At 43.7% G+C, this 117,642-nt stretch overlaps 2 protein-coding genes across 2 annotated transcripts in view; both read right to left on the reverse strand.

Moving 5' to 3' along the window:
* Positions 1-13,463: 13,463 nt before the first annotated feature.
* Positions 13,464-74,067, reverse strand: DCLK3 (doublecortin like kinase 3). The gene is made up of 5 exons (XM_066585458.1): positions 73,949-74,067; positions 40,997-42,744; positions 23,946-24,078; positions 19,739-19,906; positions 13,464-13,657 (listed from the first exon to the last, which is right to left on the reverse strand). Exons 1-5 carry the CDS (start codon positions 74,004-74,006, stop codon positions 13,464-13,466), a joined length of 2,301 nt encoding a protein of 766 aa, XP_066441555.1. The 5' UTR covers positions 74,007-74,067.
* A 41,808-nt stretch (positions 74,068-115,875) lies between these two features.
* The window catches only part of TRANK1 (tetratricopeptide repeat and ankyrin repeat containing 1), a 124,934-nt gene continuing 123,167 nt past the window's right edge, over positions 115,876-117,642 (reverse strand). Inside the window, exon 24 of the mRNA XM_066585630.1 lies at positions 115,876-117,375. Within this exon, the coding sequence (XP_066441727.1) occupies positions 117,287-117,375 (89 nt within the window). The 3' untranslated portion in view covers positions 115,876-117,286. The remainder of the gene's footprint in view (positions 117,376-117,642) is intronic.

A 117,642-nucleotide genomic window follows, 5' to 3' on the forward strand; every position in this document is an offset into this window, starting at 1 on the left:
CCAAACTTATATAGTTTTTTTTTGCTGTAGTACTTGTATTTTTTTTTTTAAGATATTTAATTTTTTTCAATTATTTTCTGCGGTCATTTTGTGCGCGCAGTAACTTTTTTATTTTTCTGTCGACGTAGTTGTGCAAGGGCTCAATTTTTGCGGGATGTCCTGTAGTTTCCGATAGTATCAATTTGGAATACATACAACTTTTTGATCGCTTTTTATTGCATTTTTTCTGGAAGACAGGGTAACTAAAAAAGTGTATTTCTGGCATTCTTTATTTTTTTTTCGGATGACGTTCACCGTGCAGGAAACATAATGTACTACTTTGATAGATCGGACTTTTACGGACGCGGCGATACCAAATACATATTTTTATTTTATGATTTAGATTTTTTAATAATAGATATGGCAAAAGGGGGGTGATTTAAACTTTTATAACTTTTTTTTTTTACAATTTAAAAAACTTTATTCATCTTTTTTCTTACTTTACTTTGAAGTCCCCCTGGGGGACTTTAACATGCGATGCTTTGATCGCTCCTGCAGTATGACGTAATGCTATTGCATTACGTCATACTGCTTTTTTACAGGCAGTCTATCAAGCCACCCTGTGTGGATGGCTTGATAGGCAGTCTGCTAAGGCAGCCCTGGGGCCATTCATTAGGCCCCCGGCTGCCATGACACCTGCACGGCTTTCCCGATCTCACCGTGGTGGGGGCCGTGCGGGACCCCCAAACAGCGTTCGGGGGATTTAAATGCCGCTGTCAGAATTGACAGCGGTATTTAAAGGGTTAATAGCCGTGATCGGCCGAAAGGACGAGCACGGCTATTGCCCGCGGGTGTCAGCTGTAATAAACAGCTGACGCCCGTGCTGTATGGAGGGAGATAGCGGCGCTACCTCCCTTCATACACGTCCTGCAACAGCAGGACGTGGTTTTACGATAGCGCTGTCACTAAGGGGTTAAGCAAAAAGAAACCTAAACAGGGAAACAGCAAATACACGCAGTGTGTGTCAGTGGCCTCAGATGTCATTCAAAGGGCCAGTCCAGTCATTACGTATTATTTGCAGGCTTTAAGCAGCTAGCAGTGGGGGGAGGGGAAATCTATTAAGCTGCAGCAAATAGGGACAGTTCACAAATATACAAGCTATTTTGTGTGACCTTCTGTTCTCACATATTGTTCCTCCCAGGAATAGTAGCCTAGTTAGTTGAAACTAGTTTTTGGTAAATATACAGTAGAACAAAAAGAAACCCAAACAGAAAACCAGCAAATACACACAGTGTGTGTCAGTGGCCTCAGATGTTGTTCAAAGCTGACATTCTGGCCACTGCAAATTATTTGCAGGCTTTACACAGCTAGTAGTGGTTTTCTGCAAACAACAAAGTTAGCTGAAAAGTTACATAAAACTACACTAAAAAGTGAACCAAAAGAAAAGGACTAAGTTAAAATAAACTAATAAAAATGAAACACGAAGAAAGCAAGGGGTAAAGGATGTGTTAGTAGTGATGGTAGTGGAGGTAGACGACGAGTCAAGTTGATACTTCAAGTGGCTCCCACTGAAGCAACAAGCTCCACATTCTGCAGGACGTGAGGCAAGCCCACTGCCATTCCTTAGACGTGGTTCTGCCTGTGCGTTACATCCACAGCAAGCAGAACAGGTCATAGAGTGGATGACAGAGCATGCCTCAAGTACCACCTCTTCCTTCCAGTCGCAGGCATACAGCAGTCAGTCTGCACCAGTCAGCCATGAGCATCTCTCCTCTATTTCACCCTGTGACAAATCCCCCACATACTTCAAAGCAGGCCACATAGATCAGTCTGAGGAGCAGTTTGATCATATTAGTGTCATAGCTGTCAACTGGACAGTCCAAACAACAAGAGGGAGAAGACCAACACATTAAATACATTGATCCCCAATCATTTATTTCCTCAAAGGAGGAAGATAAGGGTGGGTAAATGCATGTGGTCAGCCCTCCACAGGCAATGTGTACTCAGAAAGATGTGGCAATGGAGGTGCCTGCTCCCAATACTCACTGGAACATAGAGTCCACTCGAGAAGAGAAGGACAATGTAGAGAAAGAGGAGGTGGAATATGAGGAGGTGCTTTACCCAACATGGACAGGCAGAGAGAGCCATGATAGAGGCTCGCAGGCTAAGGAGTAAGAGATATATGTGACAATATGTGACAATCTGGCCTCCATACAGCGGTGCACATGGTAAACACCAGCATGCTCTCCTAAAAGTCATATCTCAGGAGGTGCGTAGCCACATGGCAAAATAGCTGTTAATGAATTATCAGGCCCAGGCTGACAGTGGCTGACTACGCACAATCTAACGTTAGGTAAGGTTGTGTGTGACAATGGGCTCCAACCTGCCCTTCACCACTGCATTCTCACATGCATCTTGCCTGGTCCATCAGATGAACCTGGTAGTGCAGCTCTTCCTAAACAATTACCCAGTTGAACATCCACAGCTGGAAAAGGCCAGGAAACTGGGCTCATAAATTCACACCCAGCCATTTCTCGTTTGACAAAGGTGCAGCGACAGTTTTGGCTACCACCCAGCCGCCTCATTTGTGACGTGCCTACATGATGGAATTCCATGTTGCACATATTGCAGAGACTAAGTCAACAGCAGAGAGAGTTCATGTAGTACCAGATGGTATATGCTGTTAACAAATGCTGAAGGTTGGTCACGCCTGTGGAATGGTATAGTTAGAAGGGACCTCCAAGGTCATCTGGTCCAACCCCCTGCTCAATGCAGGATTTACTAAATCATCCCAGACAGATATTTGTCCAGCCTTTGTTTGAACACTTCCATTGAAGGAGAACTCACCACCTCCCGTGATAATCTGTTCCTCTCATTGATCATCCTCACTGTCAGAAAAGTGTCCTCTAATATCTAATTTGTGTCTCCTCCCTTTCAGTTTCATCCCATTGCTTCTAGTCTTTCCTTGTACAAATGAGAATAGGGCTGATCCCTCTGCAGTGTGACAGCCCTTCAGATATTTGTAGACCGCTATTAAGTCTCCTCTCAGCCTTCCCTTTTGCAAGCTAAACATTCCCAGATCCTTTAGCCGTTCCGCATAGGACATGATTTGCAGACCCCAGTAGCACTGGGAAGATCAGTTGATGTTTCATCTTCCTTCTGAGAGAAAACAGATACAAAATAGGAATTTAAAAGTTCGGCCTTCTCAATATCATTCTTAAGAAATCCTACATTTTCATCTTGTAAGCATGCAATAGAATCTTTGACTTTTCTTTTGCTTTTGACATACCCCCCAAATCCTTTTTTAGTGCTTTTGGCCTCTGTTGAAAGCCTCAATTCATTATTAGCATTAACTTTTCTGACACTTGCCCTACAGTTTCCGCATTATATTCTTCTTTAGATATTTCCCCTCTCTTTCTATTTGATAAACATATTTTTCTTTGCTTTTAATGTGTGCAAGTTCTGTGTTCATCTATCCTGGTCTCTTTTAATGCTTCCCATTCTTCCTTCTTTTAGGGATTGTTAACAATTGTGCTTTGAGAATCTCATTTTGCAATATTGCAAAATTGCAGGATCTTATAATCTCATTTCGCAAGATCTAGGATATGTTTGTCGTTTTAGCCTGTTTTGAGGAAGCGACCAAAATGGTCAGTCATGATGACCATCCCTGTTGCCTGTATGCTGGAATAGACGCTACATGGTCACAGGGACAATGACATGTTGTTGTCACATAAGGAGGAGAAGGAGGAGGAAGGGATATCAACCTCTGAACTGTCTGGCCAGTCCGCCATTATGTGTGTTCCCCAGATGTGTGGTTGTATAACCGAAGTTTGGGAAATGAGGGGCTTTAGCTGCATTCTTTAGGGTAAATTAGTGAATTTGATTTTTACTACCATTGACATTAATGGGAGTTGGAATAGGAGATCCTGATTCACAAGAATTTTGGTGAAATCGGCCAAATCCCAGCATAATTCGATTATTACACTAATCACTAAAAAAACATACTGCAGCACATACAGTGGTAATTTTTCTTCTGCTAGGCCCAACCCTCTATATTGAGTCACACACTTTGTGCTCCTTCACAGTAATAATGTCACTTAGTCACCCCCCCTACACTCACCCCCCGCAGTGATAGTACCCCTTAGTGACAACCACACAGTACTGATGCTTCTGATACCTCCCATGTGTGGTGTCTCCCAATCTCGGACAATTCACCCACCTTTCTGACCAAGTTGAGCAGGAGAGGACACAGCTGAGATTGATCATGTCTTTGCCCCTCATCCCGGTAGCATGCCTGCCCTATTTTGGTTTCAGCAGTATCTTGTGGATGACAGCTAAGGTGGGGTGCATGCTGGGCCAGGGTCCGTATTTTTAGCCTGTTTCAGTGGCTCTGAGACTGTCAATGCTTAAATGATCACTGACGTTATCATGGGCACATAAACACTGCAGACAGAAAAGGTCAAAGTAGGTGCATACATAGAACTGTGTGAAACCATTTTTAATGAATCATCTGTGAAACCCACTTTTTATTGTGACCCAACTTACTTATAATGACCCCTGTGGCACCACCTAGTTATAGTGACTCCTCTGTGACCCCAATTTCTTATGGTGCCCCTCTGTGCCCCCACTTTGTTATAGGCATTCCTCTGTGACTCCTACTTGTTATGTTACCCCTCCCCTTTGCACACCCACTTTGTCCTAGCTATTCCTCTGTTACTCCAATTTGTTACAGTGCTTAGTCTGTGGTGCCACTTTGGTATAGTGCTCCCCATGTGACCCCCACCTTAATATAAAGCCTCTCTGTGGCTCCACTTTTTAATACTGCTACTTTTGTTGTCCCCCTTTGTAGTAGTGCCTTGCCCTGTCCGATCATCGGGCTCCAGTAACTCTGCCAGCAGCAGCTGTAAAATGCTCTTCCTTCCTCACTAGTGCCGGATGCCTGGTGCTATGTATAGAGTATAGCCTGTCTCCTTTCCCACCTCGGAAAGCTGAAGTTGGTGCAGTATCCTGCAGTAGGGAGAGCAATGAAGACTGATCTCTGCTGGCCAAACATACAGTGGATGCAGGGAGGTGGGTGCCACATAGTGTTCAATTGAATCTGAGTCTTGAGGATGCCCACATGCAGTATATCTACCTCTACACAATATTATGCCCCCCCCAAAGTGTTATCTCCCCCCCCCCCAGAGTATATTCCCCTCTACAAGTATACACTCTCCACACAGTATGCACTCCACCTCCACAGTATATACTCCCCAAAATAGTATTTCTATCCCCGACACACCATATTCTCCTGACACATACATCATTCACCCACCCACTATTATCTCCTCCCACACATTATATCTTCCTTGCCACGTTTTTATTTCTGTCATGAACCTTGGATGTTTCATATTTTTTTATCTTGGCGGACTTATGTTTCTATTTCCCAGTTTTGACATTTTGTTTACCCGTTCTACTAGTCCACTTTTCAGCTCTGCTACATATCTCATTCCAGTGAAGAAACAAGTAACTCTTTTTCCTGCATTTGACTTAATTACTAAACTCATCTGTGTGCAGTTCCTACTTTAGGTTTACTATATTTGTCCCATCTTTTGGTTCATTTTTGGCTTGTTGGTCAATGTTCTATGTCGTGTATTTTGTACTGCTCTGACACAGAGCCCCCGAGGCTGTCTGTACCTGTCCGTGCCTGTCTGTACCTGTCTGGCCTGTCTGTGCCTGTCTGGCCTGTCTGTACCTGTCTGTGCCTGTATGTATCTGTCTGTACCTGTCCATACCTGCCTGTGCCTGACTGTACCTATCTGTGCCTGTCTGGCCTGTATGTATATATGTTTGTGGATTAAAGCTTCTTGTTTTATGAAATGCGTGCCTGCCCCTGTCTGACTGCGAGGTCCCACTCTTAGGGTATGTCCAAAGTGGAAAATTCTGCAGCGAATTCTCAGCATTTCCACATCCAAAACAGTCAAAATCCACACTATTGGAGCGTATTTTGCCTGAAAACCAACTGCCTACCCTCAGCACCAAAGTCTTTGCGCTGTGAGCACTCACAGTGTCTGCAACCCTGTATTAATCACACTGCCACTGGTTAGGTGATGCCAATTCTACAGCATTTCTGCTATACGTAAACATACCCTAAGGCTGGCTTCACATGGGCGTATTTGCGCAATATGCAGAGAATAGAACTCATTAATTTCAATGGGTTCATTCACATTTCTGTATTTTGCGCACATTTCAGTCATGCAAAAAAAAAAAGAACATGGTCTATTTTTCTGCGTATCAAAGATCAAAGATCCTCATGAAAGTCAATTGGGGATACACAAATGTGCACGCAATACACAATTAGATGCATGAAACACTGAGTAATTCCGCTGAAAAAAAGAACTCATCTGAATCTAATTAGCCATTTCAATTGGTGCATTTTGTTTGCCTTCAAAAATGAACATGCCTTAAAGGGGCAAAAACTACACTAAAATACGCCGATACACATGCAAAAAAGCATTGCTCATTATGCATAAACGCAGCACTCAGGCACACACAGAGTATTCATTGTCACATCCTCAGAGCATATAATCTACACCCCCCAGTATACATACAATATATCTTTCTCCTCCACAGTATATGCTACCCCCATAGAAGGCACCCCTGTGTGCCCCCTCATCTGTCACCAGTCACAGTGTAGAACTTTTCCTGCCAGCAGCCTCACTCACGACTCTCACAGCTTCTATGCAGTAACCAAAGCCAAGTTGCTGTGGGAGGAGCCTTCTATGCAGGGGTGTGAGGAGACTTCTACGGAGCAGTGGGAGGAGCCAGTCTATGGACCAGTGAGCACTTGGAGCGAGGCTGCTGACATGGAGAACAGCGTTACACTGCAACTTTTGAGAGGTCATGGGGATGTCTTCTATGGGGGAGGCTGGCTCTACCTAGCGGGATGATTGCTCTCATTGCCCCCACCTCCATCTGCCAGCAACCACCAAACACATTTTGTGGGACCTTCAGTCTGCGCCCCAAGATCATAGACCTGCCTAGTACTCAGTGTGCTCCAGACAATGCAACACTTTACAGCTATAACACTAGGGAACAAAAAGAAGATTTTTCATGGTGGCTGGAATTTTAGACCTTATTCTGGGTATTTTTGTGCTGCTGATTCCAAAAATTTCAGTAGTCTTTGAGATATTCCTGATGTCAATATCTATTCTTGTTATATTTCCTTTGTAATGGCCTGAAATACATATATCTGGCCCCTTCATAATTGTCTTATATGTCACATCTTCAGTGTGGATGCACTGTGCAAATTGTCTTGTCTTTAGTTATATGTATTGCACAGCTGCCGCATGCAAGAGGTTAATGTCTATGAATGTCTGGGATATGTCTGGAAATTGTAACCAATTGTCATGTCACATGGGTATGTAAGATATAAATATGAGTGCAAGGCATGCAATAGGAGGCTCCAGTTCTTTAACGGTAGAGTATGGAGGGAGAGTGCCGGCCACATGGGGGTACCTTCAACCCTCATGTGGAGAAGAATGGAGGAAGAGGAAAGGTATCCTGATGCCCCGAATGCAGGACCCCTACCTTGAGCAAGAGTGAAAGTAGGAACCCACCGGGCAGTGTTCAAGCAGTCATCTGCAAGTGAGTGTCAGCGGAGTGTTGTGTCCTCCTCCGGTGTGTGTGTCCAGGAGCTGAGTCATACAGATAACTAAGCCTGTAGGCCCTGTGTCATCCTGTGTGCCAGAGTGTGTGTGTCCAGGAGCATAGTCATACAGATAACTTGAGCTGTAGGCCCTGTGTCATCCTGTGTCCTGGAGTATGCATGTCCAGGCGCCGAGTCATACAGATAACTAGGACTGTAGGCCTGGTGTCTTCCTGTGTTCTCCTCCCTGACCTTTCGAAACTGTTATTCCTGCACTGGTGTGTGAAGTTTCAAGCCACAAGTAAAGCTTCAGTCACTGCCCGTTCCCAGTGATTGAGATTTTCAAATCTAATTGTGTGTGGACTCTCTTATTTGCCCGTCGGACATCCCATGGAGTGAAGGAAGGGTGGCGTCACGAGTGACAACTCTTCAAGTCCACTACACTACTATACAGGTAACCGCTGTCCCAGCGTTGCCTGGAAGAGGCCTAGCGGTGCTTTGGCTGAGGCTATAGGCATCCCTATGGGGAGGTGTTTGGTAGAGCTACCATGACAAGTGTCATCTCTACCCCTGCCATCTCCTCAGTGTTGTGCGTCGGTCGCTGCACCTTTATTTTCCGGCTAGCATCTGCTTACTATTAGTACATATGATACATGTCGCCACCGCTGCACAGCAAACTGGGTCTGATGAAACAATGTGTAAAGACATTGAAGAAAATGGAAGGTGTTTTGGCTACAAATTTAGAATATTTTCTGTGATGAGCATAAAGAAGCTAAAAGTAGGTAAATCCGATGGACCACAAATCCCTTGACTCATGAAACACCGGCGTCTTCAAGATTCAGTGAACAACTTTACGGCATGTGCGCGGTCATTGTTTTGTAGGATTGTAAAGTGTTTCCTTGGGAACTATAAGGCCACAAACTCCGGTCAACTTGTGGAGAGTATGCTCACTTCTGTTCCTGAACAGTTGGGTGTAACATGAGCATCAGATCGCAGGACCTGCAGTCATTCTTCTGGATGGATCTCCAGATTGTCTTGGTGATGTAAGTGATGAACAGGGGGAATGATCTCACCAGGAAATAAGGACCATGGGAGTCAGGACTGCGGACGATGGGATACACGTATGATGGCGGACTACTGATGTGACATCTAGCACAAATGTCCAGGAATATCTCATCACAGAAATGTAGTTTCATCGACATCTCAATGAAGAAACTCTTGTTTTATTTGTGTTCTTGACTTCTTTGGATTTATCTTGCCTTCAGCTTTGGATTGGACATCATTACATGTATAATACAACATGTAAACATTTATATGGACATGTGTCATATCTTGATAAGCAGATTGGATGGAGAAAAACTAATGTCATTTTCAGAATCTATGACCCCCAAAAAGTTCTAACATCTCAGTCACCAAAAATTGTGTTCCCCAGTGTAATCTTTGGCCCTACAGCGGCATCTAGTGGCCACAAGTAACATTGCTTGCACAATACATGCAGTGTTATAGGATCAGACCCACCCATCATAAAAGATGCAGGTTTTTGTAGTCAAAAGAAGACAGAGTACCATAAAGCAACAATGCAAGTACACAAAAACTTGTTGTATTTGTTGCCATGGACAGATTCAAATTCCAGAAGCCTAGAGCTGAAGGGTGACCGCACTAACCACTAAGTCACAATGCATACATAGTATAAACAGCAGTACGTGGGACACAGTACTATGTAGGGTGTTTATTGAAGGAAATAAGACAATTATAAAAGTATAAACATTAGAAGCAATAGTCACTAATTTTAGGAAAAAGCTTATATTGATAAGTGCCCTATTTTAACACCCACATTGCAGCTCAGAAGTAAAGAAATGGGACACTAGTGGTAACAGGTTACATAACCTTACAAACACTCCAAATACGTAAATCTTATAGCCGAAAATTACAAATAACAGACATACAATGTAGACTGGTGCTAATAAAAAAAAAACAAAAAGCAGATGAAGGTAATAATGCCATAGCTAAGGGATATTGCAGATCAATATAGTACAACACTCCCATAGATTTTAATCAGGCTTCACAGACCTGCGCTGAAATGCTGTGTTTCTAACGCTGCAATTTTAGAACGCTGCTTGTTGTATTTTCGCACATTTTAGCATTTTTTAACGCATCTCACCCCTAATCACAATGATGGGGGTGCATTAAAATACTCTGTCAAACTCTGACATGCGTTCAAAAACGCTGCTCGAGATTGTGGTAAAATGACACGTGTGAGAGCAGCCTAATTGTGTAATTTCCTCTTTATTGTGGATGAGTTTCTGCATCTAACTTATGGTTTCATTTTTTTCTTCATGGTGACCAAGCAAATGCAGTCAGTCTGTAACTACTTTCCTCGTATCCCTTTATAGAAGCAAGTCTATTAGTGTCAAAGAATTCTAAAGGTAAAATATACCCAGGCATGTAAGTAACAATAGGGATTCCAGGGCTTTCATAGTAGAGGACCAGTCTATCTATATGTCCATTCCATTGTTCAGTACAGCATTGTTTTCCTTTGGTTTTAAATGTCTCATTGTGTTTATAAGAAATGTTCTACAATTTTCATTAAAGCAAGCATGCTTAACATGTAACTGTGGTTTCAAATGACATGAGGAGCTGCACTATCTCTGACTATTATATGACTTGCATCCTGCGTTTATCACCAGTTTTTCTCCTCTACAGGCTCCATCGCTAATTCTCAGTTTTCCTTGAGCTGGTGGGTGGAGACTAGCTGCCATGATGTCTCCCATATACTGCACACAGAAAGTACAGGCTATTCTGCTCCCTTATTTCTCATATAAAGAAAATCTGAAGCATGGAAGACGTTGTAGATATGTTCTAAGCAGTGCAGATGTGATTACAATAGCTGTGAAGCACTAAATATTTATTGCAGCATTGCAGCAGGTTGCCTGTGTGACGCTTTGTTTCTCTCTTATTTGACTTTTTCCTTCTGCTTCCACTCTCCTCTCCATAGACACCTATGAGCAGCACATAATCTAATCTGTCAATGAGCTGCCTGCCGTCTTGCCTGTGGAGATGAATTGTAGCAGGTTTCCAGAATTCAATGAACAGATGTATGGAAGAAGTATATTAAATTCAACTGTACTAGCGAATTATGCAAAGTTTGTTGAAATGAAAATGACCATTTAAATACATATTTGAAGTATAAATAAAATGCTGAAGGTGAGTTAATTCCAATATATCGACTCCAAGAGGTGGTGACAGCGAGGCAGAGAACAGCAACATTCAGGCATTGCTGCACTTGTGCTGGAAATATACATTTATCTTTTTATGGTGCAGTAAGAGTGGAGCAGAGGGAACCTTCCCAGTGTGAGGGCACCTACATCAATGCCACAATTACAATCGGCTACACTGAGAGTTTAACTTGCATCACCTATACCAAGTATCTACTGTCATCTGTAGAAACACTTTAAATACTGACAACTAGAGCAAAACCTTTCTGGGGCTTCCCTGTTTTATATACAGAATACTTAGTTATTGTATAATGAGAATTCTACAACCTTCTAATATACTGGGTGGTCCAAACGTATGGAATCAGCTGAATAAATAGAAAACAGTGATAGGGAACACCATCCTATGTTTGGCATGTTGCTAAGAGGAAGAGGGCAAATCTGAGAGATGCGGTGTCTAACACGGCAGCCTTTTTGAAAGTCGCCATCTGGAAAGCAAGTCGATATCTTCAAATGGGAAGGTGCATGTGACATATATATCTGATAGACAATTTAACAAGGAAACCAAAACTGTGCTTAAATGTGACATACCTTTTATTCCTGAAAAACATATTAGCAATTTTCCGTGACATAGAACACAATGATAATCCACTACAGGATATGCTCGATGTGCTCCTGGTTGTCTTGAATCATCAAGGCTATCCTCTTCTATCATTTATATTGTACTGAGAGTAACACCTCAAAAATGCATGCACAGGCTGTTACATGTGAGACACATTATGGATTTTCACTGTGTAAACCCTGGGCATGACATCACCCCAGAGGTAGAAGTCCAAGGGGGATGAGATCCAGCAATTGCAGGGGCTACTTCACCAGGCCATGACTCCCAATCCAATTCCCCAAAAACTGCTGATCCAAAAATTTGTGGACATCACATCCAAAATGTGGGGGGCACCATCCTGCTGGAGGGAAACTAGGAATGTGCCATCTTCATTGAACAGTGACGGGAACACCTCATCATGTATCGATTGCCCACGGGCCCACTATTTTCACTACAACATGACTTTCTGTGCACTAGCAATCTTGGAGAGATATGGCCAGTGCTGGTTTGTGTTGGACAAGTCGCAGAGGTTTTGTTACTTCACCTCTTCATTGATGTAGATGTTTGCTTCATCACTGAAGAGTACAATCTCTAAAATGTGGGTCCCGTTGCAATTGCTGTGACACCTATTCTACAAATTCAGCACAGGCGTCAGGATTATCCTCATTGAAATGATGCAGCAACTGGATCTTGTACGGGTGCCATTTGTACATAGCCAGTATCCCCCTCATGGTGGTTCAACTCACCCCTGTAACAGACGCCAGGAAATACAATGGGGTTCTTGCAATAGGATGCCATTATGGCAATTGTTGTTGCTTCATCTGTGGCAGTTTTGTTACGCCCATTTTCTACGGGGTCAACATAGAACCTGCTAGGCAAAATTTGGCAAGCTTTCTGCCAAGTGTGCCATGGCAGATGGCATGGTTGGCAAATTGACTTTGGAACTGCACTCACCAGAGATCAGCACAATCTCTGCCCTCTCCTTGCGTGTTAATCTCGCAGCCATATCTGTGTCTATAACAAAGTGAAAATTGATAATAACTTTGGCAGGAATAAAGGTATGTCACATTTGAGCACAGATTTCCTCAGTAAATTCTCTATTATATATATATATATATATATATATATATATATATATATATATATATATATATATATATAACATGCACTTCATCCTTTTCGACTTGGTTCCAAGGTAGCAGCTTTCAAAATGGCCTGGGTCACTCTTCAGTATGTAACTATAATAAGTGGTAAGGTGGTCTCGGTTTAAGAGATGGGATGAGCCCCCACTAATATTAATAAAGCCTTGGTGTGCTGATCGTATCTGATGACACAGGTCGACCACTTTTTTTTACAAGAGATAGGGAGCTGTGTAAGCAAGACATGATCAGGACAAAAATCAGTCATCTTGGAAATGGTGTACAAAATTTAAACTTTATATTAGTTATAGTCTGTATAGGATAAAGAACTAAGCCGCATCCTTTACATGTATCCCTCCGCCAGAAAATCAGCTTAGTCAGTCTAATTGTTTTTGTCTATAAACATTTAAATTGTTTCTAAACAGTGATACATTGTAACAGACATGAGATTTGCTCTGTTGCTCTGATTTCCCACCCTGATACATTGTAGCAAACCTATCAGCTGTGTGTGCAGGACTGGATCAGGATCGATTTCCAAACTGTAAACGATGAACATTGATAGCAAGTAGAGATCTAGAAAATGGGGAGGAACAAAACACAACAGAGGAGATTTGTGAAGCGTCTAAAAGAAAATCTGTTTCTATTGCCCTTAGCAACATGAAAACATGCGAGTGACGCGGCTCAGTTATTTATCCTGCACAAAAAGTTACAAAACGTCTCATTGTACAAGGAATAAGCTTTATTTATGTAAAAGAGGAAATGCATTCTAAAGCTTTGGGACATAAGTGCATAACTGTCCGCGCTGCAGTCTCATAAACCGGATTCACGTCGCACACTGCTTATTAAGGGATTTAAAAACAAGAACCCTCCAACTGCGGTAGGAAACGTCAAAATGCAGCAGAATTTTACAGGTCACTCTGCGCGTTCTTCTGGCGCCGGTTACGGAAATGATGCTCTATATTCGTTGTAATTTCTCTCTGCAAGTTCCGATCGTTCCTTTGTCCACGTGACCTGATCCAGCTGTGCTGCAAAACACACGGGGCGGTAAACCTCTTCAGTGGCTTTAGCACCAACAGCCTGTTGATCAAATCTTTTGCTTCTGTAACAGGAGAGACAACATATCAAACACCACTAGATGGTGACATACAGTCATAAGAGCACAATGATAGGAAGGATGAACCGTAACTCCAAGGCCACTCTCACACGTGGTTTTTATAGCGTTTTATACTGCATTTTAAACGCAGTGCTAAACGCTATCAAACACTACCACTGATTTCAATGGGGCTTCTCAGACAAGCGCTGAAATGCTGCGTTTTTCAAGCGCTGACTGTTCTATTTTCAGGCGTTTCAGCTTTTTAAAACTTGATTACAGCATTTTTGACCGTGTTTTTACACACAGAGTGACGAGCAGACGTTGCTTGGCACAGCTACACTGACGCATGTGTGTGTACGTCAGTCGGGGGCCCACAACCTCCAGCAGCTTATTGAAGGTGGACACCGACATACGGCTGAAGGGTGTAACCTTCTCCGGGTGCTGACTCAAATCGCAGTATAGACTTTTATAGACTTGCAAAGTGGCCTTTACTGCTTTACTGTGATACCAGAGGAGGAACCCAGAACCTTCGCTTCTTCATTCTGGGCTCGTCCTCTGGCATCGGACGCGACAGGACACTAGAATCAGCCACAACCCAGCCGCAGCCAGCAGCACAAGACATCTTCTCCAGACCACCGCTAGCACTCAACTAAGCTCATGGGCCCTGTGCGCTCATCGGACTAGGTTGGCTCAGTTCTGTTATCAGCTTGCCTGGCTGCAATTATAACTGCTAAAAACACAGTTATAAACGCAGTCAAATATGCATGTTAACGCAGCTGAAAAATGCAGCGTTTTTACAAGCACATGTGTGAAAGTGGCGGCCAATCTCACACACTGCGTTGGCAAAACGCACGGATTTTACCACCACTTTTGGACACAGGTTACTGAATCCATTACCAGTTTTTAACGCACCCACCATTGTGATGGGTGATGAGGTGCATTAAAACGCGCAAATAAGATGGAAAAATACCTCTACAGCGCCATCTATTGGATGGTAGCATTCCTTCCAATCAAAGTGACCTTATAACAAGTATTATCAATGATTGGGAATATGAAACCAAGCTAGAAAACCATGCCCCAACAGACTGTTTCAGGGTGATTGCCCCTCATCAGTGTGCAGCAGGCTTCTGGCTTAGTCTGTTAGGGGCCTATAACGTGGGTTAGGAGGGGTGTCGTGTCTCCTTAAGAAGAGCACGCAAAATGTGTGTGGAGACACCTAGGGAGTGAGTGTATCAGGGGATGGTATAGTCTCTCCCCAAGCAGAGCACCCAGAAGGGATGTAGGGACACCTAAAAGATAAGAGACTTATAAGGCAACTAGCTGATATACCCGGCTTCGCCCGAGTTAATTTGGTTCTGGTGTTTACATGGAAAACTACACAGAATGTCCACCTTACACACGCTGCTCATAATACACAGAACAGATAGATTCCTCTTAGTGTATAGGCAGATAGGAGAGAGATTTATCTCAGACTGTATGTGAAAATGTCACCCCACAGAATGTGCCACCTGACACTCTCCTCATTTTTACCCTGAAAGGTAACGCCCCTTTTTATTCAAATTTCCTACCCAGACTGAAGGTTGCAGCCCCTTGTTATACTTAAAGGCATACTCCATCCCAGCAGGCCATGTCCACTTCCTTTTGTACTTTACAACCATTCACTACATGCGACAGTCAGGTTTATTCCTGTCAGTATATACTCATATTTCTAAATGCATTTTGTTTTGCTGAGAAGATAACTGTCTCATATATTACGGGGTACAGATATGTTTGTTATTAGTTACATAACATAGGGGTGGTCAGGCCAAATTTCACATTTGTGCAGTAAAAATGTGTGTAATTATTTGTTGCATCGGGAAGTGAGAGAATTAGATTCCATACGTAAATGTTGGACGCTAGTTCTTTTGCGCTAGAATTCAATAATCGAGTTGGGACCTCTTTACTTTTCCTATTTTGGATATATTCAATGCTTGTGCCAAATTTCATGTTTCTATGACATCAGGAAGTGAGAGAATTAGATTACGTACGTAAAATTTGGACGTTAGTTCTTTTGCACTTAGAATTGAATAATCGAGTTGGGACCCATTAGGTTTTCCTATTTATGACATAATCAATGCTTGTGCCAAATTTCATGTTTCTACGACATCGGGAAGTGAGAGAATTAGATTACGTACATAAAATTTAAACGCTAGTTCTTTTGCGCTAGAATTGAATAATCGAGTTGGGACCCATTAACTTTTCCCATTTTGGACATAATCTATGCTTGTGCCAAATTTCATGTTTCCACGACATCGGAAAGTGAAAGAATTAGATTACATACGTAAAATTTGGACGCTAGTTCTTTTGTGCTAGAACTGAATAATCAAGTTGGGACCCATTAGCTTTTCCTATTTTGGACATAATCCATGCTTGTGCCAAATTTCATGTTTCTACGACATCAGGAAGTTGGAGAATTAGTGGTGAGTCAGTCAGTCAGTGAATCAGTGAGGGCTTTTGTCTTTATATATATATAGATGCTCCTCTCAGAAATTTATGCAAATAAGAAAGATGGAAAAATACCTCTACAGCGCCATCTATTGGATCAAGGAGAGCACTTAGAAGGGTGTGGGTCACCGCTTCTAAAAAAAACCCGGCAAAATATAGCAAATAGTGCTCAAAAATCGGGGCACTAAAAAGTGCCATGTTCGAGCACATATCTGCTAGGCCCCATTGAAATCAATGGGAGCGTTAGACCACAATTACTGCAACATTCAAAAAGTTGCTTTAATCGTGGTAGAAAGCCCATGTGTGAGAGCGGCCTTAGTCTCCTGTAATAGTTTTCTGTAAACTACTGTAACTCCTGACGTTCATTATAACTCTAACCTTTATAAGCATTTCTACATTTAATAGTATTTATATAGAGCTGGTAGTTTTGCTGCAAATCTATATACACTGAATGGCCACCTTATTAGCGATACCCATATAGAAGCCCGTTTAAATTCCTCTGGCCTTCAGGACCACAGAAATTCATTGTGGCATAGATTCCAGAAGGAGTTGAAATCATTCTGCAGATATATCAGCCCCTACGGACATCACAGCATTTTACAGTTGCTGCAGATTAGATGGACGTACTGCTGCCATGCTCTGATCAGCTATAGGAAGGGGTTCATCAATTCATGCTAGTTGCACCAAATTCTACCCCTTCCATTGGCGCGATGCACGATGAATCTAGATTCATCTGAGCAGACAATATTTCCCCGCTGTTCAGTAAGCCTATTTTTTTGCTCATTTGTCTTTCCTTTCGGTTCCTTTTAGACAGCAATAGAACTCACAGTGGTCGTCTGCCGTTATAGCCCATCTGTGCTAAGGAATGACGATTGTGGCATTTGAACGCGTTAGTTGAAGCAGCAATGTTGTATTCAGCTGCAGTTTGCTTGATTGTGCACTTCCTGTTCAGAACAATTCAGTGCCCCCCCACTAACAAAAGGGGGGTACATTATGTTACGATCGTGTGGGCAGACTAAGCACAGGGCCCACACAATCGTAACCAAAGGGGACTAGGTACGCACACGGGTTTCTGGCAAACTGACCCTGTGCTACACGGGGGATGACAGTGCCCTACCTAAGCGGGGACATTGCCCCAATAAGAGCAGCCCAGCGGTCTTCGGATGTGGGCCCTAGCTGATCCTAGGAGCCACGCATCAGAACAGGATGCATTCACATGCCACATGACAGGGACTGAACAACAGGACACACAGAGCCAGAATACACAGCATACAGCAGCCACAATGCAAACACTAATAGCAGATGGTAAGCTGAATATAAATGCGAGGTGTTAGTTCGTACATTGGCCAATGAACGTAAGCTTCAAGCCCCGGCAAGGCCCCTCGTATCTTGCAGTCCCTACACTAGCAAGACACATCTACTAGAGGGCCCTAGAGGCCAACCTAGCGCAGACATAGGAAACAAACGCAGGAAACCAAACTGTCACAAATAAACGTACAAACGGACATGAACCAGCAAGACACAGATCACACAGCAAACTTCAACAGAACACAGGTAGCAGGTCACACAGCAAGCTTACACAAAACTGACAGAATATAAACGTACATGAACCTGCAAGACACAGATCACACAGTAAGCTTTCAACAGACAAGGATTCATGATTGCTCACCCTGAACACCATACAGAGACTGACAAGGAGCTGGGTTTATATGTGAGCACAGACCCAGAAGATTGTCTAGCAGGAAGTACCACACCCAGCCAGCTCAATCAATTAACCCTGTGAGGGCTGTGCTGCTAGGAAGCTTAGAACAACAGATCCCAGCAGCACATGTAACACATAGAAGGTCATCTCTGACAAGTTCTATTTCCTGCTGAAGCTTACAGATAACTGGGTCTGCATCTGATCTAGTATGAAGCCATATCCTATAGGTGTACCATTGGGGTTCATCAGACTGGTGATTGCGGTGTCATGGTCTCGGAAGTGTTTTTTTTGGCAAGGCCTAGGGCATGTGGTCATCATACCACAATCTTTGGTGAATGAGACAGAGACTTGTTAGCTGACCATCTTCACCCACATCTTCAAGAAGTCGTTCTAGACCACAGTGCCATCATTCAACAAGAGCACATTTGGTGTCATCGAGCGGGGATTACTAGGGGGTGGTTAGTGGAACACGACCATGAATTCTCCACACTCCCGGCTCACAAACTCAGTGGACTGTAATCCCATTGAACATGTTTTGAAAGGGCTGTCAGATCTGCTCCCACTTATTTGCAAAATGTGCACCAACTATCAGATTTGCTGTAATGGGCACTGGGCGAACTGAGTATAGAGAATGTTCACCACCTTGTGGAATCTGTTCCCCAATGTCTGAAAGCTGTGATCGCCTAAAAAGTGAACCACCTCATTATTGAGTAGGTGTTCCTAATGCAGTGATCATTCAGTGTATATTATACATTTAGATTAGTGATCATTCAGTGTATCAAACTACTAACGACGATCTGTCCCTCCATGCGTGAGTGAGTAAGTGGGTTTGTGAGTGACTTACATGCTCCGCCCCTGATCACATGATGATGATGTCATCAAATATCCTTCATCCACAGTGAGGGAGTTACATGCTTTCCCCCCCCCCCCCCCGATCACATGATGGTGACATCATCACAGGTCCTGTACACACATGGCTGCTGTCAGGCTACGTGTTCATTAGTATTCCATAGCAACTGAGGGAAAGTGAAGAAAACAATCTTGTGCTCAGGGTAACCTTAGAAAGAAAAAACTTTCATGAAAACAAAAAAAACAGAAGGTCTGGTGTAATTTAATGTCTCCTAGATTAAGGTAGGCAACACATAGGGGGTGACGTGTGTTGTCTACCTTATTCTAGGAGACAAGAAATTACACCAAACCTTCTGTTTTTTGGTCTCATGAAAGGTGTTTCTTTCTGAGGTTACCCTGAGCGCAGATCGCTTTCTTCACTTTCTCTACATTTTTCTGGGGGCCTCTATTTGGCATCGCAGCTTTTATTCTATGCATGCTCTCAACTGATGTCCCTACTACGGGACAAGATCTCCTCTATCTACACCACTTTCACTGCTCTGCATATCTTCACCACCACATATTGCAAAGCAATATAGGTCCATTTGCCTATACAGAGGCGCTGTCCAGACCACTACATCCTTGTTCCATAGCAACTGGGGAATGTTAGGTCTGGCTGTCCGGCTAGGTGTTTGTTAGTATTTCATAGCAACTGAGCTAATGCAGTCCATTGCAGGACCATTGATGATGTCACTGTCATGCGATCGGGCGGGGAGCATGTAAGTCATTCACTCGGGATGAGTTTCAGCGTCACGTGATCAGGGACGCAGCATGACGTGATCACAGGTCCTTCATCTCCATTGCTATGCTGCTTCTGATCCCTGTTGTATAGGATGAACAATGTATGTAGTAGTGCTGGGTGTGTGATGTGCGTGTAGCAGAGCTGTGTGGTGCATTGCACCACCAGAAACCCTTGTACTATAATTTCCTAATAATTACTAGTTATACATAATATAGACCATCATATTTCTGTGCATCAATACTATTTAAGATATATTATATTTGATTTTTACCTTCTGTAATATTATCCCAGTAAGGTGAGAGGAATTCATATTCTCCATGTTTTATGGTCTCAAATAATTCCTCATGATTACGTTCTGGACTTCGAAAAGGTGGAAATCCACAGAGTAGTATATACAAGATAACTCCAGTGGCCCACATATCAACCTCTAAGCCATAGCCTGTAGAAACAAAAACATAAGTTAAGAAAGTTAAGCACATGCCCAAACACCAAATAAGAATTTTGACATTTATTTTAGGCCTTAGAGTGTTTTTTGGTATTAAAGGTATTTATCTCCTTTGCATGGGATAAGGAATGTCTGATGGCTGGTAGTCCATCCACAGGCACAATCAGCGATCCTGAGACCTGCACACCTGAGTGCCTCATGAATGCAGCAGCAGTGTGTAAGCTAGACCACCATTCCGTTCTCTTCTATGGGACAGAGGGAAAAAACTTCACCTGTGCCATAGAAGAGAATGTAGTAGCAGTGTATCACGTACACCAGTGCTCCTTTTACTCTGGACAATTTTGGGATTGCTGGGGGTCCCAGTAGCTGGACCCCCAATGATCAGACATTTATCTCCTAATGTCTTTAACGGCAAAACCCTTTGACCTGTGAATTTTTTTCATCCTTGCACCTTAAGTGCCATAAATTTATTTTTCCATTTAGATTTGCTATTATTTGGGAAAATGTATTGCATTATTATTATGTATATTATTCAATTGCACCATTTTGCACTACATATGATATTTTGGTTAGCTTTTATGAATTTTGGGGGGGATAGAATGCAAAAAAAACATAGGAGGTTTTATTTTTACAGAGCTCACAATAAAGTATACATAACATGTTGCCTTCATTTTGAGGGTCAATACAATACCAAATTTATACAGATTTAACTACTTTTTCATAATAAAAAGATTTTTTTTTAAATAATTTGTTTGCGTTGCTGGTGTCTTAAACCATAACATTATGCTATTCAACAATAGTTCTTTGTGTTTTGTGTTTTTCTTTTCTTTTTTAAAGATATTACTACTGTTATTTTAGTCCCACTAGGGCACTTGAACTTCTGTGAGCTTCAGCAGTGATATAATACACTGAAATACTTCTGTATTGCAGTGTATTATACCTGTCAGTGTAACACAGAGAGAGCGCTCACACATGCTACAGAAATCCATATGGAGATTTTAGAAATCTCCTTCATATGCTGCAGAAATTTGCCATAATAATTCCACAGAATATCTATTTATGCTGCAGATTTCTCTTGTGGGACTAAATTCTTGAAATAAAGGAAGTAGCAGTCTGAACTAGATGGTCATATGTCTTTTTTCAGCCTCACATATTATGTTACTATGTATGTCTTCATCTTGCAGGCGTTGCCCAGAGAAAGTGTTATGTTTATATCTTGTGTATTCATTCTGTCACAATGTGTTATGACAGCGACCTGTGTTATTTTGTGATGTGCAGTGGTTCCCAGGTAGGTAGGTAGTGTTCACAGCCTACCCATTATGGTACTGGGAAATCTAACTATAGCTAGCCGCAACCAACATAAGGAAGACATGAACACACTCCCTTAGGGTCTCCCTTTTGGGTTATATGGAAAAATTGTAAGGTGCCCAAGCACCCAACATTCATCCCAGCAATCATTGATCTGCTTCCAGCTGCCTGCCTCTATTCACAGTAAACAGACAATTTTTTATAGAGGAATGACTGCCTGTTTATATGGGATGATTGTCGTTGGACTTTTATGCCTGCCTAAACTGAACGATAAGCAAACAAATTATTGTTAGTCGTTCGGTCGCTTGCAGCATTTACACTGAATGATTATCGTTTAGTTTTGCACGGTCCAATGATAAACTAAACAATAATTGTTACATGTGAAAGGGCCCTTAATTGTGCAGATGTTTGGCAAAGATATATTTAGTGGCCATTTCCCACCAAGATGTGGTTGACTGAAATGAGAGGAATAGTCAGGAGACTTCTAATGCGGGTGTGAGGCAGTAAGCACATCACCGAGAGTACACTCTTACTACAAAGACCTTCCCCTCATATGAGTGGTGCAACTGAGCGGGTCACATAGAGGACCGTGACTAAAAGCGTGTCAGCAACAGTTTGGAGGCCAAATTTGTGGGGACTGTGACCAATGCTTCAGATGAGTCTGAGACTGTCAGGTATAAAGAGGCTACTGATGGCACCCCAAAATGGGGAAAGTTGAGATGTGAATAACTCTATCAGAAAACTAAGCAGAGACGCCACCCCGAGAACTGCAGGATCCTCCAATCTGTGGTCACGCAAATATTGCACCCCTCCTGCTGAAAAACACCACTCATCTGATTGTTTAAAAGTTGGTTAAATATTGGGACCACCTGTAAGAGGATGCCTAGTTTGACTCTTTCCCATTATTGGCTATTTAATCTGGTTTGCTACGTAAAGAGTTTTGAAGAAAACCTGTTCTGAATTGTACACCGTATTCTCGGCGACAATCTAATCTAAAGAACCTGCTTCCTGTGCATTACATGCCCATGCACACTCGGACTGAGCACAGGTCTCTCACGTATAACCTGGGCTTGTTTTTTGCAGGACAAGTTGTATTTTTTAATGGCATCATAATCGTATATATAATGTGTTATATAACATTTTTCTTTTTTTGTTATCGGTGCTGTGAAAGTTTTTTTTATTGCACGGGATGAGTTCCATTTGGTACCATTTGGTTATCTATGCAAATTTTGATCACTTTGCATTCCGTTTTTTGTAAGGCGAGATTGATAAAATTAAGTATTTTCACCATGTTATTGTTTTTTTTAAATGACATTCAATGTGCGGGTTATAAAGTACTAGCTTATGTGATTTTCCTTTGTATTTTTTATTTGTTTACATAGTTAAGGAGGAAAACTGCGGTTTTGACATTTTTATTTATTAAATTTTTATTTTTTTTATTTTTGTCCAATTAGGACACTTGAATATCACCATATTTATCATTCTTCTAATACACTGTTATACTTCAGTATTGTAGTGCATTACAAAGCCTGTGAGGCTCAGTCGGAGTCTAATACATTGGAATGGTGTATTTAAATGCTCTAACAGCCACTATTGCAGCAACCACTCACGTACAGGTATGTGACCCTGCTTTTTTCTGCTCAATCACTTCTTCCACATATGTTGTTGTTAGCCTTTTAGTCATTTATGTCCCTCGGCAACCCTGACAGCTCTCTCCCTCCATGTTTTTAAGTTTTGCTTCTTTCAGTTTTCTGATATCCATGTCAGTATGGGTTTTGATAGTATCAGCCATCGTGTTCTTTGGCGGCCAGATATTCTTTTGCCACTGATCTGTCCGACTCTGCTCGCATTACATGGCCAAAATCTGTGAGCCTGAGCCCAGTCATCTTATCCTCCATGAGCATGAGCCCAGTCATCTTATCCTCCATGAGCATGAGTCCAGTCATCTTATCCTCCATGAGCCTGAACCCTGCCATCTTATCCTCCATGAGCCTGAGCCCAGTCATCTTGTCCTCCGTGAGCCTGATCCAGGTTATCTTGTCCTCCAGTGATATATCTTATACGATTCAAGACTTCTCTGTTTGTTACTCTCGACGTCCAGAGTATACACAGCAGCTTTCACCTGCACCACAGCTCCAACGCATCAATCCTCCTTCTATCAGCTGTTTTTGCAGGCCACATACAGTAAATTTACAATATGTTGGGCGAAGCATCACAGCGGAGATGTTGTGAAAATTTTCTGCTTTATTTTAGCAGATAGACATTTTATAGCCAAACAGGATGCATCCTATCAAGGCACCATTAATGTGTGCCTACAGGCTCTTGAGATGTAAGCCTCATACTGGTGTGGCCTGAGTCCAGAGAGGACTACTGCTACGAAGTGGAACCATGTCCTCATTCTTATACTGATGGTTCTATAACTATTGCACTATAGAACCAGCAAAACTATGGAAAATGGCTGCTAACACACAGAGGCTCTACAACAAAGGCATGTTTAAATGATGTTCTATAAGGGTTTATAGTGGTACAACCCATTTAAGGCTCTAAACAATATAAATATAAAAATACCCCAAACTTCATTTATTAAACAGCTTTTAATATGGACAATTACATTTTGAAACCCTCACTCATCTCCAGTAAATGGTGGTTGGTAAGCTATATCCACTTTAGTTCTATTTAGGTCTGTTAGTAATGTTGACAAAATAACGTAGCAAGCTTATTATACCATTTTCTGAAAGTATTTCGGGGGCGACATATGTCGGAGTTCCACATATGGTGAATATGGGCTCTGAGATAAACACGGCAAGTCCAAAATCAGCTAACTTTAGAGTAGAAGATCCATCGGGATTATGTTGCACCTGAAAAGAAATAAAACAAATCATGAAATGATTCCCAAAGACTGTTGATGCCAAGAGACATTGGAGGAACAGCGATACTAAAGGAGAACTGATAAAGGCAAGCTACAATAATAATTATGTACTGATTTGTTAGTGCTCGTGTGCTTGGCTTGTTGAGTCTTGTCGTGGGGGCACAATGTCAATCTAGATTGCCGTCCTCACAGAACTGCCGATAATCAGGTCAGGTAAGCAGCAGAGTACACCGGTGGGGGTTACAGGATGAAAACCTGCGCTTGTAAGGGGCAGGCACTGCCTTCTCTGCCACTTAGAGAAGAGTGTCCGCACTTATCCCCACCGCCTCCGGTCAGGTATCCAGCCGGGAGGAGGAGCAGAAAGAGGCAGGAGGCTGGTACCAATACTAATCTCAGAAGTGCTGACAAGCACTGATTGTTCCCCTCCGCCAGCCAGAAACACAGCCGGGGAGGGGAGCCATTGGTAGAGGTGCCCAGGGCCATGTTGGAGCTGCTGGGCACTGTAATTTTGGAGAAGCATCAGCAGAAATTGGGAGGTGAGTGGGGCATCCTAAGTACGAGAGAAGTTTTTGGCGCCATTTTATGATTCTATGTATTATGTAAGCGTGTATATGTCCATGTTTATATCTTCTTGCAAAATCCTGTGTTTGCTGTTGCAGGTAAAGCGAACCTGAGTTTTCAAAACTTTTTCAAAAGCAGTCCAGGTCTTCAGTAGCTGCTTTACTGCTGTTGGTACCCAGTTTGAGCTCTAACAATTCTGTTTTCCATGTACATTTTCCTATTTTTCTGCTGTCCTGCAATCCACTTACAGGTGGGGGTGGGTCCTAAGCTGCTATTCTACCAGTAATGTACTGGCCAGGACTTCCTTTTCCACACTTCCTATACCGCCATGCATAGCCCTGCTCCAATCAGCTGTAAGGCAGCATCTTAATCCCCACCTTTCTATTGTATGTAGTTATTTGCAGTGTCCTAATATACTTGCTAATAGAGAAGCCAAATGCCTAACAACAGGTAGTGGATTGCAAAGTTGCTGGAAGGGAGATTCCTAATTGCTGCCACTTCAGACTTGATTTTCATTGGTAAAACAAAAAGAAAAAAAAATAATCCAAATATGTTACAGGATTAATGATACACACATAGGCTGTTAGATGAGCAGATGTTGTATGAAAAGTTAGTGTTCATTTAAGATTTGGGTATTCATGTGAATAATGATTTAGATCCTCACAAAGTTCCTAAGACAAGGACAGAGCACAGATTGAAAGCGATGTTGCCATAACTTTCTTAGTACTGCTTACCTCCAGAAACATTATAGAGGAAGCAATTATCTGAGACTGTGTGACACCTGCAATTAGATGACAGCACGGTCTAAATGAATGAAGCAGGAAGGCAAACATTGTGATGCTATTCTTCGCCTTCTGCCACCCACTTTATAGTAATGCAGCACTCCAGAAAAGAAAGTGCGGAGGAACAGGGGACAGGGGATTTTTTACTTTTATTTTTTTTTAATCCCATACTATTAGGGGGAGACAAAAACTAGACAGCTACTGGGAATGCAGGTAACTCTGATCCCAAACTTAAAGGCGTTTTCCAGGGAGAATAATAATGATAACCTATCCTCAGGATAGGTCATCAATAGTTGATTGGCTGGGGTCTGTCACTCGGGCCCCGACTGATCAGCTAAGTGGGTGCATGCTGTCAGCACCGCAAGTACACAGAGGTTGAAGCTAAAGTGGTTGGCACTTGTAACTACAGGCACAGTTCACATTTATTTCAATGTGAGCCGTGCCTGCAGTTACAAGCGCCAGTCACTACACAGAGATTGGCATGGAGGCTTCTGCTGCTTCAGCTCCGAGCGACGGACCCCAGCTGATCAACTATTAATGACCTATCCTGAAGCTAAGTCATCAATAGCATTCTCACTGGAAACCCCTTTAACCCCTAAAAGGGATTCTGTCATTAGGCTCATGCTGCCTTGGGACAGGGATGCTTGTTGCAGTGGTGGATGTTTTATTCTGAAACGCTGAGGCATTTAAGAACAAATATACTTTGAAGTTTGTCTGGAAGCTGAGCTCCGAAAAGAATGGGCTGCGCCAGCCCCTCCACCCGCTGCATGAAACATAATGGCTCCTCTCCTGTACATTTGGAGTGACTTCATGCAGCAGGTGGGGCGAGGCCGCTGCAGCCCACCCTCATGAAGCTCAGCTTCCAGACAAACTTCAAAGTGTATTAGTTCAGAAACGCCACAGTGTTACCATAGCATACAAAGTAAATATGCCGCTGCACCCCTTCCCTGATGCCAGTTTTTACCTCCTGATGAAACCTCATTTTTCGAACCTGACGTCACTTTATCCGGTAATAACTTCAGAATGTTTTTACTTATCCAAATGATTCTGAGAATGTTTGTTTTCTTTTTGAGGACACATAATTAATCTTAATGGTAAATTGTGGTCGATATGTTTTGTGTTTGTTTATAAAAATAATACAAACTTTACTGAAAACTTTGAAAAATTCACAATTTTCAACATTTAACCTCTTAGGGTCCAGTGTGTTTTTTGTCCAAAAACACCAGACACTTTTTAGGGATTTTACCTATGTGGTGGTTTTACTGCCATATTTTTGTATTTCAGCTACTATAATTATTTTTGCTCCTTTTTTTCATGACATATAGGGTTATTTTTTCATATTTTTTTCACTGCCTTTTTTTTATTTTTAGTTATATTGGGTGTAAAAAGCTAAAAAAAAAAATTTAAATTTATAGTTGTATATTTTTTAAATTAATATGTTTATGTTAAAATAAAGTACAGGAATGGGTTCCTCATTTTGTTGTGGACATTTTGATAAATAATATATTTAGTTTTGGATTACAGGGCACATACAGCGATGGTTTTGGTTGGCGTCGGCGTTCTGTGTAAATGTGTAAATATTTTTATTTTATTCTGTAATTTTTTTTACTTATTTTTGTAACGATTTTTTTACCATCAATATCCCCATGACGTCATATAAGACCTATGGGGGACATTCAAATTGTTTTTATTTCACACTTTTCCACTGTAGCTGAGGCATCCAAAGGAGCCTCTGTAGTGTCAATAGTCACTAACAGAGTTCATCAGGGTCTGCCAGGATTCTGCAGCTCTGCCTTGGCAGGTGGCACCCAGCAGTTACAAGTTCACGGGGTCGAATAGCAGAAGTAACACTTCCACTTTCTCTCCTCACTACTTAATGCTCATTGAGCTCTATGTAGCCTGCATAGCAGAAGCATCCCTCCCATTCTCCTCATTTAGGACCTAAAGAATGCTTGTGCCAAATTTCACGCTTGTAGGACACTGGGAAGTTGCATTACATAGGGATGCACTTACTTTTGTAATTAGCATTGAATAATCAAGATGTGACACCTTTACTTTTCCTATTTAGAATCTAAAGAATGCTTGTGCCAAATTTCACGCTTGTATGACATCCAGAATTTACATTACATAGGGGTGCACTTACTTTAGCAATTAGAATTGAATAATCATGTGGTGACACCTTTACTTTTTCAATTTAGGACCTAAAGAATGCTCCTGCCAAATTTCATGTTTGTACAACACTGGGAAGTTAGAGAATTACATTAGGTACATTGCATGGAGGGGGCAATATTTTTGCACTTAGAATTGAATAATGGAGTTGTGACCCATTTACTTTTCCTATTTAAGACCTAAAGAATGCTCCTGCCAAATTTCACATTTGTATGACACTAGGAAGTTAAAGAATTAGTGGCGAATCAGTCAGTCAGTCAGTGATTTAGTCAGTGAGGGCTCTCACCTTTATAAAGAAAGAAAGCGAAAACCCTCACTGACTGACTCACCACTAATTTTCTAACTTCTTTAGTTCCTGAATAGGAAAAGTAAAGGGGTCACTACTCGATTATTCAAAGCTAAGTGCAAAAGTAAGTTCACTCCTATGTAATGTCACTTCCCGGTGTCGTACAAACTTGAAGTTTGGCAGGAGCATTCATTAGGTCCTAAATAGGAAAAGTAAAAGGGTCACAACTCGAATTGTTCAATGCTAATTGCAAAAGTAAGTGCACCCCTATGTAATCTTCACAATCTAATTCTCTAACTTCCCAGTGTCATACAAACATGAAATTTGGCACAACCATTATTTAGGTACTAAATTTGAAAAGTAAAGGGGTCACAACTTGATTATTCAATGCTGAGTGCAAAAGTATTGGCACCTGTTACATCCAACAAGGACGTGCTGGATCAGTAACCTGCAGATATGCACCCAAAATGCTCAATGTGCAACAACCAAAACAAAATAAACAGGAAGCCTTTCCCTGGCTACGTGATGACGAGGGAGATTGATCGCTCCGATAGGTGTGGGCCTGCACTCGTTCCTGGGCCCTTAGTAACCCTATGTGGACCAGGATGAAACCAAACCAAAGAATAAACAAAGCTTGATAAAGATCCATTTAGATCGAAACATCGCTACATGCTGTATTGCTGCATCTGTTGTATTGCTGCACATGTGACCATAATGGAATATGAAAAACATAAAAAGATCCTTTTAACTGGTACTGATCGCGGTTGATACCTCCTCTGATTGTGCTATTTTTTTGCTGATTTAACTGGAGAAATCAATGCCAATCATCTGCTGCAAAAGCAAATAAAGTCTTGTGGTGCATTAAAGGAGGCATAGGGGCAAGGGACAAGAACATTATTCTTCCACTATAGAAGGCGAGACGAGAGTCCACTATGCGACTTACTCGAAAATGAACCTTTCCATCAACCACAGTCCGGGCCGGCGATGATGAATCATTGCCTGAATCTACAAACTTTTGTAATAGGGATTTATGGAATATATTATTGATTCTCATAGAACTAAGAATCTCCAAATGAAAAGACACCTGGTTAATTTTTTCAATGATTTTGAACGGATCAATAAAACCTAGACCTAAGTTGAAAGACTGTTGTTTGATTTTTATGTTCTATGTTGACAACCAAACCAAGTCCCCTGCGAACAAGAAGTCAGTCCCTTCAGAACGTCTATTATCAGCCACCCGCTTAAAATTTTTAACCATCCTCTGCAGATTCTTCTGAATTTCTTCCCACACTGCCTCAATGTTAGAGGTGAACTCATTCTCATCAGGTACCTCCAATACTTCCTTAGAAAAGGGACCAAAACATAGATGGAACCCATAATTACATTCACCGAAAAGAACTTTACTGATAGTTAAAATTTAACCTTTATTTATATATATTTTAAAAGAGCCGTATGCATATATACGTAAATAAATTCCCTAAAAATGAATCCTTGTCTGTGATACACTTGGACAGATAATGGTGGTTATTGTTATTTGTACATGTAACCACTATTTTCTTATAACCACATAGCCGAGGGTGTCAAAAGTTGTGTGAACTGACACACTCTGTTATGCTAATAACACTATAGCTGTCAATTTCACTCTTATCTAAGTCAAATAGTAAAGCAAAATTGTTTAATATAGATAGTGTGTTACAGTTATCAGATAGCTTGTTCCATATGTGTTTCTCTGGAATCAGACTATTTTCAAAAAAGCGGAGCTTCAATCAAATTATTCCATCTATCAATCCATCAACGCGTTTCTATAACACCGAATATACGTGTCATTTCATCAGGATGGAGATTGTTTGGTTATATCAAGTTTAGCTTATCAAAGAGCCACCCGTAACCTTTCTGTTATACTTCTAATTTTTTGTATATGCTCCAACCCACATTAAGTGGGATATAGCTTACTACGTTCTGGCTCGTCTTGATGTTAAGACTATAAACCCAGTAGTCACATTTGTCTGCAAAGTCTGTACTGATAGAGACAGACAAAGGTTAAGTGTATCAGCCTATATTCACTGAAGGGCATCCAATCAAGACTGCCTACAGGTTGTTTCAGCTGAACACTTATTTATCCTCATTAAACCCACATTTACGGGGCATGCAGGAATACTAAATCAATCTTGCTTATACTGTCTGTACTGATAAAGACAGACAATAGGTGAGTGTATCAGCCTATGTTTCCCGACAGGCATCAAATTGAGACTGCCTGCAGGCTCCCTAGGCTGAGCACTAATCTGTCCTCACTAAGCCCACATTTCCAGGGCATGCAGAGACAAAAAGCCCACATTTACGGGGCATACAAAGACAGTAAGCCCACATTTACGGGGCATGTAAGAGAGTTGATACTCTAACCCAAGATTTTTAGGGCATAGATAGCAGCCACGCTGGCCGTGATGTTTATGTAGCAGCCACCCTGGCCGCAATGAGACAGAGCTGTCTCATTAGTTAGTCCCTTCAGAACGTCTATTATCAGCCACTCGCTTAAAACTTTTAACCATCCTCTGCAGATTCTTCTGAATTTCTTCCCACACTGTCTCAATGTTAGAGGTGAACTCATTCTCATCAGGTACCTCCAATACTTCCTTAGAAAAAGGGACCAAAACATAGATGGAACCCATAATTACAAAAGAAAGGTGATGTTTTTATGGAATCCAATGGTCCATTATTAAGTGCAAATTCAGCTGCAGGCAAGAACTCTGACCAATCCTCCTGTCTCTCCGAGACATAACACCGCAAGTATTGTTCCAGACTCTTAACCCCTTAGTGACCGGGCTTTTTTGCTTTTTTCCATTTTTGCTTTTTCCTACTCCCTTTTAAAAAATCGTAGCTCCTTTATTTATCCATCGAAGTCGCTGTATGAGGGCTTGTTTTTTGCGGGACGAGTTGTATTTTTTAATGGCACTATTTATTGTACCATAAAATGTACTGAAAAACTTTTTAAAAATTCTTAGCGGAGAGAAATGGAAAAATAAAAACGACATTCCACCATCTTTCGGTGCGTCCTGTTTCTACGACGCACAAACTGCAACAAAATCGACCTGATATTTTTATTCTATGGGTCAGTACGATTACTACGATACCAAACTTATATAGTATTGTTTTTGCTGTAGTACTTGTATTTTTTTTTAAGATATTAAATTTTTTTCAATTATTTTCTGCGGTCATTTTGTGCGCACGGTAACTTTTTTATTTTTCTGTTGACATAGTTGAGCAAGGGCTCATTTTTTGCGGGATGTCCTGTAGTTTCCGATAGTATCAATTTGGAATACATACGACTTTTTGATCGCTTTTTATTGCGTTTTTTCTGGGAGACAGGGTAACTAAAAAAATGCTTTTCTGGTGTTCTTTATTTTTTTTTTCGGACGACGTTCACCGTGCAGGAAAAATAATGCACTACTTTGATAGATCGGACTTTTACAGACGCGGCAATATCAAATACATATTTTTATTTTATGATTTAGACTTTTTAATAATAGATATGGCAAAAGGGGGGTGATTTAAACTTTTATAACTTTTTTTTTTTTTTTGATCTTTTTTTTACTTTACTTTGAAGTCCCCCTGGGGGACTTTAACATGCGATGCTTTGATCGCTCCTGCAGTATGACGTAATGCTATAGCATTACGTCATACTGCTTTTTTACAGGCAGTCTTTCAAGCCACCCTGTGTGGATGGCTTGATAGGCAGTCTGCTAAGGCAGCCCTGGGGCCATTCATTAGGCCCCTGGCTGCCATGACACCTGCACGGCTCCCCCGATCTCACCGCGGGGGGGCCGTGCGGGACCCCCAAACAGCGTTCGGGGGATTTAAATGCCGCTGTCAGAATTGATAGCGGCATTTAAAGGGTTAACAGCCGCGATCGGCCGAACGGCCAAGCGCGGCTTTTGCCCGCGGGTGTCAGCTGTAATAAACAGCTGATGCCCGCGCTGTATGGAGGGAGATAGCGCCGCTACCTCTCTCCATACACGTCCTGCAGCTGCAGGACGTACAAACACTATGGCCCGGTCGTTAAGGGGTTAAAGTGGTGGAACCATAAAAGGTAAAAAGTGTACTCACTTTTTGTGAGAGGGGAGGGGTGGCACATTCTGCAGAGGGACATTGGTACATGCAGTCTTAGGAGAATCTAATGCTCCTCTATGTGTATACATATTTTATTCCTCGGTTCCTCTGAAGTAACCATGATTTCATGAAAATTCTCAGTGCGAACAACAGGTAAACACCGATACCAAATTAACTGGGGCGAAGCCGGTTATATCAGTTAGTCACCCTATAAACATCTTTGCGCTCTATAGGAGTTTGTGTACTTTAGCGTTGCATAATAAATCAGCAGAAGATCTCTTAATGCAACAGTGTTCAAAATATCACCTGCAACATAAATTGTACTTTTCATCACTCTGCGTCTCTCGCTGGCAACCACATCTCCAGTCACTCTCTCTTCTTGGTAGCAGTAAGGCCGCCTGCAGACGGGCGGGTCGGATCCGGCGGCGAGGATTCTCGCCGCGGGACCAGACCCGAGCGCCTGCAGGGAGGAGCGCGTACTCACTTGCGCCCAGCGGCCTCGGCTCTTTCATGTGCCGGCTGCGCAGACCGGAGCCGCCGGCCGAGTGAGTGACGTTTCTGTGCGAGGCTCTGCGAGCCCCGCACAGAAATAGGACATGCCGCGGTTTGTTTGCCGCGCGACATTTCGCGCGGCCAAACCGCGGCCGTCTGCATAGGAGTGCGTATTGTAATGCACTCCTATGCAGGCTTTTAGTGGCGGAAATCCCGCGGGAAATCCCGCCGCGGGATTTCCGCCTGTCTGCAGGCGGTCTAAGACTCATGAATTCTTCACATTACTTTCTGACATCTCTTGATCTGTAGCATAACCGTACATAACCACACACAGAACGTTCAACCACATTGTAGATATTTCTATATACAGAGGTCGTCACACATTAAAGGGCAGGTCAATTCCCACATCACATTTCTCAAATCCATATTACTGCTCTGTGCCTCGCTGTGCCATTACATATACTTTGTCATGGACACATGATATACCTTAGACATCAGCATAACATTTTACATAACAGTCATAAACCCATTAACCCTTGCAAGGCCTTGCTCTATCCCAAACTAAGGCACCATAACTATATTGCGCTAATGATATCACAATCCTGTGACGCCATCCTGGCCAGGGATTTAAGTTTTTCGCAGTGCCAGGGAATGCAGCACATTCACGCTTAAACAAAACCTGTTTAGCTAGTCCACTCTGGCTTTGCTCTTCATCTGCTCTGTCTTCAGGTCGTAGGCCTTTGAAAGTTGTTGTAGCACATCTTAAGCACTGCCATCGCAGTGTCCAGCACTCTGGGGAGGGGGATTCCCTTCTCCTCCCACATACTGCAGGACGCTTCACTCCAGGAATCTCGCTACTTCTCTATTACCAGACCCCTCAGGTCCCCAGGGCCTCTTCTGTGGTCTCTCTCTCTTTGGGCAGCTCCCCTGCATAGGCAAGTTCCCCATTGTGCTGCCCTTCTCAATGGCCACCGCCACTTTACACTAGGCTGCTGTGTGACCCCTGATTCTGCATGCTGCTCTCTCCTGCTGCTGTGACGCAACTTACTTTACTTACATGGTACCGTCTGCACCGAGGATCTTCTACCACATTCTGTGGAGGTGGGCGGAGCTTACACAGGGCCTAGCCCCATTCACTTCCCTGCTGGGGGCCAAGTCTTCTGGCGGTGATGCGCTAGCTGCATCACCGCCTTGTCATCCTGGGGCCAGAGCTGCCTCCAGCAACCTCTATGAGGCCACAACAAAATGGTGCCCAAAGCACATATCAACACTAACTCTCTGCTGCTGCTCTCTAGCTGGGGAGCGGAATATTCAAACTAGCTTTGCGTGCCTGTACTTTCCCCGGCCGTGGCACTGCGCCAGCAGAAGAGAACACACAATGTTTTACTGCTGGACTCCCTGTCCCAATTCCTGGCCACATCTTTGACTGGGAGGGGATAGGGCTTATCATTGCAGCCATCAGCCATTCTCTATAAGGAGGAACACAGTAGCATTACCCCCCTTACACACAGATCATCACTTTACAATGGGCTATGTCCCCATTAGAGCTCACAATCTACACTCCCCTATTAGTATGTTTTTGGAGTGTGGGAAGATGTTGCCCTTGGTCAGATGTGAACCCAGGACCCCAGCACTGTGTGCTACCAAATGTGAGCCCTTTTGGCATAGGTTTCCATGCGCTGACATACGTTCTTATGACTTTTCAGTACAGAGGCGTCCAGTAAATACATAGTAACATAGTATGTTAGGCTGAAAGAAGAGAATGTCTATCTTGTTCAGCCTGTTTCCACCCCCTCCTTCCACCCCAGAGGAAGGCAAAAAAAAATCCAATGAGGCAGAAGCCAATTCATCCCTTTTGGGGGGGAAAAAGTCCTTCCCAACTCCATAATGGAATAATCCCTGGATGAATGTTTGAAAGTTCCTATCTGACTCTAAGACCCGGATCAACAACCACGCTGGTTATTTAATGTCTATATCCAGTAATATCATAGTGCTCTAGAAATGCATCTAGTCCCCTCTAAAACTCCTCTATCAATTTTGCCATTGCCATGTCCTCAGGCGTTCCACAGTCTCACTGCTCTTACAGTAAAGAACCCTTCTCTAAGTTGGTGATGAAACCTTTGTTCCTCTAGACGAAGAGGATGCCCTTTTGTTACTGTCGCAGTCCTGGGTATAAGCAGATCATGGTAAAGATCCTTGCATTGTCCTCTCATGTATTTATACATAACAAGCTGATATACCCGACTTCGCCCGAGTTAATTTGGTACTGGTGTTTATCTGGTGTTCACATGGAAAATCTTATGAAGTCGTGGTTACTTTAGAGATACCAAGGAAAAAATATGTTCACCAGATAGAAGAGAGATTTATCTCAGACTGTATGTAAAAATTTCCCTCCACAGAATATCCACTTCTCACACTCTCCTCATTTTTACCCTGAAAGGTAACTCCCCTTTGTATTCAAATTTCCTACCCAGACTGAAGGTTGCAGGCCCTTGTTATACTTAAAGGCATACTCCATCCCAGCAGTCCATGTCCACTTCCTTTTGTACTTTACAGCCTTTCAATACATACGACAGTCAGTTTTATTCCTGTCAGTATGTACTCACATTTCTAAATACGTTTCCAATATTTAGTACGCAAAGAATGGTCATGGCAAATTTCCCATTTGTGCGGCAAAAATTTGTGTAATTATTTGTTGCATCGGGAAGTGAGAGAATTAGATTACGTACATAAAATTTGGACGCTAATTCTTTTGTTCTTAGAATTGAATAATCGAGTTGGGACCCATTAACTTTTCCTATATATGACATAATCAATGCTCATGCCAAATTTCAAGTTTCTATGACATCGGGAAGTGAGAGAATTAAGATTACGTACATAAAATTTCGTAGCTAATTCTTTTGCGCTTAGAATTGAATAATCGAGTTGGGACCCATTAACTTTTCCTATTTATGACACAGTTAATGCTCGTGCCAAATTTTAAGTTTTTATGACATCAGGAAGTGAAAGAATTATATTACGTACGTAAAATTTAGACGCTAATTTTTTTGTGCTTAGAATTCAATAATCGAGTTGGAACCCATTAACTTTTCCTATTTATGACATAATCAATGTCTGTGCCAAATTTCAAGTTTCTATGACATGGGGAAGTGAGAGAATTAGATTACGTACGTAAAATTTGGACGCTAATTATTTTGCGCTCAGAATTGAATAATCAGGTTGGGACCCATTACATTTTCTTATTTATGACATAATCAATGCTCACGCCAAATTTTAAGTTTTTATGACATCAGGAAGTGAAAGAATTAGATTACGTACGTAAAATTTGGACGGTAATTCTCTTGCGCTTAGAATTGAATAATCGAGTTGGGACCCATTAACTTTCCCTATTTATGACATAATCAATGCTCGTGCCAAATTTGCTATGGGCAACAGTTTTCAATCCTCTTAGGGATGAGGTAAAATGAAACCTATGCTGTGTGCTGTGATTGGTTGCTATGGGCAACAGTTTTCAATCCTCAGCACTGAGATAAAATGAAAGCTGCTCTGTGATTGGTTTCAATGGGCAACAGTATTTAATCCTCTTAGTGCTGAGGTAAAATGAAAGCTGCTCTGTGATTGGTTGCTATGGGTACCAAAAACTGTTTTTTACTGTTTGTTGATTTGCTGTTAGACAGTTTTGATAAATACTGTGCCATTGTTCATAAATTTGCTCCATGTATTCCTGTCATGGCAAATTTCACATTTGTGCGGTAAAAATTTGTGTAATTATTTGTTGCATCAGAAAGTGAGAGATTTAGATTACGTACATAAAATTTGGACGCTAATTATTTTGCATTTAGGATTGAATAATCGAGTTGGGACAGCAAAAGAATTAGGGTCTAAATTTTACGTACGGAATCTAATTCTCTCACTTCCCGATGTCATACAAACTTGAAATTTGGCACGAGCATTAATTATGTCATAAATAGGAAAAGCTAATTCGATTATTTAATTCTATGCGCAAAAGAATTAGCGTCCAAATTTGACATATGTAATCTAATTCTCTCACTTCCCGATGTCATAAAAACTTGAAATTTGGCACGCGCATTGATTATCTCATAAATAGGAAAAGTTAATGGGTCCCAACTAGATTATTCAATCCCAAGCGCAAAAGAATTAGCGTCCAAATGTGACGTACGTAATCTAATTCTCTCTTTTCCTGATGTCATAAAAGCTTGAAATTTGGTACGAGCATTGATTATGTCATAAATAGGAAAAGTTAATGGGTCCCAACTCGATTATTTAATTCTATGCACACAATAATTAGCTTCGAAATTTTACATATGTAATCTAATTCTCTCACTTCCCGATGTCATAAAAACTTGAAATTTGGCACGCGCATTGATTATGTCATAAATAGGAAAAGTTAATGGGTCCCAACTCGATTATTTAATTCTAAGCGCAAAAGAATTAGCATCCAAATTTGACGTACGTAATCTAATTTTCTCTTTTCCTGATGTCATAAAAGCTTGAAATTTGGTACGAGCATTGATTATGTCACAAATAGGAAAAGCTAATGGGTCCCAACTCGATTATTCAATTCTAAGCGCAAAAGAATTAGCGTCCAAATTTTAGATACGTAATCTAATTCTCTCTTTTCCTGATGTCATAAAAGCTTGAAATTCGGCACGAGCATTGATTATGTCATAAATAGGAAAAGTTAATGGGTCCCAACTCGATTATTCAATTCTAAGCTCAAAAAAATTTGTGTCCAAATTTTATGTACATAATCTAATTCTCTCACTTCCCGTTGCAACACATAATTACACAAATTTTTACCGCACAAATGTGAAATTTGCCATGACCATTCGTTGCATACTAAATATTGGAAATTTAAAGGGTTGCAACTTGATTTTTCAATCCTATGCATAGAAGTAAGTGACCCCCTATGTAATGTAACTAATAACACACATCTGTACTGCACAAACGTGAAATTTGGTATGACCATTCCTTTGTTATGTAACTAATAACATATCTTTATCCCACAATATATGAGACAAAATGCATTTAGAAATATGAATATATACTGACAGGAATAAAACTGACTGTCGTATGTATTGAAAGGCTGTAAAGTACAAAAGAAAGTGGACATGGATTGCTGGGATGGAGTATGCCTTTAAGTATAACAAGGGGCTGCAACCTTCAGTCTGGGTAGGAAATTTGAATACAAAGGGGCGTTACCTTTCAGGGTAAAAATGAGGAGAGTGTGTGAGGTGGACATTCTGTGTAGTGGCATTTTCACATACTGTCTGAGATAAATCTCTGTCCTATCTGCCTATACACTGAGAGGAATCTATCTGATCTGTGTGTTATGAGCAGCATGTGGGAGGTGGACATTCTGTGCAGTGGCATTTTCGCATACAGTCTGAGATAAATCTCTGTCCTATCTGCCTATACACTGAGAGGAATCTATCTGATCTGTGTGTTATGAGCATCGTGTGAGAGGTTGCACATTCTGTGGAGTGACATTTTCACATACAGTCTGAGATAAATCTCTCTCCTATCTGCCTATACACTGAGAGGAATCTATCTGATCTGTGTGTTATGAGCAGCGTGTGGGAGGTGGCACATTCTGTGGGGTGACATTTTCACATACAGTCTGAGATAAATCTCTCTCCTATCTGCCTAAACACTGAGAGGAATCTATCTGATCTGTGTGTTATGAGCAGCGTGTGAGAGGTGGCACATTCTGTGGGGTGACATTTTCACATACAGTCTGAGATAAATTTCTGTCCTACCTGGCTATACACTGAGAGGAATCTATCTGATCTGTGTGTTATGAGCAGCGTGTGAAAGGTAGCACATTCTGTGGAGTGACATTTTCACATACAGTCTGAGATAAATGTCACTCCTATCTGCCTATACACTGAGAGGAATTTATCTGATCTGTGTGTAATGAGCAGCGTGTGAGAGGTGGCACATTCTGTGGAGGGAAATTTTTTGAGATAAATCTCTCTTCTATCTGGTGAACATATTTTTTTCCTCGGTATCTCTAAAGCAACCACGACTTCATAAGACTTTCCGTGTGAACACCAGATAAACACCAGTACCAAATTAACTCAGCCGAAGCCGGCCGGGTATATCAGCTAGTTTTATATATCAATTGGTTTCTGCTTAATCGTCTTTTTTTCCAGGGTGAATAATCTCAATTTTGATAGCCTCTCTCGGTATTTCAGTTCTGTCATTCTGTTTATTAGTTTAGTTGCCCTTCTTTAAGCCATCTCAAGCACCACAACATCCAGAGCTGTACACAGTATTACCTGTGGGGCCTGACTAGTGCCTTATATAGTGGAAGAATAATGTTCTCATCCCTTACCCCTAAGCCTCTTTTAATGCACCCCAAGACTTTGCAGCAGCTGACTGGCATTGATTGCTCCAGTTAAGTCTACAGGCAATTAGTACCCCAGGTCTTTTTCCATCTTACTTTTCCCTTTTCATTTGCCATTTTTATACCCAAGCCCCAGCTTATCTACATCCATTTGCAGCCATACATTGCCCTCCGTTTTATTAATTTTCTTGTATAATTTTGTATCATCTGCAATTATTGATATTTTACTGTGCAGTCCTTCTATCAGGTCATTGATAAATATATTGAACAAAATGGGGCCTAATACTGGCCCCTTTGGCACCCCAATAGCAACGGTGACCCATTCAGAGTACGAACCATTTATTACCACTCTCCGCTTTCTATCTCCGAGACAGTTCTTTACCCATATACACACATTTTCACCCAGATTGAGATGACTCATTTTTATATATCAACCTATTATGCGGAACAGTGTCAAATTCTTTAGAAAAATCCAGATACACAAGATCAAAAGACTCTCCCAGGTCCAGCCTAGAACTTACTTTGTTGTAGAAGCTGATCAAATTGGTCTGACAGGATTGACCCCTCATAAACCAATGCTGATGAGGAGTTATAACGTTGTTTTCCTTGAGGTATTTAAGGGTGACATCTCTCAGAAACCCCACGAATATTTTTCCAATTATTGCAGTGAGACTTACCGGCCTGTACTTACCAGGCTCTCCTCATGACCCATTTTTGTATATTAGAACTACATTGGCAATACACCAATCCAGTGGTACAACCCCGGTCTCAATAGAGTCCCTAAATATGATAAATAAAATTGTAAAAAGGTCCTGCACTCATAGGAGTAAAAGGCTGTTATCATCTGTAAATTTCAAGTCTTTGAACGTGAAGCCACTTACTCTAAAGGAGGGGGGTATGCAATCAATACACAGAAAACCCCTCCTAGTGATGGTGACCAGAGTTGATAATGCAAACACCAGATCCATGAAGGGTGAGGTTTGTTTTTTTTATATATATATTCCATATCCCCTCCTTTAAACTAAGTGGCTTATTACTTTATGTTCAAAGATTGGAAAGTTACAGATGAGAACAGTCGTTTGCTCTTATGAGCGTAGGACCCTTTGCTAATTTTGTTTATCTCTTTTATGTTCCAAAACTCCTTTGGAGTTTAAAGTGGATCTTCCTGCAGCTCTTCTTTTCCATGTGGATGCCATTTGGCATAAGAGGATTGGACCTAACACACTAGGACTATAGGTGTGGTACCTAGATCCCCAGTATTTGGGTGCAGGTGTCCACACCAGGTAAGTCCAACTTTAGCTTTTTTTGTACATTTATTAAAATCCTCTAAGGCGCTATCCTAATCTTTTATTAAATATAAGAAATAACGGTCTGTCTATTCCCTTAGAACCCTTGGGTGTATTCCATCTGGGCCCGATGATTTGTTGATTTTAATCTTTTTTAACTGGCTCTGCACTTTATTCTGAGTTAGGCAAGTAATATTTTGTGGGGGGTTCGTTTTACACACACACACATATATATATATATATATATATATATAAAGAGAGAGAGAGTTAAGATACTTATATGAACACATGAGCAGCAAATACTGTAAAGTGTAAAATGACGATAGCTTCCTGCAAAATAAAGCTTTCTTAACATCTGAGTTAGGCCGCATGCACATGGGTGGGTTGGATTCCGCATGTGGAATCCCGCAGATGAATCCAGCCCTGGCAGCAGTGTTTTCTGTGCTTAGCTGCTTTCTGGATTCCGCAGCAAAATCTGCCCATGTGCATGCACCCTTAGGGCCATCCATTTTCTTGTTCTTATATAGGGAGTGAAAAACAGAATGACAGCCAGGACACATGTATCATGATGTACATGAACAGCGCTAAACTGTAATGGGGCTCATCAGGCTTTTGGATTTGGTCTTGGTTCCAAATGAAGCCTCCATTGCGATTATGAACCCAGCCTAAGCTATACAAACTCCTCCAGCTTATAATTCTTCTTTTTACTATAGACAATTAGAGAATAGTCAAACATTCCCTATTTTTGTCGATTGTGCATCACTATGTGGTCTGCTCGCAATCTTGTGCCTATGGTTCATTCTATGAGTTCATATGTGTCTACGCCTTGTTCTCTCATGATAACATTAAGCACTTACCAGCAGATTTTCTGGCTTCAGGTCTCTATGAACGATATTTTTACTGTGAATATACACAAGAGCTTCACACAAGTCGGCCATCATAAGGGCAGCATCATGCTCCGTAAACTTAATACTTTCAGTGATTGCATCAAACAAGTCCCCTCCTTTTATATATTCCATTATCAAGTAAATCTCCGATTCAGTCTCAAAATCATCCAGAAGTTTCACAATATTAGGATGAGAGAGCAATTTTATAATTTGAACTTCGTTCTCAATAATATCTTCCTTCCCTACAAGCTTGGCTTTATCAATAATCTTCATGGCAAATTCTTGATTTGTTTTCCGAAGTCTACACTCCTTCACAACTGCAAAGTTTCCATCTCCAATGCTCCTGCCGATTTCATAATACTTGTCTATATCCGTCCTGTCCTTGATGTAATATTGGCTGATTTGGAAAATTCCCTCTTCTATACTTGGATGCCCGCTGAGAACCTTTTCTTCTGTTAGGTCAATTTTTGCCACAATTTCCCTTTCACTATTGAATTCATTGTCAGTGACTGTTTTATCCGAGTATATTAGGACATTCTCCTTTGCATCTTCCATAAAATCTTCTATTAGCCCTCTACTGTTTTTTTTTGGTGAACAGTCAGGATGATCCCCATTGCATTTCTTTCTTTCAATGTGATGTATGCTCTTTGCTTCTGTGTCATTCGTCTGTCTTTGAAATTTATAAGGAAGCCATTTTGAAATCAGGTTCAGATCCATGTTGCTGTCCAATTTTTCTTCTACTTCACTATAATTCATATCCAATTCCCTATTACTACTACAGCAAACTAAACACTTTGGTTTTGCATTCTCTGGTCTATGCTTACTTATTGGTTGCTTCCTACACCTTTCAATCAAAGACGTATCTTCTAGCATCTCATTATCAAAATCACAGTTCAATCTTTTCTTACATTCGTGTGCTTTACAGTGCTCACAATGTGTGGTATAATCCAAACTTGTGTTCAACAGTTTATTTGCTTTACTATGGCATATTTCAAGTTTTTTCATCACTCTAGGTAAGTGTTCTTGATCACTCTTAAATTTGTCATGTTTTTTTGTCCTTTTGGGTTCTTCAGTCCTAAGCTTGCCATCAGTTTTTTTAGCTGGTGTTGAAGATATTATATTCTGTAATTTGTGAGTTGTGTCTGTATATCCGCTATCAATATTTAACCCATTGTCGTTGATCTTGCATCTCAGTTTTTCATAATGATCCTTACACTGTTTAAACGACCTATCAGGGTAAAGTTCATTAAAAACAATTTCAATAGTCCTTAGGGTAAGCTGCTCCCTACCCAGTGCAATAAAAGCATCCTCCCCACGGAAGAAGTCAGACACACTGCGAATTTCCTTGCCTTTGAGGTTATAAAGTTTCCTTACTCGATCATTTTTCCATCTTGGGAGTCCAAGTCCTTCTGATATATCAGCAATAAGTTGTTCAAAGGTCTGGACCGATCTTCGGTTAAGTAGTAATGTGATTTTTTTCAGAGGATGACTTCCCGGTTTAACCACTGTCACAATTCTTGGTTTTAATGGGCTGTTTTCAGAATGTATTGTATGAAAAGCATTTTGAGAATGAAAATAGGGTGAAATATAGCTGTTTGTGCCTTGGAATGCTTTCCCAAATAATCTAGGACCAATAGGTGGACAAGTCACCTGGTGCCTCCTGTCTGTGGACCTGACGTGTAAGTTGTCATATAGATGACCATAAGGTCTTTGTTGCCCTGAAAAATAAAACAGATTATCAACAATATTACAATAATATGAAACAGATACAATAAATATCTGGAGATTATTATGCAGTAAATTACTGTCCAGTATCAACTAATATCCAATAAATTTGATGTTTTACAAACTTGTAAGAAATGACCAAAATCTGTTTGATGAAATAAAAAATACATTAATATTTCAGTATTTATTGAGCTTGTTTGTTGGACTGAAAGAGGCTTTTAGTCGTTATATTAGTTGTCTGGTTTCAAAATCACATTATTAAATTCCCTGTAATACATGGCAGCCCCCTATCAAGATACTCAACTATTAGGCAAATAACATTTGTCCTTCTAGAGGACTTGGCACCAGTGTTGCTCGTCTTGACCAGCCAGGCGGAAAAATCAACCCAATTTTCACCAACTGTTGGTGAAAATCTCAGCAAACTCAAAATTTCCCAAAATGCCTGCTACTGAGGTCAGTATGTAGCCAATCAGCAGCCAGGGCGCACTGATGATGTTACCAAATGTGTCCATCTTGTATATGGGCAGCAGTTTCACTGGAGGCCTGTATCACATGCCTTAGCCATAGGCACAGTGTAACCAGTGGCCATTTTGCAGACGAGGACAGGATAAAGAAACTGCATCACATTTATATGCATATATAACACGCAGTCTGTTGTTAGAGACAGATATTCCACTGAGGATATATTGCTGCTTGAGTAAAAGCTTGCATACCAGCAAAGAAATTAAATTTGTATCGAAGGGAACAGAGAAATAAATTGTATCACATATATATGCCTATATAAAATGTGGTCTGTTCTTATCGGGAGTTATATTCTGCAGAGAGTATATTTTTCCTGTGGTCACTTTATAAAGCAGCAAAGCAGACAGAAAAACTATGCTTTGGCATGGAGAATATAGCAGTTCTCTGTTTGTAGTCTCAGACATCATTCAAAGTCGCCAGTCCGGCCACTATGAATTATTTGCAGGCCTTACGAAGCTAGAAGTGGGATGAGCGGAATTAAATTACGCTGCGCAAAGCAAGAACATCTCAGATACAAGCTATACTATGTGGACTTCTGTTCTCACATATTGTTCCTAGTTAGTTATTGATGGTTTTGTAGTGAATAAAAAACCCCAGAAATCCCAAACAGGGAAACAGCAAATATACATAGTGCATGTCAGCAGCTTTAGACATTGTTCAAAGTTGCAAGTAAGGTCACAAAAAATTATTTGTAAGCTTACGCAGCTACCTGTGGTTTTCTCTAAACTACAAAAGTTAGCTGAAAAATTACATAAAACTACAATAGAAAGTAAATTAAAACCAAATTAAAAAGTAATTAAATAAATAGAAAACATGAAAAAAGCAAGAGTAAGGGGATGTGTCAGTGGTGGTGGAGTTGGTAGAGAATGGGAAAAGTTGGCACTTGAAGTGGCTCCTACTGAATCAACAGCTCCACGTTCTGCATGAGGCAAGGCAAGCCCACTGCCATTCCTTAGATGTAGTTCTGTAGCACAGAGAACATGTCGTAGAGTGGATGACACAGCATGCCTCAACTACCATCACCTCCTCTTCCTCCCAGTCGTAGGCACACAGTCTGCATCAGTCAGCCATTCCCCCTCTACTTCACCCCGTGCCAAATCCCCCGCACCCTCCGAAGCAGTCCATATTGATCAGAGCTATTTGACATTGAATACAACCATTTTTTTCCTTCAAAAAGGAAGATGGTGGTGGGTCAGTGTGGTCGATTAGCGCTCCACAGGCAATGTGTACTCGGGGGGTGCAGAAACAGTGGTGCCAACACCTGGTGCTCACTGTGATACAAAGTCCACTCAGGAGGAAAAGGGGGGGAAAGAGGTAAAGGAGGTAAAAGATGATGAGGTACTTGATCTAACATAAAAAGGCAGGAAGAGTCACCATAGCAGCTTGCAGGGGGAGGTAAGAGGCACACATTGTTAAGACAGGGAGTGGGGTGTTGCATAAAACAAAAGGGCCATACTATGTTGGCATTTTTTTGTTTTAAATGCAACCCTGTGATACAAGTGACCCCCTACATCATTGTACACTATTTTACAATTTTTGGGAGGAGCACAGTATTCTCCAGATGTGCTGTTGTATTTTTTGTAATTTGGAGGGCTTTGGCTTCATTAGAGATGTTCTGGAGGGCAAATTAGTGAACCCAATTTGTACTCCCAATGACTTTAATGGGAGTTGGAATTGGCCATTCCGATTCATGATGATTTTGATTAAATTGTCTCGAAACAGAGATAAACAGATAATTCCACTAATCGCTCATCACTTCTTGTCACAACCCATGCATCACACATACAGCCAACTGATTTCAGTGGGTAATGGGTAGTGTTTCATTCCCCATGCACTTGCCACCCAGTTCCTTAACAGGTTACAGCTTACACCTAGAGTCCATTTAGTAGGACACCCTGTATGCGTATATTTACATTTGTAGATATGCTACGGATTTTCCATCTGGACTTTGTGGGTGAAAAATCTGCAGCACATTATACTGGCAACAAAGTTGGTAAGATTTTACCAAATCTCCTTCAAACACAGAGAAAAAATCAGCAGCATGTCAACTTGTGCTAAAGTTTGTCACTGTGGATTTCATCCCCTCCAATGGGTGGAATGGAATGCTGTTGAATTCACAGCAAAATCTGTAAAATATTTTTTATGCCCCACGTGGACATAACCTAATAGATTATTATCTGCCAACCCTTTAATAATATGGGTTGCCTAGAATGGACAACCTATAAATAAACAATAGATATCCTTATGCTTTTATGATTTAAATAGAGCCAGATTGTGGGAACATTAAACGGAGCAATCAATTTAAGTTCATTGTATCATTATTATGGGCAAATGTGCATTGTGCAATATATGTTTTAGAGATGAGCGAACGTACTCGGTAAGGGCGATTTCGCAATCGAGCACCGCGATTTTCGAGTACTTCACTACTCGGGTGAAAAGTACTCGGGTGTGCTGTGGGGCGGGGGGTTGCAGAGGGGAGTGGGGGGTAGCAGCGGGGAACAGGGGGGAGCCCTCTCTCTCTCCCTCTCCCCCCCACTCCCCGCTGCAACCCCCCGCTCACCCACAGCGCACCCGAGTACTTTTCACCCGAGTAGTGAAGTACTCGAAAATCGCGGTGCTCGATTGCGAAATCGCCCTTACCGAGCACGTTTGCTCATCTCTAATATGTTTCTAAAAAAAGTGACATAAAAATTAGTCATGTTGTGGAAATAGAGTTGCAGTCCATTTTCTACATTTTCTAAGAGCAAAGCACAAAGTGCATTAACCCCTTGAGCGGCACGCCCGGAAATTTTCCGGGCGGAGCTCCACTGCCCATAGCAATATAGCCTGGATGATTTCAGGGCTATGTTTCTCTATGGGACCTGCAGAGCATAATGCCATAAGCTCTGGCATTGTGCTCTGCCTACACAGACCCACACAGAGCAGTGCAGGACTTTGAAAAAAGAAGCAGGGAGATATTTCCGATCTGCTGGCAACCTCCCGCTTCTGTTAGGGGAGAGCTGGGCACCAGCTCTTACACAGCAGAGAATGGAGAAAACCTCCGATCTCTGCTGTGTTAACCCTTTACATGCTGCAGTCTATGCGACTGCAGCATGTAAAGGGCTGTCACCATCCGACCCCTGGAATGTGATCAGGGGTTCCTGATGGGTCTCTGTGGAAGTCCCTCAAAGGGACAAAAAAGTTTTAAAAGTTTTAAAAAAGTTAAAAAATCATTAAAAAGATAAAAATAAAAACAGTCTTTTCCATTTACTTTGTAAAAAATAAAAAACTAAATTACACATGTGGTATCCCTGCATCGTAATGACCCAGAGAAGGAAGGAAGTTAGTACATTATTTAACCCCTTAATGACGCGGCCCCCCTTTTTTTCCGTTGGCTTTTTTTCCTCCCCCTGTTTAAAAAATCATAACTCCTTTATTTATCCATCGACGTCGCTGTATGAAGGCTTGTTTTTTGCGGGACGAGTTGCATTTTTCAATGGTGCTATTTAATGTACCATATAATGTACTGAAAAACTTTTACAAAATTCTAAGTGGAGTAAAATGAAAAAGAAAATCACATTCCACACTCTTTCAGTGCGTCTTGCTTTTACGGCGCACCAAAAATTACATGCTAACTTTATTCTATGGGTCAGTATGATTACTATGATACCAATCTTGTGTAGGTTTTTTTGCTGTAGTACTTGTATTTTTTTTCAAACACATTTAATTTTTTTCAATTTTCTGCTGCATTTTCTGCACGCAATAACTATTTTATTTTTCCATCAGCATAGTTTAGCAAGGGCTAATTTTTTGCAGGATGTCCTGTAGTTTACGTTAGTGCTAATTTGAAATACATACGACTTTTCGATCGCTCTTTATCGCATTTTCTCTGGGAGACAGGGTGACTGAAAATGTGCATTTCTGGCGTTCTTTATTTTTTTTCAGACTACGTTCACCGTGTGGGGTAAATAATGCACTACCAAACACTGGCGTAACTATAGAGGATGCAGGGGATGCGGTTGCACCCGGGCCCTGGAGCCTTAGGGGGCCCATATGGCCTCTCTTTTCCATATAGGGAGTCCAGTACTATGAATAAAGCATTATAGTTGGGGGCCCCGTTCCAGGTTTTGCATTGGGGCCCAGTAGCTTCAAGTTACGCCTCTGATACCAAATATGTATTTTTCTTTTATGATTTAGAATTTTTTATTATAGATATGGCAAAAGGAGGGCGATTTAAACTTTTATTACTTTTTTTTAAACTGTGAAAAAGTCGCGAAAAAGAAAAAAATTATTTCAATTTGGTATTTGCATAATCATACTGGCCTGTAGAATTACTTTGATATATTATTTATACTGCTCAGAGAATGCAGTGAAAAATAAAAATAAAAAACATGCCAGAAATACAGATTTTGTTAATCTTGCCACTAGGAAAAATGGAATAAAAAGTGATCAAAATTTTACATGTTCCTAAAAATTAGATAAATAAAGACTAAAGTTCATCCCGCAAAAAACAAGGCCTTCTAGAGCTCTGGCAATGGAAAAATAAAATTAATACGGCTCTTGGAATGTGGCGACACAAAAGCAAACCTTTAAGAAAAAAAAATGTTTGAAATGTACAAAACTAGCAAAACATAAAAAACTGTATAAACTTGGTATTGCCGGAATCGTGTTGACACAGAGAATAATGTTATCACATCCAAAATGATGCCATCAAAAAGTACAACTTGTCCCACAAAAAAACAAGCCTTCGTATGTCTGTGTCAATGGAGAAAATGAAAAGGTTATGGCTCTTGGAACGCGACTGCAAAATGAGTTAAAATTAAATGATTAGATCATTTAAAAAACCTGCCCTGGTGGGCATGACAGGGTGGTAAGAAACCCGCCACTCAAGGGGTTAAACTGCCCCTGAAACCTTTTGGAGGTTGGTCAGTGGATGCAGCTTAAAGGGGTTGTCTCGCGGCAAGCATGAAAATTTTACATTATACCATTCCGCCTGTCACCCCCCTGGCATAAAATAGCAAATTAAAGCGGTTTTTAAACCGCTTGCTACTCACCGATCCGACGAAATCAGGAGTTTAAAAAATCTTCTCCCTAAGATGGCCGCCAGATTCCCAGGGATGCACTGCGGTTTTCTCCCATGGTGCACCGCGGGTCTTCTCCCATGGTGCACCATGGGCTCTGTGCGTTCCATTGCCGATTCCAGCCTCCTGATTGGCTGGAATCGGCACACGTGATGGGGCAGAGCTACGATGACGATGCGGTGACCAGCTCTCCGGCACGAGCGGCCCCATTCACCAGGCAGAACACCGCACAGCGCAAGCGCGTCTAAAAAAGCAAGAAGCCAGCGAAATTAGATGGAGCCATGGAGACGGGGACGCTAGCAACGGAGCAGGTAAGTGAATAACTTCTGTATGGCTCATATTTAATGAACGATGTATATTACAAAGTGCATTAATATGGCCATACAGAAGTGTATAACCCCACTTGCTGCCGCGAGACAACCCCTTTAAGCCCACTAGTTGTTCTTTGCAAGATTTTTTCCCTGGGACATTAAAGAGTGCATTCAGTTCAGTTCTCATCGCTAGGTGTCTAGGAGGAGACCCCACCAACAGATAGAAAATTCTCTCTTAGGGCTCAGTCACACGGGCGTTTTTACGCGTGTACATACGCGCATAAAAACGTTCATACTGCATTCGTCAAAAAAAAATTTGCACCTACAAAAGATAGAACATATGGGTGGCAATGGACATGGTCACGCGTTTTTTTTACGCGCGTAAAAACGCCCGTGTGACTGAGCCCTTAGGCTGCCATCATACTTGTGAGAAAATCATACGTTTTTGAGCGACGTGAGAGTGAGTGAAAATGCATGATTTAGAAACCAATGATTTTCAATGGTTTCATTCCCATTTGCAATGATTTTACTCATGCGATGTGGAGTGGAAAAAAGAAATCACAACCATCTCCTATCTTTCTGCGTTTTGTAAATTTTTTTTATCTCCCATGTTTCCCTATAGAGCTTCCTTTTTATCGCATCTTAATGCACGAACTTGTGATTTTCATATGATGTAATGCGTTTTTAACATTAGAAACTCCTATTGACTTTTGCACAATGAAATCGCAGGGTGGCAGCGATGTGATGCAAGATTATTCTCAAGAAAAGGCCTCACTGACGCCCAAAAAACACATGAACACAATTGAGGAACTGCCGGAGCCGAAAAACCCAGGGTGTAGGCGGGAGGCAGGCATGACGGGGTTAACGGGGAGTGAAAGGGTTAATTGTAGAAAGCTGGGAGTAAGAGAAGGAGGGGTGAGTGGGGAGAGAAAAGAGCGGCAAGAAAGAGGAAGGGGAGGGGTTAAAATTCAAAGAGGAGCAGTTGGAGCCGAGACGTGGAAGAGTGAAGAAGCAAGAAGAACAGCGACGACCAGACCAAGAGGGAAGAAAAAGGTAAAAAGGTGAAGAGGGAAGACCGGGAAGGGAAGACCAGGAAGAAAAGGAGAAGAGGGAAGACTAGGAAGGGAGAAGAGGGAAGACCAAGAAAGGTGAAGAGGGAAGACCAAGAAAGGTGAAGAGGGAAGACCAAGAAAGGTGAAGAGGGAAGACCAAGAAAGGTGAAGAGAGAAGACCAGGAGCCGGGAAGAGGCAGCGGGAAGTGAGAAGAGAAGCCATAGAAGAGGAGCGGAGCATCGGCGGGGAGAGAAGAAAGGCAGCGGGGCGAAGACTGTAGAAGAGAGTCCCGACGTCCACTTACCGGGTGAAGAAATGGTAGAGATGCTGAGGAGGATCCGGGCTGAAGCGGAGGAGAGGGACCTCACCTGGCTGGTGAGGCTGATTGATGGACCCGCGGGAGAGGCTGCGCCGGCCCCGGCTGCAGCTCCGATGTCTCCAATGCCGGAGGAAAGCGGGAGAAGACCCCCCCCCCCCCCCCCCCGCCCCACCACGAGATGTTCCTCCTGCAACCCCTACGGGCAGGGGAAGAAGGCCGGGGGGGGCGGCTGCACGCCGGAACATCAGAGCAGCTCCGGATGTAAGGGAGCAGGAGAGGGCGACTGAGCAGCAAACAGCGGCAGCATCGGAGAGGAGGCAGGGAGCGGGGGGAGGTGCACCCGGACATGTGCCGGTCGGGGCACCCACCAGACGCAGCAACAGGCCAGACCATGGGGGCAGCAGACAGCGCCCCATCAGGCAACAGCAGGCCGAAGATGGGGGCAGCAGGCAGCGCCCCAGCACTACAGAGGCGGCCAAGCGCGCATCGGCGCCACGAAAAGCGGCTGGGACCAGAACCGAGCGGTTTCAGCCAGGAGGAGAGCTACCAGCAGCAAGGATCGACGACCCGGAGGACGATGAGAGTCAGCAGCAGGACGTGGGAGCAGCGGCTGGTGGGTACACAGCCCCCTCGCAGCCAGGTGAGAGATCTATGTCGGTATTGTCCAATGCGTTCAGCCATGTGGCGCGTACGGGAGTTAGGTCAGGAGCGCAAGCAGGCGGTGGCGCAGCGACGCTTAACGTGCCGGGCGGGGGCGATATGGGAGCGTTGCTGGGTGTGTTGTGTGGGTTACTTATGCGTCAGGGAGGGGAGGGAGTAGGGCAAGCCACGCCGCCTGTGGCGGCGGACATTGCGCCGTGTAGAGCGTCATCCAGTGTCACGAGCGGCCCAAGCGGGAGCTCGTCTGGGGGGACTGGGGGTGAACAGGCGGTGTGGGGAGCCATAGAACAGCCCTCCCCTTCAGTGGTGTCAGCATGGAGCTCGGACATAGGCTCGCAGGGGGACAGGAGACAGGCAGCAAGCGGGGGTGCGGGCGTTAACCAGTCAGTAACGGTAGCGGTGCAGACGGAAAAAGATGGGGACGGGGTTAGATTGGATGATAGAGCCAGGGGGGAGGTGTACGTCTGCTTCGAGGGCCCCCTGGGGGCCCATCTGAAGAAAGAAGTTAGAGAGAAAATATGGAGGGACGAATATGTCGAAATATTCTCCCTCCTCCCCTTGGAGAAATTTAACCTTGACAAGGGGAAGAGAACCGAATTCAAAAAGGAGGAAGAGGAGAAACGGAGGTGGCGTCTGATCCCACAGACGTTCACTAACTGGCTCCAAGCGTTCGCCATTCTGGCAAGCGTGATTGGGGAAAAAGCGCTGGAAAATTGTTCCGGCCTTTTTTGCTACCTAGACTCGATTGGCGAAGCCTATCGGGTTTACGGTGGACAGACCTGGCTGCGATACGACGAGCAGTTCAGGCAACGTAAGGCGGTGCGTCCCTCCATTCGGTGGGACCAAAAAGATATCGGGCTGTGGCTGAGGGTGATGGCCCCGGCACGGCTAGGACATCCCTTTCAAGGAGGCGCCGGGTCTTCGGGCTCGGCCTCTACTTCCGGATCAGGACAAGGAGGGCAGGCTGGAGGGAATCGGCCTGGATTTTGTTGGCAATTCAATGAAGGCCAATGTAAATTCGGGGCGACATGCAAGTTCAAACATGCATGTTCCCATTGTAGCGCCCAGTCCCACGGGGCGGTCAGATGTTTCAAAAAAGGTCGGGGTAGAGGTGCAGGGGGTGTTCCAAAAAGGGATGACCCCAGTGAGGGTGGCAGAGATGGCACCCTTTCTAAATAAATATCCAGATAGGGAAAAGGCGGAATTACTGTTGAACGGTTTTTTAGACGGTTTTGTTATCCCACCCCCTGCTCACGCGGTCCCCTTTTCGGTTAAAAATTTGCGTTCGGCGCGGGAGCACCCGGGGGTGGTGGGGAAGAAGCTCGCGAAGGAAGTGAGGCTAGGCCGCATGGCCGGCCCCTTTTCCGAACCCCCTGTTCCAGATTTGGTGGTGTCGCCACTTGGCGTGGTGCCGAAAAAAGAGCCGAATGAGTTTCGGCTAATTCACCACCTATCCTATCCAAAAGGGTCCTCGGTGAATGACGGAATTGACCCTGACATTTGTTCAGTGGTTTATACGTCATTCGATGCGGCCGTTCGGTGGGTTAGAAAATACGGTAGGGGGGCTTTGTTGGCAAAGGTCGATATTGAATCGGCCTTTCGCCTACTGCCGGTGGCACCTGAGAGCATTAGACTACTGGGGTGTTTTTGGGAGGGAGAATTCTTCGCGGATCGCTGTTTGCCTATGGGATGTTCCATCTCATGCGCATACTTCAAGGCCTTTAGCACATTCCTCGAATGGGTGGTAAGGGATACCGCGGCAGTACAATCGGTCATCCATTATCTGGATGACTTCTTGTGCGTTGGTCCCGGGGGGTCGCCACTTTGTGCGACCCTACTGGGTACAGTCCAGTGGGTGGCAGAGCGGTTTGGTGTACCGCTGGCCCCGGAAAAAACGGAGGGCCCCACAACCTGCCTTAGTTTTTTGGGCATTTCCATCGATACAGATGCAATGGAGTGCCGACTGCCGGAAAATAAATTGCGCGATTTGCAGGGGGAGGTGCAGTTTGCGCGTTCCGCCAAAAAAGTCACGTTGCGACGTTTGCAATCCTTGCTGGGCAAGCTTAACTTTGCCTGCAGAATCATGCCTATGGGCCGGGTCTTCTGCAGGCGGATGGTGGCAGCGACGGCAGGGGTGAGCGCTCCCCATTTTATTAGGTTAGGATCAGGACACAAAAATGATCTGGCGGTTTGGGACGCTTTTTTGAAGCGTTACAACGGCAGGTCGGTTATGATGGCCGAAGTCAGCGAAAACGCAGACTGGGAGCTGTTCACGGACGCAGCTGGGGGGGCAGGTTTTGGGGCCTATTTTCAGGGCAAGTGGTGTGTTGGCGAATGGCCAGAACAGTGGAAGCGAGAGGGCCTGGTTCGAAACCTGGTGCTATTGGAGCTATTTCCAATAGTTGTAGCGGTGGCGCTTTGGGGGGCTCACTTTCGGGATCGAAAGGTGAGGTTTCACTGCGACAACTTGGGGGTTGTGCAGGTCATCAATGATATGACGGCCTCATCTCCCCCAGTTGTTAATTTATTGCGGCACTTAGTACTTGAAGCGCTGGCACTGAACATCTGGATAGTAGCGGTTCACGTTCCAGGAGTCCATAATTCAATTGCGGATGCTCTCTCTCGCTTTCAGTGGGAGCGGTTCCGGACGCTGGCGCCGGGAGCGGAACAGACGGGGAGGCGGTGCCCTCAACAGCTCTGGAACGTGGTAAGCGAGCAGTGGGGGACTTGATTTCACAATCACTGGCTCGGGGGACGAGAGCGGCGTATAGCGCTGCGTGGACAGAGTGGGAGGATTGGATGGATCAATGTGGGGGGGCTTGTTCGTCGGATGATAGGGTAGGAATGCTATTGAGTTGGTTGGGAAGGGGTTCCAGGGAAGGGTGGACACTGGGGCGGGTTAACAGGTTTATGGCCGGGGTAGCATTTGGGTGTAAACTAAAAGGGGTAGTAGACGTGACAAAAAATTTTATTGTAAGACAGGCGTTAAAGGGTTTTAGGAGAGGGAAGGGGCGGCCAGATACGAGAAGGCCAGTGTCTTTTGGCATCTTAGAAAGGTTGGGGGGGGCCATAGACTCGATTTGCGGGGAAAATTTTGAGCGTTTGTTGTTTAAAGCGTTTTTTTCCCTGGCGTTTTTTGGGGCTTTTCGGGTGGGAGAATTAGTTTCACCAAGCAAGGCGGTAGGGGGAGGAGTGCAGAGGGAGGACGTTAGGTTGGTGGAGGATCGACTGGAAATTTTTGTGCGACGGTCTAAGACAGATCAGGAGGGGAGGGGACAACTGGTACGGTTGGGAAAGGTCGCAGGGGCTGTTATGTGCCCGATTAGAGCTTTCAATAACTATAGTCAAGTTGCAGGGGGGGGTAGCGGTCCATTGTTTCGACACCGGGACGGGCAATTTTTGTCGCGTTTCCAATTCACGGCGGTTTTTAAGAGAGCGTTAGAGGAGGCGGGTTTTGATAGCTCGCAGTTTGGGTCCCATTCCTTCAGAATCGGGGCAGCGACGGAGGCCACGGTCCAGGGTATGGATGAGCAGGCGGTGAGAAGGATAGGGCGTTGGGACTCGGCATGATTTAGGTCATATGTACGACCACACCTGTTATAATTAAGAGTTGTAAGGTATTTAAAGAAATTAATATTTAAAAAAAAAAAAAAAAAAAAAATTTAAATAAATAAATAAAAATAAAAAGATTAAAAAAAATTTAAAAAAATTTTTGTTTATTAATAAAAAAGTGGATTTATTTTGTCTGTGATTGGTTCTGTTTTGTTTTCTTTCAGGTTGTCCTCAAGCTTTAGTGTGGATATTAGGACATTCTTTTGTTTTTTGGGGGGCTGAGCAGGCTAGGGTTAGGTCTAACGGGAGACAGCTTCGGTTTGCTAGGAGTGAGGCGTTACTCAGGTGGATTGGGATTAGGGGGATGCTGTGGGGTAGGGTGATAGAAGAAGTGGAAAGAGGAATAGAGTTGGATAGAGTGCCGGACGTACTGGTCCTGCACGCCGGGGGGAATGATTTGGGGCAGAGACCGTTTAGAGACTTATCTAGGGACATTAGGTATGACATACTTAGATTGATGTCGTCATACCCGGGATTAAAAATAGTCTGGTCGGAGATAGTCCCCAGAAAAACGTGGAGGGGGGTGAGATCAATTAAGGGGTTAGACAAAGCCAGAATCAAATTGAACAGGGAAGTTTCACGATTCGTTGGGCAGCGAGGGGGTTTGGCCATTAGGCATATTGATTTGGAACGGGGTATAGGCAACTACTGGAGGTCGGATGGGGTCCATCTCAACGAGATAGGGACAGATTTATGGATGGAGGGGATTCAGGAAGGAATCGAGCGAGCGTTGTTGTTGTGGCGGGCGGCGCAGGCTTGAGGGGGTCAAGCCGTGCTGGCTGTGGAGGGGTCCCGTGGAGTCAGAAAGTGGGGGTAGTAGGGGGTAACAGGGAGCTGGATAGCTTCCGTTCCCCTCGGTAAACTGTTTGTTAGAACTGTCGCCTATGGGAGTAGCAAGGCGGTGCCTTGCAGTGGTTTTGGGATGGGTTAGCCAGGTTATGGCTAGCCGTCCTCAGGGTCCGGATGAGGCGACCTGAGACGAAGTGGAGAGTGCCGGGCCCCCGTGTCTGTCGACTTGCGGCCGGGGCACTTGTAGGGAAGTAGTGTTGCCCGAGTCCGCCATGCGACGGGTGACAGGCACAACTACTTCCAGTTTTTCTGGTAAGGCGACAGTCCGGGGGTAGGGCTCCATGGGAACACCCTGCCCAGGTTATCTGCGGTTAAAATTGGTTATTTTACTGTTGATGTTTGTTGTTTAAATAAATGTGGCTGCTGTGGCCATTAATTAATCCAATATTGGTGTTGCGTGGTTTGTAAGGTATCGAGGTAAAAGGAGGTGGGCATAGGTCACAGTGCCCGGCGACTCCGTAATACCCTAGTCATGATTTTGCTGCTAGAGAAATTTTCACAAAACAAAATTACAATGGGCAATGTGAAGGAGCCCTTAGACTGGTTTCACACATGAAAGGAAATCGCGTGATTTTCACGTGATGCAAGAGTGAGCGGAAATGCAGAATTCTGAAATCAATGATTTTCAATGGTTTCATTCTCATTTGCGAAGTTTTCACTCAGCCAGTTCTTTCCTATTGTTTTCAATGCGGCCGGCACTGCTGATAAAAGCAATGGGAGAACTCTGCGATCCTCTACAGCAACTGTGACTGCCGCTTCAGGGGAATCCCTTCATCCCAGCGGGGATGAAGGGATTCCCTGTAGTGATGCAAGGTTGTTTTCAAATGAAAACGCCTCGCATCCACAGGGCTTTCAGGTAGTGGAAAGTGCGATATTGGCCATGAATCACAGCCCAATATGACCCTCACCCATGTAAGACTAGCCTTAGACTCAAGTGACCTTCTCTTAGCTTCAATCAGAAGAGATGAAGATATGCGATAGGCTTGTATAGTCCCTGGCTCATTCTCACCTAGACCAAGTGAAGTCTGAAGAAGTTGAGTGCATGCTGGTCTACAGACTGTCATGGCTTAGCTTTAGGCCCCATGCACACGGGCGGAAATTTCGCGGCGGGATTTCCCACAGAACTTCCACCCGTGCCCACCTGCTTAGGAAAACAAATCGCGGCATGTTCTATTTCTCTGCGGGTCTCGCAGAGGCCCACACAGAAATGTCACTGGTGAGGCGCCGGCTCTGCTCTGCACATGCGTCGGCTGGCCGGCAGCCGGCGCATCACAGAGCAGAGGAGACGCCGGGAGCGGATGAGCCGCAGGGCTGTGCAGAGGCACGGGTCCGCATCCTGCTGCGAGAATTCTTGCAGCGGAATCCGACCTGGCTGTCTGCAGGCGGCCTTAGTCTCAGCACCTGATTGTTTTCTAAGCCACAGACTACAAACTGTCAGTTTTGTTTTGTAACATTATATGTTGGATCCAGCTATATTCTTTGCACGTTGTGTATTGCTAATACTGGGATATATTATATGTAATATATGCATTCCAGTCCTGCACGATCCTAATGAAAGACTTTTAAATACTGTTGTCCGCTCGCTCGGATGGACATGTTCCTGCACTGTGTGCAAGATATAATCTCCATGAGGTAATATAAGATTGGTAATGATACCGCCACATTAATGTAAATAATTAAGACTGCTTGGATGGTGCGAGAGTGTGCTATGGCTTAGAGAACTACACTCAATAAGAAAATGATCTGTACTGTAACTAAACTCTCCTTATTACATTTACTCCATCGGATGGAAATACGTCTTATCACCAGCATTCGCTTTCAGCAAGTAAATTTTACATAGGGAGAATTTACCGCATTACACAACTCAGGTAACTACAAGCCGAATATTGGAGACGAGATGAACAATAATGTTCTCAAACCTGGAACTCTCATCGATGACTATTAAATGCTATCTATAACAAGGAAAATTGATTCGAGGCAAAATATAAACAGTGTTGAACCCGCGTCAGGAGCCTTGGAAACCAAAATCCTCTTTATTAGGCGGCTATACATGACTGTATTTGCGTAAAACATAGAAAGCAGAACCCAATGATTTCAATGGGATTATTCTCATGAGCACGTTATGTGCTCTTTTTTCCTGCGGTTTGCCCAGCAAAGGCCCCCATAGAAGTCTATAGGAGGTGCGCAAATACGCAAAAGGAAGTGTGAAACACTGCACAAAACCGTGGGGAAAAGAACACATCTGGACCTCATCAGGCTAAATAATTTTAATCCACAGAAAGCCTTTTCATCCACAGAAAGAGTGTGTCATGTGTGCATGTGAACTGGCCCTGCATGTACAAAAAGTACAGTATTATGCATAGATGTGTGCAAATCTACCTCATCTAATCTCGTTCATGCTCAAATAAGTTGCATTGCGGCGAAGATTTTTGCACATAAAATCATCTGAAGCCACCCCTAGTCATGTTAATGTTAAAATCGCGATCGCACAAAATCGCAATTTACCGCGAAATCATGGTTTTGCGCGATCGCAATGGTCTTTAGTACTTGTAATGTTAAAATCGCGATTGCGCTAAACCCCATTTTTGTGGTAAATTGCGATTTTGCGCGATTGCGATTTCAACATTACAAGTCCCATAGAGCCCTGCAGAAAAAAAAAAACGCTGCGAATTTCGCTGTGAAAAAAAACTGTAGTGGGTCACCCTTAAAGGACTCCCACACACTTGCGTTTGCATTTTTTGTTAACTCGATTGTCAATGAGACTTTCTAATTTTAAAAACGCAACGCAATGCACCAAAAACGCAAGTTGCACTGCGTTGCGTTGCGTTTTTTACATTAGAAAGTCCCATTGACAATCGCGTTAACAAAAAACACAAACGCCAGTGTGTGGGAGCCCTTAGGGAGAGTTCCCTTTTTCACCCTCCGTTGCATGCAGAGAAACTCCCTCTCCCTCCCTTTTTTAAGCTGCCATAAATGTCTATAGCAGCTGTCAGCGTAACACGGACAAAGATAAAGCAGGTCCTATCTTTTCTCACATACTTTTCTCCCATTAGATTTGAAATCAATGGCTTCACTTCATCACGTTTTACAGACTTGAATCTCATGTGCGCAAAAACCTCCACGAACACATTCGTCTGTTTAAGCCCTTAATATGCACGCCTAATAAAGAGGATTATAGGCCAATGTAGCTGGGCGAACCGGAGGCCATATTCAAGCCCACAATAACATTGCAAGGATCTGATACGTGATAGAGGGAGCCCCATCCCTCTGTCAGCCTTTCTTTATGTCACAGTCTCTTTAACAGCAGTATGCAGATGGTTAGTATGTAAAGGGTTAAACAGTAGGGATCAGAGATTTCTCCACTCCCCACTGTTTGACCAAGTGCCAGACTGCTATCCAATAGCCAAGTCTGGCTTCTGATACAGTGCTATAAAAAGGGGATTGCATCAGAATAAAACCCCTTAATGGCCGCCATAAAAAGGCGTATGGGTGGTCGTTAAGGAGTTAATATTATGATCCCCTACAATGTTGTAGCACAAATAGTGTGCAGAATAAAATGGTTAGATTATCTGAATATTGCATCATTATTAGAGATGAGCGAACCTACCCTTACATTCTCCTATAAAATGTTTTAAAACACCTCAGAATGTATTGTTCCCTCAATGATCGCAAGGTGTCCAAACCCTGATGCACCAAAGTAGCCCCAAGCCATGAGACTCCTTCCACCATGCTTCCCCACAGGGTTGATATGCAGTGTTCTTTTTCTTCATGTGTCTCTACAGATTGCCTTCTGAAGTCATCCGACATATATTTTCATCGAAGCATGGCTCATACTTGCCAATCTTTCTTGAGAAGAATAGATTTGTCAGTAACCAGCTGTTAAAGGGTTAACTTGTTTTTTTTTTTTGCAATTACCTACTGAAGTTGATTAATATTATATAATGATTAGAGATGAGCGAGCGTACTCTGCCACGCCCCTTTTTCGCCCGAGCACCGCGATTTTTGAGTACTTCCGTACTCGGGTGAAAAGATTCGGGGTGTGCCAGGGGCCGGGGGGAGGCGTGGCAGAGCGGGGGGTAGCAGCAGGGAACAGGGGGGAGCCCTCTCTCTCTCCCTCTCCCCCCCACTCCCCGCTGCAACCCCCCACTCACCCACGGCGCCCCCCGAATCTTTTCGCCCGAGTACGGAAGTACTCAAAAATCGCAGTGCTCGGGCGAAAAAGGGGCGTGGTGGAGTACGCTCGCTCATCTCTAATCATTATATAATATTAATCAACTTCAGTAGGTAATTGCAAAAAAAAACTGAAGTTAACCCTTTAACAGCTGGTTACTGACAAATCTATTCTTCTCAAGAAAGATTGGCAAGTATGAGCCATGCTTCGATGAAAATATATGTCGGATGACTTCAGAAGGCAATCTGTAGAGACACATGAAGAAAAAGAACACTGCATATCAACCCTGTGGGGAAGCATGGTGGAAGGAGTCTCATGGCTTGGGGCTACTTTGGTGCATCAGGGTTTGGACACCTTGCGATCATTGAGGGAGCAATACATTCTGAGGTGTTTTAAAACATTTTATAGGAGAATGTAAGGGTGGCTGTCTGTGACCTCAAGACAATTACCGCAAGCACACAAGTAAATCAAGTAAAGAATGGTTGAAAAAGATCTGTTTTTTGTTGTGTCAGTCTTGACGTTAAAGGGATGTTCACATCTCAGTCAAGCATGGCTAATGCCCCCTGTCCACGGGCGTTGCAAAGTCCCGCGGCGGATCTCCGCCGCCAGAGCCGCCGGCCGGGAGCAGGAGCCAGCAGACGAATCTCCGCCAGTCAACCTATCTGACAGATAAGAAGTTATCTCACCTCCCTTAGGTGCTTGCGGTGCTTGTAGTCGGTGCATGCAGAGAAAATCATACTCACATCCGTTCTGCCATTCGGTCCTATGGCTTGTTCAAATGATAGTGGATACATGGGAATACGGACACATCAGATGATTTTTTCTTTGCTTTAGTCCTTCGTTATGCCTGTACAATCAGGTACATAATACAGACAAGAACGTGTTTCGGCGCAATGCCTTGTTCACCTCAATCTGTGTTGTATAACGTCCTGATTTATAAGTTAAAAACAATTATCTCTGATTCAAGCCACCTGATTCATTAACTCCTTCATCACATTATACCTAAAACCATCTTATAAGATTCCGCTGCATGCGATAGTAATGCGATTTTCATTAACAGACTTTCATAGTACATAAGTGTGTTTTACACACTCATATTGTATGTTATGATTTCCTTACGACCAACCTTTATCTGAAAAATCCATTAATTATTTGATTTTTTGGATTCCCGCTTATCGCAATATAATCACATTATAATCGCATAGAAAACGCATAAAAATTAAATGTGATGGGAATCCCCACAATTTTTCCTTGCAACACTTTGCATGTCTCAATTTATTAATAGACATTTGTCTTTTGCATTTAATTTGCTGCTTGCCGCAATATAATCGCATTACAGTCACATGGAAATCACACAAAAGTGAAAACTCCCTGGATCTTCTCTGAAACCATCTCCATGTCTTAGTTCATAAATAGACACTTATTTCCTGCTAATTTTATGTACATTGCATTATAACCGCAATAAAATCGCACAAAAAACGCATGAAAGTGAAAATTCTCAGAATTTTCTCTGAAACCATCTCCATATCTTAGTTCATAAGTAGACATTTGTTTTCTGTTGATTTTATGCTTATTGCACCATAACCGCAATATAATCGCATTATAATCGCATAGAAATCGCATGAAAATGAAAATTCTCAGAATCTTCTCTGAAACCATCTCAATATCTTGGTTCATAAGTAGACACTTATTTTCTGCTGTTTTATGTTTATCATATTATAACTGCAATATTATCGCATTACAATCGCATAGAAATCGCATGGAAGTGAAAAATCTCAGAATCTCTTTTCCTGGAGATGGTTTCAGAGAAAATTCTGAGAATTTTCACTTTCATGCGTTTTTTGTGCGATTTTATTGCGGTTATAATGCAATGTGCATAGAATTAGTAGGAAATAAGTGTCTATTTATGAACTAAGACATGGAGATGGTTTCAGAGAAGATCCAGGGAGCTTTCACTTTTGGGTGATTTCCATGTGACTGTAATGCGATTATATTGCGGCAAGCAGCAAATTAAATACAAAAGACAAATGTCTATTAATAAACTGAGACATGCAAAGTGTTGCAAGGAAAAATTTTGGGGATTCCCATCACATTTAATTTTTATGCATTTTCTATGCGATTATAATGTGATTATATTGCGATAAGCGGGAATCCAAAAAATCAAATAATTAATGGATTTTTCAGATAAAGGTTGGTCGTAAGGAAATCATAACATACAATGTGAGGGTGTAAAACACACTTATGTACTATGAAAGTTTGTTAATGAAAATCGCATTACTATCGCATACAGCGGAATCTTATAAGATGATTTTAGGTATAAACTATTGATGAATATATACTATATTATGTAGGATTTTTGGTGCATAATAATAATATATTAATGGAAGATTTATAAGTGCCGCAAGGGTCTTATGACTGATATATAATGATCTGTACAGATCAATTATCTAGTAAGGGTTAAGTAACAGGTTCTGAGGGAAGAGAACTAGTAACGAACCAAATGTGATGAAGGAGTTAATGAATCAGGTGGCTTGAATCAGAGATAATTGTTTTTAACTTGTAAATCAGGATGTTATACAACACAGATTGAGGTGAACAAGGCATTGCGCCGAAACGCGTTCTTGTCTGTATTATGTACCTGATTGTACAAGCATAACGAAGGAATAAAGCAAAGAAAAATCATCTGATGTGTCCGTATTCCCATGTATCCACTATCTGACAGATAGGCTGACCGCGGAGAATCGCAGCAATTCGCAGTATGCTGCGATTTGCCAGCCGCGAGCAAAGAATTGCAATGATTCTCCGCTCGTTGACAGAGGAGTTGCGCTTTCCATAGCAACACCATGGAAAGCTTCAGATGGCGTGATTCGCTGGTGATAAATTGCCGGCGAAATCACGTCCATGGACTGGGGGCCTAAAATGGAAACGCTGCTGATTAACGGGTGGCTGGGTGCCACAAACAGCTGAGCAGTGTTTCCATAACTCCCATAGAAATCAACTGGAGTAGCACAGTAAGCTCCGCTGCTTCTGCAGCTCACGAGTTACCAGTGTTGCTTGCTGTGCCATACTGTTTGCATAACTCCCACTGACTTAGGGCTCCTACCCACTTGCGTTTTTTTAACGCTGTGATATTGCTGCGTTATTTTAACGCGATAGTCAATGGGACTTTCTAATGTTAAAAACGCATCGCAAGTTTGAGCTTTGCGATTTTTGTGCGATGCGTGTTTAACATTAGAAAGTCCCATTGACGATTGTGTTAAAAAACGCAGCGATATCGCAGCGTTGAAAAAGTGCAAGTGGGTAAGAGCCCTTATATGGGAGATGTGGAATCTGCACAGGGTGATTGGCTACTTCCATCCTCCTGACCACAACTAGCAACCACATTCAGGGTGGCCAGGGAAAGTGAGGGCCCTAATTCAAGATAGATTTGGCTCTTAGAGGTTGGACCCACATCTATCATACCTTTATGGTATATCTTATGGTTTTGACATAAAAATCTGATTGGAATATCCATTTAACCCTGTCAAGATGTTGTGGCAACACCTGAAGAGATCTGTGCATTCAAGGCATCCAAGAAATATTGATGAACTGAAAGACATTTGCAGGGAGGAATGATTTCAATTTTTTCCTCAGCGTTGTGCAAATTGTATTATTTACAGCGATAGAAAACATTTGGTGGAGGTGATTGTGGGTAAATGGGGATCTACAGGTTATTAAATTAAAGGGCTGACTTACTTTTTCTCCCTGCCCTGTGGATGTGTACTCAATGTGCTCAATACTGTGTTTCCCCAAAAGTTAATAAGCCCTACCCTGATTTTCATGGGTGTGTGGGGGGCTTGAAATATACCGTAAGTCCTACCTGGAAAATAAGCCCAAGCTACACTATGTGAAAAAAAGCAATACTAACCTAGCAGGCGCTGTTCAGGTTCCTCCTGCTGCTCTCTGACATTTCGTGCAGACTTTCGTGCAGTTGTCAGCGCCAACAGAACCTCTCTTGCTGGTAACGGGGTCTGAAAAGCCTGCCTCCAGCAAGAGATTGCTCTGATTGGTTCTCGAGCGCCGTGGCTCAGCCAATCAGAGCCAGCACTCGATGAACCAACCAGAGTACTATTATAACCCACTCCTCCTCTTCATGGATGACTGCAGCCACTACTAGTGGGACCTATACCACAATCCATGTCAAAATCTGTACCAAATGGTGTGGCTTTTTCTGCTGCAGGACATCCGCCGCAAATCTGCCACACGTGAATTTGTCCATCCGTGTCATTCTACGCCCCCTCCCGAAAAGAAAAAATACATATATACTTTCTATAAGATACTTTTTATAATGCAGTAGGATTACATACAGAAGCTCAGCTTTAATATACCTCTTTTTTATGTTATTAATAAACAATCGAGATATACATCCCACATTACATTAGTTAATCAGTCATTCTTGACTTTTCTGGAGTCCAGAATCTGGATCAAATTGTATTTCTTGAACACATTATGACTGTCTATTAGCAGATTTGTGCATAGATACAATCTCAATATACATTTTGTATTTTTTTAAAACTAATAATCTAGACTAGACTAAAATTAAACTATAGCCAAAAAGAAAAAAATACACAAAATCAAACTTAGACCTGTTATGACCTCAGAGTTATGTGCCATCTCCCTCTTTTCACTTAGTATTCTTTAAACATTATATATCTATTTTTAGGGTCTGTTCTCAGTGCATCCATGTACCCGAGACAAATCCCTGATTTATAAAATGGAGAATTGGCCTAGAATCCTAGAGTCCTCCCCACGGCAGCGGCATGACAACTGTGACACCCTAGAGGGGAACATCGCCCAATACCATCTATTCCTGGTACCAACACGTGTGATAGAAACATTCCCATAGTTTCTCCCTTATTCTCTGTGGAAGCATTCTGACAAAGCTTTCCCAGGTCTCAAAAAAGGACTGCACCATCTTTTCTTTAAACAACAATGTTTCAGCCCAGTCTATCTGGAACAGTTATGCTAGCTTATCCAGAAACACTCTAAATGGGGGGCTGTAGGTTTTAACCTTGTCTGTAGGATAGCTTTTAGTCCCACAGCTGCCACAAAATGTAAGAGCTTGCGCACGCCTCTTGAGCAGTGTTATATATCTGGGTCTAAGTACCCCAAAATCGCCCATTTAGGCTCCTGTGGGCAGAAATTTGTTAAGTGTGTGGTGGTATATTCATAAATTTGTGACCAGAAAGCTTGTATCTCAGGGTACGCCCATAGGCTATGGTATAGATTGGCACATGGAGCTTTGCATTTAAAACTGTTTGGCGTGGAGTATATTCCCATATGGTACCCCTTTACCGGGGTTAGATATGATCTGTGGACGACCTAGCTGAGGGCAGGTATTTATTAGCCGATGACACGGATTTCATAATTAATTCTTATGTGAGGCCTGGGTCGTCCAAAGACCACCTATCAACCCCCGTCATCCTGCTGTCGCATATTCCGTATTGCTCTATATATTTTGGAGATCATACCCCTCATGCCCCCCAATCTAGAAATCCATGCACTGCCCGTCTGTATCCAGTCAAATTCTCTGAAATGTGGCAGGAGTTGTTGGGTATAGTGTCTTGCTTGCATGTAAGAAAATAATGGAATTGCTAGCTCAGGATATTTCTGTTTCACTTCCTCATATGACAGGATGCGTTTCTCTTTTTTGTGTAGCAGTTTGGGGGGACAGGGGGTCGACTCTGTAGACAGACAAAAAAAATCTTGTGGGGGTTGTTGTTGTGAAAATTGGGGTTATTTATATAAAAGATAAGTAAGAGGACACATGCGGGAACGCCTGGCTGTCTCGACCTAGTCTGTCCCATGCCCTCCAGGCCATGAGAATCATGGGGTTGCACTTGTTAGTCTCTGACAGTGCTGCATATGGGAGATGGAGAATATTTTGTAGTTGTATTGGGCCAGACAATTCCTATTCCAATTGTTTATTTGTAAAGTTTGATTGGGGATGCATCCAGTCATGAATTATACGGGCCTGTGCTGCTAAATTGTAATCTGTTATGCGGGGTAGGTTAATTCCAGCGTTGTCTTTGTGTTTATGCAGTGTTTTGAGTGCTATGCGCGGTTGTTTTCCTCCCCATACAAAATTTCTGTATAGATAATTTATCTTTTTATATATTTTAATTTTATAAAAATGGGTAGAGAATGTAAGATATATAGTAGATGGGGGAATTCCATCATCTTTAAAAGGTTGGCTCTCCCCAGAAAAGATATTGTGAAATTTTTCCAGGTGTTTAGAGTCATTTCTAGTTTTCTGATATAGGGTTCAATGTTTGTGTCACATAGCCTATAGGGGTTTCTTGTGACCTTGATTCCCAGGTATTGTTTGGAATGTGTTTCCCAATGAAAGGAATATTGGTCTGTCCACAGGGGTTTAGTTGGTCCTTTTAGTAATAGAGCTTCGGTTTTGTCTAAATTTAGGGTGTATCCTGAGAGCCCTCCTAATGTTTCTATGTCCTGCAATAACGGTGTCAAGGTCTCCTTATGGTTACTAACTATTAATAAGATGTCATCTGCAAACGCTTCTACCTTGACCTCTATATTGTTGCAACAGGCTCCTGTGAAGAGTGTGGTTTTCACTAGATGTCTAAGTAGTGGGTCTATCGATATTTTAACCTCTTAGTGATGGAGCTTTTTTGCTTTTTTCCCATTTTCGTTTTTTCCTCCCCCCTTTTAAAAAATCGTAACTCCTTTATTTATATATCGACGTCGCTGTACGAGGGCTTGTCTTTTGCGGGACGAGTTGTATTTTTGAATGGTGCTATTTAATGTACCATATAATGGTACCATATAATGATGCTCATTTTCTTCTCTGCGAATGAATGCGGTCATGCTAACCGTCATACATGCGCAGTGGAGTTGTTTTTTTGGTTTTTTTTTTTTAATCTGCTGCTTTCCCGCGGAATCTGTGGCCCGTCCTCAATTCAATTGCTGGGTACTGGTAAATCTTGTCTCCACCAGAAGAATGGGTGGAGACCTTGGTTGTGTGGGTTGACTTATAGGAAAGGGGCAGGTGACAGCCACTAATGCGATTTGGCTGCTCTCCAGATGCAAGACCCCACACCTCTACCCGGCATTCAGGCATGTATGCTCCCCTCTGGCCTTCCATCTACGCTCCTAGCACCTCTGTAATGCTCCTGCCTCTCTCCTCCCATATCCTCTTCCAGCCCTGCTGTCAATCTTTCCCCGTCACCCCGCTGTCACTGCACCCACTCATGTAACATCATCTGCCCTCCATCCTCCAGGCTTTCCCTGTTGCTCTCCCTTCTCCCCTACTGCCTCCGGTGCTGTCAGTCTCCCACCACGGCTCCTATCTTCTGTAGAATCACTATGCCCGTCCTGCTCCTGTGCTGAATGCGGCCCCACTCTTACATGGAAGCATTTAGGCTGCCCTACCGTCGGCCATTGTCACTCTCCCCACTTGCGCCCAATGTCTCTTCCCGTCCACCTCAGATGCTGAAGCCAACCCTGCAATCCGTTTCCCCCGGCTCACACAGGATAACTGTCTAAAAGAAAAACTGACTTGTTGACCATAGCAATCAATCATAGCATGGCTTTCAGAGCACTGTAGTAATTGAACGCCGCTATGGGCTACATGGCAAAGTGTCACATGAAAAATTGTGCGACCAAAACCTAAGACCTGTCTGCAACTTGCTGCCATGTGTTTCAAAGCTGTAATTTTACTGTTAAACAACAGCCAAGTCGCTAGCAAATTAAAGTTGTATGCGGCTTACATTGATCTCTATGGTGGAAAACTTGCATGCAACTTCAGATGTATGGCTAAAAGCTGTTGTGTCGCAGTCATGTTGGGTCGCAGGTTGCAGCACACCACCACTGACAATCATAAGATGCAATGTTGCAGTGCAGCACTAAAGTCATCATTTTGCACAACACTTCACCATGTCATCGTGTAGCCCTAGCCTTAGATAGTTTTCAGAAATCAGCCCCCTTTTCTTCATAAATATAGTGGTAGCAGTGGTGTGATTGTGTGGAGATCAGAGGTGTAATGGGGCCAGGGTCTGCCACTATACCCCTATAGGAGGCCCGTCACATCCTGTGTTTTTTAATTACTAAATTAAATGTACCAAGGGACCACTACTACTTGTGGAAGTGGACAGGGTGACAAATATAACTTGGGTTGAACAGGAGCATAGCGGGGCTGATATTTTGAGGGGGGCATAGGCACATACGGTCTACTACTCTTCAAGGGGAGCAGAAGCACAGAAGGACTCTGTTACTTGGTGGGGAAAGAAGCACAGAGGTACCATTATTACTTAGCGGCTTGGGGGTCAAGGGCACAAAGGGACCACTATTACTTGGGGTGCAGAGGCACAGAGAGACCAATATTAATTGGGGGACACTGGGAGTCCACTATATATTGTGTATTTTGTGGAGACAGTGAAAGACCACAATTGTATTGTTGGGGCAGAAAGGGACCACTATTACTTGGGTAGGAGGCAGAGACACACAGGGACCACTATTATTTAGGGAGCAGAGGCACAAAGGAAGCACTATCTAAGGGGGAGAGAATGACAGAGCATTGTACTTTTGGGGGGCATCGAGAGACCACTATTGCATTGTGAGGCACTGAGGGGCCAATAGAACTTCATGGGGGACAAAGAGACCTCTATGAATTTGCGCTGGCACTGAGAGACAACTTACTTTGTAGAGTACTATTAACTTGTTAGAGGCACAATTGGGGATTATTACCTTGCTTACACAGTGCAGCTATTATTACAGCATGAGGGCAAAATAGGGGCCCTATTACTTTAAGGCACTAAGGGGTATTATTACTTTGTGGGGACACAACTGGGACAGCTTTCACTTTAAGGTGGAACAAAGATGGTATTATGACTATGAGGTACAATGGAGAACAATGGGGTAATTATTACATTGTGGGAGACTAAAGGCACGTTTACACACAATGATTATCACTCATAATTTGTTTAAACATTTTCAAGCGTGAGGAAGGCCACCAGGCCGAAACGTTGCTACTATCTTGTAATGGGGCAATAAAAGCTTTTTTGCATCTTTCTACATCCTTGTATGCTGCCAGTTACTACCTTTCATGTTACAGGTTATTTGATGGCGCGGTGATGACAGAATAACTTTTACTGAACAGATTGTTTCCCTATACTTAAACATTGTGTAATAACTACTCCTAAAGTGACAGTAGCCAATTACTTATTATGAGCTCTATGCAGTCTCATTCCCCAGCGTATTGCACTGGTACTTGCATCACCTTCACAATTTCTGCTGACAGCGGCAAGGCACCTGGTAACTTCCATGACTTTGTGGCATAAATGTTACATACATGTTCACATATGTAGGACCCAACCTCTCACACTCCATAGTAGCTGTGTCCTTACACACAGAATGCTACCATATTGTAGACAAGATCTTACAGAAGTCGTCATACAATAATGACGGCTCATTCCCCTGTCACATCAGTCCTCAACTATCTCCTCCTAACTAGGTGCCTAGCTTACATCCTCTTATGTGACATATCAAACAAGTTAGATAACATAACACATATTACAACATAACCACACTACATTGCAAAGACATCTTTATTTTCAGCCCCTTATCTGGCGATCTAGGATGACTCTAAGGGTGGTCTCGGGATTTGGAAATGCGACCTGGCTCCGCTCTTCCATAACCTGGCCTTTCCTCTTGGTCAGGATATGCTGATCAGTTTCCGATGACGTTAGACTAGGAGACTTGTTTGCCAGTGCTTCCATACCCCCTCTTTCGGAGCTTCAGACTACTTGTCCTGATAGGTGTCTCTCTTGGATAGAGTACCTGCAACTGGTCTCTTTCCTTAGGTCTCATTCAGGACCCTATCAACCGCAAAACCCTCAGACCTATTTACTGAACAATCTCCATCGACTTACAGTATCTCAAACATATAGACTATCCTGCTTTCAGGTGTCACCTTGGGGAACCCCCTCTTCGCCGGGTTGTGAGACAGAGAACTGTCCATTAACATCCCTGAATCACACTGGGACAAAGCTTTTGTGCGGTCACATGAAATGCCACTGACGTGCAGCACAAGAAAAAACAAACTGCAAACTACTCAATAGGTATAGGAATCCAGACCTCATTCACCACATCTTTCTGATGCTGCTGGAGTCTTGTTGGTGTTGTGGCTCTGCAAAAGGGACTACTTCATGTTTTGTGGGAGTGCCCAGACCTTCAGCCTTTCTAGAACATGGTCTTCCAGATATATGGGAAAACCACGCTCTGCTCCTTAGTAGCAACAGCTCAGCTCATTTTTTCTATTATCCCAGGTTCCCTATTTTCTGTGAAAAAAGGTCTTCTAAGGCATTTTGTTAATAGCTACACAGGCAGTTTCCCCTTGATATTGATGAAGTACTGGTCCGCCCTCCATGGTGGAATTCATTCAAGAAATAAATTGCTTAATGCACATGAAGAAATTAACGGCCGAAGACTCTCCTGACCGTTTGAAGATCTCTTGCACTTGGCTTCCCTGATCCTCTTTTCAGGACACTCCAGACTTTCAAAATTTCCTGACATACGTCTGGCAGATATTGAAGGGATTCTCTTCTTAGCCCCACAATATTTTCTCTTTCCTCATCTTCCCTTGCTTCCCCCCCTTTTTTTCTTCCATGTGTAGTAGCCCAGAGTTAACAGGTCCCCTCCATAAGTATGAATGTGTTTGTCTTGTGCCTTTGTATTGTCAGTGTCTCCTATGTGAGTGAATTTGATGTACCTTTGCAGCTCTGAGTTGGTTAACATCTGGCTTATGTCTGGAAATTGTATTTTGTTGTGTGTCACGTGATCGTGTGATATATATGTGTATGCAAGATGTATGCAACTGAATCTAGGAGAGTTAGTGAGTTGGTCTTCCTGCAAAGGTTAGTCTGCAAGTTGTTTTGAGTCTGAAGAGCTGAGAGATTTCTAGTGAGTGGGAGGACTTGTGCTTGGTCCTACGAGGAGCCCTAGGATGGAAGAGGCTGAGTGATGGCCTGATGTGTGCACTGGGCCCAATTCACCCAGGCCTTCCTGATGTTGACCTGGAGAACTGAGAGAGTGAAAGGAACTGCCATGCACTGCTGAGTGCCGTCTTCTAAATGTGAGTGTTGACCGGTAGAGAGCTGGAGAGAGAGAGAAGGAGAGTGGCCGGGAACAGAACACCACGGATAATTTGGACTGTGGACTCATCTGTTATCCTGTGAATCCTCCCTGTCACACTACTTTTGTGTTCTGCACCATTTTTCCTGCTGGCGTGTGTAAAGTTGAACTATAAATAGTTCTGCAAGTAAACGAGCTTAACCAACCCTTCCCGGTTCTGCTTTGAGAAGTTATCCCTGTGTGTGGACTCTTTATTTAAACATCTGTATTCACTGCAGAGGATGGAACAGTGGTGTCATGAGTGACAAAAGGACATTAAGGTAAACCACTACTTGGGTTGCCCCGTGAAACTCCCCCAGCAGTAACTTGGTTGGGTCTCGTGCTACATCCAGGGAAGGAGATGGCAGAGCCCCGTGACAAGGCCTTATCTACCCCTCTATCTCCTCGGCTGTGGGCCCGCTCCTCGGACGTTGCACATGCTTCGTCATTCCTTTTATCTCCCCTCTCTATTATTTTTTCTCTTTTCATTCTATGGCTTTTGTTCTGTAATGTTATAATTTATACTGTGGTTATGGATGTGTTAGCCCTGAGGGCGGAGGTCTGTTTCAATATTCCACCACAAGAGATGGACTACGCCTCACTCCTCCCGAATCACTTGATGGTCCCTTTCATCATTAATAGATATGGCAGCCCTTCACTATATCATACAATTCAGATGACTTCATGGGCATTGGACCACTGGACTTTAAAGGGGTTGTCTCGCGGCAGCAAGTGGGGTTATACACTTCTGTATGGCCATATTAATGCACTTTGTAATATACATCGTGCATTAAATATGAGCCATACAGAAGTTATTCACTTACCTGCTCCGTTGCTAGCGTCCCCGTCGCCATGGTTCCGTCTAATTTCGGTGTCTTCTTGCCTTTTTAGACGCGCTTGCGCAGATCCGTCTTCTCCCTTCGGCTCCGCTCGGCAGCATCGGCATTTTGGCTCCGCCCCCTTGTACGCATCATCGCGTAGCTCCGCCCCATGATGTGTGCCGGTTCCAGCCTCCTGATTGGCTGGAATCGGCACGTGACGGGGGCGGAGCTACGCGATGATGCGTACAAGGGGGCGGAGCCAAAATGCCGATGCTGCCGAGCGGAGCCGAAGGGAGAAGAAGGGAGAAGACGGATCTGCGCAAGCGCGTCTAAAAAGGCAAGAAGACACCGAAATTAGACGGAACCATGGCGACGGGGACGCTAGCAACGGAGCAGGTAAGTGAATAACTTCTGTATGGCTCATATTTAATGCACGATGTATATTACAAAGTGCATTAATATGGCCATACAGAAGTGTATAACCCCACTTGATTTCGCGAGACCACCCCTTTAAGCTTTTTTTACATGCCTCACTCTTCTGGAGTCTGTTAGTATTAATACTACCATTATTGTTCTTGTTACTGTTTTTGTTTCGGTCTTGGAAAGCTACTTTGTTGTTGTAACTTTTATACTTAAAGCTCATGAAACAGATTAAACATACATTGCGAAGACATAATGACTGCCTTGCGAGGCCTTGCATTATACTATGGTGCCAAACAACAATTATGACACTGTTACATAAGAGTGTCCCAGGGGAACAGGTCCACTTACAAACATTACCAGCGACATAAACCGATTCTTTCTGTGCAGTGTTGATTTCTTTTGCACCACCGCTGTGGTGTAAGGCAATTACAAGGAGGAAGACTTTTTCTCCTACTACACGCTGTGGGGTCCTTCACCCAAATGGTAAGAGAGAACATAGTCAGCGGCACCAGGGGTGTAACTATAGGGGATGCAGAAGATGTGCTTGCACTCGGGCTCAGGAGCCTTAAGGGGCCCATAAGGCCCCTTTTTTCCATGGAGGGAGTCCAGTACTATAAATAAAGCATTACATTGGGGGCCCTGTTACAGATTTTGCATGGGGGCCAAGAAGCTTCAGGTTAAGCCTCTGGTCAGCGCTACCCTCGTAAGATGAACATGTAAGTTAGTAAAAACCAGATAACATTAACTCATAATTGACAGACTGCTGAATTCAGCATTTCTGGCAGCATAAGCGGATGTAGTAGAGAATACTTTATTGCCCCATCACCACAGAAGCAACGTTTTGGCCAGAATGGCCTTCTTCAAGCTCATGAGCTTGAAGAAGGCCATTCTGGCCGAAACGTTTGCTTCTGTGGTAATGGGGCCATAAAGTATTCTCTACTACATTCGTTTATGCTGCCAGTCATCTCTGTATTGGACTATCTACACTTTGGAGGTTTCCTGGTTTGAACTCCTTTCCTGGCTACTGCATTTTTTTGGCCTGACCCAGTGTGGGATGCATTTGGTGCTGCTAGTTGGATTCTTTTTTTCTTGAATTCAGCATTTCTGTCACTACTTTATAAGCATAAAGAACATGTCAGATTCCATTTAAAAGGGCCATCTGCACTAGATAATCCTATTTTGTTAGACAGGTCCATGATGATAAACTGATCAGAAGTTGCCCTACTGCTGGAACCCCCACCGATCAGCTGATATATGTACCTGCAGAGCCACCACAAGTGAAATGAAATACTACATAGTGAAATCAATTGGCTGTTCCTGCACAAACACTAGTTCCTGCAAAATAAGGGAAGACACTCTTTGCAGCCACTTTCAGTTCTTGCTAAGCAACCTTTCACATGTGCAGAATATTTTTGCATAGCTAATTTAAAGATGCAAGGTAATCTTCTGCTACAGATTACTGATTTATTACCTGCATGTATACATGCAGATTTTGGTGCAGAATTTTTAGGTGCATCTTGCAGAAATATTCCACAAGTGTGAAGGGTCCCTAATAGTTGGGGCTCCTGAATAGAAGTTGCCCTCTCTTCTCCCAATAGGAAGGAGAGAGACCATTTCAGCCATGGCTATCAAGTGCATGAGAGCAAACAACCCCATGCATAAATATCTGTAGAAAGGGTCAAAAAGCTCAATGTGACACTGTCAGGATGAACCTATCAAACAAGTTCATCAAATTACAGCTCTCTGTCTCACCTGTTTCTTTCAACCAAAAATAGAAACAAAAAGGAAGAACGAATTCATTCCCACAAGAAACCTTCCCTTGTCTCCTCCGATAACATCTGTTCCCGAAGTACTATACTTATGAAAATAAGGAAAATATCAAAACTATGCTGTTTCATGTTTAGCGACATGACTTAAACTTCCCTCTGATTGGAGGTTTTTTTACGCCAAATCCTAAGATTCCTTTCACTATATTAGAACAAACTACAGAATGCTTTGTGGTTAAACATATATTATTCATTTACAATTCTAGTTTGACAAACATATGTCCACATTTTTATATGGAATAAATAAAAAAATATAAAATCTTTAAGTAAAAAAATGAGACATTGTCCATAAAATAAGAAGTAGTTTAAGAATTGTTATATCTAATATATGCACACAACGCACAAACACATCACACAAGCTACAGGCAAACAAACTAATAGAAAAAGTTATTTTTTACCAAGGTGCTTGCAGGTGCAAGGTGGCAGCTCAGTAGTGACAAAAGCCCCTCCAGGCATGTTACCTCCACAGTAAACGGTAAAAGTAGCCGCTGGTTAATGTAGTCTGAACTGCTTCTTCATCTGTAATTTACTAGTAGTAGTGCTTCCTTGGTCCGCCTGTGTGTCTGAACATGACAGCCTTAACTTTCTACAACTCCTGGCAATAAATAATGAAGTTCTTCTGTTCAGAAGACTTGTGACTTGAGGGAGAGCTGGGACTAACAGCGGGGCTGATGCTGCCAACCTGGAGGGTTGCTGGATCTCCGCATCTTCCTATTGTGTCTTGTTACTCTCTTTATGTTAATTTGACCTGGGTTTTTGCTGACGTCAGTGTAACAACAAGCTCTTCTTCTCTATAGTATGTTTCAGTTTCTCCAAAGTCTCACTCAGCAACAGGACCCAGGGAGCTAAACTATCCTGCTCTATTGGGGTTTGCGGCAGGGATCAGGACATTACCCTGGATATTTATTAAGCAGCCTAGCAACCATGGCAGTTCTCAGTCCCAAACACATATGCAAACACCAGAATACTTGCACTGGATGACAGAATATAGGGAAATAGGAGAATATATGGAATAGAAATTAATTACCTCATTTCCGTAAATTTAAATGTATTCAGCTCATGTAAAGTGAAAACGTACTTGTAAAAAACGTTTGACATGTCATAAGTCGTGTTTTGCAATTATTGAAATAATGGGGTCGGAAGTGGCCAACCTGATTTTAAAGAATAATTGTGAATTGAGAGTAACAATTCCAACATCCATTAAAATCAATAGGAGTAAAAATGGAGTTATTTAATTTGGCCTCGTTGAGCAACAGTGGTGGTGGCAGCAAGTAGTAGTCAGCACTGATACCCTGCAGTGGTGGAGTCCCAGGCTCAAATCCCCATCAAGGTCCGATTCAAACTTAGCACTTCAGCACCAGAAGGCGGCAGCAGCACGAAGGCAACACACCTCTCCTTATTGCTTAAACCGAGTCAGAATTTTGGCAATTTTTGCTACAAATTAGATTGGAATGGTCCAATCCAATTTAGCAAAAGTCATTCCAATTTTATTGCCCAGCAGATCACAATGACCAACACTAGTCATAGGCACATGTAAAAAAAAAAGTTGATGGGGGAAGGGTTCTGGGTGTTTAGACACTCACCAACATGTTGTACAGACATGTCAAAAAATTTGAGACCACCACCAATCACTAGAACTAAGCAGAAGTGCTCATTCAAGCTGAAGATGTGTCTATAGACTTTCTATTGAGCCCATCTTCAGCTAGCGACAACTCTTAGATGAGCGCTTCTGCTGCTTAGATCTAGCAACAAGTGGTGGTGTCATGTCTCATGTCCGTATGACATGTCAAAATTTTTTCTAAAGTACAGTTCCACTGTAAGCATGAATGATCATGTATGATTTGTTGCTTGGCGTATTTATCTCACATAAAGCAATAAAAAAACATACATTTTCTGAAGGAATAACAGAGTAATGGCACAATGCAGAAAGCTGCTTTACTTATCACTGATACTATTGCGGAATTTATTTCTTACGAAAACAGACACATCAGAGGGGCTGAGCGGTTTGTCATTTAAGGCTCATTTATATCAATGTCGAATGCTGCTCTAACTTTACATTGCTCCGCCCCATTTTTTGAGCAGACCAAGGCAATTAATAGGGGTTACTGTTGTAGTTTATGGCAGTTTACTGGAAAACTAGAGCTGCATGCAAGATGCATTTCTTCTACAGAATAGGGTCAGAAACGCTATCTTTTCTTCTTAGGGAGGGCACCTAGACCAATGGTGGTGAACCTATGGCATGCATGCCAGAGGTGGCACGCAGAGCCCTCCCTACTGGTACGCATCGCCGTCGGCCGCTCACCACTTTAGTGAATACCAGCAGGGGCCATGGCTCCCCTGCTGGCACTCACTTAGCTGTGCAGCCTGCGGCGCTGATCCCGGTGCACACTCTGACATCAGTGTGCAGCCGGGATCCTCCTCCCCACTCCCATGACTTCGGTATTCTTGTATTATGTAGCCACCGGAAGTTAGGCGTGGTGACATAATACAGGAATTTGACATGTAGTCATGCCCCCAGCTTGTGAGTGGCTGGGGGTGTGTATGGCCTGAGAAGAGAACGCCGTGGTGGCTGGGGCGGCGGCAGCAGCACATGCAGCGCCGGCGGGATGAGGTCAGGGAGCGGCGGTGGCAGGACCAGAGCTGCTGGCAATGGACGCTGGAGGGGGCGGCGGTGGCACCAAGACACTGAGCGCTGGCGGCAGCACCACACCCGCTTGCAGCGGGCTCTGCAGGAAAAGTCAGCCTATGCATTTAAATTTGCTTTTCCTTTTACCTGGCCTGGAGGGTTATTTTCCAGTGGGGCTTACATATAATGGGGGCCCTCTGTGGATGTCACTATTACACTGGGGCCACTGTGGGATGTCACTATTCTACTGGGGGCCACTGTGGGATGTCACTATTACACTGGGGCTGCTGTGGGGTGTCACTATTCTACTAGCGCCACTGTGGGCTGTCACTATTCTACTGGGGGCCGCTGTGGGATGTCACTATTCTACTAGGGTCCACGGTGGAGTGTCACTATTCTACTGGGGGCTGCTGTGGGGGGTTACTATTCTACCGGGAGCTGCCGTGGGGAGTCACTATTCTACCAGGGGCCGCCGTGGGGGGTCACTATTCTACCGGGGGCTGTCGTGTGGGAGGGATCACTATTATATCGGGGGCTACCGTGGGGGGGGTCACTATTATACCGGGGCCTCTGTGGGGGTCACTATTTCACCGCGGGCTGCCATGGGGGGGAGGAAGTCACTATTGTACTAAGGGTCACAGTGGGGGGAGGGGTCACTATTATACCACAAGCCGCTGTGGGGAGGGGAGTCACTATTACAGCTGGGACTGCTGGGAAGAGGGGTCACTATTACCGCCGGGGAACATGTGGCGGAAATGGGCAGGACTGTTTCAAATTAGACAACATGCAGATTTTGACTGCTTTTCGGATGCGGAAATGCTGCAGAATTTTCTGCTGAGGACATTCTGCAGTATTTCCACATCCAAAAAGCAGTCAAATTCTGCACGCTGCCTATTTTGAGGTGGCCCTGTCCTTTTTAGAACGACGGGGGTAAAATCATACGTCATGATAAGTCCCACCTCCTGACGTGTTGGCACTTTGAGATAAATAAGTGGGTTTTGGGTTGCAGTTTGGGCACTCAGTCTCTAAAAGTTTCGCCATCACTGACCTAGAGGGTGGGAGACTCAAAAGGCCATTCATGCTCTGGGCAATATGCAAATAAGGGCTCCCACCCACTGGCGATATTTTCTCCAGTACGATGCGAGACTAAAGTTAAAGTCTCGCATCACAGTGCGAGAAAAAAATCAGCATGACGCCAGGATATCGGCATCACGCCGACATATCGCCAGTCTTTTCAATGGGGCCAGCAGCAACAGCGCTAGCCCCATTGAAAAGAGATGGAGAATGCCGGGGACTTCTGCCACAGCTGTCACAGCTGTGACAGCTGTGGCAGAAGTCCCCGGCATTCTATTCCATTGCTTTCAATGGGATCGGCAGCAGTGCCGATCCCATTGAAAGCAATGGGATAGAATGCCGCGGACTTCTGCCACAGCTGTCACAGCTGTGGCAGAGGATTCCTTCATCCAACTCCTGCAACAGCTGTCACAGCTGTGGCAGAAGTCCGCGGCATTCTCCCTATGCTTTCAATGGGGCTAGCGCTGCTGTCGCTGGCCCCATTGAAACCACTTGCGATATGCCGGTTCTATACCTGCCTCTTTCTTGCGCTGCGATGCGAGAGTTTTCTTGTGCTCTCGCAGCGCAAGAAAGAAAATATCGCCAGTGGGTGGGAGCCCTAAGGGAGATGGAATAATACTTCCACAGTGCAACCTATTGGAAGGCAGCATTCCTTCAAATCAAAGTTAGACTCTTTATATAAGCCTTGTAACAATGACCAGGAAATGAAAGCAAAGCTAGATTCTATGAACTCCAGGTGTTTCAGGGTATTTGCATGGAGTCTGACTTTGCTTTCAGTTCCTGGTCATTGTTACATGGCTTGTATAGAGTCTAACTTTGACTTGAAGGAATGCTGCCTTCCAATAGGTGGCATTGTGGAGGTTTTATTCCATCTCCCTTATTTGCATATTTCTACAGAATAATCCCAGTATTTTCCATTAAATATATAGTATTCGGTAAATATCATTGGTGGGGAGACTTCTTGCCTTGCTGTCTCCTTCATTGTTATACCTTGGCAATAAGTGCTTTTGTTTCCTTGTGCGGTGAGCTGATAGCGCAGAGACAAGTGGGGAGTAGTGATGGTTAGGAGGATACATCCAAGAACACAACTCTTGGATGCCATCCAGTATCTTGAGGTGGGAGAGCAGAAAGAATAGATATAAAGGGGTGGGGTTGGCATTGGATACACATAGCCAGTGTTAGACTGGCGGTATACAGGGCCCACCAGTGGAATTGATTGTAAGGGTCCACATTCCATCCACAGAATAAAAATGTATGTTTAGTTTTAGTTTTGAATTATGAATGAGTGAAATCAATAGGGATCAGCCTTATTCTCATCTGTACAAGGAAAGACTAAAAGCAATGGGATTAAACGGAAAGGGAGGAGACACAGATTAGATATTAGACAGTGAGGGGGATCAATGAGTGGAACATGTTACCACGGGAGGTGGTGAGTTCTCCCTCAATGGAAGCCTTCAAACAAAGGCTGGACAAATATCTGGGATGATTTAGTGAATTCTGCACTGAGTAGGGGGTTGGACCCGATGACCCTGGAGGTCCCTTTCAACTCTACCATTCTCTGATTCTATGAAACTGACTATAACTATACAAAGAAAAGAATAAATGTTGGGCAAAGAATAGTAAAGCACTAAAACTGGAAACATAATTCCTACTTGTCAAACACAAGGCTTCTGTTATGTGGCTTGTGAGCATAGCAGACATTTGCACAAGCGCTAGCCACCATGTGATTTTCTTCTCAATTATGGTACAGTAAAGCTTGAACAGCCTAGTGGGGCACACAGTGGCAGCGGTTATGGTCACTGAACTGCCCGCTGCACTGCCCTGTAAGATCATAAATAGCGGGTCCCGAGATGTGCAGCACAATGCTGCAGGCAACTCTGCTACAGACTGTTATCTATGATCATCATATACACGGCACTGCCTATGCCATGTGAGTATTAATATAGATGACAGGTTTCTGACACGCTCCGCTACCGGCCTTCCTCTGTGCCCTTCCCTTTGGTCCTCCAGTCAGGTCCTCTGAGTTCTGAAGTGCTTTCCTTCTCTTCAGAAAGTGGATGTTCTGCTCCTTTGGAGAGTGAGGGTGATGCAAGTGAGTGTCGCTATGGTGGCGACGGTGAGTGTTGCTGTGGTTGCAATGGTGAGTGTCGTTGTGCTGGCGACGGTGAGTGTTGCTGTGGTGGCGACGATGAGTGTTGCTTTAGTGGCGACGGTGAGTGTTTCAGTGGTGGTGATGATGAGTGTGGCTGTGGTTGTGGTGACAATGGGTGCCACTGTGACTTTTTAATGAGGTGGACCCTCTCCACTTCCACAATTACTGGGAGTGACAGTGTCCCTTAACTTCCTCCTGCCCCAGGACATGGCGAGGGTGAGTGTCGCTGTGGTTGTGACGGTGAGTGTCACTGTGCTGGCGATGATGAGTGTTGCTTTAGTGGCGACGGTGAGTGTTTCAGTGGTGGTGACGATGAGTGTTGCTTTAGTGGCGACGGTGAGTGTTTCAGTGGTGGTGATGATGAGTGTGGTTGTGGTGACAATGGGTGCCACTGTGACTTTTTAATGAGGTGGACCCTCTCCACTTCCACAATTACTGGGAGTGACAGTGTCCCTTAACTTCCTCCTGCCCCAGGACATGGCGAGGGTGAGTGTCGCTGTGGTTGTGACGGTGAGTGGCACTGTGCTGGCGATGATGAGTGTTGCTTTAGTGGCGACGGTGAGTGTTTCAGTGGTGGTGACGATGAGTGTTGCTTTAGTGGCAACGGTGTTTCAGTGGTGGTGACAATGAGTGTGGCTGTGGTGGTGGTGACAGTGGGTGCCACTGTGACTTTTTATTGAGGTGGACCCTCTCCACTTCCACAATTACTGGCAGTGACAGTGTCCCTTAACTCCTTCGTGTCCCAGGACATAACATATACGTCCTGAGTGGGAAAGGGTTTGCACATTTATATAAGTGGTCCAGAGTGATCAGATATTTTTAAAGTTTGGATAACTTCTTTAACTGTTAGCTGAACACCCACACTGAGTTTGTTTTTTACGGCGGTCACAAAAACTGGGGAATCAACTGGGGAAAATTGCCTACATACTGGGGAGATCAACCTAATTGGGGGGAAACTTACGCAGATGCACACAATCCATCTCTCCCTCCCCCCAACTGACTCTTAAGACCCTTTTAGACACAACGAGCATTGCTCAAAAATCGCTCAAAGCAGTATTTTGAGCAATACTCGTTTTGTCTAAATGCAGGGACATCGTGCAGTTTTCGTGCATGAGTCGCTGATCGCTCAATTTTAGCTTGCCAGAATTGAGCAATCAGCTGTTATTAGCGTTATCTGCTGCACTGATAACATCACTTGCAAATTCTATAGTAGCTAATTAGCTACTATAAAGTATGCAAAGATGATCGCTCAAAACTGTCACTCAAACTATCGTTTGAGCGACTTTTGAGCGATCATCTGTTAGAGTAAATGGGGCTTTACTATGCAGAGCAGCAAAGGAAGCATTATTTGGGACACAGCTCTGTGGTAAACAGGTGGAAGGGGCTGGCCATTATATAACCTGTTCCTAAAGGACATTTTGGTCTTTTACTTAGCTGGCGCACCATAACATCTCTAGTGGGACAATTTAAATCCCAAAATGTTCAACAAGAAAAAAATTGATGCCGGAGAAAGACAATTAAATGAAAGATGGGAAAGCAAATACATGTTTGTGGTTCAAGGAAGAAAACTGGTGGTAAAGGAGTACAATATGCATCGACATTTTGAAACCAAACACGGAACGAAGTATACCAAATATAACCACAAGAAAGACAACAAATTATCTAAGAATTAAAAAGCAGACTACAATCGCAGCAGAATATGTTCACAAAAGCTAACGCCAAAAGTGATGCAGCAGTGAAAGCTATCTGTATTGTGGCTGAAGGAATCACTCAAGCTTCAAAGTGTTTTTCTGAGGGTGCATTTTTGAAGCAATGCATGCTAAAGGTGTGTGAGCAGGTGTGCAAGAACATATGCATATCAAATGTCAGTTTGTAAAGAAACACCATTGCAAACAGAGTTAATGAACCAGCAGGGAATCTGACAACACAAGTGGCCAAAGAGGCACGCGGTTACAACTGGCCAAAAGACATGCGGTTATCTGGCTATTTTATTAGCTGTTAATAAAAGCACAGACAACACGAATACAGCAGATCTATCCATTTTTATAAGAGATGTCAAGGTAGACTGTCACTGAGGAGCTCTTGGGTGTAATTGCCATGCATGGGACAACAACACCCAAGCTTCATCAAGTCCCCTTTTAAACTCCTCTATGGATTTTGCCATCACCACATCCTCAGGCAGAGAGTTCCACAGTCTAACTGCTCTTACAGTAAAGAACCCTTTTCTGTGTTGGTGATGAAACCTACTTTCCTCTAGACGTAGCGGATGTCCTCTTGTTACCTTCGCAGTCCTGGGTAAAAACAGATCATGGGAGAGATCCTTGTATTGTCCCCTCATGTATTTATACATAGTTATTTTATCACTCCTTAGCCGTCTTTTTTTCTAGAGTAAATAATCCCAATTTTGATAGCCTCTCTGGGTATTCCAGTCCCGTCATTCCATGTATTAGTTTAGTTGCCCTTCTTTGAACCCCCTCCAGCACTGTAACATCTTTCCTGAGCACTGGTGACCAGAACTGTACGCAGTATTCCATGTGAGGCCTGACAAGTGCCTTATATAGTGTGAGAATAATGTTCTCGTCCTTCGCCCCTATACCTCTTTTAATGCACCCCAAGACTTTATTAACTTTTGCAGCAGCTGACGGGCATTGGTTACTCCAGTTTAGTCTACAATCCACTAGTACCCCCAGGTCTTTTTTCATATCACTTTTCCCTAGCGGTACCCCATTTAGTGTATATTGGTGACATCCGTTTCTCCTGCCCATGTGTATAACCTTACATTTATCAACATTGAACTTCATTTGCCATTTTCCTGCCCAAGCCCCCAGCTTATCTAGGTCCATTTGTAGACGTTCATTGTCCTCCGTTGCATTGATTATATAGTATAATTTTGTGTAATCTGCAAATATTGATATTTTGCTGTGCAGCCCCTCTATCAGGTCGTTAATAAATATATTGAACAGAATGAGGCCTAGTACTAAACCCTGTGGCACCCCGCTAGCGACGGTGGCCCAATCAGAGTACGAACCATTTATTACAATGTTATCAGCTGTAATCAGCTCTCCGTGGGCAGAACACAGCGTGCGGTCCTGTAAGGCTTGAGGGACAGTTAGGAGGGAAAGCCTTATGGGATCTGGGAGCTTTATGTACATGATGGATGGATGATATGTCACCCTCTATGGAGGAGGTTTTCTGGTTAACCAAGATATGTTACAAAGGTCATTACTGGGTCAGATGAGATGGAAGAGTGAGTTCTGCCCAGGGATGGACTGGTTGGCCGCAGCAAATGGTCGGCTGAAGAAAAATGGCAGGAAATGCCTGTGGTTGTCAGGCAGAATCTGGTGGCCAGACAGTGGCTGGTGATTGGCCCAAAGGAACAAGCTGAGAGAAACAGCAGTGCGATATGGAGGTGCAGAGATGTGGGCCATCATAATCTGGAAAGGAAGCAGCATCCCACCCTCCCTCCCTTAGGTTTGTCGCGGTGAAGTTAATGGGGGATCGTCGCCCGCATTAGGCGGGTGGGCAGGTAAACTTGGGGAGAGTTTGGTGGTGGCAAAGTTGTGTCTGTAAGACAGATTTTACATGAACTGTTATGGTTATTGATTGTTTTACAGGCCCAAGTTTATTAACCAGAGTTTACAGGAAGTGTTCTGGTTATTATTGGTTACATTTCTCCCCGTTTGTAACCCCGTTAATAAACACCGCGGCCTTCTTTATCCAATATTGGTGTCTGTGTCGGTTATTTATAAGAGTTTGGTAAGGTTTTAATAAAGCGGAAGATCCCATGCTTATCAGCTGTTCTGCGGAACGTTCGGCAGAAAACTGAAAGGTAGGCATATTTAGACACAAAGATTTTCGCTCAAAAGATGGCTTTTGAGCGATAATCGTTGTGTCTAAATGGGCCTTTAAGCATCTGTTTACCAGATCTGTCATGAAAAGTTATTGAAAAGATTATGATGACCTATCCATTAAATTGAGGTCTGTCATAATATAGTATCCGCTTTCTCAGGGTGTCTTAGTTTAAAGAACTTCACGAGATGGAATACTGTAAGTTTACTGCAGCATTCTATACCTGTTATTCTGCTCTATGCCAACATATATCAGCCAGATGTAGGTCAAACGAACATTTTTTTGGCCTCCATCTGACTAATGAAGACCTATGGACACATTTAGTGTGTACTTCGGGAGCTCTTCTAGTGTACACAGTAAACATAGATAAATGATACGCCCCTTTAAATAGCCCGATCAGGCAGTCTAAAGGGGTCAACAATCGTATAAAAATCATCAACTACTGTTGAGCTGTGTGAAAGCCTAGCTTTTGCATTGTGAGCTTTTTTGATAACATTTTGGGGCACATATGACTTCTTTGATCACTTTTATTACATTATTTGGGAGGTGAGATGAATACAAATAAAAGACTTTGGATCTTATTTTTTTGAATACCATTTTCCCAGTGGGATGAAAAATGTGTGGTCATTTTTATTGTACTGGTTGTTATAGATGGTGATACCCAACATGTACTTTTTTATATATATATATTTCCCCCAGTCGTCTCCACGACAGCACCAATTGAGATTGCCTCCTCCTGATAGGACAGGAACACACTGAGAGGTTAAAAGCTCCCCCCCTTCCCCACTTTCCTCAGTGTCTTCCTGTCCTGCCAGGAGGCAGGATCTCTGAGAGGGGCTGGTGGAGAAGCCAGCCAGGATTACTTACAGGCGGATCGGAGGGCAGTGGGTCAGCCTGTCCTCCCTTCCCAGCCAGACGACTCCCGGGATGCCACATGGGGTGGTAACCCCCGGGCCAGGTTCCTCCCGCGGCGGCCCATGGGGGGTACAAAGCGGGAGCCTCAGTCCCCCTCCTCCTCCTCGTATAGTCACAGCGCGGCACTCCAGGAAGCCCTTTGACGGCGGGGGGCGGGGCGTCGCGTCACGTGCCCAGCGTGGTGACGTCATCACGCTCGCATCAGGAGCTGCACGGAGGGGGCGGGGCTTAGCACAGGAGCGCGAAAATTCAAAATAAGGAACCTGAGAGAAGCCAGAAGGTGAACCAGCACTACAGGTCGCAGGGTGTCTGCAGCACCGGTACAGAAATGAGTGCTCCAGCCCCAGAGATAGCTGAAACCTCAGCCTCAGCGGCCGTAAGTAGCCAGTGCGGCAAAAAATACAAAATGCAAAATCCAATGTATTGTATATGGAAAAATTGCATATTTCCCGCAAAAAATACTTTCCCCTTTTTTGTTTGTCAGGGGGATAAAAAAGACATCCCCCCCAGAACAAAACCCAAAAAATGCGTGGAGTGCAGGACGAGACTGCCAGCTACGTACCAGAGGCCTCTATGCAAGGCATGCATAGCTAGGCTAGTCAAAGAGGAATTGGGGGGATTCCTGGATGACGTTAGGAAGCTGGTGAAGGAGGAGGTTCGATCAGCCCTAACGTCACAGCTGGCGCCGCCAGCGAAACGCCAGAAAAAGGCGTATGTTCCCGACGAGCCTTCCGACTCCGAGAGTTCTATCGGATCGGAGCAAGAGGAACAGGCGGCCGAGGAGTCCTCAGACGATGAGGACTACAAAAGATACCTTTTCCATCAGGACGACTTAACAGAATTGATTAAGTCAGTCAGGGCTACATTAAAAATGGAAGAGCCCAGAGAACCACGCACCCTGCAAGACGAGATATTCGGGGGACTAGGGAAGAGGCGTAAACATACCTTCCCTGTCCACAAAAACATCATTAAAATTATCCAAAAGGAGTGGAAGAAACCAGACGCAGGTTCCTTCTCCGCTAGAGGGGTAAAACGAAGGTACCCATTCCAGGAGGAAGTTTGCGCAAGCTGGGGAGAGATACCCAAGGTAGACGTCCCAGTGGCCAAAGTAGCTAGGAGGACGAGCCTGCCCTTTGAGGACGCCGCACAATTAAAAGATCCCATGGATCGCAAAGCCGAAGGCCTTCTAAAAAAATCATGGGAGGCAGCAGCAAGCATACTTAGGCCAGGGATCGCAGCCACCTGCGTGGCGCGCACTCTGGGGGTATGGCTCGAACAGCTGGAGCTACACTTAACCAATAAAACGCCAAGGGAACAGATCCTAAATTCCCTACCTATCCTGCGCATAGCAACAAATTTCCTAGCGGATGCCGCGTCCGAAACGGTTAAACTCTCGGCAAAAGCTACAGCCCGATCTAACTCAGCCAGAAGAGTACTATGGCTGAAATCATGGTCAGGCGACTTGGCCTCAAAAAATAAACTATGCGCCCTCCCGTTCTACGGTCAGTTTTTGTTCGGACCAGACCTAGACAAAATCCTGGAGAAGGTGGCCGACAAAAAAAAGGGATTCCCGGAAGAAAAGCCGCAGAGAGGGAAGACCTTCTTCCGAACCCCAGGGCAACAGCCCGAGGCCTACCGAGGCAAGGGCAAGACAGGCCGCTGGAGTTACCCCAAGGGGGGCAGAGGGAGAAATATCCTCTTTAATCCCCACCAAGGGGAGCCCAAGCAGAGACCCTGACGCCAGCTCCGTAGGGGCAAGGCTGGGGAACTTTGTGGACCAATGGGCCGCAATTTGCAAAGGCCCATGGATCCCAAAGATCCTACAGCAGGGATACCGGATAGAACTGGTGTCCCTCCCCAGAAGGAAATTCATTATCACAGGAGGCTCAGGGCAACAGTTACACTTACTAAGGCAGAGCGTTCGGGACCTGCAACATCTAAACGCAATATCCCCCGTACCGCAAAACGAGGAAACTTAGGGCCATTATTCCAGGCTCTTCCTAGTAAGAAAACCCTGCAGGAAACAGCGGATGATAGTGAATCTGAAGCCTTTGAACACCTGTGTCAAGTACAGAAAATTCAAAATGGAGTCCATCTCTTCAACGATAAAGTTGATTCCCAAAGGGGCCTACATTGCGTCCATCGATCTGAAGGACGCTTATTTCCACGTACCGATCCACGAGGGGTCCCAAAGATACCTAAGGTTCGCAGTGGGTATGGGCAAAGGAATAGAGCACCACCAATTCAGATACCTGCCTTTCGGGATCTCCTCAGCACCCAGAATTTTTACCAAAATTATGGCAGAGGTAGCTGCCTACCTGAGAAAAAAGTTGATCCTAATAATACCCTACCTGGACGATATTTTAATAATAGCAGAGTCCAGGAAACTACTAACAAAGCACCTAGAGATAGTGCTAGAACTCCTCCAGTCTCTAGGATGGATCATAAACTGGGAAAAATCCATCTTAGACAACGACAGGAAGAAGACGTTTTTAGGCATAACGCTCAACTCAGAATTACAATGCTCCTGCCTGCCCGAGGAAAAAATACAAAAAATCCAAAGGCTGGTCAGATCCTTCCTACAGAAACAATCATGCACAATTCGGGAAGCCATGTCTCTCCTGGGAAGCCTAACGTCATGCATTCCCGGAGTAGCATGGGCCCAGGCTCACACCAGGGCTCTGCAGGCCTCAGTCCTATCCACATGGGACAAAAAGCAGTCCTCGCTAGGGACAAAAATGTATATCCCAAACACAATGAAAACATCCCTGCGTTGGTGGACATCCCTGGCGAACCTGCAGGAAGGGGTTCATTGGCTACAAAACCCAGCCACGCACATCACAACGGACACAAGCGCCTGGGGATGGGGAGCGCATGTGGGGAACCAGTTCTTTCAGGGCCCGTGGTCCCAAAGGATAAAAGAACAATCCTCCAATTACAGAGAACTACAGGCCATATGGCGGGTCCTACAGCAGTTAGGAAACTCGCTACGGAACCAGCATATAAAGATACTGTCGGACAATACCACCATGGTCGCCCATATTCGGCACCAGGGGGGCACAAGGTCGCCTGCCCTGCGAAACATTTCGCAGAAAATCTTCCACTGGGCAGAGGGCCGGATCCTTTCGATCACGGCAACACACTTGAAGGGGACACTAAACCAAAAAGCAGACTTCCTCAGCAGGAGGCAGATAGACCCAGGAGAATGGTCTCTCTCCCTGGAGGCATTCAGAATCCTGACCAACTGGTGGGGGTCCCCACAATTGGACCTATTTGCAACCAGGGAGAACGCTAAAGTAGGCAATTTCTTCTCCCTCCGGCCAGGAGATCGTCCTACGGCAATAGACGCCCTACGCCAGGACTGGGGAAAGGGGCTAACGTACGTGTTTCCTCCGATACCGCTGATCCCCAGGGTCTTACAACATTTCAGAACCCAGGTATGCACGCTAATCCTGGTGACCCCCTTCTGGCCCAAGAGAAGTTGGTTCGGTCTTCTGACAACATTGAGTGTCCAGGACCCAGTCACCTTTCCGACCTGGACAGATCTGCTATCACAGGGGCCACTGAACCACCGGGGCTTAAACAGACTCCACTTAACAGCATGGCTCTTGAGGAATCCTCACTAAGGGGGAAGGGATTCTCACAAAGAGTGGTAGAAACGTTAATGTCCAGCAGAAAAAAGACGACCCACCTTATCTACCAGAAGGTTTGGAGAAGGTTCTCCTCATGGAGACAGGGAAGGGATTCCGAGGATTCTATCCCGAGCATCCCTTTGATCTTAGAATTCTTGCAGGAGGGCCTACAGATGGGCCTCTCTCCAAGTACCCTGAAGGTCCAGGTCGCAGCCCTTAGCGCCATATGCGACACAAAGTTCACGGACAATAGATGGGTCAACAGGTTCCTGACAGCAGCAGCTAGATTACGACCTAGACCCATAAAACTTGTTCCAGACTGGAACCTTAATTGGGTTCTAAGGGCCATGTCAGCGGAACCATTCGAGCCGATCGAAGCACTACCGATAAAAATGCTTACGATCAAGACCGTTTTTCTAGTAGCCATCACGTCTGCGAGGAGGGTTAGCGAGCTTCAGGCTTTGTCCATTCGCCACCCATTTCTAAAAATCTCGGACTCCAAATTAGTATTTAAAACGGACCCTGCCTTCATGCCAAAGGTGGTATCACATTTTCATAGGTCCCAGGACGTAATAATTCCCTCATTTTTTAGCAAACCTAAAAACGAGGAAGAAAAAATCTTAAGCTGCCTGGACGTCAGGAGAGCAGTCCGAGGCTACATAGATGCGACAAGCCACTGGAGACGGGACAACAACCTGTTCATCCAGTTCAGTGGCCCAAATAAAGGGAACAAAGCGGCAAAAAACTCCATAGCCAGGTGGATCCGCCTGGCCATCATAGAGTTCTATAAGGCCCTCGGGAAGGAAATCCCCTTAGCTCTTAAAGCCCATTCTACAAGGGCAGTAGCATCCTCATCCTCAGATATGCAAGGCCGCAGTCTGGAAAAAACCCCACACGTTCATTAAACATTATAGGGTAAAAGTGCAGCAGGACGAGGACATGGCCTTCAGCCGTAAAGTCCTCTCGGCAGCAATCCCACCCTAATAAACTTTAGTTGGTACGTCTCAATTGGTGCTGTCGTGGAGAGGACTGGGGGAAAAAATGGATTATACCTACCTCATAATCAGGTTTCCAGGAGTCTCCACGACAGCACCCGTACCTTCCCCCCCTAAATAGATAGAAAGAAACTATAGAATATAATATAAAAAATAAATAAATAAATATATAATATAATTTTATAATCAACAAAAAACCCCGGTTAAGGGAAGAAATTTAAGTTGAGCTCCTACCCCGGCAATTCGTTAGAATCCACTGAGGAAAGTGGGGTGGGGGGGGGAGCTTTTAACCTCTCAGTGTGTTCCTGTCCTATCAGGAGGAGGCAATCTCAATTGGTGCTGTCGTGGAGACTCCGGGAAACCTGATTATCAGGTAGGTATAATCCATTTTTTTTTGCTGTTCTGGTCTGGGAAAAAGCTACATGCATGTAACCACTAAGTGAATCACAGGCTTTAATGATACTGCTGTGAATGGCACATATACCAAATCCAGATAAGCGTAACCGACAGCACAAATGGAAAACACTCTTGCAAGGGGAGGTCTTCTAATGCTGCACCGCCACCAATGGAAGATGAACTTCTTTCTCCCTTTAAATGCGTCCAATGAAGAATGAAGTGACAGCAGCAAAAATCAAGATGCAGTAAAACAGGTCCTTCTTTATTTCATCAAAAACTCATGCGACGTTTCCTCCATTACAATGGCCTTTCTCAAGCATGCAGTATATACCCCCCTTATATACACTTAAAATAGAGGTCCTATCAAAACAGATCATTGGTTGCAACACAGGCACTCCCTCTTACAAAGCTGTATCAAATTAATACATAATTACCATCTTCTATTGTGTACATGTGCAGGCACCTCTCGGCATCTGTCCTCCATCATGGCGACTGTGTACATGTGCAAAGACTCGACAATGTGTACGCCCCTCTCTACCACATCACCCTCAGGGGACAACTCCACCCCTCACTGCGAGTCAGCTGCGAAGGCGGAGCAATACACACGCTCCAATGCAGCGCCGTTCCTGCTGGACAACATAATGATGATTCTTTTTTAGGAACTGGTGGTCGGTCACTGAAGAAAAGGAAAGAAAGCCCCAACGTGGGACGAGACAGGGTGGAAGAAAGCATCAGAGGATTCGGAAGAGGCCAATGGAGAATGTTGACTCGGTCCACGGGCAGGCCGCTGAGACGCGAAGGGAGGACATTACATCCAATTTAGTGGTGAATATTTCATCTAGAACTCTTAGCAAGTCTGAGGTTTCAGTGTTAACTAAAGGTCTGTCCTTTTTTCCTGTAAATGTGATTGATTGGTTCCAGGTTGACCTGGAGCTTAAGAGGTTCTTTAGGAATCTGCGGCTTAGAGCACCAGTACAACAGAGGGTGGTGGGGTTGTTGCACAGTCCAACCCACGTGAGGGGTTTACTCTTGGTGGGGTTGGACTGCGCAACAAGAGCCACTATCAACCTCCAGGTGACAATGGTCCAGTAGAGAAGTATATAGCGTTGGTTGACAAAGATATCAGAAAGCTGAGGGCTAGGTCTCTAAGGACGAGGGCCAAGTTCAATAACAACTTGTCTAGAGAAGAAAGAGACGCGATTAAGTCATTGTCCAGTGATAAGAATATAACGTTGAGAGCTGCAGACAAGGGAGGGGGAGTTGTTATAATGAACACTGCTCAGTATGAACAAGAAATTCATTGACAGTTGGTAGATGTTGAGGTCTATGAAGAGCTTAGTATGGATCCAATGGCGCGATATAAAAGAGAACTTAGTTTAATGCTCAATGATGCCCTGATGGATGGCATCATTGACAAATTTTTGGATGTACCATTCCCCAGAGTTCCGATTGTATACACGCTGCCAAAAATCAACAAAGATGTTAACAACCCCCCCCCCCCCCCCCCTGGTCGCCCTATTGTGTCGGGTTGTGAGTCCCTATTTTCCAACATCTTCAAATTTCTTGACAAAATACTACGTGATTTCTCGGTTGAATCGGCCTCGTACCTTAGGGACACTTCGCATTTCCTGGATAAATTGAAGTTGATATAAGTTACGGAAAACACGTACTGGCTACATTTGATGTGGTAGCCTTGTACACTTCTATTAAACACTCTAAGGGCTTGGAGGCAGTAAATCGATACTTGTGCGGGTCTACATTCTCCACCAGGTGTGTTGCCTTTGCCCTGTCGCTGCTGGAGTACATCCTCGCAAACAATTATTTTATATTTGTGGGGGTGTACTATCGGCAGCGACAGGGCACCGCTATGGGGTCGCATGTAGCGCCCACGTATGCGAATATTTTCATGAGAACGTTCGAGGAAGACTTCATCTACACGTTGAGTTTCTGGCATTCTGTTACAGCTTGGTGGCGTTTTATAGACGATGTTTTCATCTTATGGGAAGGCTCGGTAGAAGATCTTTATAGTTTCCAGGCAACTTTGAATGCAGTTTACCCAGAGTTACAGTTCACCCTCACTTGTTCAACAAAAGAAATTCATTGTCTGGATGTATTAGTGACTAAGACATCAGATGGTATCAGCACTGATATATATAGAAAGCCGACAGACCGCAACAATTTGCTGCGCTTTGAAAGCTTCCATCCGAGAGCCATGTTACATCACTACCAGGTAGTCAACTGTTGAGGGTTAAGAGGATTGCTAATGCCGACATAGTGGAAGAGCGTCTCGAAGAAATGTGTGAAAAGTTTAGACAACGGGGGTACCCTAATGAGATCTTGAATGAGGCCAAAGTGAAGGTGTTGAATTCGGCATTGGTAGGGACACAGAACTCTGGAACAGAGAAAGGAGCTAGAGTGCCCTGTGTAATGACATATAATAACATGAGTGGAAAGATCGCAGGTGTGGTAAGGAAACATTGGAATCTTTTGCAGAGATGTTGTGGGAATATTAGTAAGTTTCATTCCTTTCCCATGATGGCATACAAAAGAGGTAAAAATTTAAAAGATATGTTGGTACAGACAGTAACTTGTAAAAATGAAGGTGGTAGACAAGGGTTGTTATTACCAGTACGTCAGGGCAATTTCCCGTGTTTAAATTGTATTTGCTGCGGGAATTTGGTGGAGGGGAGTACTTTCAGGCACCCTTTAACTGGAAAGGAGTTTCCGATCAGAGGTAAATTTACATGTAATTCCAGTTATGTGGTTTACCTACTATCCTGCCCATGTGGGTTAGGATATGTGGGTGAAACCATACAAGAAGTGAAGAAGCGAATTATTCAACACAAGAGCACGATCCGATTGAAGAATCCGGATCTGCCTGTTTCTAGGCATTTTCTGGATTGTGGCCATGCAGTGAATCAATTAAGATTCAGGATCATAGACCACGTTCCAGAATTACACAGAGGTGGTGATAGGGTAGCTTTGTTGAAGTGCAAAGAACTTCGCTGGATTTATACGCTTGATACCATGACACCGAAAGGTTTAAATATTGAATACAGTTACCAGTCAGATATCTAAAGCCATGTTTTTCTCATATTTTCTGACTTTGTTTTTATTGAGGCTGTCAATTAAGGTCATTGTTTGCTCTTTTAAAAAAAAAAAATTTTTCTTTTAAAAGTCATTTTTTCTAACATTTATTTTGATTTTTTCAGGACTCCTCCATGATTCTATGTAATGGCACACATCTCGGTACACGTCACACACATTGATTGGACTGGTTATTATGGGCCACTTGGATCTAAGATGTAATCTATGTAATTTGAGCTTAAGGCTATATGTGTTTGTGTATTGATGAATAAAATGATTTCGCATTTAGTGGTTCTCTGTGTAGTGGATTATTTGACATAGACGAACTTATTGTGGATTGTAACACACTTTTTCCATTTATGTAACATCTATATTATTTTGCTGCCCAAATAGGGGCGCTTTATTTGATTGTGGGAGGCTTTGTTCCTTTTTTAACATACGCTTATGGGCGGTGCATTTGTCTAGGGCAGATAATGCTGGATGCTCCTGTGGAGCGATACGCAGGTAGGCGTGTCCATAGAACACGTGATGGAGGCGTGGTTTAAACCAACAGGGTCAAGTGGCTGTGATGCGGTCACATGATTGTGATGCAGTCTGCCTTGATGCGGATAGAGACACAGGATGTTCTGACGTGGGCCTGCTGTGCGCCCTGACGTGGGCACGCTGTGTGCCCTGACGCCGTCACGTGATGGTGATGTGATATGTTGCGGCGTGGTCATGTGATCATGACGCGGTCCGCTTTTGCGTGGAGGAATGGCGCTGCATTGGAGCGTGTGTATTGCTCCGCCTTCGCAGCTGACGCGCAGTGAGGGGTGGAGTTGTCCCCTGAGAGTGATGTGGTAGAGAGGGGCGTACACATTGTCGAGTCTTTGCACATGTACACAGTCGCTATGATGGAGGACGGATGCCGAGAGGTGCCTGCACGTGTACACAATAGAAGATGGTAATTATGTATTAATTTGATACAGCTTTGTAAGAGGGAGTGCCTGTGTTGCAACCAATGATCTGTTTTGATAGGACCTCTATTTTAAGTGTATATAAGGGGGGTATATACTGCATGCTTGAGAAAGGCCATTGTAATGGCCGAAACGTCGCATGAGTTTTTGATGAAATAAAGAAGGACCTGTTTTACTGCATCTTGATTTTTGCTGCTGTCACTTCATTCTTCATTGGACGCATTTAAAGGGAGAAAGAAGTTCATCTTCCATTGGTGGCGGTGCAGCATTAGAAGACCTCCCCTTGCAAGGGTGTTTTCCATGTGTGCTGTCGGTTACGCTTATCTGGATTTGGTATATGTGCCATTCACAGCAGTATCATTAAAGCCTGTGATTCACTTAGTGGTTACATAGAAAAAAAAAACTAAATTCCACCATCTTTGGGGGTTCTTGCTTTTATGGTTTACACACTGCGGCAAAAATGACATGATAACTTTATTCTGTGGATCAGTATGATTACTATGACACCAAATGATATACTAGTTTTTTTGCTGTACTTCTTTTAAAATGCATATATATATATATGGAGAAACATTAAATTATTTTCTGCCCCCATTTTCTGACAGCCATAACTTTTTATTTTTCTGTTGACATAATTGTGTGAGGGCTCATATTTTGTGGGGTGACCAATAGTACTACTAGTACTTTTTTGGAGTACATATGACTTTTTGATCACTTTTTATTACATTTTTTCTTGGATACGAAATTATCAAAAAGTACAAGAACGTCAGACGCTGATAGCAGCAGCGCGCGCCGGCAGGAGATTTGTCCAAGGAGAGCGTGGAAGAAGCGGAGCAGAGAATAGCGGAGCGGCCGGAGGGCAGAGAGAGTGGCCGCCGGGAGAGCAGGTGACGTCACCAGGTGGAGTGGAGGAGCTGCAACAGAAGCTGATAAGTATCTTCTGTGTGTGTGTGAATCTAAGTGTGTGTCTTCTGTGTATTTAGTGAGTCCTAGTTGTGTCTTCCATGTCTGTGTGTCTGTGGGTCTGTGGGTCTAAGTGTTGGTGGGGAAAAAAAAAACGTTTTGTGGGTGTGCGGTTGCACAGAGGCGGCAGCAAGTGAGCAGTTGCGTGTCAGTGTGTGAGCGGTTGCGCAGAGGCGGCAGCGGGGGAGCGGAAGCGTGTGAGCGGTGTGAGTGGCAGTGTGTGAGCGGTTGCGCAGAGCCGGCAGCGTGTGAGCGGTTGCGCAGAGGCGGCAGCGTGTGAGCGGTTGCGCATAGGCGGCAGCGCGTGAGCGGTTGCGCAGAGGCGGCAGCGCGTGAGCGGTTGCGCAGAGGCGGCAGCGCGTTAGAGGTTGCGCAGAGGCGGCAGGGCGTGAGCGGTTGCGCAGAGGTGGCAGGGCGTGAGCGGTTGCGCAGAGGCGGCAGCGCGTGAGCGGTTGCGCAGAGGCGGCAGCGCGTGAGCGGTTGCGCAGAGGCGGCAGCGCGTTAGAGGTTGCGCAGAGGCGGCAGCGCGTTGGAGGTTGCGCAGAGGCGGCAGGGCGTGAGCGGTTGCGCAGAGGCGGCAGCGTGTGAGCGGTTGCGCAGACGCGGCAGCGTGTGAGCGGTTGCGCAGAGGCGGCAGCGTGTGAGCGGTTGCGCAGAAGTGGCAGCGTGTGAGCGGTTGAGCAGAGGCGGCAGCGTGTGAGCGGTTGAGCAGAGGCGGCAGCGTGTGAGCGGTTGAGCAGAGGCGGCAGCGTGTGAGCGGTTGCGCAGAGGCGACAGCGTGTGAGCGGTTGCGCAGAGGCGACAGCGTGTGAGCGGTTGCGCAGAGGCGACAGCGTGTGAGCGGTTGCGCAGAGGCGACAGCGTGTGAGCGGAGTGTGAACAAGTCTATCTTCACTACTTCCACAAGTAAATTGTAGATCCCCATTAGGATGAGCTCCATGCCTGGCAATGTCATTCCGTGTGCTACTTAGGCAATGTATGCGGTCCTTGATCAGCCGATCGAGGGTGCATACTGTTGTACAAGATGCGTGCATGTCGCACATTTAGAAGCCCAAATCCTGGATCTAAATGGGCAACTGGCAACACTGAGAGCCATTGACATCATGGAAAGGAGTTTGGTGCTCACTGAGCAGGCACTCGCTGGGGTAGAGGTGGGGGCGGATGGTAGTACGGAAGAGCAGGGGGAGCAGGCAAGAAGCTGGGTGACAGAAAGAGGGAGGGATAGAGGGAAGAGAACCAGGGAGGCTAGTCCTGAATTGGCACAACCCAACAAGTTTGCAAAGTTGGCAGATGAGGGGGATGCCATTACAGAGCCAGCACCGCTGCAGCACGACATGCCCTTTGCACGCCAGGGGAATGACTGCTCCAGGGAGAAGGGGACGGGGAGCGTAGGGCAAGCTAGACAGGTCCTAGTGGTGGGGGACTCAATTATAAGGGGGACAGATAGGGCAATCTGCCATAAAGACCGGGATCGTCAAACGGTGTGTTGTCTTCCTGGCGCTCGAGTTCGACACATCGCGGATCCGATTGACAGATTACTGGGAGGGGCTGGTAAGGATCCAGCGGTTATGGTGCACGTTGGCACCAATGAACAAATTAGAGGTCAATGGAGGGCCCCTAAAAATGATTTCAGGGACCTAGGGTCCAAGCTTAGGGCACGGTCCTCCAGGGTAGTTTTCTCAGAAATACTACCTGCACCTAAAGCCACACTAGAAAGGCAGCAGGATCTTAGAGAGATAAACAAGTGGCTCCGGAGATGGTGTAAGAAGGAGGGATTTGGGTTCCTGGAGAACTGGGCTGACTTTGCTGTCGGCTACAGGCTCTACTTAGGGACGGGCTGCATCTTAATGGGGAGGGTGTAGCTGTGCTGGGGGAGAAGATGGCTAGAAGGCTGGAGGAGTGTTTAAACTAGGGACTGGGGGGGAGGGTAAAATGAGAAATAGTGGGGTAGCCAGTGTAACTAGCGACCCGGGTCCAAGCAAGGGGAATGGGGGTCGAGCAGGGGGTGGGGTTAGTACAGTTAGAACTGTTAGATCAGCCATTAGTACGAATAACAACAAAACGAATTTAAAAAACAAAAAAAAACGATATAATTTGTATGACCACGAGTGCAAGAAGTCTGATTGGTAAAGTGGGTGAGCTTGAAGCGAGAATGGCCGATGAAAACTATGATATAGTCGGAATAACGGAAACATGGCTTGATGATAAGTGCGATTGGGCGGCAAATTTGCAGGGGTACAATCACTTCAGAAGAGACCGAAGGAACCAGAAAGGGGGAGGGGTATGTCTGTACGTCAAATCGAACTTAAAGCCGAGGCTACGGGAGGATATAGGAGTAGGAGAAGAACAGGTGGAATCTCTGTGGGTAGAAATACAGGGAGAAAAAAATAACAAAATCCTGATAGGGGTCTTCTATAGACCACCAAAAGCAACAGAAGAAACTGAAAACTTACTAAGGCAGATAGAAGCGGTGTCAAACCACAATGAAGTAATTATCATGGGGGACTTTAATTATCCAGACATAACATGGGAGAACGAAACCTGCAAATCTCATAGGGGTGGAAAGTTCTTGAGAGTAATTAAAGATAATTACCTGAACCAACTAGTGCAGGAACCAACAAGAGGGAGGGCCATTCTGGACCTAGTACTAACTAACAAACCGGACCGAATAAAGGGGGTGCAGGTTGAGGGGCACTTGGGGAACAGTGACCACAATATAATCAACTTCCAGCTGTCATTCAATAGGAAGCCTTATCAAGGAGCGACAAAGAAACTAAACTGTAGTAAAGCAAAATTTGATCAGCTTAGAACTGCTATCAGCAAGATTAATTGGGACAACACGCTCAAAAATATCAGTACAGAGGACAAATGGGAAAAGTTTAAAAGGATCCTAATCACCTCATGTGAGCAGTTCATTCCCTTTAAAAATAAAAGAATCTCAACTAAAAGGAAACCAATGTGGCTCGACAAGACGGTAAGAGGGGCAATAAATGAAAAAAAGAAAGCGTTCAAACTACTAAAGCAGGAAGGCAGTGAAGAAGCGCTAAAATTGTACAGGAAAAAAAACTAAATATGCAAAGATAGGATCAAAATTGCCAAGGAGGAGGCAGAAAGACTGATCGCCAAAGAGAGCAAAAACAACCCGAAACTATTTTTCAACTATGTTAACAGCAAAAGGATTTGCAGGGAGAACACTGGCCCTTTAACAAATAATGCAGGAGAAATCATTGAAGGTGATGGAGGGAAGGCAAATCTATTAAACAGTTTCTTTTCAAGTGTATTCACAAACGAAAAAGAAATGCCACACGAGATGCAGGGGAATAAAATGAACCTCTCACAAAATATGTCATACCTAACACAAGAGGAAGTGCAGAAGCGATTAAAGAAGACTAAAATCGACAAATCACCAGGCCCAGATGGAATACACCCAAGGATACTAAGGGAACTAAGTGACGAGATAGCTAGGCCACTATATCTAATATTTCTAGACACTATCAAGACCGGGGTTGTACCATTGGATTGGCGCATTGCCAACGTGGTTCCAATTTACAAAAAGGGGAGCAAAAGTGAGCCTGGTAAATACAGGCCAGTAAGTCTCACTTCCACAACGGGAAAACTTTGAGGGGATTCTGAGAGACGCCATCGATGAGTACCTCAAGGAGAACAAGGGAATAACTCCTCACCAGCATGGATTCATGAAGGGTCGCTCATGTCAGACAAATCTGATCAGTTTCTTGGATGAAGTAAGCTCTAAGCTGGACCTGGGAGAATCTATTGATCTCGTATATCTGGACTTTTCTAAAGCATTTGACACCGTGCCACATAATAGGCTAATATACAAAATGAGGCAGCTCGGATTCGGTGAAAATGTGTGTAATTGGGTAAAGAATTGGCTCAATGATAGAAAGCAGAGGGTGGTAATAAATGGTTCGTACTCTGATTGGACCACAGTAACTAGTGGGGTGCCACAGGGTTCAGTATTAGGCCCCATTCTGTTCAATATATTTATCAACGACCTGATAGAGGGTCTGCACAGCAAAATATCAATATTTGCAGATGACACAAAATTATACAATATAATTAATGCAACGGAGGACAATGTATGGCTACAAATGGACCTAGATAAACTGGGGGCTTGGGCAGAAAAATGGCAAATGAAGTTCAATATTGAAAAATGTAAGATTATGCATATGGGCAGCAAAAACGGATATCACCAATATACACTTAATGGGGTACCGCTAGGGAAAAGTGATATGGAAAAGGACCTGGGGGTACTAGTGGATAGTAGACTAAACTAGAGTAACCAATGCCAGTCAGCTGCTGCAAAGGCAAATAAAGTCTTGGGGTGTATTAAAAGAGGTATAGGGGCGAAGGACGAGAACATTATCCTTCCATTACACAAGGCACTAGTCAGGCCCCACATGGAATACTGCGCACAGTTCTGGTCACCAGTGCTCAGGAAAGATGCTACAGTACTGGAGGGGGTTCAAAGAAGAGCAACTAAACTGATACATGGAATGATGGGACTGGAATACTCAGACAGACTATCCAAATTGGGATTATTTACTCTAGAAAAAAGACGGCTAAGGGGTGATCAAATAGCTATGAATAAATACATGAGGGGACAATACAAGGATCTCTCCCATGATCTGTTTTTACACAGGACTACGACGGTATCAAGAGGGCATCCGCTACGTTTAGAGGAAAGCAGGTTTCATCACCAACATAGAAAGGGATTCTTTACTGTAAGAGCAGTTAGACTGTGGAACTCTCTGCCGGGGTCTGCATTCAGACGAACGTATATCGGCTCGGTTTTCACGCCGAGCCGATATACGTTGTCCTCATGTGCAGGGGGGGGGGAGGATGGAAGAGCCAGGAGCAGGAACTGAGCTCCCGCCCCCTCTCTGCCTCCTCTACGCCCCTCTGCACTATTTGCAATGGGGAGAGGTGGGGCGGGGCTAAGTTTTGCAAATTAGCCCCACCCCGCCTCTCCCGATTGCAAATAGTGCAGAGGGGCAGAGAGGAGGCAGAGAGGGGGCGGGAGCTCAGTTCCTGCTCCTGGCTCTTCCATCCTCCCCCCCCCCTGCACATGAGGACAATGTATATCGGCTCGGCGTGAAAACAGAGCCGATATACGTTCGTGGGAATGCACCCTGAGGATGTGGCGATGGCAAAATCAATAGAGGAGTTTAAAAGGGGACTTGATGTCTTTCTGGAGAGGAAGGATATTATAGGTTATAAATTTTAGGTTAATTGTTAATCCGGGTATACAGGCAGGTAGGAACTATTAGGGGTTGATCCAGGAAACAGTCTGATTGCCATTAGAGAGTCGGGAAGGAATTTTTTTCCCCAAAAGGGCTAATTGGCTTCTGCTCTTGGGGGTTTTTGCCTTCCTCTGGATCAACACAGGCGGATATAAGGCTGGACTAGATGGACATTGTCTTCATTCGGCCTAACGAACTATGTTATGTTACTATGTTACAATTCCGGCATAATGTTTTTTTTTCCACACAATGTTCATCGTGTGGGATAAATAATTCATTCCTTTTATAGAGCTGACTTTTCTGAATACAGAGGTACCAAGAATGTTTTTTTGGTTATAAATCTAGGAAAAGGTTTTTTTTTTTTTACTTTTATCATGTTTTATTGTTTCAAATAATAAATCTTTTTAAACTGATCTTTACGTTTGTTTTAGTCATAGTGAACTTGAATGTGTGATTGTTTGATCGCTCATAGAGTTTAACCCCTTAGTGACGAAGCCTGTTTGCGCCTTAGTGACGGAGCCAAATTTTGGAAATCTGACATGCGTCTTTCAACGTAGCATAACTCAGTAAAGGCTTTACATATCCAAGTGATTCTGACATTGTTTTTTCGCCACATGTTGTACTTCATTTTGGTTGTAAAAAGAGACCGATATAATTTGTGTATATTTATTAAAAATACCAATATTGGAAAAATTTTGAAAAAATTGTCATTTTTGCACATTTTCAACTGTAATATCTCAAATATGTCCAAACATACTGTACAAATTTTTGATAAGATATATATTTCCATCTGTTTACTTTATTCTGAATGCACACTTGAAAAACGTTTGTGTTTTTTTTAACCATTTATAGGACGTACAAATTTAACATTACTTTTCAGCATTTTGAGGAACACTTTGTTTTCCTGCACCAAGCCAAGTTTGCAAAGGCTCATGAGTGTCAGAATAATAAATACCCCCCCAAATGACCCCATTTTAAAAACTACACCCCTAATATATTCACTGAGGGCTGTCATGAGTATTTTGACCACACCAGTTTTTTTCAGGAATTAATTCAATTTAGAGGAGAAAAAATAAAATTTCATATTTTTGCAAATATGTCATTTTTGCAATAGTGCCCATGAAAATGAGGATTTACACCCCAAAATGGATACCCCCGTTTCTCCCGTGTTCAGAAACATACCCATTGTGGCCCTAATCTTATGTCTGGATGCACAACGGGGCATAAAATAAAAGGAGTAGTCGGTGTCTTTCAGAACATAAATTTTGCTTGAAGGCGATTTAGGCCCCATAGCACATTTGTAGAGCTCTTGAGCGGCCAAAACCAAAAAGAACCCCACAAGTGACCCCATTTTGAAAACTAGACCCCTTAACGAATTTATCTAGGGGTGTACTGCCCATTTTGACCCAACAGTTTTTGAATGAATTCAAGCAAAGCAAAAGGGAAAAAAATGTGATATTCGTTTTTTTGGCAATTCTGTCGTTTTAAAAACTGATTTTTTTGTACAGCACACACATGAATGAAGACTTGCACCCCAAAATGATTACCCCTGTTTGTCGCGTGTTCAGAGACATACCCATTGTGGCCCTAATCTTATGTGTGGATGCACAACGGGGCCCAAAATGTAAGGAGTAATCGGTGGCTTTCAGAACAGAAATTTAGCATGAAGGTGATTTAGGCCCCATTGCCCACTTGTAGAGCCCTTGAGCGGCCAAAACGACAGAGAACCCCCACAAATGACCCCATTTTGAAAACTAGACCCCTTAACGAATTCATCTAGGGGTGTACTGTGTATTTTTACCCTAGAATTTTTGAATAAATCTAAGCAAAGCAGTGGGAAAAAAATTACAATTTTCTTTTTTTGGCAGTTATATCAATTTAAAAACAGTTTTTTTTTGTACAGCACACATTGAGCTGGACATTGGTTTTCTCCAGCAGGTTTCGGGGTATTTTGTAGCTTCCAAATTGTAAAGTGTGCACACATCATCGACCAGATCAGACACAAGCTATCAGTCTCGTATCCAAAATAGCTCTCCGGGCAGAAACACCCAGACAGCCCCTTTTATTGTAGAGCATAACACCTGCCCTTTAATGGGCGTGCAACAGATTACATCAGTAACATATAGGATTCTCATTTGTCGGATCATATAGAATCCCCCACCCCTCTCCGAAGTCCACTGTGTGTCTCATTTGTCCTTTGTTCTATTACTTTCAGTTTCGACCGCATGTATCGCTTTGTTGCAGAAGTTAGTATGGAGAAGTTTCTGTGTGGGGGATGGGAAAGGACTGGGGAAACACTCAGTATTGAATACAAGCAATAACATAACACTGTGATTTAACTCTTTTCTTATGCAGCAGAGTTCCACATTAGGCTGAAGTCACAAAACACACATAATACGTCTAGTTTAGTACAAATCGATAGACATTTTACACTGACTAATCATCATGTCTATCACAACATAGGAATGAAGACTTTCACCCCAAAATGGATACCCCTGTTTGTCCCGTGTTCAGAACCATACCCCTTGTGGCCCTAATCTACTTAAAGGACACATGGCTAGGCCTATAATGGAAGGAGCACCCGTTGGATTTCAGGGTACAGCTGAATAAATTCCAGACCCCATTGCCCACTTATAGAGCCATTGAGCATCCAAAACGATAAAGGACCCCCACAAATGACCCCATTTTAAAAACTAGACCCCTGAATGAATTCATCTAGGGGTGTATTGAGTATTTTGACCCCACAGTATTTGAATAAATCTAAGCAAAGCAGAAGGAAAAAATTACGATTTTCATTTTTTTGTCAATTTTGTCAATGTAAAAACTGTTTTTTTTTGTACAGTGTACATAGGAATGAAGACATTCACCCCAAAATGGATACTCCCGTTTATCCCGAGTTCAAAAACATACCCCTTGTGGCCCTAATCTACTTAAAGGACACATGGCAAGGCCTGTAATGCAGGGAACACCCGTTGGATTGCAGAGCACAACTGAATACATTCCAGGCCCCATTGTTCATTTGTACGGAATAAAAATTGACTCACTAAAAATCCCCCCCCCCACCCCACCCCCGCCCACATACTCCGCGCCCTTTTTGGCGTTCCCCAAATCTTAGATAAAAGTAATAATGTGAACTGTGTGGTATTTCCGAAGTCAGGGTTAATTACGGAGGCTGGTTGGGATGGGTACATGGGGCAATACAACCGTGTATCCCCCCTCCTCTCATGCTTTTTGGGGGTATTTCGTGACCTCAGTAGTGGGTATGGGGTGTAAAAAGTGGCGCTCTGTGAGTCTCCGTAAGCTTGTGGGGGTGCAGCGGTCTCACACAGAAGACGCTCAACAAGGTGCTCCTGGAACTGCAGGAAGGCGAACGTTCCCGGGGCTTCTTGTAAATTGCGTATTACAGGTAGCGGTCTAAATAACGGCGTACGGCCTCGTAATGTACTGCGCATAACTGCCTACACACACAGGCGGTGATGAGCAGTACTTTTTTTTTGTTTGTATTTCCCGCACCGTCGCTTAGCGATGACACGGGTACCCGCAGCCCGTATACAATGTAGTAGCGTATGGGCTGTGGATATATCCACGACCGTGGAGCACAATGGGCTCTATGTTGCGCATATCCGCAGTAAAATAGAACCTGCTGCGTTCTCTTTTCTGTGAGTGGATTACACAATTCCAACCCGCTAATGTGAGCGGAATTGTGTAATCCAATGCGATTGATATGCGTGTTACCGCGGATCAGACGCTTGCGGAATCCGTAATTCCTATCTGGTCATGTGAGACCGGCCAAAGGTAGATCACTACCTTTTTTTCACGTGACCGGGGACCGCTCAACGAGGCCACCCGTCACTGCTCCAGGGAGCAAGGAAATTTTAAATTTCCTGGGCTCCCCGGCTCCTGCGCATGTGTCCGGTGTTTTGCCGGCGGTCACGTGCAGAATCCGGGAAAATTCACGGAGGAAGATCGCGTCGGGGTGCGAATACGGAGGCCTCCGGTAAAAAGTTTGATCTCCTCTCACCGATCGCATCAGGGAGGGGAGATGAACCTTCACCTTTTTTTTACTTTTATGTGATCGCCACGAACACGTGATCAGGAACCGCTCACCGCGGCCCCCCATAAAATCTCCAGGCTCTTGGCTAAGTTTTGTAGCCAGGAGCAGGGAGATTTTAAATTATTCTGGCAATCCACGGCTTTTGCGCATGCGCCTGCCATAGTGGCGACGGACGCGTGCGCAGAAGCTGGGGTAAGGTCCGCGGATAAATCCGCGGGTCTTAGGTATGTCATTTCATCCTCCCTCACGGATATAATCCATGGGGGGAGATGAAACGCAAGCTTTTTTAACTTTTTTTAAACGTTTTTTTTTTACTTTTACACTTTTTTTTCACTTTTTACCCTTTTTTTTAACTTTACATGATCACTGTCATCCATTGGATGACAGTGATCATGTCCACAGTGACATCCCTCTGCTCCAGGCTACACATGGCAGCCAGGAGCAGAGGGATTTTAAATTTCCCGGGGCTCGAGCCCCTCTGTGCACGCGCCCGATGACTGACATCAGGCGCGCATGCGCAGACGGGGACATCGGGGAGGACTTAGGTGAGTATTTTCACCTCCCCTCATGAATCGGATCCATGAGGGGAGGTGAAACTGACATTTTTTTTTAAACTTTTTAACCTTTTTCCGATCCCCGCTATCCAATGGATAGCGGCAATCGTGTGCCCGGGGACCGCTCACAGCGGTCCCCAGTAACACCTCCTGGTTCCCGGCTACCTTCAGGAGCCAGGAGGTTCCAAATTTGCCAGGGGCTCCCGGGCTTCTGCGCATGCGACTGACGTCATCGTCTGGCGCGCATGCGCAGAAGGCTGGCGGCGGGTCCGGGAGGACCCGATCTTCGTGGGACACCGCGGACAAGCCGTGTGAGTATTTTCAGCTGCCCTGATGGATCCGATCCATCAGGGCAGCTGAATATCTGACTTTTTCACAACTTTTATTTACTTTTTTGCGATCGGCGCTATCCATTGGATAGCGCCGATCGCAATGCCGGGGGGGACTGCCCGCATCCTGGGATGACAGCTCCATGCTGTCGGCTACCTGCGGGCACCGACAGCATGGAGCTGTCACGTCCTCAGGCAAGTGGGCATTAATCCAAAGAGGATGCATAAAACTACGTCCTCTAGGATTAAAGCCCACTTGCTGAGGACGTAGTTTCCCGATGGGGAAGTCGTTAAGGGGTTAATGCAATACCATAGTATTACATTATATCGCAATCTAAGCGATCGGCCTAGGCAGTCCTGGGGCTGGGCACTTGGCTCCTTCAGTGTGGCTGCAAGGGGAAAGGATTGCATTCTGAATTGAAAGTTGTTCTAGCCTACCTGCACAGTTACAGAACTATAACTCCGTACAACTTTATAAGGGTTTTCCAGGGAAATACTATTTATGACCTATCCTCATTATTAGTTGATGGGCTAGGGTCCATGGCTCAGGGTACATAGCAGATGCAGATGGCTCCGACCTCTGTGTAGTAGCCAAAGCTGGTAATTGAAGGCATAGTTGTCACTGATTTTAATGAGACCTGCGCCTGCAATTACGAATGCCGGGAGTCAGAGCCAACTGCTACTGCTCTATACCCTGTGCATTGCGGGGCTGACAGCAGGTGCATGAACGGTGGTCATTGGGAACACGAGCGGTGGTCCCTAGACAATTGACTATTGATGACCTATTCTAAGGATATATTATCAACAGTATTTCTCCGGAAAACGCCATTAAGAGGTCAGTTTATACAAAAATTAAAAATCTAGAGTAGAGATGAGCGAGCGTACTCGCTAAGGCGAACTACTCGAGCAAGTAGTGCCTTATGCCAGTACCCCGCCGCTCCCCGCATCTTTTGAGAAGAGTGGGCAGGTACTCGCATAAGGTACTACTTGCTCGAGTAATTTGCCTTAGCAAGTACGCTTGCTCATCTCTAATCTAGATTAACAGAGCCAGATCAAAAACCAGCATCAGTAATAATAGCATAATTTAATAAGAAGCTATGCATTTTCTTAGAAGTGATGCTGTCCATCCTGTTCCTATGCATGCAGGCCAAATTATCTTTCAATTCAGTCAGACTCTATATAATCCACTAATAAAAATACAACTTATTACTATTATATAAATCTTCACGTTTATCAACCCAGAAGGCAGCATCCCTAGATTTATCAAAGAAAAAGTCTCTCCCTGCATCATGACTCTCAGCCATGCCAGATACTAAATAGTATAAGGCAGCTGTTGCAACAGTATTATACAACATTATAGTTATGTTTAATAATGAACAAGGAAAAGAAACTCCACAGACTTCGACACAAAGCAGGGCTGTACCCAAACACTGATGAAGAACACCCTGAGTCTACCATGATGGAGCAGAACCCCCAAAAGGACATGGACAGGTAAAAACGAGCTGTGTTATTAACATGTTATCTCACAACCCCACTAGTGTGGAGCTCAGTAGCTTCATAGAATCATTAACTGGGAGAGTTGGAAGGGACCTCCAGGGTCATCTGGTCCAACCCCCTGCTCAGTGCAGGATTCACTAAATCATCCCAGACAGATATTTGTCCAGCCTTTGTTTGAACACTTGCATTCAAGGAGAACTTACCTCTTCCCGTGTTTAACCTGTTCCACTCATTGATCACCCTCACTTTCAGAAAGTTTTTTCTAATATCTAATCACATTGTTTTTAGTCTTTCCTTGTACAAATGAGAATAGGGCTGATCCCTCTGCACTGTGACAGCCCTTCAGATATTTGTAGACAGCTATTAAGTCTCCTCTCAGCCTTCTCTTCTGCAAGCTAAACATTCCCAGATCTTTTAACCTTCTTCATAGGACATGATTTGCAGACTGCTCACCATTTGTTAACTCTTCTCTGAACTTGCTCCAGTTTGTCTGTCTTTTTTTAAAGTGGGGTGCCCAGAACTGGACACTGTATTCCAGATGAGGTCTGTCTAAGGTAGAGTAGAGGGGGATAATTACCTCACATGACCGAGACTCTTCATTTCTCTTAATACATCCCAGAATTGTGTTTGTCTCTTTGGCTGCTGTATCACATTGTTGACTCATGTTCAGTCTATGACCTATTAGTATACCCAAGTCTTTTTCACATGTGCTGCTGCTTAGCCCAACTCCTCCCATTCTGTATGTGCTTTCTTCATTTTTCTTGCCCAAATGTAGGACTTTGCATTTTTCCTTGTTAAATCGCATTCTGTTAGTCGCTGCCCACTGTGCAAGCTTTTCTAGAATACGTTTTGAATACTCTCTTCTCTGGTGTTAGCCATCTCTCCTAGCTTTGTGTCGTCTGCAAATTTGATCACTTTCCCCATCAATTCCCTCCTCCAGATCATTTATAAAAATGTTAAACAACACTAAGCCTAGGCCAGAGCCTTGTGGTACCCCACGTGATACATTTTTTCACGTGGATGTGCAGTATGATCACTCAGCCAGTTATGAATCCACCTAACAGTTGCCTTGTCAATCCCATATTTGATCATTTTTTCAATAAGTATGGCATGAGATGACTTTTGTAAAGCATTTGACAAAGTAAGATATACTATATCCACCACATTTCCCTGAGCAACCCAGTCTGTGATTCTGTCATAGAAGGAAATTAGATTAGTCTGGCATGACTTGTTTGTTGCAAACCCATGCTGGCTCTGGTTAATTACTCATTGATCCAAGTACTTGCATATATGCTGTTTAATAATTTGTTCAAAGATCTTTCCCGATATAGAAGTCAGGCTCACAGGCCTGTAGTTTCATGGATTCACCTTTTTCCCTTTTTTAAAGATAGGGACAACATTTGCCCTTTTACAGTGTTCTGGGACTTTTCCTGTTCTCCAGGAATTTTCAAAGATTATGGTGAGTGGTTCTCCAGGAGGCTTACATTCCATCCTACTAAAACAGAACTCTGCAGTGGCATCGAAGAAACTCTGCAGTGATTTCAGGAGGCTAGGACTGAACGAGTTCTTTTATGACAAAGAGACAGGACTTTTAAGTACCTGAACACAGGAGAAACTAAGGGGCAAAAAGGAAACTGATTACGACAAAGGGGGTTTTCCAATTCCACTTTGCACAAATATATAGAGTCCTTTAGACATGTGGTACAGTCTGCATTAAAAAGGAAGCATTTAACATAAATAATAAATCAGACTAGTACCGGTGTTTCTGGTGGCGCAATGCCATATAATATAGTGAAAGGGATTGGAGTTGGTCAAAATATTTCTGTGCAAATATCTGTGCGTATATTGTTTTCAGGCTTTTTCTGGAAATATGAACGTAAAAGGCTAGCATACTCGATGACTAGGAAAAAACGGAATGTAGGAGTTGGTCTCCCAGATTTAACGGAGTACTACAAGGCAATTCAACTAAACAGATGGCTGATTTGATGCGCCCTCTGAAAAACCCTAAATTGAAAGGGACAGTACAAATATCACATGAAGATGGTTTTTGAGGGGATATGTGGTTTCCCAGCTCTAAGATCTATAGAACCAAGGTGTTTAACATCATATTGAGAGGTAGCTGCAAAGCCTGGGATGCACTTAGTCCTCAACTGGCACCCTTACCATCCTATGCTACCCCTCTGAATTTCTTCTCTTTTTCAGGCAGATCACTATGATACCTGTGGTCTACCATCAAGGCCACAGGTCACATTTGTTTGTTATTTTGATCTGAATGTCTAGAAATTATGCAGCCAAGACCTTTGGGCTTTATAGTGGCGCTAAAAGGATGAGAAGAGATAGATAGTATACTCTGAATCTCTAGATCAGACCTGGGCAAAGCACGGCCCGCGGGCCACATCCGGCCCGCTGAATAGCTCGGACCGGCCCGCAAAGAGTGTCCTGGTGACTCACCAATGAGTCCGGTGTCAGCAACGGGAAGCAGCGAAACTAAGGGCTCATGTCCACGGGGAAAATCGGGCCCGCTACGGATTCTACATGTAGAATCTGCAGCGGGTCCCTCCTGCCCCGCGGACGTGAGCGCTGAAAATAACAATAAAAAGGAATTTACCTATCCGTAGCGGGCGGCGAAGCTCTGCTCTTCCTCACGGCCGGATCTTCTTTTTCGGCCGGCGGATGAATTCCTTACGCCGGCGGCACGTCGCCGGCACGTCGTCGACGTGCCGCGCGCATGCGCCGGGCACATCCGCCGAGCCGAAGCAAGGGAGATGCGGCCGTGAGGAAGAGAAGAGCTTCGCGGCCCGCTGCGGGTGAGTAAATCCTTGAAATTCCTATTTTAGGTCTCCCGCGGATCCGGACGGCTTCCATAGGCTTCAATAGAAGCCCGCGGGAGACCCGCACGAAAATGGAGCATGGTCCAGATTTTTTCATGCTCCATTTTTTTTTAAAATCCCTTTTATTGACGATCCGCGGGTATTTATCTACCCGCGGGTGGTCAATGCATCCCTATGGGGTGCGGATCCGCGCACGGGAGATCCGCTGCGGATTTTAAATCTCATTTTGCCCGTGGACATGAGCCCTAAGTGATGCCACTGTAACTTCTGAGTGGAGATGGGAGTGCTCCTTACCGCTCCCCTCTCCATTGGCAGACACGGGGGCCGCGCCGTAAAACGGGGTGAAACACCGGGTGTTCACCGCGCCGTATTACAGCGCCATTCATTTTCAATGGCGGCCGTATTCTGGCCGCAAATCGGGCGGCTGGAATACGGCCCCATTAAGGCAATGTGCATGGAGCCTTCGTATGTTGGTCTGGCACTCTAAAACCATTCCAATTTCTCATGTGGCCCCATGGGAAAATTAATTGCCCACCCCTGCTCTAGATGATACATTCTGAGGCAGGTATCCTTTAAAAAAGAAAAAAAAAAGCATTGAAGCTGATAGAATCGCTATCTAAATCTATAGTCAGTGGAATAGGGACTGAAACTTTGAAAAAGCAGCTATGGTCAATTGGGCGCTAGCTTAGTGGGGCAACCACTACTAATGTTATCAATCCATATCAAAAGTAAAATAGTTTATGCCTGCCGCTAACTTCTGACTATATTACCTCACAACAAAAGAGCCAGAATAGCAAGGCTAAGGAAAATGCTGGATAATCTCACTGAGTGAAAATATATGATGTCGTCCTAGACTGTATAGAAACCATAATAGAGGGGTATGAGAACATTAAACGCATATTTGCACCACTAGAGATCTGGCAGCTCACTAACGTAAAATAACGTACTGCACGTGCATCATATTAAGGAAATCAAACAGACACTATGTTGCACTCTGCTTTATCAAGGTAATACATATTTGTCTTTCTGTTGATCCATGATAGGTTCATTGATCCTCTGATGATCTGCCTAAAGAGCAGAAGAAACGTGTTGAGCTGTGAACTAATTGAAGCCGCAACTGTGTTATCAATAGGTCATGAGCTGAACATATGAGATCAATAAAATACAGGATGTACCGGAAGTCATCTCATTAATAAGGCCCTGAAAAAGAATTTATGTTGCTTTGTTCTACTAGCGACCTAAAATATTGATCACTAACGTGAAAAGGTCTCAAGTAGTATGAGAACTTAAAGGTGGAGTAGGGTACATCTATATCGCTAACCGCATCTTTGAAAACTGAGGAACCACCTAATAGGAGTTTCCTCTCTAAGTCTGTTTGCATTGTTTATGTTGGATCATGAGCATCGTCACTAGAGATGAGCGAGCGTACTCGGATAAGCACTACTCGTTTGAGTAATTGGCTTTATCCGAGTATCGCTGTGCTCGGGTCTAAAGATTCGGGTGCCGGCACGGAGCGGGGAGCTGCAGGGGAGAGCGGGGAGGAACGGAGGGGAGATCTTTCTCTCTTCCTCTCCCGCCCGCTCTCCCCTGCGACTCACCTGTCAGCCGCAGCGGCACCCGAATCTTTATCCCCGAGCACAGCGATACTCGGATAAAGCCAATTACTCGAGCGAGTAGTGCTTATCCGAGTACGCTCGCTCATCTCTAGTCGTCACCTTTGTTTTGACGCAGTGACCTGTATGTCGCTAGCCCTACGTTTTTAGATATATTTCTAATAAATTTTAATTGTCTATACTGTGAAAGGGCTTCTAATATTCCATTATAGACTTGTGTACTGCGTCAGTGAAAGTCTGCAATGTTTAAATCCACATGCGTTTTTTCTTATAGTGTAGGAGGTTACCTAAAAACACATGGTTATTGAATACTGCATGCAGTTTTTTTTAGCTTTTCAATTGAGGTTCAAAATTGCAATAAAAAAATGCAATCTCCATTCCCCTCAAAACTGTGGAAAATTTTGATTTGATTGCCCTGACGGAGTGAGTCCATTGCTACGCCACTTGGGCTATCAAATCAATTTTTGAATAGGATGAGCTCAAATACATTTGGAATCCTCATAAGTCAACTTAGATCGGCCTATCTTAGTTACGGAGGAAACTATGTATGAGTTTATCTGAGTTTGTCCATGCTAGCCCCTATTTTAACGGTTGTTTAATAAAGATTTAATCTTTTACTAGTCTATAACTGTGAAGGGCTTAGTGTTTGAAATATAGACAAATACTGCCGCAGTGAAAATGTTTGTAAAGCTTATGCCAAGGGGCCAGATCATGTATGTAAATGGGCCCCCACGCCTGTAGCTACGCCCGTGACTGTTTACTTTAAATTTTAATGTGTTATTGGGACTTCTACTCTGTACATTAGATACACACCTAGTAATAAAGCATCACAATGTTGGTCTCCCAGCTCGTCACACTTGACTCTAGTAAGTTATAAACAAATAATTTGTTAAAAGCAGTACTTTTTTCTGAAAAGTTGCCCAGCTGGAAGCTCTGCTAAATGTCCCCTGATGACCTCACATCTTATTTCACACAATAACATTGGGTAATGCTGCACTGGAGGAGTTTGAAGTTTCTCAGCAAACACCTTTTTTTTTTACTTTCCCAATTACTTGCTCCCTTATGCATCTGCCCGTGTCACTAGAGAGCCATGCAACCAGGCAACCATCTCAGTAGGATAGGAATATAACAATACAAAAGTATGTCAGCCATTATAAAAGAGAACTAAATCAAGTGATATATTCGAACCTTGCAGCAATGTATTTGTGCATGGGCTATATATTTACTTGGACTAAACAGGGTTTTGATGAAGTCAATGTAAACATTCATTGCAGGCAACAATCATTCCTTCAGTGTCATCACAAGTTCACAAAGCAACACCTAATAACGAATTGTTCTTTTTAACTAAACAAATGTCCTTGTCAATTCCAACAAAAACATTACATTACATACCTTGGTGTACATATGACTATTTCAATACATTCCCTGTATAAAAGGAATTAACCCTCCCTGCTTAAGAAACTTACATCAGACCTGTTGAAATGGGATTGCCCTACTTATCATGGGTGGGTAGGATTAATGCAATTAAAATGGTTACTCTGCCAAGAATACTTTACCTCTTTAGATGCTTCCCTCTGCCCACTATCTGCAACTGTCAACGCACTTTTCGGTGCCCAATTTAAATACCACAAATCCGTGCGATTGGCCAATGGGTTGTATGCTTGGGTAGCGCAAATGACCTGCTTCGGGTGGACATCGAGAAAAGATGCATAAATCTGCACCTGATACAGTCCTTAACCTGGTCCACAAATCCTCTGTCTTCACGATTGCTTTAGATGAGCCCCCTTTCCTATTATTCCCTTTGCTACGGAAAAGTATTCAACTTAAATATAATTTGTCATCTAAGCCCTCTTCGATGCTACCGATAATCCCTAACCCGCAATTCCCAGAGTCTAAACCTATCCTGTTTCACATGGTGGAGAAGCAATCATATAACTACATTACACAACTACTACTTTAAGTCAAAATGCATCACCAAACATCAATTTCTGACCACATTCAAATCTCCGATCAATCAGGTCTTTCATTTTGTTCAAACCCTACTTTGTTCTTCCTAATCTCACCCCATTTGAAAACCTTTGTGCTAACGATCTCTCTCTATATTTTATATATATATACACACACACACACACACACAGATTATAGTCCTAGGGACGAAGAGGACTCAGGAAAGATGGCAGCATTGCTGTTCCACGATCACTAAGGGTAGCCACCAAGTTTCTCTCATGGAAACTTTGGTTAAAATCCTTTATAGAGCCTATTTAGTACCACAAAGAATCCACCATGTGTACCCATCCTCCTCTCTGCTCGGTTTCCGAGGCTGCCGAGAGGTTGGGAATATGCTCCACACCTGGTGATCCTGTCCGGAGGTTGTTAGACTGTGGTAGACACAAGTCCACAGTTTGATAAATCATTTGTTTGTTTGCCTGATACCTAAATATCTTATGGCCTTCCTCCTAGGAGATCGACCGCTGAAGCTGAAATTTAGAGCCCACTGGCTAATTCAGGTTATCTGTATGCCTGCAAGGATACATATCACTTCTAAATGGAAAACCTCAAATCTTTCCTTCCCTGAGGTAACCAATAAAATATCCACAATTCTGCTTTACGAAAGGATCCACGCTATCAGAATGGATTGCTTACCCAACTTCAGTAGAACACCTTGCATAAGAATTCTCTATTTTTATGCAGCTACAGATACATGAATGTTTGAGCCATAACCTTACTATGATTTGCTAAGAAATACTTATTATATTTTGACTTGATACTGACAAGGTGAGACGAGCTTGTGATCAGCTCCTCCCAGTACCAAGATTACTATACAAGATGTACCTAATAAATGTGCTTCAGAAAAGAAGTTTGAAATGCCATCTTGTCTATTTCATGTGTTTTCTTCTCCGATGCCTTGTATATATAATTAGGCATACCTGACTGATGAGGCTACGATACCCTTTGAGTATCATTTAAATTAAGCCATTACTCCAACAACTGAATGAATGAGAACATAGTTCACATTCACATGCTACAAATCTATACATGCCTAGCCCTACTCTTATCTGAGTAGCGGATAAAATTCTATTTACACAGATGATGCAAACTACACCTGAGATTCTCATGCACAACTCATCACACAGCACATGTGCACACTGGCCATCTGCTGCCTGATGTGTGGGATGACACACCATACATTTCCTAATATATAGATTTCTGTTGTCAGTTTTCCTGTTTTTTGCACGTTCAATTAACTGGACCAATCTACACCAAATTTGCCACATATGTAAATCAGGAGCTTCAGAACGTTTTAGCTCTCTAGGACCTACTGTTAAACATATTTGGAAAATTGAGACAAACAAAAAGGGGCTGTCGGGTTACTGGATAATTCCACCTCAATATGAACCGCTGTATTAAAATAATAATAAAGTGAACTATACTTTACCCCTCTGCAACTGCCCTGAACCAGCAATGCAGTCTGGCTGTGGTCTTGATGATTGTTGCCACAGATGTAACAGGTAAGCAGGTGATAAAAGGCTGCGGTGTTACTTTCCTGGACTCCTGGCATCATGATGCTCAGGATGTGAGCATAAATGTCAGGAGAATGGGCAGCCAGTGATGCTGCAGCCATCCCCCGATTTCCTGTGACATCTGTTACAGCAATCACCAGTAGCACAGCGGGGCTGTAGCGCTGGATTCCCATGGCCGCAGAAGGAAAAGTATGGTTCACTGTATTATTTTAAAACAGAGGGTCCTTTTGAAGTGGGGTTATCCAGCAACAGGACCAGCAGTTAATTAAAATCTCTTCGGGACGCCACTGGGATGTCAAACTTCTGCTCATAACATCCCAGTCAAACTAGACTTAGCAGGAATGGGTTAAGGTAGTTTGTTCAGTCAAAATAATTTCCCTTGGATAGCAATACCAAATATATGTACATTGAACAGGGACCTCACTTTTATTCTATATGGATCTCAGTCCCTTAGATTTATATGCAGCCCCATTATCTCAGTGATAATAAAAGCACAAAACTTTCTTTCTAGGGAAAGTGTGAGAAGATGGGGTCGGGGTAGAACAGGCAAATATTGGTGGGATTAGAGTAACTAAATTAAATGCTGGAGGTAATGTATATTCTGTGCGATATTAATGCATAAATACCTAAGCACATGATTGTGCTCAGATGAAGCAGCATGTCTAGTGGGTGGTGCCATAGTCCTCATGACTACATTAGACTACGCGAAAGAAAAAGACCTGGGGGTACCAGTGGAGTGTAGATTTAAATGGAGCAACCAATGCCAGTCAGCTGCTGCAAAAGCTAATAAAGTCTTGGGGTGCATTAAAAGAGGTAAAGGGGTGAAGGATGAGAACATTATTCTACCGCTATATAAGGCACTTGTCAGGCCCCACATGGAATACTGTGTACAGTTCTGGACACCGGTGCTCAGGAAAGATGTTACAGTGCTTGAGGGGGTTCAAAGAAGGACAACTAAATTAATAAATGGAATGAGAGGACTGGAATACCCAGAGGGGCTATCAAAATTAGGATTATTCACCCTGGAAAAAAAGACGGCTAAGGGGTGATCAAATAACTATGTATAAATACATGAGGGGACAATACAAGGATCTCTCCCAGGATCTGTTTATACCCGAGACTATGACAGTAACAAGAGGGCATCCGCTACGATTAGAGGAAAGCAGGTTTTATCACAGAAGGGAGTTCTTTACTGTAAGAGCAGTGAGACTGTGGAATTCTCTGCCTGAGGATGTGGTGATGGCAAAATCCATAGAGGAGTTTAAGAGGGGACTAGTTGTCTTTCTCGAGTGGAAGGATATTACAGGATATAGACATTAGGTGACCAGGGGGTTTGTAGTTCTGGGTCTTACAGTCAGGCAGGAACTATCAAAGGTTGATCCAGAGATTATTCTGATTGCCATCACGGAGTCAGGAAGGAATTTTCCTCCAAATGGGCTAATTGGCTTCTGCCTTTTGGGGGTTTTTGCCTTCCTCTAAATCAACTAGGGGGTTGAAATAGGATGAACTAGATGGACATTGTCTTCATTCACCCTAACATACTATGTTACTATGTAGAAGCAGACAGACAACTGACGGACACCAGGTACTCCAACAAAACTGAATCAAGAGCAGACACAAAAATCTCACTCTAAAAATATGAAATTGATTAACCAGTTTATACCAAACAGGTGACAATGATGCAGCTGACTATATTCCTACCAAATTCCTCACTTTGTGCAAGTGTACCTAGAAATAAATAAATAATGCTTTGCAAGCAAAGGTTGGTCACCCCAGATATTGATTTGATATAAAGTTTGTTTATTCACTTTGAAATGTGTTAATTGACAAAAATAAACTAACACTTCTATTGTTAAAAGCCTTTTTGCAGCATTTTTTTTCACACATGCATAAAATGTTTGCACAGACCTGTACAACCAGAATATTATAGATATTTATGCTAGCCAGAGAAATGCTGCCCATGGATCACAATATTCGGAATTCTCCTCCAACGTTAAGTTGACCCAATTTAGATTTGAGAATAAATCACATACAAAGGTTTTGTATTTTGAAACGTTTTATGGATTATAAAATGTACAAAAATAATATTCAAATGCTATTGTCAGTCCTGTATGTGTGTTCTCCCATACAAGTCTATAGGAGAGAACACGCATGGTAATCTGAAGAGAGTCAGATTTCAGTGGCGGGCACCGCGGGAGCCAGGGAATGGCCAAGTATAAAAACACATCACCTGGCTCCCCTTCACCTCGCCTAACAGCACCATAACGTAGTTTATTGTGCTTTAAGGAGGTGCCAGGTTCCCTTTAAAAACATCTCACAGAGCACTGATCATTGTAACATGAAACTATAAAACATCTATGACTATAGATATAAAAATAAACATTATTTGAAGCATACATGCATTTCCATCAAGCCAATATACATACTAAATTTTTTTACACTAGCTTAAATGAAAGGTGTCAGAGCCCCTAACCGTTCACAGGCTGCTGGCACTAAGTGCAGTGACTAACATGCTGCTCTCAGCGGTCTGTCACTTATACTGGTCAGTTCAGCTATAAGCACTGCTTTCCCCACATTCCAAAACTTTGGCCGCTGATCGACAGGTCTCTCCATATGCTCAGTGGAGGTATGTTCCCATGGCAGAATCCAACACAGAATTTTTCCACATTGATTCTGCCTGTTAAACTAGGACAAAAATCTGTGACAAAGCCGCACATTTCTGCCGAATATTTTGCAGCGGGTCAACATGCAGATTTTCAACTCTAAACAGATCCACATACATGTTGACAGGGCTACATTTGTGTGCAGATCCACGGCTCAATAGTTGTGAATTTCTGCTGAAGTTTTAGAGGTGGAATACATAAAAAATACATATTGCATTCCGCCATGCAAACATACCTCTATATAGAAAGGCTTATCAATCAGCGAGAGAGGGCTGAGGAAGGTGGGAGAAAGCATGAAGATTAATAAGACACACAGACTCCTCTCCGGCTGAAACTTTTAATCATACGTTTTACAAAAGGACTGAACTGATAAGTAACAGACCGCTGAAATCATGTCTGTTACTATGATGTAACGCGGGAACCGTTAGGGAGCTGACAGGTTCTATTTAACCTAATGCTCATTAATGCATCTGTGTGTATAGGACAGACAAGAAAATACGGTAACATTTCTGAATTTTAACATTATGAAACTTGCGGAAAAAGACTAAGAATGTAAATCTGGCTGGAAACAAGTTTGTTTTGTAAACAGAGATCAATCAAAATGTGGGACTTTAATGTAAAAAAAACTGCATCAAATTCAACGTAAGCCATTTTACACTTTTAAAATTTGATTTCACACAATACCAACTAACAACAAACCTCAACATGGATAACTAAAACATAACTAACTGCCTGCAGCTGGTCTTTCCGTTTCAGGACTCAGCCTCACTTAGGTTTTCTTTTGCCTCGTTTTGGTTTTCTTCGGTAAAGCTCTTCAAATCCTCCATAGTCTACTTCATAGTCCTCTTGAAATCCTGAGAATCAAAGAACAGAAATTACCCTCTAAATATGGATTAGTAATATTTATAGTATTATATTCCTAATTAGTGACTGCTGTAATCACTAAATGGAGAATAGCTGCGTGATTTAACCTTTTTTCAGCCAATGAACAAATCTGACCTTGCTATGACGTCAATAAAAAAAATGATGCGGGCGTGTATATATATATATATATGTATATATATCACACATGCATCCAACATCCATATGTTGTATATGCATATACATACACACTAAAAGAT

The sequence above is a fragment of the Eleutherodactylus coqui genome, chromosome 12 (assembly GCF_035609145.1).
Source record: "Eleutherodactylus coqui strain aEleCoq1 chromosome 12, aEleCoq1.hap1, whole genome shotgun sequence".
Lineage (NCBI taxonomy): Eukaryota > Metazoa > Chordata > Amphibia > Anura > Eleutherodactylidae > Eleutherodactylus > Eleutherodactylus coqui.

Excerpts from the sequence above, each read along its gene's own strand:
- DCLK3 (XM_066585458.1), bottom strand. The coding sequence starts at position 74,006 with ATGCCTGGAGGGGCTTTTGTCACTACTGAGCTGCCACCTTGCACCTGC. Across the intron at positions 42,745-73,948 it reads TTGCACCTGCAAGCACCTTG|GGCAACAAAGACCTTATGGT; the intron begins GTAAAAAATAAC and ends TTTATTTTTCAG. Across the intron at positions 24,079-40,996 it reads TGAAGCCAGAAAATCTGCTG|GTGCAACATAATCCCGATGG; the intron begins GTAAGTGCTTAA and ends ATTTCTTTTCAG.